General features: G+C 45.5%; 2 long non-coding RNA genes across 2 annotated transcripts; both read right to left on the bottom strand.

Annotated features, from left to right (window-relative positions):
- Window positions 1-26,301: 26,301 nt before the first annotated feature.
- Window positions 26,302-143,252, bottom strand: LOC118638533. The gene is made up of 9 exons (XR_004961107.1): window positions 143,198-143,252; window positions 142,152-142,241; window positions 141,502-141,614; window positions 137,570-137,865; window positions 125,546-125,698; window positions 35,658-35,864; window positions 29,208-29,295; window positions 28,503-28,656; window positions 26,302-26,402 (listed from the first exon to the last, which is right to left on the bottom strand). It is a non-coding gene; the product is annotated as an uncharacterized LOC118638533 (long non-coding RNA).
- Window positions 93,435-99,074, bottom strand: LOC118638532. Its single transcript, XR_004961106.1, has 5 exons — window positions 99,019-99,074; window positions 96,001-96,177; window positions 94,836-94,903; window positions 94,568-94,657; window positions 93,435-93,525 (listed from the first exon to the last, which is right to left on the bottom strand). It is a non-coding gene; the product is annotated as an uncharacterized LOC118638532 (long non-coding RNA).
- Window positions 143,253-144,179: the final 927 nt, after the last annotated feature.

Raw genomic sequence — 144,179 nt, 5'->3', positions numbered from 1 at the left:
CCTCCATGTTGTCTCAAAGGATAAGAGATCTTTCTTTCTTACAGCTGCATAGTACTCCATTGTGTACATGTACCACAGCTTTTTTTTATCCATTTGTCTACTGATGGATATTTGGGCTGTTTCCAGATCTTAGCTATTGTAAATAGTGCTGCTACAAACATGGGGGTACATATATTCTTTCTGATTGGTGTTTCAGGCTTCTTAGGGTATATTCCTAGAAGTGGGATCACTGGGTCAAATGGCAGTTTAATTTTTAATTTTTTGAGGTAACACCATATTGTTTTCCATATAATGAAAATAACAGTCTGAGGAACGAGGTAGTCCCAGAGACGTGGAAGTGGGGTACAGACTGACAATCCCCAGAAGAGGGGGTGGGGGAGAGATGAACCACAGAACTTATATGCATGTGTGCATGAACAATGGACATGGACAACAAAGCTGGGGACAGGGCGGGGAGGGTGGGGGAGGGGGCATCAGTGGGGGGAAAAGGAGAAACATCTGTAACAAAAATAAATTAATTAAATGAAAAAGAGAAATAAAAATAACCCACAACACACCGTTATTATCAACTGAAAGGTAGAACAGTATAGTACTCCAAATATTAGGCCCTGGACCAGGAAAGACATTTTTTGAACTTAACATATGCAGAAGGAATTCTGATGAGGGAATGAAGCACTCCATTACCTTCTTAAGCACAACTTCGTAAAACAGAAGGTGGCTTTACGTGCACAGTGGCTCCTCCTTGTCAATGCCGGTGGGGTGGTCTCTCAGTGCCACCCACGACACAGGCATGCAGTGCCAGTCTGTTGGCTGTTCCCATCATCCTCAAAGTTCACCTTTCTTTCTTCTCTATTGTGTCCTTAATAAAGGCATGGACTGAGACTACCTTATAGTAGATCATCCTCGACAACAACTAAATGAGCGCCCCACCCCCCACAGCCCAAAACACATCTGTTGAAGAAATGAGATAACTAAGAAGATATCCAGGCCCCTAAGGGTCAATGTCTCAGAGGGAAGGGACACACAAGTAGGTGATCTGAGCCTGCAACAGTATTTTCCCCCAAGGCATTCAATGAAGGAGCCAAAAAGACTGATGTAAAGCAATTTCGAAGAGACAGAAACCTCAGCATAATTTTCTGCTGAGTCAAGAAACCAGGAAGACAGAAATTTGTGTCAGGCTACCAAAATATCCAGGACTTGAAGGGCCAACATCCTACAGAGAAAAGTACAGAGAAGTGAACCCAATAGTCTGAAATGCTGATCTTTTTAAGGATTTTTTTTTTCTTTTTAAAAATGTATCTTTATTGTTTTTGTATTGTTGAAATGTATTACAGATGTTTCCCCCCCTTTCCCTCCCACTGAGCCCCCCACTCCCCCATCCCTGCCTTCACTGCACTGTTGTCTGTATCCATGGGTTATGCATATACGTTCTTTGGTTTATCTCTTCCCACCCACCCCCTTAATTTTCCACTTAATAAATGGTGCTGATTCAGAGAAGCTGAGCCGAAAATGACAACCCAAAGTATGAGGGGGCGAAACCAAGGAATTGGCAGTTTCACGGGGGAGATAAAAAGAAAATGGAGTTCAGTAACCACCGAGGAAGAAGAAAATAGGTCATTGCCTCCAGTCTTCAGCTCAGACCACCAGAAGGAGGCAGCCTAAGTATGAGGGAAATGGGAAGACTGGGCTCTACAAAACTGAAGCTTGCCCTGGCCAGTTTGGCTCAGTGGTTAGAGTGTTGGTCCAAGGACCAAAGAGTTGTGGGTTCAATTCCTGGTCCAGGGATGTACCTCGTTTGCAGTTTGGCCCCGTGTGGGAAGCAACCAATTGATGCCCCTCCCACTCTATCTGAAGATAAATGGAAAAATATCCTCAGGTGAGGATTAAAAAAACAAAAACAAAATACTGAAGCTGGTCCTCAAACCAGCTGACTGGACTAAATTCATCTGCCTGGCAGATTCTACCCTTACCAAACTGCCTCAGGCTAAAGGCTCACCAGGAATCTGTCATTTTTCATACATAACATTCACCATGTAATTAAAATCACAAAGCATAACAATAAATAGAAACAAAGGGAGTGAACCCCAGAAGCTAGAAAGAGAGCTTCAGGTGAAGCTAATCTTGGTGTTACCACCACTTTAAAGTAACTGATTAACATGCTCAGGAAAATAAGTAGCAGGTGAGAAAAATTTCACTTGAAAACCAAAACTTATTTTAAAAGTCCAATTTTAGAATGGAAGTTATAATAATTGACATTGAGAACTCAGATGATTTCACAAAAATTCAGACTCAGTTGAAGGGAGAATTAATGTTTTGGAAAACAGATCAGAAGAAAATGTGTAATACATATTCTCTGGGTAATTTGAAAATATATGTGTAAAAAACAAAAGAAGAAAATATGTGCACGATACATGTGCAAATGAAATCTCAGAAGAGGAGATGAAACAACATAAGGCAGATGAAAAATCTGGAAATGTCCAAGACTTTTCCAAAATTATAAATGACTTCAAGGTACATATTCAGAAGGCATTTAAAAAAAACAAGAAACACCCTGGCCGGTGTTGCTCAGTGGTTAGAACATCAGCCTGTGGACCAAAGTGTCATGGGTTTGATTTTCAGTCAAGGGCATGTACCTGGGTTGCAGGTTAAATCCCCAGCCCTGAATGGGGTCGTGCAGGAAGCAACCAATCGATGTGTCTCTCACATCAATGTTTCTCTCCCTCTCCCTCCCTCCCCTCTCTCCCATCCCTTCCACTTTATCTAAAATTCAATTGAAAAATAACCTTACATGAGGATTAACAACAAAATCCCAAGAAGTTTAAATAAAACAGAACATACCTAGGCACATCTATCAGTGATAGAAGTCATTGTAATGGTTACATTTTAGGAGAGGAGACAGAAACTGAGAGAAAGCAGCCCTGGCCAGTTTGGCTCAGTGGTTAGAGTGTCGGCCTGCGGTACAGAGAGACCCGGGTTCGGTTCCTGCTAAGGGCACATACCTCGGTTGCAGTTTGTCCCCGGCCCTGGTTGGTCGTGCGGGTGGCAGCCACTCGATGTGTCCCTTCACATCGATGTTTCTCTCTCTCTCTCTTCCTCTCTCTCCCTCCCGCTCTATCTGAACAAAAAAAAAAAATGTCCTCGGGTGAGGATAAAAAAAAAAAAGAAACTGAGAGAAGGCAGACAAGGCTCCTGAAGGGGGGGGGGGGGGGGCGGGGTGACATTCTATATCCTAACTGAGTTGGCAGTTACATGAGTGTGGCCACTTTGTAAAAATTCATCAAGCTTTACACTCACTATTTGTATATCTTTTAAAATTTATGCTGTTTCAATGAACTTCTTAGAGCAGAGATGGAAGCATTCTTTAAAGGAGAGAGGCGGCATGCAAAATTTCAGAAGCGCCTTATAAACCGAGTGGCCGCATTTTAGTCAAATGCTAGACTAAAGCTACATTGCCTGAAGCCCTGTCCTAGCGAAACAGACGGTGCAGAAAGTCGAGATAAGAAACTGCATTAGAGTCAAAAGTAGCATTTACCAGGGGAGAGTAACAAAAAACTGTTCACCTAAGCTGCTATGACAGGATAAATAGTATCACAGACACTCTGCTCTCAGTAGCTGACTCAACAGCCCAGGCTGACAGATTTACAATGGAGAACTGAATCCTCAGATCAAAAACCATGTGCTCTGTTTGGGGCTTGATGACCTACAGTATACACTGAAACCCTTAAATCAACAGGTTTATGGCATTTACGGTGAAGCACTCTGACAGGTCTGCCTCATCAAACAAGCCTTGTCTTGAATCTGAGCTCGGCTAAAAGCTGGGCTATCAAAGGCAAGCATTTGCTAACATGGGAGGGGAAATGCTCCGTTTCTGTTCAAATACTTAATGGAAACCTTTCTCATGCTTTTGGGGTAAAGGGGAAAAAATGGCACGAATGTATAGAGATGTACATAATCTTTAAGATCTACCAGCGCTAGAGAAGACATCTATTCAATGACTCCATAGCTCCTGCTCATGTTACTACAGTACAGCCCTCGGTGTTTGTCTGGTTTGGATCTAAGGGGCCCACCCAATACCACCATCTTGAGGGACAATTACACAAACCACATTGCACAGCCATTAAATATGGATGCTCTATAATAGTGTCTCTCAAACTATCTTGGCCAAAAGCCATGTCTAAAAAATTAGCATACATGCCTCCACATATTTTATACCATGGCTCGGTGAACACGCACATACATATCCGCACTGAAAAATCTCATTCACTGTTCTCCCTAGAGGGTAATCCGGCATTGTCTCATCTAACGTATTCATTGCTACCTATAGTATCGCCCTTCTTGCTAATGGCCAGTGTAACTACTAAATTGATTCATAGACCACTCGTTGGTTGTAACCCAAATTCTGAAAAGGAAGTTCTCTATAACAAATCAGATTTTTTTTTCCCCAAATGTGTGAGGCAGGCTTCCTTTATTTCACCAATTCTCAAAATTTGATGAGCATGTGAACTGCTGAAAGTGCAGCTTCCAAGGGTCTCAATTTCAGAGACGATGATTCATTTGATGTGGAGCGGGACCCGGACTCTGCCGTCCTATCCGGCACTCCGACGCCACCTCTGCAGGAAGACTGAAGATGCAATGTGATAAATGCGTCTCTATTCGCAGCCCTTCCTTTCCCGATGAGGACACCGAGGCCCAGAGAAGGGGAATGACCAGCTACGATGGGTCTTCGGGCTAGAAGCAAGTGTCTTGGCTCCCAGACCATCTCAGCGGGTGTCCAACAACCTTTCCCCTTCTTTTACCTCTGCTGCAAAAGTGACTAGAACTGAACATTAGCAAGGAGGAAGACTAACTAACATTAGAAATTAGCTAGGCCCAAGCCGGGACTGAGGACGGGTGGCTGAGAACGCCTTCTTCTCTCCGTTCAGCACGGCAACAGAACGTGTTCAGCACCATGAACCTTTCTAACACCTTCCTGTTCAGCCTCAAACCTCACTGAGTGACCCACAAGATCATGTTTCGGCCTTTCAGTTACTCCCTGTTTATCCAGCAGTTTTGGAAAAACCTCACATCACTTCAAACTTCTTTATTACAACTGAAACCCCAATTTCCCTACAAAGTGCCAATGAAGCATAAATATCCACTGTCCACCTGTTTTAGGTGATGAGCTGGAGAGAGGGGTACAGCGGCAATGATTCGTCAGGATGGTAGATGCTCACTGAGTATTTGCATACTCCGCCCACCCCAGCCTGTCTGGGGGCTGCTCCTCCCCAGCAGGGCCACGTGACTGGCTCCTTTGCTGTCCTTCAATCTCTGCTCAACTGTCAATTCACCGGTGAGATCTTTCCTGACCACCCAATAGAGAAGAGCAAACGCCCCTTCCCCAGCCTGCCACCCCGCCAGCATCTCCCTCACCCCACTTCATAGCACTTTGACCTTCTCACATACTCTGTATTCACTTGTTTGTGTTTGTTCTGATTTCCTCCCGGCCTTGAAGTCAGGGACCTTTTCTCTTTATTCACTGCGAGACCTCCAGGGTCTAGAACAGATCCTGGCAGACAGAGGCACTGCAAATGGCAAGTTCAATGACTGAGGCACGGGTGCCTGCCCTCCAAGGCATGGTGACGCATTTTGCATGAAGAGTGTAAGACTAACCACAAGCACAGACAGGTGATCGTATCCAGGTGTTACTGGTGAACAGGAGACGCGCAGAGGCACACAAGGTTTACGGCTGCTCGGGGTTTCCAGCCCACAGCAGAGCGCTGATGCTAACCCCCCATCAGTGCCACAGGCTGGACTGCTCCCGGACACTTCCTGGTTGGCATTCTATTTGTGTCTGAGAACTGAGTGCATTGATTTGGACATATTTTTAAATATGTTTTTATTAATTTTTTAGAGAGAGAGAGGAAGGAAGGGAGGGAGATGAAAACATCGATGAGACACATTGATCGGCTGCCTCCTGCACACCCCATACTGGGGATGGAGCCCACAACCCGGGCATGTGCCCTGACTGGGAATCGAACTGGGACCTCTCAGTCCATGGGACGATGCTCAATCCACTGAGCCACACCAGTCAGGCAATTTGGACATATTTTTAATAATTAAAATATTATTTCATTATATTCATATATAAATAATGCGGAATTACATGTGGGTATATCTTTATATCTGAATATATGTATGAAGACAGCGAGTAAACAAGTAAGTATCAGGCACTGTGACCGATGCTTGAGCTACAATGATAAGAAAAAAAAACTAAAGGCAGAGTTCACGCTCTCGTGACCCTTGCCGTCCAGCTCGGGAGACGGACATGATCGAAAGGACCACGTTACTCACTGTAAAGCACAACTGGAGTACGTTACGTGAAGAGAGGACACAACATCAGCTTTACCAAAGGACAGTGAAAGGACCCTGCAATGCTTGTTTTATTAAAGCAACCACGGGGCGCCCGGATAGCTGGTTCCACATTCAGGGTGTGTCCATGAGTTTCTGGGTGAAACTCACACCTGAATTGTAGACACAGCAATGCAGACCGTCCTCTCCAGTGTGGGTGGCCTCGTCCACCTGCGGAAGGCCTGTGGAACAAAAGGGCTGAGGAAGGCAGACTTTGCCCTCTCTGCCTGTCTTTGAGCTACCTCGGTCATCTCCTGCCCTCAGACTCTGACTGGGCCTGACACCACGGGCTCTCCCGAGTCTCCAACTGCTAACTGCAGATCGATCTTGGGACTTCTCAGCCTCCATAATGCATGAGTCAATTCGTTATAATTGGGCGTGTGTGTGTATGTATATATTACTCATGTATATTATTACTTATATATTACATATATAATGTTATAATATATATTATATTGATATATAATAATTATATATTAATATTATATATATAATACATACATTGTTCTGTTTCTCGGGAGAACCCTAACACAGCCCCACCAAGAACAGAAAGAGAAAGGGGGTGCACCTGAAAAGCAGCCACTGCTGCTTCCCTGGACTGAAAGTTTCTCCTTTCCTTCTGAAGAATAAGCCCACCTGCTCCTTACTTCAGATCTTTCTGAGGACTGCTTCCGAATCTTGGCTATCCTAAATAATGCTGCAATGATCATAGGGGTGCATATATTCTTTCGCATTAGTGTTTCGGGTTTCTTCAGATACATTCCCAGAAATGGAATTGCTGGGTCGTAAGGCAGGTCCATTAAGCTGCATGGGTACAAAAACTGTGGTCCTGTTACACAATGGAATACTACTCTGCCATAAAAAAGAAGAAAACGCTACCCTTTCCAACAGGGTGGATGGACCTGGAGAGCATTATACTACATGGAATGAGCCAGCCAGAGAAAGACAAGTCCCATATGATTTCACTCACATGTGGAATTCAAATGAACAAACTGAACTATCAAGCAAAATAGAGAAAGACTCATAGAGAGAGAGCAGGCAGACAGCTCAGGTGGAGGGGGCATTTGGGGAGGGGTGGGGAGGAGTAGAGGAATTGAGCAAAAATGAAAAAAAGAGAGAGAACTCATGGACACCAGTGTGGTGATTGGGTGATTGTGGGGGTCAGGGGGGTAGGTGGAAGGGGGCACTGAAGGGATAAACGGTGATGGAAAAAATAAAATAAAAATTGTTCTGAGGAAGCCTTCTTCTCTTCTGGCCTAAGAAAATCAGATTCAGCAAAGATTATAACATTAGAATCAGAGCCAGGCAGCGTGAACTCTCCAGCTGGGGCGGACGTCACTGCAGGGCAGGGATTGGAGAAGCCCCCCTATCAGCTGATTTCTCAGTGAGCGTTGCCACCAGCCAGGAAAATCCGCTCAGACATCCATTGGAGCAGACATACAATGAGTTAACTAAATATTATGACACATTAAATGCAATCCTAGGTCAGACACAATATTTTTTTACTGTTCACTGGTTTAGATTATTTTGCCACAAGAGACAGAATTTTATAATCGTGCCACTTTAGCTTTTAACATCCTGATTGTGAATCCTTAAAAATTATATTTTGCTTTGCTTTGGTAACCTGTTAATTAGTATAACTAGGAGGCTTATTACGAAAACAACCAGAAAGATGAGACTTAATAAGTTTCTTTCTTTCTTTTTTTTTTTAGAAAAGCAAAAGTTAACTAGCAGGATCTGACCTAATGTAATTAGAAGAAATTCCACGTGAAAACGCTGAAATTTTTCAAGACATAATTTCTTTCATTTGTCCTCAAGAGAAATATTCAATTTCTCATTCTTATTTTACATCTGCGTTTCACTATTGGGACTATGTAACTGTATAAATGTGATATCTACAAACAGAAATCTCAAACTGTCCACAGCAGAGAGTACTCAAAAGAACAATGAAGATGCTAGGAAAGTCCTGTTTGGGAGACCAGCAGTTTTAGCAAACTAGTCAATAACGTGGGAACCTTGCCTGCCTGTTAGCTTTCGCTGCACGTGTTAGGAAATTTCAGGGTAGAAGATGACTAGACCACTACTGTCCAATAACTGTAACTGTAAAATTCACACTGGATTATGTCAGATAAAAGTACCTCATTAATTGTTTTATATGGATGTTTTGAAACAATATTTTCGACACAGTGGATTAAACAAAATGTACAGTTGACTCTTGAACAAAGCAGGGCTGAGGGGCACTGAGCCACCACTTGGTCGGAAATCCATGTTTAACCATGTAACCAGCATGACTTTCACCTGTCTCTTCCCTCGCCTTTTAAAATGACCACTAGAAAATGCAAAATGACATATACTAGCTTGCGTTATATTCTACCAGACAGCGCTGTGCTAGAGCAAAAAGATGAAATTCCATGCATCATAAAAATAAAATAGAGGATTTTATGGGGGGGGGGCATTTCTTAAATGTCATTATTTAAAAATAAAAACCCACGGCACGCTAAAATTAGATTCATTAAAATAAACATCTTCAAAGACACAAATGAACTGCACATGAATGTCGAGCAATGTAATCCATCAATAGGCATTCTCGGTTTACAACACTGCCCCACAAGTCATCGTCCAAACAAATCAAAGAAGTCAATTAAAAGTGGTTACAGTGTGTGAAGTCATCCTCCGAGCCAACCGTGGCATCTCTGTCTCCCGCCAACCGCGCACTGACAGGCACAGAATGTGCTCTCTTGTATTTGCCGCTTTCAAGCCCGCTGCAGTTATTCTGCAGTTATTGTTGGCAGACACAGTGAGGTGTGTAATAACAAGACAATTGACAGACCGAGTAGCGAATCAACAAGTTAGATAATGCATCCAAGATGCGCTGGTAGGAACACATTTTGACAAGGCTGGCTGCGGTAACACGGACCGGTGGGGCACTGCCCCCGATGAATGTGGATTCGCAACGTGTGCAGGCAGATCGCATGGCGTTCACCTGTCGGCCGCCCTGTGCCAAGGGCCCTCATTGCATTATGTTTGCCCGTTTCCTCTGTGAGTCTATGAGCACTTTGCAGAAAGTATCCATAACATGTTCATCCCTCCCACAGTGAGGGCTTTCATTTCAGAAGGACAGAAACTAAAGTTAAAACGAGATCAACCCAAAAGGGGGTGGGGGGATTATTGTTCCTATGAATGGAAAGCCCAGAGTACTTTGATTTCAGGCACAGCTGGACATCAAGACTGGGAGGACCCTATTCTCAGGTGCCAAGATGGTTGCCAGCATCTATGAACTCACATTCCATTCTGTTCACTCCCCCAGGGATGTCCCAGATTTTGATTTTATTGGCTCTGATCCTGTTACATGTTTATCCCTGAACCAATTACTGTACTCAAGGATATCTGATGTTTGCACTGGTCACTATGGAAAACATGTCACCTCTACTGAAATTCCAGGGCTTGAGGCAGAGGTGGGGAAGGCGGGTCCCCAAGGAAAACTGCAACGCTATTACCAAAAGACTAAGGAAACAGACACCGGCCAGACAAAAATTAGAGGTGGCCTCTGCCATCTCTAAATCTCCATATTTAGTATGTATATGAAAGGTACAAAATAATGCCCCCCCCCAATAAACAAATGAATGCATGCATAAGAAATATCCAGCTCATGATGTATTCCAAACATAGAAATGATCTGTTTCTAAATTACCAGGATGTGAATTACACATATTCATGTCATAAATGCTTATCGAATGCCAGCTATTTGCCAGGGACTAAGCCGGCACTGGGAGAGAGCAGAGATGGACCCTCCGGCACTCAAGGAGCAGATATTCGGGGGGGGGGGAGGTAGCATGGGCAAAATAATAACCAAGTAAACAGTGTGGAGACAAGCAGAGCGGGGGGTGGGCATGGAGAGTGACAGGTAAGAACTTCCTGCACGATGGTGTCTGAGAGAACTGAAGGGCACCAGACAGGAAGGGAGGGACCAGCTGAGTGTCTTGGGGACGAGCCTTCAAAGCGCAGTCACTGGAGTCGGGGCACCTGGGAACACTGAACAGCAGTGGAAGCTGGCAGGGCCGGGTGGAGGGTATGATGGCGAAAAGGATAGGAAATTAGGCCCCAGGGACCAGATCACACAGGGCCCTGTAGTCTGTGGTAAGAAACTTGGATTACATGCTACGGGTAGCGGAAAAACCATGAGGTGGTGGTGAAGAAGGTGACATGTTCTGTGCAAACAGCAGCTTGTGGGTACCAAGGAGATGAAAGAATCATCAGACAGGAAGTGCTGCAGGAATCCAGGTGAGGGGTGAACACACACAGCGGTCCGTCGGTCGCAGTGGAGGTGATGAGAAGTGGTCAGAATTGGCTACGCTTTGAGCTGACCTGTGAGCAATGACCTTCACAGGGATGTCTGTGTAAGACCACCAGGTATTTCTCTATCTTCACGGGCTAATGCAATCACTTAAAGTGCTTGCCCATCATATTAAAAATTAGACTCATCGCTCCCTTAGTTGTGCTCTCATGGCTTTAAACATACCTTGACTATAATATTGATTTTGTTGCTCTGTCCTTATGGGCTTATATTCCTCTATTCCCATCACTACGACTCCCCGCTCCCATGGGAACACCCTAGACTTCAGAAACCATGTTATCGCTTCTGAATTCCCAGTCTATCATAGTACTGAGGCACAGTAAGCTGGGCATCCATGTTTTGGGTTAGAAGGATGGGTGAATGAGTGGGTGGGTGGATAGGTGTGTGGGTGAATGAATGGGTGGGTAGAAAAGAGGAAGTCTCAAAGGGAAAAGAAGACATGTCAAGCAATTAGTGGGGGCTGATGAGCCTTGAAAGCCGATTATTTGGCCTTTTCCTCCGGGTCCCTGGGCAACCCTGTCAAGCAAGTAGTTGCTGATAGCTAGGAATATGAACCCCACAATGACCTCGACTTTGCTGACCTGGTATATGTATAAAGAGGTTGAGGACTTCAAAGGATGTTACAGATTATAAGAGCCCGGCGTACTCCTTCCTCTTAGATGGGGGGTCTCTTTGAGGAAAGGGTGACAGAGACAGGTTAAATGATCAGCTGGTGAGTCTAAGCATAGGAGAGATTTGGGTTCCTTATCTTTCATTCCAGTTCAAACAGAGCTCATCTCTTCAAGTACGGTGAATAATTCATATATTTACTAAATGTGTAAATCCCCCAACTCCGTGCAGTAGACAGAAAAATCGAGCACACGTTCATAAGGTTCTCAGGCCTGAGCACACATTCCCAGAACACTGGATCCACTCCCCGTTTCATTCCCAGAGCTGCCCGCTGCCCATTCCCGCAGGTCAGGGGAACACACAGGACGCTGAACCTTTATCTGCGGGGCAGCTGCAGGTCCAGAAATGGAATCCACATGGCCAGGCTCCCTCCCTCGTAAGAATGCAAGAGGACATTTTATTGTATCTGTGTCTTGGGTGATCCAGTTAGTTTCAGCAGTCTGGGTTAGCATGCTGCGAAATTCAAAAGCGAATCCACATCCTTTCATGTATTTGCAGATGTTTTTCCTGCTGCTGTCCTTAGCCCACAGGCACCTTCCATCAGTCTCCCCAGCTAAGTCCCTCAAAAGCACCTGACATCGCGATCCTTAGTGACACCGTAATAGACAGCAAGTATGCTCTGAAAAACGGCACTTACATGAATGCGTCCTATCAGAGGCCGGTGTGTGAGTGTGTGAGTGTGCCGAGCCAGCGGTTCTCTGCTAGGCACACTCAGTGCCCCCAGGCCCCTCGGCCATGTCTGGAAACACTCGTTGACACCGGCCTCTAGGGGGTCGAGACTGAGGATGCTAAGAACCCTGCAATGCACAGGAGAGTGCCCCACAAGAACCCACCCACAATGTCAACAGTGCCCTGTGGAGAGACCCTGGGCTCCATGTGAGAGTGTCTTAAGCAATTTTAAACCGTGGGAATCTGAGGGCATGGGTTCTTCTCCTTGGACCCATTGTCCCACCTGCCCCGTGAGGGAGCATGAGTCGCTGATGGCCGATTTGAGATGACCATGATTCCAGAAGGGGAAGAGGCTGTTTGGTGGTCACACCTGCTACAAGGTAAGCACTATAGAAATTTTCGTATTAGTTTTTTTTTTTCCTCACCCGAGGACATTTTTCCATTTTTTGTTCAGATAGAGCGGGAGGGAGAGAGAGGAAGAGAGAGAGAGAGAAACATCGATGTGAAAGGGACACATCGAGTGGCTGCCACCCGCACGACCAACCAGGGCCGGGGACAAACTGCAACCAAGGTACATGCCCTTAGCGGGAACCGAACCCGGGTCTCTCTCATTTTTTTTTTTTTTTTTTTATCCTCACCCGAGGACATTTTTCCATTTTTTGTTCAGGTAGAGTGGGAGGGAGAGAGAGGAACAGAGAGAGAGAGAGAAACATCGATGTGAAAGGAACACATCGAGTGGCTGCCACCCGCACGACCAACCAGGGCCGGGGACAAACTGCAACCGAGGTACGCGCCCTTAGCAGGAACCGAACCTGGGTCTCTCAGGACCGCAGGCCGACACTCCAACCGCTGAGCCAAACCGGCCAGGGCTCGTATTAGTTTTTTTTATTGCTGTGTAACAAATTGCCATATATATATGTGTGTGTGTGTGTATATATATATATATATATGCTTAAAAACAGCACCCACGTACTAGCTCACAGTTCTGCAAGTCAGAAGTCTGGGCACACGCGGCTGGGTTCTTGCTCAGGGTTTCCTAAGGCTAAAATCAGGATGTCAGCCAGGCTGCATTCCTTTCTGGGAGCTCCGGGAAAGAATCCACCCTCGAGTTCATTCAGATTGTTGGCAGAATTCAGTTCCTTTCAGTTGCCGGGCCGAGGCCGGTTTCCTTGCTGGCTGTCAGCTGGAGGCCACTCAGCTCCCAGAGGCCACCTGCACGCTGTGCCACGTGGCCCCCTCGAGCCCGCAGAGATGGAGACTTTCTCACACATCAAACCCCTCCAGTGATGACCCTCTCTGACTTCTCCTGATTCTCTAAGATTAGCTCAAACCTACTTTTTTTTTAAGGTCAACTGATATGAAGCCTTGATTCTACCTGTGAAACCCCTTCCTGGCAGAACCTAAATCGGTGACTGACTGAGTCCTTGAGAGAGGGTGTGTGTACACCAGGGCCTGGAAGCCAGAGGCCAACTTAGAATTCCTCCTACCACAATGTGTCTGCGGTATCATCATCTCGCTGAGTTCTCACGGTGGTCCTCTGAGGCTGTCCTTCCTTCTCCACGTTACAGATGAGGAAAATAGATTCTCGGATAACTGGATAGTCACCCAAAGCTGGGCTTGGGGTATGTGGGAACGCTTCATATTATCTTTGCAACTTCTTGTGAGTCTAAAATTATTTTAAAATAAAATGCCTTCAGCCCGGCCAGTGTGGCTCAGTGGACTGAGCATCCTCCCATGGACTGAGAGGTCCAGGTTCGATTTCCAGTCAGGGCACATGCCCAGGTTGCAGGTTTGATCCCCAGTAGAGGGCGTGCAGGAGGCAGCCAATCAATGTTTTTCTCTCTCCCTTCCTCTCTCTCTAAAAAAACAAAACAAAACAAGAAAAACCACAAATTTAAAAATAAACAAATAAAATGCCTCCAGAAAGATTTCACCAAGATCATATAACTAGTTAGTGAAAGAGAGAGGCTTCTAAAATCCCATGCATTCTAACATCCTGCCTTCTGAAACATCGCATTTCTAAAGTGATAGTGTCTCTAATGCCCCTGACATTTATCTAGACCAGGGGACTGTGTTAGCACCAACTGGGGACCTTTTAAAGAATACAGATGCCCCTCTCCCCACCGGCACTGTGCTTTCATTGGTCTGGAGTGGGATCTGAGCATCTGTATTTTTTAAAACTCTGTATGTTATGGATCACTGATCTTGACACTATTTAATCATAAATGACAGTGTTAAATATGCATGTTTAACAGAAATTAGGATTTGCTTTACACACCAAAGGAATCCTTTTGAGAGAATGAAATTCATCTGACTTCAGTGCATCTTACTGGTAAACAAGGACTGCAAAAGCCTCAGATGAAACTAAGAAGCAGGAAAATACACTCACAAATTTAAAGAGAATGCATTTATAGCTAATAGTTTCTTTCCACCACCTCTCTGTGCCGCATAAAACAGACCTAAACTCAATTATTAAGGTGGAGCAAAAAAACTGTGTTCACTATTTAGTCACAGAGAAATTCATGTTGGGCAACTTTCTGTTTGCCTTCGGGAAAGGGCAAAGGAAAGTATGAAAGAGAGATGAGGACCTGTAAAGTCACAGAATGGACCCCTAGACACTAACCAGCACTCCGCCGGAGAGTTCAGTAAATCATCAGAGAAATAATCTCCTTTTACTGGCTTATCTCAATCTCTTTCAAGTGCCGTCCCTCAAAAAGGGGTTGTGCACACAGCTGACGTCTAGTAAATTAGTGATGTGCACTGTATAATTTATATTAGGAAGCATGCCCCCTTGACTTGTAGTGGGAATCAGGGCAGGTAAAATCTTCCCAAGCTCAGAAGCATGAATAAGCAATCAAAAGAATTCAGCTGCAAATGAAATCCTTAGACACATCAAAGGCATCCCTTCAGGAGAGGTGCGCATGCTGTCCAGACAGCCCGCGCTCGCCAGACTTGTATTATGGTATTTGAGCATCCCCAGCCCTGTAATTGGACAGAAAAACCATGGGAACAGGCTTCCATGGGAGCAGCTTGATGGAACTGAGGAGGAACTCCTGGGTTTGTGGGCTGAGGTCGGTAGGAAGCCCAGGCAAATGTTTTCGGTTATGAAAGATTTAACACGCAGTGTTATCATTGGGCCTGTATCTAGCTGGACTTCAGGATGATTTCCTCTTACATTGTTTATTTCTGATGGTGGAACACCAGGCAATGGTACCCACACACATGCTCTGAGGGACAGAACTATCCTTCGAACTGACTCAGGCAGAGCCTCAGGGAAAACACAGACAAAATGAGCTCTCAGGAACTTTGCGTGTTATACAACCAAGATGATAGCTGTGCTGATATATGGTGATTATCAGCAAGCACATTTCTGACCATAGCTAATGGCCCATTTGTGTTTGGCACCTCAGTTTTTCCAAAGAGATCTTTTGATTGGTGTGTCTCTGTCTCTCTCTCTCTCTGTCTCTCTGTTTCTCTCTCTCTCTCCACTCTCACATTCCCCCAATAAACTATAGAATTGCATGCAACTTAGACCCATACATATGCATGTTCTCTTCAGCAACAGCAAAAAACAAACAAACAAACATGAACCAGAAGGTAATAAGAACGCAGCAGTTAAAACAATAAGATAGATGTGTATGCAGTAATAAGGAAGGAATTCCAAGACACACAGTATTTTAAAGCACTCCTCCTTCCCCCAAATGCTCCAGGAGCGGTACTGACCAATGCCATGTAGGTATGTTTTAAATGCATGGGCGCACAGACACAACAGACATAATAAATTCTGGTTTCAAAAAGAGCTCGGACAGACGGATAACTGTGGAGCTCCTGGCTTGCTGTGGAACACTCCTTCAGTGCATTCATTCACATATTAATACATACAGTGAAATATAAGGTAGCCTTGCCCGGCCAGTGTGGCTCAGTGGTTGAGCATCGAACAAGAGGTTGCTAGTTCGATTCCCGGTCAGGGCACATGCCCAGGTTGTGGGCCAAATCCCCAGTGGAGGGCATGCAGGAGGCGGCCAATCGATGTTCTCTCTCATCGATGTTTCTCTCTCTCTCTCTCTGTCCCCCTTCCTCTCTCTCTAAAATCAATAAAGAAAAATAATAACAATAAAAAGGAATCCAAGGTAGCCTTGTTGAGGTACACAGAGGAGTTGAGTGTGGCCCTTTGAGGCTTCCGGGCTGAGAGAGCAGTGAAGCCCAGAGTCCCACAGACTCGATGTCATGTACCATGTAGTCGACAACTGTGGTGTCCCTGCTGAGTAAGTCTCACAAGACACCAGCCGCTCGGGGAAACATCTGAACGGTCGCTAGAGCTCTGATGTCTGGATGCCAAAGGAGGAAATGCAGACGGAAGACTGGCAACCTCCAACTGCTGAGAAACGGAGAAGATAAACACAAAACCACGCAGTGATGACTTCACTGGGCACCTTGGATCCAACCTTGCTGAAAGCTAGCCATCCTGGCCCAGGGAGGGGTGGATGGGAGAGCTTCTTCAGAGCCAAAAAACCACTACTTGAATGCTTAACCTAGTTGTAGATGGAGTTGTTCTACTTGCAAATGAAAAGTCCTGTAATAGACGCATAAGAATAAGAATAATCTCTCCATTTCTATTTACCCGAGCCACCCCTGCCTACCCCCTTAGTATACAAGCTGGCTAACACTAGTCAGAGCATCAACAGCCACACTCACACAGTGGATGCATCCCATAGAGCAGAGCAATCTGCCAGCAGAGGTCCCAGCAGACCTCCATCGCCGTGAGTGGTCCTTGGCAGACACCTGAGGACAGGTTCTCAGTCCCCCAGTGGCCACAGGAACCACTGTGAAGCTTTCTCTCCTTTACTGAAGGTCCAGGCTCCACCCGGGACCTACTGAATTTGCAGGGTTGGGGCCCCACTAGATGTAACAACCCCCCCCCCTCCGCCACAGCCACAGTGTCCCATTCTTTTTGAAGTACACAGGGACAGAAAACATGCTACTTCCGACCTTGAATACCACCCATTTGCCAACAGGTGGGAACATATTACAAAGGACTGAGTCTGTGCTGACTCCTCTCCATGGCTCCAGCTTTAACAGCGCAGCGAGTGCTCGCAAATACAAACCATTCTCATTGTCTAGGCTAAAGCGCCCCCGCCTGTGGGTGGTGAGGACTGGCATTCGCTGATCTTGAAAACTCCTTTCTGGAAGAAGGTCTGCAATGACGGTTACTCCTCTCTCGTTACCACCACCAATAGCATTGCTAGGTGCCAGCTACTAGTTCAAGTGCAGTCCCGGGAGTATTTTTCTCTCAGTCAAGCATGCATAAACCCCCTGGGGCAGGTACTACTATTATCCTCATCTTACCAGGGAGGAAATGAAGCCCAGAGAGGGTAAAGAACTGGACGTGGGTCATGCCGTTAAGGAGGGCCAGAGCGGGACCTCAGAGTGGGGTCAAACTGTCGCCCTGCCCGGCTGGTGTGGCTCAGTGGTTGAGCGTTGACCCATGCACCAAGAGGTCGCCGGTTCGATTCCCAGTCAGGGCACATGCCCAGGTTGTGGGCCCGATCCCCGGTGAGGGGCATGCAGGAGACAGCCAATCGATGTTCTCTCTCATCGATGTTTCTATCTCTCTCTCCCTCTCCCTTCTTATCTCTAAAAAACAAAAAACAAAAACAAACAAACAAACAAACCAAACCACTGCCCTGCCTGTGAATGTGTCCATCCACATCTTGACCTATTTATGGACCCCTCCTCTTTGATCCTTTACCTTTCTCCCACTTTATTTCTTCTGAGTTGATAAAAAGTGGTTGCTTCCCCCGCCCCCAAACCCCCAGACGTTCTCAGTGGGGTCATGGCCAACACCCGAGTGCTGTCTTCCTGTCTGAACGGGCCGGGCAAGGATCCAGGACGGGGCCTCCACTGGCATTTCCTTCCCAGACCTACTCTTGCTCCAAGGTCAAGAACAATCCAGTGGCCCTGGCCAGTTTGGCTCAGCAGTTAAGAGTGTCCGCCCTCAGATGGAGAGGTCGAGGGTTGGATTCCTGGTCAAGGTCATGTACTTGAGTTGCAGGTTCAATCCCTGGCCCTTGTCGGGGTCAAGTGGGAGGCAACCAATCGATGTGTCTTTTTCACATTGATGTCTCTCTCTCTCCCTCTCCCTCTCTCCTCCCTCCCTTCCACTGTATCTGAAAATCAATGGAAAAAAATCCTAGGATTAACAACAACAAAAAGAAAAATCAAGTGTGTGCCAGGCTAAGTGCCCATCGTCAAGGGTCACGTGTGAGAGACACTGTTACCACTGCCACTGGACAGATGAGGAGACCGCGGTGCAGAGCCCTGACGGGGGCCTGGGAGGCTGGTGCTTCGGCCGCCGCCACAGACAGGCCGCGAGCACGTGGGGAAGGTCAGTTTTTCTCCCTTTCAGGTGAGCACCTCTCAACTCAGCTCGCAGGTTAAAACTTTGGCTATTTTTTAAAAACAGACTGGGTGGAATTTTGCTAAAAATGTGGCAATGAGCAAATAATTGTCTTCACAAACCATGTCAAAAGAGGGCATACAGGAGAGAGGCAAAACAAATCTTCTTACCCTTGATGAACCAGTAATACCCTAAGAAAACGTCTCTGCATTGGGTCAGCCGTATCCAAGAACCTGTAAATACAACGCAGGCTGACCCTTCATTGCACATGATGCTCTGACGTGACTGAAAGTCCCCAAGGGGTCCATGTAATGCAGCAGGCCCTGCTCACTAACGAGGCCCCACAAAGCAGCAGACCCTGCCTGTCCGGACTAAGGTCATTTAACTTCAGCCCTTTTATGAAAGGAAATCGGCTTTCTAAAGCCGGCTGGGCAGGCAGTGACCAGCAACAGACAACTCAATGGATGAGGCTTCTGAGTCATAAAATACTTCTGAAAAGGAGAGATCAAAGCATCCGCACCACCCATTGAAACCAAACTGTTTCCAATGTTCCTCACAGGGACCCAGGCTCCCTGCAAAGTCACAGTCTACAAAAGGCCACCACTGAGAAAGATACAATGAGGACATTAGGGCAGCCAGCCATGGAGGAGAAATGCCACTTATGGTTTAATTGTTGGGGACCAAAAAACAGAGAAAGGAAACAAAACCAAGTGACAGAATTGGACCTCGCGTCAGAAGGGAGGCTGGGGGGAACCTGTGGCGGTCTGGACGGTGGCACACGCTCCACGCTGAGCCCCGGATGCCGAGCGGAGGCTGGATCCTCCTGATCAGAGACGGGACAGGAGATGCCAAGAGGAACAGCACAGCAGTCTCCCACTTCCGCCGGCTGGGCCCTCGCGGGGGTCATTAATCAAAGGTAAAGTACTGATCACTACAGAGCTGGGGAAATGCAGCAGGGGTGACCGGTTCTGCATGTCTTTCCATTTGATCTTTGTGCTGTGAATGGCGCTGGGCGTTAAGAGTTTCTTAAGCAGGGGGTTCATTTGCCCAACTGGAACACAGGGGTTTTAGATTTACCAGGTGCCAGTCAAGTGCAAATGATCTTAGACCTAGATGTTGCTCTTTTATAGCAAACTACAGAACCCCAGACAGGTTGTTGACAGAAGTATGGCTTAGACAGGGAAGGAATAGTTAAATTAGCATCAAAATTCCACCTTTTGGAGCATCACCAAACACAGTGGCATAGTAAAAGGTGTGGAATGTATTACAGAAAACAAATTTGCCTAATTGCATTCAAATTTAACATTTAACATCCCCTAACTATATGGAAATATATGGCCAAAACAAAAAATCACTTATATGGTCATGAAGCCCCTTTACTCCCCAAAGTATCACTGTACAGTTAGAAATCAATATACACTATTGTAATATCTCTTTGGGGAATCATTGCTTTGATGATGTTCTTGTTACAAGACTGTGAAGAGATGCTGCTTGAAAAACAGTTTTCATGACCAAATAAATTAGGGGAACACTAGGATTAAACAGACTTAAACAAATGTCTTAAATGTAGGACGTTCCTGAATTATGAATATGCTAATATGTGTGGCGACTCTCCAAGAGGCAGCACCGGCTTGGATTTGACCGTGGGGCCCCTTTTTCTAAAACTAGACCCCATGAACCCTTTTCTTGTTTTTGTTTTTGTTTTAATCCTCGCCCAAGTATACTTTTTTTTTTTTTCATTTATCTGAGATAAAGTGGGAGGGAGGGAGAGAGGAACCTCAATGTGAGAGGGACACATCGACTGGTTGCCTCCGGCACGACCCTGACCAGGGCCTGGGACCAAACCGCAACCGAGGCATGTGCCCTTGATCGGAATCGAACCTGCAACTCTTTGGTCTGCAGGCTGACACTCTAACCACTGGCCAAACTGGCCAAGATGACCCCATGAACTCTTTGTTCCAGCGTTCTGTTGAATCATAGCCTGGTTCAAAATAAAATGCCAATTTCTAGGTCTAATCAGTGCTCCGTTTCTCCCTTAGAATGCAATTCTATGGGGACGGCACCTATTCTGCTCCCAGTCCTCCCCCGTGCTCTGAGCAGTGCCGGCATAACGGATGCACCTCAACAGTTGAACGAAAGCATCGTCATTCGATGTGTCCTTTCAGTCACTCCTCAAAACACACTTCTGCTGAGTTTCAGAAATGGGATCAATCTGTCCTATCAACAAATCAAATTAAAACCATTTTCCTGTATGTCCAAGGTCTTCATCCAATGGTTCTCTACTGTTGGTATGCATTCTAATCATTTGGAGAATTTAAAATAAACATTGCTAGGCCCAGCTTCCCCGACTTTCTGTGGTGGGTAAAGAAATTCAAATAGTTAACACCTCGAGTGCAGCTAAGGCATCTACTACCCTAACAAAAGGGGTCACTAAGATGGGACATTTCTGGGAAGAAAGGTCTTTTATTTTATATCTATATCTATATCTATATCTATATCTATACATTGTTGTTGTTGTTGTTAATTTTTTAGAGAGAGAGAAATATCGATGTGAGAAACATCGATCAGCTGCCTCATGCACGCCCCCTACTGGGGATCAAGCCTGCAACCTGGGCATGTGCCCTGACCAGGAATCAAACCGGGACCTCTCAGTCCATGGGATAATGTTCAATCCACTGAGCCACACCGGCAGGGCAAGAAAGGCCTTTTAGATCCCCCAGTATGTCAGAAGAAAGATACAGGTTTTTCCCTATCATCCCAGAAAACAAAGTTAAGAAATATTGGTGAAAGTAATAAGAAGGTAGGTTGACGTTCAATAGCAAATGAAAAGTTTCTCAACCACGGCATGGACTTTCTGGGTGCAGTGACTCTCTCATCACTGTAATGGTCAAGAGGTGGCTGGATATGGCCGAAAGGACACGCATGGCAGGTGGTGATACAGATCAGGTTAATCTGAAACCCTGAGATTCTGGGGGCTGCAAACCCAAATGCCTTCACAGAGTGCAAGGCAGCCAGCTGTAGGGGGCAGTATTGAGCTGGAGAGGGCTTGCTCCTGGATAAAGGCATTCAAATTTTAAAAACAATCACCCCAGCCCTGGCTGGGTTTGTTCAATGGTTAGAGCATCGGCCTGCAGACTGGAGAGTCACGGGTACGATTCTAGTAAGGGCACATACCTTGGTTGCAGTTTGGGCCTGGGCCCTGGCCCTGGTTGGGGTTGTGCAAGAAGCAACCAATCAATGTATCTCTCTCACATTGATATTTCTCTCTCTCTCCCCCACCTCTCACCCCCTCCCCCCTCTCCCTCCCTCCCTCCCTCCCTCCCTCCCTCCCTCCCACTCTATCTGAAGATAAATGGAAAAATATCCTCAGGTGAAGATTTAAAATATAATAAAATAAAATAAAATAAAAACAATCACCCTAGATATAAAGGTAGGCAGGATTCTCAGGGAAGTTCGCAAGTCTTGTTTTATGAATCATTCCAAGTCAGAGACTGCCTACTCAACTCCTGCATACAGTGAGACCTGTCCGTTAGGGGGCGTGCCTCTTCAGAAACTATTTTAAGTGGAGTTTAATTCTGAATTATTTAGGGGAATTCCCTGCCAGAGAAACGCTAGCTGGAGTAGGCACGTATGCATGTACGTACTTATACTGCACTATTATAACCCTTCTAACCATTCTCACTCTCTCCTGGGGTTTTCCTAGTAGTCAAAATAATGGTTAGCTTCCTTGTTGGTACTTTGTTTTCCAAAGGTGACATTACTTTCCTAATGCACACTGCATGCACACTAGGAGATTGTCCTAAGCCTCGAAGGCATTCTGATGCCAGTCACCCAGCCCCACTCTTGGAGAAATGCCAGTGCAGACAGAGACTTCGAGTGGAAAAAGCTTCATCTCTTCCTGTCATGCACTTCATGTCAGTTTCTGTATTAAGAAGAGTTGCTCATCTCTTCCAGCATGTGGACCGTAATGAGTCTCTCCAACAAGCATGTTAGAAGCACCTTGTCTTTCTCCCAAACTCTTGAATCATTCACTGTTCTGAATCCATTATAGTAGTTGCTCATTAACTTTGAAGAAAGTATTAGCCCCTTGTTTGGCCAAAGCAGCTCGGCAATGTCTGTGGGTTTGGTTCCAGGAAGCAGAAAGGAACATAATTATTTCCCTCCATCCCCATTCCTCAATGTCCCTAGGGAAGTGTCCCCTCCCCGTGGTGCCTCAAGTGACTTCACGGTGCTCACTGTTGCTATCTGATAGGGTTTCACAAGCGGGGCAATGCATTCTTAGAGATTCAGAGCCATCAACACAATGATGATAAGTTGACAAAGGTGTTTTTGCTCACAATTCCTGTTCCTATTCACTGAGAAAGGAAAAACCACCCCAGTTTAGGCTGAAAATATTTATACTATTTCTTGTCCATGTATGATATAGATAGATCACCAAAGAGAATATACAAATGTCCAAAAGGCATAAGAAATTATACCCAACTTCAACACCCATCAGGACAATACAAACTAAACTCATACCCACTTCACTCAATCCGAGTGGCTAAAATGGAAAAGATAGACAATAGCAAGTGCCAGTGAGGACGTGGAGCAACTGGAACTCTCACACCTGCTGACGGGAGTGTAAACAGTGTGATCACTTTGAAAAGTTGTGTGGCAGAATCTACTAAAGCTGAATATACACATAACCTGTGACCCAGAAACTTCGTTCTTCAGTGTTTCCAACAGAAAGGCATACCCAAGAATGGTCAACAGTAGTCTTCACACCAACCCCAATCTGGAAGCGATTTGAATGTCCACCAATAATTAAATGGAAACATTTGAAATATACATACAGAGGACTATTATATGGCTCCATTTATATAAAATATTAAAATAGGCTGAATTAAGCAATGTTAGACATTAAAATAGTGGTTACCTAGTGGGTAGTGACTGGGAAGGGGACGGGGGAGGATCTTCTGGGGGACTGGTAATGTCTTGTTTGATCTGGTTGGCGGTTACATGGGTGTGAAATTTTTGAAAATTCATTGAGCTGTACTCCCTTGTTTTCACTCTTCTGTATATACATTATATTTTTCTTTATTGATTTTAGAGAGAGGGGAAGGGAGAGGGAGAGAGAGATAGAAACATCTATGAGAAAGAACATCAATTGGCTGCCTCCTGCGTGTCCCCCACTGGGGATTGGGCCCACAACCTGGCATGTGCCCTGACCAGGAATCAAACCGGCAACCTCTTGGTGCATGGGTCGACGCTCAACCACTGAGCCACACCAGCCGGGCGATATACACATTATATTTCAACACAAGGTTACAAAAATTAATGTGGAGCAGTCTCTCGGCTTCTCAGTTGTGGCTCTGTCCTCTTGTTTTATTTTCATATTGCTGACTAGAATCTAGATATATGTTTTGCAGGGTCCTGGGGAGGTAGGTCATGAGATAAGCTTGATTCTCTCCCAGCACCAGGCCAAATGGGTCCTGCCAGGACCAACAAGTCGGATAGTCAGAGGCAGATGCCTAGAGATGGCAGTGGTCTTACAAATAATTTTACAGGTCTCAGGAATGGAAACCGAGGCCTACAAAAATAAAGTTCATTAAATGTTGAATGGTGGGACAGAACCTGAGTTTTATGATTCCAGTTTATATCAGCCTTATCCACAGGCAGGTGTGATTATCACTCACCTCTTTCACCTCCAGCACAAGGGTGAAAATTAACTTGCCTCATTCTTATCTGTTAAGTGCTCATTTGCTCTCTGCTCAAAGGAGCCCGGCCAGTGTGGCTCAGTGGTTGAGTACCAACCCATGCACCAAGAGGTCGCCGGTTCGATTCCCGGTCAGGGCACATGCCCAGGTTGTGGGCCAATCCCCAGTGGGGGGGCATGCAGGAGGCGGCCAATTGATGTTCTCTCTCATCGATGTTTCTCTTTCCCTCTCCTTTCCTCTCTCTCTCTCTCATATCAATAAAGAAAAAAAATTTATTAAGAAAATCTCCTCCTTAGGAGAAATAATCCCAACATCAGTTAATATGAGACAACTGACCAGATTTCCTATCCCTCCCAGAGCGGGGAATCCCGAGAGCCCAACAGGAGGAGACCGTGTTTTGCGGGAACTGGCTCACGCAGCGACCGTTCCCTTCCAGGGACAGCTGCAGCTCTTCCCATGGAAGAAGCCACCTCATCCCACAGCACTGTCGCCTAAGCCCTCCTTATCCCCGTGTCAGAGATGAGGAAACTACACAAAGACGAGCAACTAGCCCAAGGTCCTACTGGTAAGTGCTGGTATGAGAATGACCCTGACCAGATGGCTCTTAACCACTGTTGTGTGGAAGGGGGGTGCTTAAGCCACTGTGGTGGGTGGACTCCTTCTGAGGACATGAGGACACTGGAATAGACAGAAGAGAGGGAAATGTGGGAGGGTAACCCCCAAAGAGCAGGAAACTCATAACAAAACACACACAAAAAAAAACAAGAGATATTCGCGTTTGTGCACACACACGTATGTGTCTATAACCATGGCACAATATACAGGTTATTAAAGGGCCACATTGATCATTTAAATAGATGAAGTTTAATTAGGAGCTGTTAAAAGTTTATTTCACTCTATACTTTGAAACTATACCAAAGAATATCATAACTCTGGTGGTGATGAAAGATTTTAGCTAAATTTCAAGCCCAAATATGGGGAAAACAATTTAAATAGTAAAGTTTCAACTAGCCAGGAATGTGGGAGTCCTCATTCCCCGGCCCCTAAGCCACTCTTACTTTGTACTATGATGGACCATGTACATTATTGACCACGTACGCAACTGAGCTTCCCACATTCTCCTTCTTCTAGTCATATCAGGCCATGACCATCATGTATCTCTGCACACATACATACACACACACTCCTGTCAGTTCAAGGTACTTCTCAATTGCAACACAGAATGAAATCAACCCCAAACACCATGTACTGCCTCATGTATTTGATTGCGTTCTGAGACAAGTATCATTTTCACAAATATTCTTGGTCCGGAGCTCAGCAGAGGAGAAAGAACATATGTCTCAAATGCTTCTGAGCATTCTGCTTCCCTGGATGGCACACTTCTCTCTGCCATGCCCACGGACCCACCACACTCTACAAGGACATCTTACATGAGCCGGACACAAACAGACCGGCTCCAAGAACACAAAAGGCCTCCCTTCTCCACAAAGGTCGGGCTTAGCAGGGCTGCTGAGCGCAACTTTGCACTGAAATCCAGTTTCCCGGTTTCAGAACATCGTGGAGGCATGCAGCTCGTTAGATTTATTTAATGCCTGGTCTCTCAAGACCACAATGCGAATGGCATCCATCAACTTAATTTCCTTGGGGATTGTCTCAAACATGGGGAATGAAGAGGCCCAGACCATTAAACATCAAAAGAAATGTCCTAAATGGTCATTAAAGTTCTATTATATTTTCTCTTTCTGGGAGCAGATTAGATTAATTCAATTGAGAATATAATAAGTATCAAAGCTAACAGTGTGAATGGGTCGAGCTGGCTGGAAGAGCATTTAATATTGCAGACATCTGTTCATTTAAGTTGTACGAAATGCACAGAAAGAGGGGGTCGTCGCCAAGTGCGGGGTACTCACCAAGCCGGCGCAGGTAGACACAGCGACGGAGGAGGAGCTGTCATTTCTGATAAATCCCTGATAGAAACATCGCTGCACCCTGGGTCCCCAAGTCTCGGAAGCACCGTCTTTTCCAAGTACATGGACAATAAATTGACCACTCAAAATCGCCGAGGGCTTCAGTTCTAAATGGAGTTCCTGTCCAAATGCTGAAAATCGGTAATGCAGGGAGCTGCTGGCACTCTGAGCGGACCGCTTTCTCCTGCCGCTGTGCGAAATGTCGTGTGAAATATACGACCCGCCCGCGTCCACTTCCACCGGCGTGACAAAGACGTAATCTGCAAGGGGAAAGGTTTTGCTGTCAGCACCCAGAGCCCACGGTGCCAACCCAGCACTGCTAACAGGCTGGCAAAGAGCAACGCACAGCTCACGGATATTTTTGTTCCTATGGCCATGCGTCTACGTGCGATATAATTCAGAGGAGAACCCTGTGGACTTCACAATTAGCTCTGCCTCAGTAATTCCTATAAAAACTAAAAGCCAAGTGCAATGTTGATGAATGTCAAGAATGTTTGTGGAAAAGGCCACAAACTCTCCTGGTCTGGGGATAGATGGACTCTTCATTCATTCATAAAAGCTGACTCTTTTTTTTTTGGAGACAAAATGAATAAATCTAAAACTAAGAAAATAAAGCAATAAGACGTTTTTCAAGGAGATTACTATCTTAGTGCTTAACCTAAATTGGGAGCATTTTGGGGGTGGGGACAGAATTTAAATTTCCAATGATAACTCACAGAGCTGAGTAACTTGAGAGAATACCTCCAAAAATGAACAAGTAACTATAGTTTCCTATTCCCAATATTAATTACACATGACAATAAAACTCCAGAACTTGTAGCACTCTTAACATTTTACTATGAACTTTCACAGGGACCATCCCATTTAATGGTAAGCACAAAATATCGTGGGTGCATAAAAATGCCTCAACATTGTCAGTACTTTTCCTACACAGTCTGATGTTTAAAGTTGCTCAGACATGTTGTCAGATCAGGGACACCTGGAAAGGCATGTTTAGAAATACCTTCACCATTGCTCCCTAGAGCAGCACTAATTGCTGCTTGTTCCAAAGGAGGAGGAGCTAAAAAACAATTTGCTGCTTGGGGAAAAAAAAAAAAAAAAAAAATGAAGCCAGCACACTGCTTTCTATCACAAAACATTGAGACGGAAAGGTATCATCCCACAAGATGATTTGGAATATGCCCTCTGTGCATTAAAAAGCACTCTGCACTTCTACTTTCTAGGCACAGAATGGGAAACTAATTTGGGAAAGTGTTTAGAAAAGATTCTGAATAACTAAGAGGCATGTCTGAGTCACTTGGGTCCTTGGTTAGAGAAGGAAGAAAAGAGGAATTTTCCTTTTCCCAAAATAGTAAAAAAAAAAAAAGAAGAAAAAAAAAAGGTAAAGAAGCCCTATAGCTAACAGGAATCATTAAGTATTATTATGTTTGCAGGAAAACAAAAGCAAAAATCATGCCAATATGACAATTTTTAAATGTTTTCTTCTGTGACTCTTATTGCTTGAGCAATTCTCCCGATATTCTTTATATCTGACTCTCTCATTCTCTCTTTGACTCCTTTAACTGGAAATACTATTGAATGGGCATACATTTTTTAAAAAATTTTTTTGGGAAAAAAAAAGCTTTTTTCCTCTCTTTATCTTAAACAGAGCAAGTGTACACTATTTCTCTTAAAAATATCTATTATGATGCTTTACAGGTATGTGGCTTTTGATACAATGTAGCCTTTTCTTAGTGAAAAAAACACTTCTTCCTTTACTAAAACCTAACTGTGAAAACCATCTCTGACACATGTATCGGAGTTTCTACAATAAGCTGTTTCTTACCTCCTTGTCCAGAACCATCATACACTCCACCTGCTCTTAGCTGGGAGGCCATGTGCAAGCCTTATGCAACCAACCTTTAATGGAATCAGCCCAAAAAGTCAACCCCCCCCCCTCCGCAACCCCACCCACTCAGACACCAACACCTGCTGCTAGTTTGTTTCCAAAGGGAGAATGAGCAGCCTGATGATAATATTCAGTCCTTAATGGGAAGAGGGGCATAGAGAGGCCCCTGTAGAGAATGAACTGATCAATCAGCTCAGGGGCTGATTAAAGATGAGGTCCTTACAGGTGGTAGCTGGACCAGAGGGGGCCTGCAGCCATTTGAGCAGATGGGACAATGGGAGGTTGTTTTAAAAATTGCAGCCAGCCTTTCTGGTTGGACCAAAGGTGAACTTCTCAAGAGCTAATTCCTGACTCTGTCCTGTTCCTTCACTCGCCCACCCCCTATCACAGCCCTTCTCCACCATTCCCCTGTCCCCAATATGATCCCGTGTCCCCTGATAGAAGATAACTGCAAGGCCAAAAATGAGAGAACCTAGTTGGACAGCAAGGTCTTGCTAGACGCCTTGGATCAGGAATCAGCTGTTCCATGGCAGGTGGGAACATGGAAACAAGGATTTCCTGCTGGGCACCATCAGAAGTTAAATGCCAGAAGTGAAGGATGTTCTGGAGGTTTTCCGCTGGGGAACCTTGGAAGAGAGAAAGACCCGGAGACCTCAGGCTATCTTCTTCCCTCTAACAGTGGTCTTTGGGGATCCAGGACACAAGGGCAAAGAAACCCAGAGGAGAGGAAAGGAGAAGTAGAGAAGAGAGAGCAGGAAAGGGCTTCATATTCTTTCATCCCTCATCAAGACTCAGTCTGCCCGCTTTCCCAGAAGAGGAAGGAGAGGAGGAAGGTGCCTTTTGATATCAACCGCCTAGTCCATGTCCACTTCCTTTCCAATTTCTCACGGCAGTACGATTTTATTATTTTTTTTAAAAAAGCCATCTGTGAACAAGGGAAAGTATTGTTTTCTCATTTATGTGACTTGAAGCTTGAGGCATTGATTCTTTTGATAAGTTCAGAGTCCCTGCCACATCCCCCCTCTACAAACAGGAACCATTTCCAAGACGCGCGCACACCTGCCACGTTGGGGGCGCAGGGGTGGGGGTAAGACTTTTTACCTTCTCTCTCTTTGGGGGGGAAAGAAGGGACACAATGCCTGGACAGACTTCTGGGGGTGGGGGGACAGATACGAACCATCCTTTAATCCGCTGCCGCCGCTGTTGCTGTCACTGGCTAAGGCTGCGGCGACCGACGCACAGCAGAGGCAGCACAGCTGGAGCGCCTGCAAGAGAAAAGGTGACATCGCGCGTGAAGGGCGCGGTGGGGCTTGCACCTGGCGCCCCCTGCCACCCGCTCTCGGCGCGCCCCTCGGCGGGCACCTGCCTTGGCCACGCGCCCCAGTCCCGCCGGAGCCCACGGCGGGCCCGCGCCGGCGGCGGGGAGGGCGCACGCGAGCAGGAGGGCGCACTCCATGGTCAGGTGCGGGCGCGGTGGCTGCGGACGGCGCGCATTCTCCCCGCCGCCCCGGAGCGCGGCGCTCCAGGTGCGGCGCCAGGTGGGAGCCGCCGCCGCCGCTCACATCGCGGGTCGGGCGCGCCGGGGCCTCCCAGCCTCCGACCGCCTGCGCGCCCTCCCTTCTGCCGGCGCCGGCTGCGGAGCTGCCGCCTGCGGCTCCCCGCGGGGAATGGGGGGCTCCCCGGGCCGGGGCTGGAGCGCGCCTCCGAGCGCAAACAGCTGGGGGACTCTGTCCGTGCCTGCCCGCGCGCTTGCCCGCCAGTCTGTGCGTCTGTCTGGGTCTGTGCGAGCGTCTGAGGCTCCCAGGGAAAGCAGCGCCAGCTGGCTCCCCCAGCGCGCCGGAGCCGAGCGCCCGCCTCTCCACCGCACGGTGATTGGCGACCAGCGGCTCCTGGGCCCGTCCGAGCCCCCGGGCTGGTGCAAGGGCGTGGGATTCCCGGCTCCCGCTCCGAGGGAGGGGGTGGAGGGGGAGGGGGGCTGGGTGAGCGCGAGGGGGAGGGAGGGAGGGACCCACCGCCGAGAGAGAGCGCGGAGCGCCCTGGGTCAGGCTTGGAAAACGTAATTTAAGCGCCCGAAGAGATGAGCTGAGAAAGGGGGAGGCTCAGGTAAGTGGCGCGACTTTCTTGCTGCCTGTGCAGACTTCTCTTTGACAAGTCTTCTGGGTGGCAAGACAGACAAGGTATTGAGCATTTCCAACACCTCTCAAGTGCCAGGTGCTATCCCCTGCTTTATCTAATTTACCTTGGGCCCTATCCTTGCAAAGGTGGGAAATATTAACTCCTTGATAAAGATGAAGAAACCGGGCTCAGATGGGCTCAAGATTGCCTCACATATATAATTTCGAAACTCGCAAATGCAGGCAACCTGGAGGGCTGCAGCTCTGAGCCTTGCCAACTGTCTGCAGCATGACTGAGGGGACTGGGGTGGTGAGCACTCAGTAGCGTGCACAGATGTCATATTGTAAAGTGGTAACATTATATCATGTTAGTATCCAATGCTATTCCAATAAATTAAAACGCACTCAGCCTTCTGGCAGTGGCCTCACCTCTGCTAATCTTTCTCTCCTCTCCAAGTGCCCATACTTCCAGCTCCTGCGGATGGAATCCTGGCCCCAAACACACCGATCTGCAGAAATCAGCTGTAACAAACAGTGCCGCCGTCACCACGGGCGTGCATCCCATTTGCAGTGTGCCTGTTCATGGACTCAAAACATGTATTTGATCCCCACTGTTTGCAGTGATGAGCAAAATATATTCTCACAGGCTGCCATGACGGAAAAGTTGCCAGCCAGAGTGAGAGGCAGAAACAGATGGCCGGGTCAAGAGAACCTTGTAGGCTGGTGTAGAGCATGTAGGAGTCAGTTAGATTTAAGTGTGTGTGTGTGTGTGTGTGTGTGTGTGTGTGTGAGAGAGAGAGAGAGAGAGAGAGAGAATGTATGTGTTGGAGGCAATATATGGTCATGTGTGGATGTGGGTTGGAAGTGCCAAGCAGAGGGGAAGTCGCTGCTAGAATCACGGTGAGTAATGATGGTATCTTTCCTGGACCAGGGTGGTGGCAGTGGGTGGGCGTATCCCCTGCCCCGGTCCTCAGGGTGCTGAGGTGGTTAAGATGAGGTCCATGTCACAGCTTAGAACAAGTGACAGCTCCACATGGATAAGCCCATTTTACTGGCTCCCGCGCTGGAGAGGTAACTCTGGGTTGAGAGGCAGAGCGAGAGGCACAGCCCCTGCCCAGGGCGAGTTCTCTGGACTGACCTCACAGTGAGAACTCCACTTCGACAAGACTCAGCTTTCCCTACACAACCTGTTTGAGCTCCATAGCCTCTATTTTACGATCTGTAGAATAGGAATAAAAGTAAAACATCAAAAGAATATCCCAAGGATTACGTGACTATGTTTTCCTGAGCTCTATAAATGGGGTTTTAAGGTTAGAAGAGAGGATCCCCTGTGATTCTGGTACTTTGTAGATCCTACGTCAACTTGGATGGGCACAAAAGTCACCTGTGCTGCTGGCTTGAAATGCAGATTTCTGAACCATGAGCCATGGAAATTCTGGTCCGGTAGATTGGCGTAGGCCCTGAAAATGCATCTGTAGCAAGCACCTCTGGGTGATTCTGACACAGGTGACTTCGGTGCGTTATGTGATGTCAGTAAATAGCTGGACATTAAGGACATGCAGTAAACACAGTGCTTAGAGTCATGTCACCAAGCAACAGACTAGATAGGAAAGGAGACGGGTAGGCAGCACTGAATTATATCGCCAGGTGAACACTAAGGGAAGCTGGAAGGGTAAATGGTTTGTTCAGTTCCACTGAAAGTAACCCTGTCCCTCATTTGCATCTCTCCACTGAGATACATTTGCATGAAGTCATTCATCCCCCTTGGGCTGCCCTCTTCTGTAGCCCGTAATAGAGGTTTCTCACTAAGGCCAGGTCCAGAGTCTCAGGGACCCACTCTAAGACACTCGGCTAGATTGTGGTGTTTGTCAACCCCAGCACCACTGACACTTGGGACTGGATCAGTCTTTGTGCTGGGGGCTGTCCTGTGCTTTATAGGGTGTTCAGCACCCCCACAATTGTGACAAGATGTTGTGACATTGCCAGATGTCCTTGAGGAGCAAAATCGCCCCTGGTGAGAACCCGAGTGAACAGTGTTATCGCAATCCTGTTCTGCGGTCTTTTTCTCCATCGACCTGGAGCTTCATAGCCTCTCATTCAACTGAACAAGGATTAGTTGAGTGCACAAGAGGAGGGACTGGAGACCTCCTCTTGAACCCAATAATGTAAGAGCCCCATCCCCACTGATTTTGCAGCTCTTCTCCCACACCCCAGTGTACCTTTGTACTTGGTAGATCCCACCTCTCCATGATTTAGTATAGAAACCAAGACCGATTTCTCACATGTTAGTACATCTAGAGATCAAAACTTCCAATTCCATTTATTTGAAGATGACCAGGTCCAATTTCTTCTGTAGGGCTGATACACAAACACTGCAGAGCCATAACTTCTGGAATGATTTCATGCCTTCAACATTCCAGGAACTGTCCCTGCAATATGTATAAATTGTCTCTAGATGGTGACAGAGAGTCATGAGCAAAAGGTTTGAATTGCAGTTTGAATTGCAACGTAGCACCTGGCCTCTAAGTTACTTGGAAATACAAATCTGAGCTGATTTTTAAACTATAAATTGAAGACGCTATAATGAATACCATAGTAATATGTCTCAGTCTGTTCGGGCTGCTATAACAAAATACCATAGACTGTGTGGCATATGAACAATAGAAATTTATTTTCCACAGGTTTGGAGGCTGGGAAGTCCCAGATCAAGACTCCTGCAGATAGCTGGTGAGAGCAGACTTCCTGGTCCATAGAGAGCCTCCTTGTCACTGTTCTCGCTTGGTGGGCGGGGCATGGGCCCTCTCTGAGGTCTCTTTTATCAGGTCCCATTCATGAGGGCTCAGCCCCAAATACCCATCGGAGCAAACATTGGAGACTATGTTTCAACATAGGAATTGGGGTGAGGAGAGGCACACATTTTCAGTCCATTGCATAAACCAATGCGGAAAAAGAGAAAAAAAAATCCCAGTTGTACTGTATTCTGTCAAACATAGCCAGAGCCCGGCACCGGCCGGCATTCAGTAAATATTTGTAGGGAGGGAGTGAGGGAGAAAAGAGAAGGAGGAAGGAAGGAAATGGAAAATTGTGAGCTGGAGAGATCACACTATTCACTCTTAACTGCATTAAAAAAATGTCCCCCTTTCCCCTCTAAAATCCATGGTACATTGGTTTTCCTTCTTTCTACACTGACGTAACTTTAACCATTTTTTTCCCCAAATAATATGCCTAAATTCAAATACCTCCTCCTGGCTGCAGCAAGAAAGAAATGTCAGTCCCTGTGATTTGTTCCTTTCCCTTGGTCTCTGCTCCATGAAGATACAAGTGTCTCTTCCACAGAAAGAGAGACATTCAGCACCTCGCCCACCACAGTGCTGCACTGTGCTAGCCACAGCCCTTGCTCTGGTGTGCTAAGGCTGCGCCGAAGAGTTTGCCGGGTTTTATTTAACAGACTCCTGACAGTTTCCCGTAGAAAGCATTTTCACGTCCAAAGAGAAAGATATCCAAAGCCACGCATCCAATCCCAGTACAGGGTGAAAGCAGAAACAGAAAACAGGGCTGAACTTATTTCAACACAGGAGCCAAAAAGAAAAATAAAGAGATGGAAAGGCACCAGCATCCTTGAAGCCCAGAGAAGCGAGGGCTGCCTTCTGGTCAGCATCTCCGAAACAGGTGCAATGAGCCACACAGCCTCAAAGACTGGGGGTGGGTGGGTGGGTGGGGTGGGGGGTGGGTGGGGTGGGTGGGGGTGGGTGGGGGTGGGTGGGGGTGGGTGGGGGTGGGTGGGGGTGGGGAGAAATGACAGCAGCAAGTCCGAACATTTTCTGTCTTCCGGAGATAACCATCCAGAAACATAAGCTGTTTGCTTTATCACACAAAATACAGCAAAATTCCAGCAAGTGACATGCAGCACCTTTTGTTTATTATTTGTCAGTGACGAATATGGAAAGCAGAATCTCTTAACACCAAGCACTGGAGACAGTGTTACCAAACACAGTTTAGGAGTTACCAACTGTTCTCCCTCCTCCCGTTTTATTCAGTCGCTCACCACACTTTCCTGCAATGGATTTCTTCCTTCAGTAACCTGTGCCCGTCTGCCTTCTCTGTATCATGGGGCTCCCTCTTCTGACTCCTCTATCGGAGGGCCTCTCTCTGCTCATCTCCTTCCCTCTGCCGACCATATCCTGGCTGCGTACTGCTTCCCTGTTCTATTTTTAGTCCTTTCCCAAGGCCTACTATTAAAAGTAGTTTATTTGGCCGAGAGGCAGGATTAGAACTACACTCCTTATTTCCATCAGCGAACCAAAGCCAATTCTGAGCTCTCTGCACGGCGGAAGAGTGGACTAGAGACCTTGCAAAAGCTCTGGAAAACAGCCGCTGCCTAACAAAGGGAAATGACCTTGGTTCACCTGAAGTCTTCTCTCCCCATTTTCCACCATTGTGAGCTCATCACCCAGGGGCTGAGACACCTGCCTCAGTGATTTCCCCAACTTGCCTCTCTAACACCAGCCGGTTCTCCCCACACCTGGTACAGCCAGGCCTGGGAACCGCTGCTGCTAATCAAAACCACCTGGGGGATTGTTAGACCTGCGTTCTTGGGCATCTCTATGAATATTCCAATTACGTGGGTCTGGGATGAGGCCCAGACATCTGCCTTTTAACTAACACCTGGGTGTTTCTGATGTAACTAAATATATTACAACCCAGTAATTGTGGCCCACGGTACTTAGGCCTCCACTTGAATGCCAGAACTACTTCCTAGTCAATCGGATTTAAAGCTTCTGGGCTGCCTTTGGCTCATTTCCTATTCATGGAGAAAGCAAAGTGTAACAGAGAGAATAAAGGACAGGCCTGGGATTGAATCCTTGCTCCACTGATGAGCTGTACGTATTTGCAGTTTAGATATTGGGGTAGCAGAGGGTAATTTGCGTTCTAAATGTTTCTATCGCCCTACCATCTCCCCTTTTCCAGTTTAATCCATGATATAGACCCGCCCCAACAAATAATAACACTTTCTTTTTGGCGAAAATTAATGGCCAAGAGTCGGACCTGGACTCAAGCGCGCCTATTAGAAACACTCACTGGCGTTGATCTGCAGAATTTGGGCGAATGGACCCATCTTTCAGCTGAGGTTGTCACAATACGTGACTCAAGCCTAGAGCTGTCTGCAGCAAAAAGAGGAAAATCCACAGGTTCATGTCTGAAGTCATGATTCTTGTATCTTCTATAATCCTCAAAATCACTACCGTTTAGGCCAAGAACCCCCTCCGCCTCTTTTCCCCTTTAAGTTGGTCTGGATGGGGTTGCTATCACTTTCACCGAAACAGTCCTAGTATTTTTCTCTAGGTGACCTTGAACACATCGTCTTCAGGTACTCGCCTCTCACACAGGGAGAATAGCCCTTACTGCATATGTTTTACTTTCACGAGGGCTGAATGAAGTGACATACAAAACAATGTCCAGCTGAATAAGGCACCCACAACCCCTGGTGCCCAATGAGTGGTACCTGTTCTCACCTTTCATGAAATTCCTCTGACCCTTCTTTCTGAAGCCATCCACTCCCCGAGGCTGTGATCTCTTGCTTAAAGATGGATGGATCCCCTCGTTCTTTCACCCCAGCTCCAGGCTGGACGCCGGTATTTCCCATGTGATGTCAGGGCTGCAGCTCCCGGGCGGGCGCCCGCATGTGCGTTAGAAAATGATGCTCCCGCCTGCACAGGCACCTGGAAGGGGGCCGAGGGTCAGAAGCTGTGCCAGTTAGGACAAGAGTGCCCCGGTTGGGCTAATGACACTTTGGGGGGACGGGATTTAGAACCCACACCCAGAGAGGGCACAGACATTCACAGTGTCTAGCTTGGGCTGCAGCCTCCTCTTCGGCTTTTACTTACTGGCGTGGACAATGCACCAGGAGCCAGCATCTGTCCCACCTGCTGCAATTTCTCCATGACCGGTGTCACCATCTCCCCCTCCCCCTCGGCACCCTTCCCATGTGTTCACACTATCTCAGGATGCTCTTTGCAAAGGTTGGGCTATGCAGGGAAGGCAAACGCATTATGTCCTGAGTCATTTACCTTTGACTTCCACCCCCGATGCCCTGAAACGGTCCCACCAAGGCCAGACTCCAAAAAAGAGTTTCATAATCATGAAAGGACAATGAAGCAATTTAACAATAAATACAGAGAGATACCGAGGTAGACTGCTGCTTTCACTCAGGGGGACCATTAAGCATGTTGAGAGCGGAGAGGTGGCACTCTTAGCTCTTAGCAGTGTTTGATCTTCTTTCAATGGTTGTAGCATTTGAAATTAACCAGCACCGCCTCCTCCTCGGACCCCTCTCACCTCCTCAGCGGCCCGGTTGTGACTCTGTCCTGTTTGTGTTCTTTCGTGTTTAATTTGTACTTGTCAATTATTCCCCCGTCCTTTTCTGTGTCCCTTAAACATTGGTGCTTCCCAGACGGCATCCCTGTCTACTATCTGTTCTCATTAAAGGATCTCCATTCCTGCGCATTTGGGTCCCAGTTCTGCTATCCCTGTACGGATCTCTGTCCCAAACTCTAGACACGTATGTGCACCTGCTAACAAGGCATTTTTAACTCCACACGTCAGAGGCACCTTGAACTCAAGAAGGCATAAGCCAATCGTAAAGCACCCATCTCTCTCCATCTGCCACCATCTGCCCACAATCCAATGCCGGGTGTTTTGGAGCCTCCCCTGCCTGTGGGAAGTGAAGGAGGGTACTGAGAGTCACTGGGTCACCAAACCTGCTTTTAAAATACCTCACAATCAGCCCCTCTCCTCCTCATCTCATTGCCTTAGTTCATGCCTCAATTTCAGCCCTTGGCATTGGTCACAGGAAGCTCCTCACCTAGGACAAACCTCTCCGATCACCCTGGCTGGGTGGAGCACAACTCCTCCTGTTCCTATGACAACCTGCCATTCCCTCCGGCCTCTGTTACAAAAGTGAGGCCAGCACAGCGGAGGCCACGGCCTCCCCCACCCACGGGCCTCCCCAGCTGCCGAGGGCGGAGTGTGCCATTGTCCTGTCGGCCTCCAGTACCAGAGCAGGGCTAAGACATCCACACTGGCAAATACGCTGAATCAGAAAGTCACGGCCCAGCCCTGGCTGGTGAGCATAGTGGTTAGACCCCATGCACCGAAGGATTATGAGTTTGATTCCTGGAAAAGGGCAGGTACCTGGGTTAGAGGTTCAATCCCCGGTCCGGAAACCAATAGATGTATCTCTCTCATATCGATGTTTCTCTCTCGTTCACCCTTCCTCCCTCCCACTCTCTCTAAAAATCAATGGAAAAAAATATCATCAGGTGAGGATTAACAACAACAACAAAAGGCATGGCCCAGAAGGAACTGGATCCAGACTGCTGAGACAGCACCTGACATCACCCCCTCAGCCAGCCCAAGGCGGAACCTCATGACCACTGCCTCCCGGAAGGAGCGAATTCCACACCCAAACAGGTTCCACACCTGCCGTGACGAGCTCCAGCTGTTTTTATTTGTTTTTACTCTTTCCCGCATTCCCCAGCTTGACTTCATTTCCATTCCCTCCTACACCCTCCCATACCCAGTGGTCTTTTTCTCCATCCCTTCCTGACTAAATCATACGTTTTTGTTGTTAAAAATAAGTATAAGTGCCTTGAGGCTTGCCCTGGCATCTGAGCCGTGCCATCCCCCACCTGAGCAGATGCTTTAACCTGGGTGCGCAGTGGCCAAGTCTCACCCCGGAGAGTCTGAGTTGATGGATCTGACCACCCACTGGGAATATTTTTAAAGGCCCCGGGCTCCAGGTGACTCTAATATGCAGCCAGTTGGACCATTATCTAGAGCCCCCATACTCAGAGTCGTTCCCCAGACCAGCGGTGTGCACACCCTCTAGGAGCTCACAGGACATGCAGGGGCTCAGGCCCTATCCCCACCTCCTGAATCAGGACCTGCACCTGAGACGGTCCCCAGGCGACTGTCTCCAGTGGACTTTTCAGAAATGCTGTGAAAGAGTCAGACAGACAGGACGTGGACACTACCTGGGTGAACTCAGAGAGTCTCCTGCCCTCAGTTTACCCATCTACAGGACAGTCTCACAGGGGTGACAGGAGGAGGAAGAGAGGTCATCATGACCAGCAGGTTCAGTGCCAGACCAAGTACTCGATAAGCGGTGGCTTCATAATGATTCTCCCTCTCTGTGTCGCCGTCCCTCTGCCCGCGATGGCCAGGACAGGCAGAGCAAGTCTCTTTATTCCCAGGGTGCCGACTGCATTATCCTGCGAAGCACAGACCACAGGACGCTTGCAGATGCCACATTCACATCCACATTCAACGTGTCCACTTTTAAACACACTGAGGGAGAGGTGGCAGCTCTCTTGATGTATCTGCAGCATCCGAAACACCGCCGTGATCTGGCCCGCTAGACACGCTGTCTCCCCGGTTACACAATCGCCACCCTCCTGAGGGGGCTGCACAGGGCCTGCACCCCGCTACGCAAGCAGTTTGTTTCAGAAGCTGCAGAGCGACTTGGCCCCACCGCGCCAGAGGCCGGCCTTTCCACGAGGTTGTAGGCGCAGTTTCAAGAGGCAGATCATTTAAAAACAATTATTGGAACTCAACCGGCTTTTGCAAGGAATTAATTTAAGGAATCCAAGGTGCCAGAGGGGTAATAGTGAAAGAGATGGGAGGGGGGTCTTTCTTATTTTTAAAGCAGTCTGGGATCTATTTAGAGAGGTTCCAACATCAGGGGCTGTGTCCAGACTGCAACCTAATACTTTATATTGCTCTCTCTCTGCAGAGTGCTAGCTCCCCTGTGATTGGACGAGGCTCTCTGAAAAGCTAACATTGAACTGGGACATCATAACAGCCTCGGGACATCAGAGCGGCTTGTGCTGCCCTGCAGGACGGGACGTTTTTATGTGCTTTACAGTAAGAGCTTCCATCTCTTCGGACAAAGGGGGGAAGCGCTTCCATGGTGGGTGGCCCCAATTAAACCCTGTGCCTCGTGAGTTTCCGCCGAGGCTGACTGGACGGCAGCCAGGCTGATTAGAAAGCAGGTACCTCAATGGCCCAGTGCTGCCATAAGGAAAGAGCCCTGGAAAACTGCTAAGTGACACAGAGGAAAATCATTACAATGGAAACGCCCCCCACCGTGGGCTCCCTCGTGCCTGAACACCGCCCACTCCTTCAGAATCGACTGAATATTGCTTTGTCCAACGAATTAACTGTACAGTAAATGAAAGATCTCTCACAAACACACAGCTTTGAACACCGTGATTTAATTATGAGACACTTATTTGGTTTAAAGTCACGTAAGGAGAATGCAGTCACAAACAAAACAAGGCCCTGGCCGGGTAGTTCAGTTGATCAGAGCATCATCCTAATACTTGGCCAAGGTTGTGGGTTAGATCCCTGGTCAGGGCGCATACAGGAATCAACCAACAAATGTGCACGTAAGTGAAACAACAAATCAATATTTCTCTCTCTAAAATCAATCAATCAAAAAAAAAAAAAAAAACCCTTCCCCCTAAAAGCAGATTAATTGCCACATATACTATAGAGCTGATGAGTACGTTTAATAGGAAGGATTTGCAGATATTATGTTCATTTAAAATAGTAATAAGTAGGTATGGTGACAAAACCAGTAAAGCAGTTTTTGAAAACATTGCAATATTAAAAAAAGAGTTATGAGAGAATAAGTACTTCATCAGCCACTTATCAAAGATAACGGCAGAGAACATGCTACCTTCCATCTGTGAACACTCTTTGATGTAGTTGAGATGGCATCGTAGGTACTTCCGTGTGCTGCTTTGTTTAATAGGATGACATGGAATATGTTGCAGGTATTACGGTTTACCTGTTGCAGGTATTACTGGTAGCATCGCTGCTAACAGCTGGGACACGATCCACTGAGCAGAACTCTGGAAGCTCCCTTGGGTGGGACAGCCGAGCTATAACGGGAAGCAGCAGCAGGGGCCTGCGGACCAGCACCTAGGATGGGGCGGCGAGGTGGGACTCACAGGCTCCCAGAGTTAGTCCGGGCCAAACACTGTGCAGGGGGCATTCACTAGGGCACCCCGTTCAGACATGCAGCGGCTCTATGAGCGAGTTACTACTCAAACCCACCCACCCTTTTTTAAGTCCTCCCCAAGGATATTTTTATTGATATTTTTGTTGTTGTTACGTGCCCCTAGAGGGAACTGAACCTGGGACTCTCTGGTCTGCAGGCCAGTGCTCCAGCTGCTGAGCCAAATCAGCCAGGGTGATGATTTTTTTTTTTTTTTTAAGAGAGAGAGAGAAACATCAATGTGAGAGAGAAACATGGATTGGTTGCCTCCCATATGCACCCTGACTGGGGATCCAACCCACAACCTAGGTATGTGCCCTGAACAGGAATCGAACACACAACCTTTTGGTGCACAGTACAATGCTCCAACTAATTGAGATGCTCAGCCAGGCCATTACTAATCCCCTTTACTAGATGAAGAAACTTGGGTTCATTGACAGTTGAGGTTACTGGCCAAAGTCACAGAGTTAGTGAGGCAGGGCCAGGATGGAGACCCAGATCTCCGCTTACCCCCATTGTAGGCACATGGTAATGCAGTCAAAAAAGCATGAGTTTGGCCCTGGCCAGTTGCTCAGTGGTTAGAGCATCAGCCCACAGACCAGGGAGTCCCGGGTTCAGTTCCTGCTAAGGGCACGTACCTCGGTTGCAGTTCGTTCCCAGCCCTGGTTGGGGTTGTGTGGGTGGCAACCAATCGATGTGCCTCTCTCACATCAATGTTTCTCTCTCTCTCTCCCTCCCGCTCTATCTGAAGATAAATGCAAAAAAAAAAAAAATCTTCAGATGAGGATTAAAAAAAAAAAAAAAAGAGCACAAGTTTGGAGTCCACATGTTTGTCCCATACCATGCAAATGATAGGTGCCCAATGAATACATGTTACATAAATACCTTTCCTTCCTCTTTAAGTTTCCTGGGTGCTATCACTCACAAACCTGATGATTGCACCCACAAAACACCAGATTTGCAAGGCTGTACATTTTCCCAAGAGCTCCCATTTTGAATTCAATTTTACATAGGAAGAATATCATAGGTTTGGTTAATAATGTTGAACTAAAGAAACTGAAGCACAAGGACTATGTCTCAGAAAGTTCTGTGACAGGAGAGAAATTCTAGTTGGGTTGAGAAAGGGACAGTAGTAACAACAATAACAATGACAAAAGTTACTCCCACTAATTAATTGCTCGCTTGGTACTTGGCCAAGCACTGTGCACATTTAAAGAAAAGCTTCAAAGTACTCTGAGAAATAGTTTCCTAATCTGGAAAATGAAAGTAGGAATGTCTAATGCATAAAGAAGGGGTAAGTAATTAGCAGCTGACATAATTTGGATGAGTGACAGGAGCAGAATTTGAACTGGGTCTGCTATTTTCCAGAAACAGCCTTTCTTTTTCTTTCTTTCTTTCTTTCTTTCTTTCTTTCTTTCTTTCTTTCTTTCTTTCTTTCTTTCTCTCTCTCTCTCTCTCTTTCTCCTTCCTTCCTTCCTTCCTTCCTTCCTTCCTTCCTTCCTTCCTTCCTTCCTTCCTCTTATTTTTTTTTGTTAATCCTCACCTGAGGATATTTTCCATTGATTTTTAGATAGAGTGGAAGGGAAGGGGAGAGAGAGAGAGAAAGAGAAACATCAATGTGAGATGTGAGAGAGACACATAGATTGGCTGCCTCCTGCACAAACCCTACCCAGCTGGGGATTGGACCTACAACCCAGGTACGTGCCCTTGACCAGGAGTTGAACCTGTGACCCTTTGGTCCCAGGGCCGATGCTCTAACTGCTGAGCCAAACCAGCCAGGGCAACAATCTTTTCTTGAGTACCAGGATGCACTGGGCCAATGGGTACAACCCACCCCCAGTCATGCCAGCGGTAGCTTCACGTTCCCAGGGAGTCTTACTATGGGAAGAAAAACCCTTGTACTCTGGTGTCACCAGCAGATGTCTGTGTAGCCATCCCTGATGCTGGACTAGACAAGACCTCAGCTGAGAATGGGCAGTGTTTAGAATTCATCCTCACTTTCAAACTGGACCTTCATAATTCACCTGGGCTACCCCTGGGTGTCAGAATACTCAGCCAAGCAAGTCACAGGCCTGACCCATGACGGCCTTTATATGCTTTAATTATAGAGAAAAATCAGAGAAGCTAAAAGCAGGGCATGTACTGGAGAGAAGAGGACATTTAGGAGGACACAAACTTAGAGGAAAATGAACGAACGTTAACATGAAAGACAAGTAAACATTTAACAGATGCAAAGAGAGGGAATAGTCTATCAAAAGGTAGCATCAGATAATAAGAATTGGTATGCATTAAATGTGCAGAGCCATTTAACTGCGCCCTGTGAATTAGGTAATGTAAACAGCAATTGCTAAACTCTAAGCCAGAGCATAGATTCCAGTCCTTTTGAACCCTTTTACTCCATCTTTATGTGAGCTCGGTTCACTCTGTCCCTTAAGTGTGGACACAGTCTGTGTGATCCCTAAAGCCCTGACACTATTAGAAGTCCAGTGTCCCTCTCGGAATTTGAGTGATTTCCTAGACACCTGGTTCCCAGGGAGCCCCAACATCGCCGACGCTCACCTCTTCTCCTGCACTCTCCTCTGTCCCGCGTCCACCCAGACGTAGATGACAACCTTCCCTGTTTGCCCCAAATCATTCAAGAAAGGCATTTGTGTGTGTAGCAGTTGTTGCTAAAGTTTAGGAATCCAAATGCTTTAATTAATATGGTGATAAAATACTGTGTTAGTCAGAACATCCTGAAAGATATATACATATAGAGAGGCCACTGTGTGCCCCCTGCAAGCTGGAGGCCCAGGACAGGCAGTGTGTAGCCCAGTCCAGACCCAAAGGCCTGAACACCAGCAGCTGTACGTCCTGGTCTGAGCCGGAAGGCCCGAGAAGCAGAAGCTCCGATGTTCGCCCAACACAGGAGACGACGGATGTTCCAGCCCCGCAGAGAACAGGGATTCACCCTTCCTCCAACTCTCCTTCTAGCCAGGCCCTCAGATAGGATGATGCCCACAGGCATTGGGGAGGGTAATCTTCTTTATTCAGTCTACCCATTCACATGCTAATCTCTTTCAAAAACACTCACAGGCACTGGAAATAGCGCTTTGCCAGCTGTCTGGGCATCCCTCCGCCCAGCGGACACCTGGAATTCACCAGCACAAGTACACATAACATCAACGTGACGTCGTGAATCACTGGGAAGCGTACAGTTCATTGGCATGAGGTGCACCTACCACGCTGAGCCACCACCTCCACCAGCGGAAGGGTTTGCGTTCCGAGGTCTAAACCGTACAAGTGATCAGACGACCCGTCCTTACAAGCCATTTGGCCACCCGCCCAACACTTGAGGTCTCCAGAAACCCCAAGACTCTCTCCTCCTGCCTTTGTGCAGAACAGTCTGGCCTCCGCCCGTCCAGCTCCAGGCCCGTCTCGGCACCGGGACACCTCGTCGGTGTGCTCCCCAGGCCTGGCTTCACGCCTCGCAGAGCAGAGGAGCTAACGCAGCACCAATGTTTCGGGCCCCGTTCCGCTCACCCAGTCTCCACAGGTGACACGAGGCTGGAGAGGCCGGGCTCCTCTTGTCTAGCAAGAGTGCCATTTCCGTCGGAAGGCAGAAGTCATAATCACTAGCTGAGGCTTAAGCAAAAACATTGTTGTTTCTGTCCATTTCTAAAACGTAAAAGCGAATCTTCTCATTACCGGTTTGGATTGCCCTAATTGATAAAGGTCAGTCTAATGGGCCACAGTTGGCATGTGCCTGAGCCTGGACTTCTCCCGGGTAGCCTCCCACTGGTCCCCACCCCGACCCTTCTCTGTGCTCTCTCCTCTCACAGGATCTTCTGCGAAGGAGTCAATGGCAAGGGTCTCAGGGATCTGTGAGAAGACATGGGGAGGGGCCACAGAGGCTGGGAAACCCATCGAACCAGCATGTGGCTCAGCCCCCACGTGAAGGAGAGAAAGCAGGGTGGTTGAGTGGAAGCATCGTAGACTTCCATGTAGTATAAAGAATGTTCCAGAAGGCCATTGATGAGGCCTTCAGCAGTCCCATCTCCTAGGAGTGGGCCTGCCTTAGTCAGGCGGCTATGCGCACTCATGGGTCGGGAGCAGCCCCCCGACGTGTGGCCCTGGCTGAGCGCGCAGCTGTGGAATCCAGTGCCTGGCCGCGCGCGGGGCCTGCTCGGTGCCATCCCTGCCCTTGCCCGTTTCTGAGACACTTTCTCATGACCGCCACACGGGACATTCTTGAATGTTTAATAAAACAAACCCTCTGCCTTTGATTCACTTAGATATGCGTGTACTCAACGCACGCCCCGCGGGTGAACGGCTAGCACCTGCCTGTCCTCTGAGCTGCACTTGTGGGACCCGCTGAAGACCGGTGAGCTCACCTCTTGCAGGACCTGTCATACACGCCCCTCTCTGGGCACAGTGGACCTGCTCCCCATCCACGCTGACCTCCCCTCCAAAGTCTGATTGTTTTGCGTTGTTTTGCAATGAAAACCCGTGTCTCCGTTTTGATGGTCTGGCCCTCCTGTTTCTGCAGCCACTAGGCCTGAGATAAGAAGCTATAAACACTGGAATCATGTGTAAACAATACTCTCTGAGGGGAGCCCCAAGCCAAGGAGGCAGCTCTATAGTCCTTGTCCTGAGGGTCCTGCCCAGGATGGGTGCAGGGTGAGCAGGGCCGGCCTGGGCTGCTGGACCCCGGTCAGCAGCTGGGAGGCCTTGGGTGGGACGGGAAATGCTAATCGAGCTCCACAGGGAGGCGAGAGGCTTCCAGGATCCTACCTGGTGCTCCGTAGGTGGCCGCAGGGCACTTGACTCACATCCAAGAGAGGCACCTGGCTCCAGGCTGGCGAGGAGCCAGCTTCAGAGGGTAAGCTTTCTGTGAATGACAGTGTCTGGGCTCAGTGCGTGCGTTATTTTTGTGTGTCTCTTTAAAAGTAATTCCTCAGTGAAAGACGTTTGAAACCTAAGCCTCCCCGCCCTCCCTCCCCAGGTACTTTCAGTTGCAGGCACTTGTCCTTGCGGAGGATCAGGAGAGTCCTGCTGGTAAGCAAACCCCTGCTGGAAATCAAGTCCCTGGCAATGCCGGGCACAGCTGTGAAAACTGGGAGGCTTCTCCCAGTCTACCAAAGAGCAAACTTGTCCATCTCCCGTAGCATCCAAGGGTGCCTAGTGAGGTAAATGGAGAAGGGACGAGCTTTCAAAAATGTTTGGAGTACACTGACGTAAGAACTGTCTTCCAAAAATATATGTGGACCAGCACAGTGGTTCTCAAAGCCTGGTCCCCAGACCAGCAGCAGCAGCAGCATCACCAGGGTACGCACTAGAAATGCACATTTTCAGTAACACCCACACCTGCTGAATCAGAAAGTCTGGAGGTAGGGCCCCTGCACTCAGTTTTAATAAGCCCTCCAGGTGACTGTGATCACTAAAGTTTGAGAATCCTTGCTCTGTGGATATTGTTTTTTTCACCAATAGCTAAAACACAAGTCGGTTTGTTTAATTATGTAATAATCTTATCACGTTTCATCACAGTGTATTTGATCAAATATTTATTGAACTACTACTATGTATAAAAGGCTTATCTGACTCCAGACTAAGTTCTCTTAACATGACCCAGAGGGCAGCTTTGTAGGTCTTTCTCTCCCCACAGCCAACAAATAATAATTATTCCTCCTTGTTGGAAAAAAAAAAAAAGTCAAGAAAGATCATATAGGTATGTAGATAGGAAAATTTTGTGAATTTGAAGGAAAATACAGTGTTAGGTATCATTATCATTGTAGTTAAGGAAATTAAAAAATGATATAAATAGAAAAAGTAGAATGGTCGAAATTTTAGAAATTGAGATCAAATGCTTCTGTGCCATCTTCATAATCTCCCTTCCTTCCTTCCTCCTCCTTCCTTCCTTCCTTCCTTCCTTCCTTCCTTCCTTCCTTCCTCCTTCCTTCCTTCCTTCCTTCCTTCCTTCCTTCCTTCCTTCCTTCCTTCCTTCCTTCCATTAAATCAGTGTGCCATCTGAACTATTTACTTAGTTTTACATAACTTGACTCACTTTACAAACTTTAAAATGATTTTATCTAATGTGACTATATTAATAGTTTAAAACACTGAGCTACATTTTTCTTTTTTAATTCTATGTGCCCCGAAGAACCTTCTGGAGTGACGACAGTGGAATGCGGTCCCCACACGCGTAGTCCAGCTGCATGATGGGGGATGCAGGGCAGGAGACAAAAGAAAGCAAGCAATAGCTTGGAGACACGGTGGCTCCGGACTGCTCATCTGCAAAACCGTTCGCACCGTCTCGAGGAAACCCCACCAGGGCACCACTCGGTTGCCCGGGAAACTCTGGTCTGCACAACCTGACCACATGTCGTCCTGTGACATATGGAAGGGCTCCCTAGTCACACCAAGGACCTGTCATAGACATGTCACCCCACATTGGAATATTTGATATACAACGAGCTCCGCATTTACGATTCAAAAAGTTATCCATCAGGAAGAGAAGGTACCACGAAATAAAATGTGAAGTGTTCTAAATTCAGCCGTGGATTTAGGAATATATAACACTGTGGTCTCATGTATACAGACCCCGCCCCCTCCCAAAATGCAGCAAAGCCCAAATGTTTAGCTTCATAAAAAGGAAATATCTAGCCAGTTCTGCTCCAATGTCTTCTCTGTGGTCCAATTAATCAAATCAGAACAAATTCAAAAGTGGTAGCCACTTGCCAAGCCTGCAAAAAAAAATGTCTGATTCTGATTAAGTAAACAACTTCCAAAAAAGGGAGCATTAGGGAGAAAGACAAACATTTTCTTCCCCTGAACTGCAGCATTTTGAACTCCTCTCGTGAGTCGGTGGTAGGAAAAGACTAAACTAGCTAGAAAGTGAGGCTTCTATCAAATCCTATTTTACTCCAAACATAAAATATCAAAGTGTCTGAATTGCCTCTTAAAATTTTAAGTGTTATTGCTTTGTCTTACATTTTAGAGAAAATCGTTGTGACACATTCTTGGATGGTAAAGGTTTTAGTTATCTATTTCTTTGCAGGGTTTTATAAATTAGTTTCCTCTTAAATGTAAAAGCTTCAAAGCCAGTACTAATGAATTCAATTTTGCTTTCATAGTCTTGCTCGTGATTCTTTGTCATAAGCCAGGAGGCTGATTTAAACAACCTCAAGACCGCTGGTGTTGGGACAAGAATCCTTGGACTCAGAGCCAAGTTCTGACCCTGACAGTTACTTACTACCTGCATGACATTGTCCCCAACCCCTGCGATCTTTATACCCATCCTATGCAAAGTGGTGACACTTCTTACAACTGCTGAGGATGTAAAAGACATAGTGAAGTGGGAACTCTTTGTGGTTGGACAGAAAAAAAAATAAAAAATCCGGGACTATACACATCAAGTTCTCAACCAAGCGCTCCCTTTGGGAGTGTGTGTGCATGCGAAGGTGTGTGTTCAGGCATGACGGGGAATACCATTTTGTATTTTACATACTTTCAGGCTAGTTGAATGGGTTAAAATGAACATGCCTCATGTATAAATGTTAGCAATAGCCCTGGCCGGTTTGGCTCAGCAGTTAGAGCGTCAGCCTGCAGTCCAGAGAGACCCGGGTTCGGTTCCCGCTAAGGGCATGTACTTCGGTTGCAGTTTGTCCCCGGCCCTGGTTGGGTCGTGTGGATGTCAGCCACTTGATGTGTCCCTTTCACGTTGATGTTTCCCTCTCTCTCTCTCTCCCTCGCACTCTATCTGAACAAAAAAATGGAAAAAACGTCCTCGGGTGAGAATAAAAAAAAAAATGATAGCAATAAAAATGATATTTAAGAATAAAAAAGGCAAGAAGACAAAAGGTGCCCTCAGAAGGGGTCCCGGTCCTGGACTTGCATCTCGAGCCTGGCCCAGAATGCCTGGCACCCGGCAGGCTGCATGGTTCTAAGGTAAGCTGTGTCGTGGCATGAGAGGAAGGGCACCTCGGATATTCTGGCCTGTTCAAGCCTCAAACTGCCTTGGTGAGCTTGAAGCATCAAATATGTATACATATATATATCACTCTGCTGATCATAGCTATGATCACAATGTTATTGCTACCCATCGTTAACATGAATTGATATTTTGCTACGATCTGGGAATGGTGACTAGTATTTTTTTTTTTTAAGTGAATGTCTCATTCAATGATTTCACAACTGTTTGAAGAAGGCATGATCACCCCCATTTTGCATTTGGGAAAAAAGATCCTAGAGAGAGTAGGTAACTGATCTATGGTCACAGGGCTCCCAAGTTGTAGAGCCGGAAACTACTCCCCAAATCTGGGGCGGACGTGGGATTGAATAGCAGGAACTCAAAACTGTGGAAGCAGAGAAGTTGGCAAACTGGTGCTTTCTCAATATACTTGAATTTCCGGTGGGCTTGGCTTTTAGACTCAGAATTCTCAATGTTGGAAGGGTCGGTGCAGGTCTTAGAGCTCAAACTCTGTCCCACGAGAAGAGTGAGGAATCTTCTCCACATATCTACGAGGGATGGCCGGTCTCGACTTAAATAGCTTTAGCAGAAGGAAATTTGAGATTTACCTGGATGGATCTTTGGACTCTTGAATAATTCTAATTATAACGTCCTCCTTAATTTAAGCAAAAAATCTGTTGCTCTCTGAAACCGCAGCAAATGCCTTAGTTCTTGTCTTTGGAAACCCACATAATTAAACCTGTTTCCTCTTTCATATGCCAATGCTTGAACTACGCGAAGACAATGCCTGTGTCCTCAGTACCTGTGGATGGTTTCTCTGGAGAATGTAGTTTAGGCCGACAACTGAGGCCTCCACTCAAATCTCAGCTTGGACTTTTGCTAGTCATTAATGTTTTTTTTTTATCCTCACCCGAGGACATTTTTGCATTCATCTTCAGATAGAGCGAGAGGGAAAGAGGGAGGAAGAGACAGAAAGAAACATCTATGTGAGAGAGACACATCAACTAGTTGCCACCCACACGACCCCAACCGGGCCGGGGACAAATTGCAACCGAGGTACGTGCCCTTAGGGGGAACCGAACCCAGGCCTGTCTGGTCCGTGGGCCGACGCTCTAACTGCTGAGCCAAACCAGCCAGGGCATTAGTCATTAATCTTTAAGCAACTTCCTTAAATTCAGAATCTCAATCTCCTCATCTATAAATTGGTGAACACACTATCCATATCACAGGGCTTTGGGGGGAAAAAAAAAGTTCCCAACGTCCAAAGGGCCAGGCACAGAGTAAGAACCTAGCACCCGTTGGCTTTCGTTCTTCTTGCACGCTTTTGTTGATCTTCCTCTGATTTCTCTCCAGTTTCTTTTTCGTGAACCCAGGCTCCCGTCTGGACACAGCACTCCAGAAATGCTCTGACGCTAAGGAAGGAGGAACTGTCAGATCCCATAACATCAACACTTCGATTTTCACATTGAAATGCCTGCATCATTCCAAAGGTCCACATCCGCCTTGGAAATGGGTGAAAACAACAGACCCCTTTTCCCTGTTCCCGACCAAGTCTCATGTCTCCCAAGGTAAACTTATTGATTTTACTAGTGGCCCGGAAAAGTTAAGACTGCCCTATCTCTCGCTGACACTCCATTTTCTAATGTTCGGGTCCGCTGCTCCTGCTTGTCCATTTCACTGTGTCTCTTGGTCATGTCGTCTGTGCTATTAGCGATCTCTCTCCACTCTGTGGCAGCTGCAAATGTGATAAGCATACTTTCAACCCAAGTAGCTGATAAAAAGTGACCAACAGGATAGGGCCAGGGAGGGATGCCATGTCACTCTGCTGTAGACCTCCCACCAAGCTGACAAGAAGTCATTAATCAACCTCCCCGGTCATCTCGGATGAAGTTCAACAGTTCTGCCATCGGGTTCCCATGTCATAATCCTGCCCATACGACTCTCAGGGAAACTTGAGCAAATTCTCCTCTGAAACGGGGATGCCTTTGTCCCCTGGTCCACCCGCCTTGTAGTAACACCATCAATACAGTATGTGGAGTTATTTTGGCACAAAAACACAAACACGCGTTGGGAAAGGCTCATCCATTTAATAATCATCATGAGGCCCTTGAAGGGAAGATTACTTCTCTTTAAAAAGATGAAGTCACGTCTTTGGTTTATAGTAGTACTGAAATAGATAGCCTCCATCTGAGAACGTTTGGGTATTTCTAATCTAAAGATATATTCATATATTCGCTATTCTCTATTAACATTCAAAAGTTACAGACAATTATGCTAATGAATCTTAATAAGCCCTGAAGGAAGGAAGATAACAGCTTTTATGCTTGTGATCGCTATCTTCTGCTTTAAAAAAAAAAAAAAAAGTGCTCTTTTCTTCCCAGTGAGAAGAGTGTCCTGTAGCTTTCAGACCAGCAGAGGAAAGGAATAGACGTCACGTGGACAATGCCTTCTTAGCAAACAAGCCTTAGCTCTTCTGTGTCATTTCTTGTTTGTGTGTTATCTATTGAATTGAGAAACTTAGTTTGCAAAGCTTTTTTGTAAACCTTTATGTTTCTTTTTTTTTATTTATTAACTAATTTATTTTTGTTACAGATGGTTCTCCCCCACACACACACCCTCCTCCCAATCCCGGACCCCCCACCCCAGCATTGTTGTCTATGTCCATTGGTTACACATACATGCATATAAGTATTGGTTCATTTCATCCTTTCTACTCCTACCCCCCTCCTCTGAGGTCTGTCAGTCTGAACCGTACTCCTTTCTATGTCTCTGGATCTATTTTGTTATATTTCTTTAACAGAGTTACTTCAATCCAATAATTAAAACACATCAACTTTTGTTTATGAGCATGCATAGTTCACACTGAAGTACTCCGAATCACTGATATATTTTTACATTTGAATTTTAAACTAGTATCAAAAAATATTGTTTGTGTTGTTACATCTTTTAGTGGTAACACTTAAGCAAAGTTTCATATATCAAGTGCCCTGACTATAATATAGATCTTAAAACATTGAAAGGCTAATTTTTCCATTTAACTTTTGTATAAGTATAGAAAATATCATGCTTCTACCAGTAAAGCATTGCTTTGTATCTATTTGAGTTATTTGCTTGATATTAATTCCCCTGAGACCGAGCACTGGGTCAAAGTGAAGGAGCATGCTCATCCCTCTCAATGTGTATTACCATTTATGTTTAAAATAATCTATGGTGCTGCCACTCACACACAACTGTCCTTTAAAACCACACTTGTGTCATATCTACTGGGAACTTTCCAAGTGTTCTCTTCTAATAGAGACGCCTCTCCTTTGTCTTTATACCATCAAGCCTTCCATCTGTGGCTCGCAGCTCTTTGGACAGGATACAAATTGCGACATTTACTTTATCAATCTCCCCCGTGGTAAATGAAAAAGCAAACGGTACTGTTTCGTTTTATTACTGTCCTTTTAAAATATGGCAACTGGATTTTGGGATACGGCAACCTTACCTCATTTCTTCTATCATATCCACCAAGTGCATTTACCAGAGAGTTGCCTGTAATGCTAACCTTAGTTCAGCTATGAAACCAACAAAGGCAGCTCTAAACTTTGAAAAGCGCACATGAAATATGCAATGGCTTTCAAACTTCACTGAATTTGTCTGTCATGAAAAAGAAAATATCGAGAACGTGTTTATTTCATGCATAACAGTTGCTGTGGTACAAGCAAGACTGAGACGTGACCCCTCCATTCAGAAACATGCCGTTGATGAGGAGTCATAAAGGGGAGGAGGAAAGAGGGAACACAGCCATAGGAGGCAGGCTGTGAAAAATGCCCAGAGTGTGCAAAATGCAACGGGCAAAGGCTGGAGAAACGAATTTGGGATTTGAAACTCCCTCCTTGGGGCCTGAAGGGGTGGTGGAGTTCATGATGAAGACCTATCAAAGCCCCAAAGAGACATTTGCTGCGCTGCCCAAGTTCCAGAAGATTGCCAAAGAAGGCGGGTTTCCAGGGATGGGAAATAAACGCTCTCTCCAGAGAAGGGACTTGTGCTTCGGTTTTGTAAAAGCGGAGACTGTGCCGAGACGTGAACCGCTTCGGGAGTTGTGTGTGGGAGCACGCAGTGCGCTTGGGGTGTGTTTGCTGTTGGGTGGTGCTTTCCCAAGGAGCAGAGACCAGTCTGAGGTCCAGAAGGACTCTGGGAACTGGGCACGGTTCCTTGCAATCCTGCAAGAGTGGAATGTGACTTGTACACTGAGCCCCCACCGTGTTGTGCCATCCGGCTCTGGGGACTGTGGAAGTCGATTTGTCATTTCGATACTCATCGGGCATGTCCACCAAACTCCAAGCATTTGTGTCTTCCTGCTTCTTCTTGGCCATCCAGAACTCCCACCGTGCCAGGCCTGGGTCTGAAGAATGGAATGTCCGCACTGCATTCCTTTCCAGGATCCCCGATCAGGGTGCCTGCCACCTTACCCAGTGAGGAATGTTGTTTATTGATCTTAAGTGACTCTGGGAACCTACATTCCAGGGCAGCTTGTCAAAATACTGGTCAAATTAATATGTCATTTGATTACCCCCTCATGGCTGCCAAAGATTCCGCAAGTTTGATACATAAATAAATATTAATCGCATCCTATTTTTTTTCTTTTTTACTCTATGCCTTTTCTCCCACTAGTAATAAACTATTGAGTAGTTCAACGTGGCTGATTAATCTTGAAATGTACAGTACAATTTATTTCAAAAGGAAGTTGGGACACCTGGATGTAAATCTTGACTCTGCCACTATGAACAAGGGGGCTGGATTGAAGAGTGTGGTTTTCTATGAAATAAGATTGAATATTCTCCTAGATCTTCAAATAACCGGTCCTTTCTAATATTCAGTTATTGGCTGAACCATCAATTCCTCAGAGGGAACTTCCCTGATCATTCGATTTGAGTCGCCTCTCTCCCCCCAGGGACTCTGTTGTATTCTATTCTGGCGTTCATTTTTAAAATTTTACATTCATTTTATTTTTCATCATAGAACTTGTTACTATCAACTATTATCTAATTTGTGGATGTGTCATCAGTCTCCTCGAACAAGAAAGTAAGCTTCATGTGGGCAGGAGCCTTTTCTGTCGTATTTATTTAGTACCCAGCTCATCGGCTGCCCTAGGATGAGCAGTCAATAAATATTTGTTAAAAGCAAAAATGAAATCATTGGGATTTGGCAATGAATTCTTAGACATGACGCTGTTGTGGGATGAACCGTGTTCCCCTCAAACATTCATATGCTGATGCCGTAATCTTCACCACCTCAGAATGTGGCTGTATTTGGAAAATGGGTCTTTAAAGAGGTAATTAAGGCTACCGGAGGTGGCACAGGTGGTCCCTAACTCAATATGACTGGCATCCTTACAAGAAGAGAGAATGTGGACACACAAAGAGACACCAGGGACATGCACAAGAAGAGAGAGGAGCATACGAAGTGGCAGCAAGAGGTGAGCCCCCTGCCAGCCACAAGGAGAGGCCACAGAAGAAGCCAAAGGTGTCGTTACAGGAGCCCTAGCAAACTAATACAGACTCCAAAAGCCCGTGCAATGCCAACAACAAACAGATAAACTGGACTTCATCAACATTGAAAACTTCTGTGCACCAAAGCACATTATTAAGAAAATGAGATGATCATCTACAAAATGAAGGAAATTTGCAAATCATATATGTGATAAAGGTTTAATATCCAGAGTAGATAAAGGACTTCTAAAACTCAACAACAAAAAGTCTTATAACCCAATTGAAAAATTGCCCAGCCAGTGTGGATTGAGCATGAACTGAGAGGTCCCGGTTTGATTCCCGGTCAGGGCACATGCCCGGGTTGTGGGCTTGATCCCCAGTAGGGGGCGTGCAGGAGGCAGCTGATCAATGTATCTCTCTCACATTGATGTTTCTATCTCTCACTTCCTTCCTCTCTCTCTTAAAAAATCAATAAAAACATTTTAAAAATGTTTTTTCTTTATTGAATTTTAGAGAGAGAGAATGGGAGAGGGAGAGAGAGAGAGAAACAGCAATGAGAGAGAACATCAATTGGCCACCTCCTGCATGACTCCCACTGGGGATCGGGCCCACAGCCTGGGCATGTACCCTGACCAGGAATCGAACCGGCGACCTGGTGCATGGGTCGACCCTCAACCACTGAGCCACACAGGCCAGGCTAAAAACATATTTTTTTAAAAAGAAAGAAAAATGGGCAAAATACTTGAATAAGCATTTCTCAAAAGAAGATTAAACAAATGGCCAAAAAGCACATGGAGAGACGCTCAACATAATCTTTAGGGGAATGCAAATCAAAAGCAGAGAGATATTGTTTCATGTCCACTAGAACGACTATAATCAAACAAGGAAATAGTACCAAGTATCGTGAGGGTGCAGAAAAGCTGGAACGTTGCTATGGGAATGTGAAAGTCTGCAGCTACTGTGGAAAACGGTGTTATAGTTCCTCAAAAAGCTAAACATAGAATTTAGTTCCAGCAGTTCCTCTCTTAGTCATGTGTTCAAAAGAACTGAGAACAGACTCAAACAGATACCACGTGTACACCCATGTCCACTGCACCTTTATTCACAAGAGCCAAAAGGTGAGAACAACCCAGTTGTCCATCAGCAGATGAAAGGATACACAGAAGTGGTATATTCAAACAATGGAATATTAAGCAGTCATGAAAAGGAATGGAATTCTGATACATGCTACCATGTAAATGAACCTTGAAAACTTTCATGGCAAGTGAAATAAGCCAGATATTGTATGATTCCATTTGTACGAAATATCTACAATAGGCAAATTTATAGAGATGGAAAATAGATTAGAGGTTACCGGGAGATAGGGAAAGGGAGAGTGGTGTGTTATTGCTTAATGGTTACAGAGTTCCTTTTTGGGGTGATGAAAAGATTTTAGAAATAATGGTCATGGTTACACAACACCGTGGATGCAATTAGTGTCACTGAATTGCACACTTAAAATAGGTAAAATGGCACATTTTGTTATAGCATGTTACCACAAAAAGGCAAAAAGATTGAGTAAATGATTTATAATACTAGTCTTTATGTCCGCCCAGATTAGACTTTTATTATCAGTGGTTATAACTAATGCCGTATTTAAGAAGCTTTTCATTTTCTGTTCGGATTTTATTTTTAACATGATTTTGGAGGTATATGAATATGATTTTTGTGAGTTGGGAACTTCTGACCCTGCATATATTCTTCCTTGGAATCAAGCTTACAAAACCTGTGTTTTGGGGAACTTTCTCTCTAACCTCAGATGAGGTTAAGCTCCCTGTGAAAAGCTTGAACTTTTCCCTAATGCTCATTCACACTGGTTTCCCTAATACAGTATGTGTGGCACATTGTAGGTGCTCAATAAACGCTCAATAAAGGGTGGAAGTAGTAAATGTAGCCAGAATGGCCTAACTCTTCCAGGGCATCATGACAAATTACAGCAATCTAACTCCATATATAACATCAAACTCCTTCGTTAAATCGTCAAATTAGAGTGAGCTCTCTTTTTCCGTCTTCAGTAGGCATTCTCCAGCAAAGACACAGTTGTTGTTGTTGTTGTTTTCTTTCTTTTAGTTCAGCCCCACATCGTCTTCAAAATAGCATGTATTTATTTGAGTTACTATGGGTAGAAAAATGCCTCATATAATTTATTCAAAGTTCCATTAAGGAACTCTAGTAAACTCTTCTCCTCCAAACATAAAGTCTCAAGATTGTGTGTATGTGTGTGTGAGTGTGTGTGTATGCATTTAAAAAGGATATAAATGTCTTCTAAACATAACATTTGGGCATTCAGAATGCTCTGTTTAGAGCTTCCACAGAACCAAAGCATGTGTGGCAGAGAATGAAGGGCATTCGGAGGGATGGGGACAGCACATTTGTCCTGAGGGATACCAGGAGCTGAAGATTTCAGGAAACACGCTGACGCAAATCTGACTCCAAGGACTAAGCTCCCTCCTCCCCAGGGAGCTCTGGCTCTGCAACCGTGGGCATCTTCTTTGAGCTTCAGAGACGTTCTGGCAAAAGTAGGCTCATTAAACCTATATAATTGGTCATGGCAAGGGTCAAGATGGTGAGTAAAATAGCTCTCAAATTCAGGTGGCCAATGAAGTTACTCTTACCACCACCACCATTTCCTCCCTGATGAAGTAAGTGAAAAATCCGTGTGACACACAGAGGACTCCAGATCCCCATAACCAGGACTTTCATGCCCCATCATGGGATAAGATCTTCAGTCTGCTGGACAGCCCCCAGGCTGGGGTAGCAGCCTCTCTCCTGAAAATCTGGCCCCAGAGTCACTGTGTATATGAAGCTCATAAACTATTAGCAGCATTTCCTGTCGTATCAGGGCAATATCCTCCAACAAAATCCGTGTGACACACAGAGGACTCCAGATCCCCATAACCAGGACTTTCATGCCCCATCATGGGATAAGATCTTCAGTCTGCTGGACAGCCCCCAGGCTGGGGTAGCAGCCTCTCTCCTGAAAATCTGGCCCCCGAGTCACTGTGTATATGAAGCTCATAAACTATCAGCAGCATTTCCTGTCGTATCAGGGCAATATCCTCCCTTTCAAGTGCCCGCCATGACCTTCGGATATTTAAAAAGAAGATTTTTCCCCTAAGTCTTTGTCTTTCCATTTCACCTCTGGGCATAGTTTCTGGCCTACGTGGACGTGCTCACAGCTGTTTTGTGGGGTCAGGAAGAGCCTGCATTCAGCAGCTATGCCTGAACACACACTTCGCCAGTTCTTCGGAACCCCGACTTTCCCGGGGGGCTTGTACAACGCTTGGTGCTCCTTTCTGAGACTTCTGTTTGTCACCGTCCAGGAAGTATTGGACAGGACCCGCATTGTTTGAGAATAATTTATTTTATGGAAGACCGGTGTAAAGCTGGCACGAAAGCAAACAGTGATAAAAAGCACAGGGTCCTGCCCTTTGCAAGGAAATCTCTCTAATGGCCAGGGCTGCGCTCAGCCTCCCAAGGATAAACTGTTTAATTGGACTTCTGGTTAGGCAGGGGAGAGTCTGCATTCCCCACTCCCGAGCGCAGAAAACGAGCCAGGCACCCCAGCAGCCCTGCGGATGGTTTTCAGAAGTGCGTAAACAGACCGACAATGAAGTCTCAGGACTGAACCTAATTGAAAGGGACTCACTTTCTCACTTGCTGCTTGCATCAAGGGGAAGGGATTGGGCTTAGAATCAGTAGATCTCTGTTAAAAAGAGAGATTAGCAAGCATTAAGGAGAGAACGAGCCCAGGGCTAGAACCTTTGGCAGGCAACAGTATCTAAGTAGAAGGTAGTTGGGGGAAAAAAATACAATGAAAATAACACAATGCTTAAAAATTCTTCTTGTGGCAAATGATAGAGGATTCCTTTAAAGTATTTCTCTTTGGAGGAAAAACAGGGAGTTGGCTTAAAGACAAATATTAAAGAAATATTGGTACACAGGGTCCTCGGAATCTGCCCTGAGGAATTCTGGTGTTTCTCTCTAACCTACTTGTTGCCCCTTCCCTTCCAACCTGAGGGGAGAGGATGTGGGGAATTCTGCATCTCCTGAACGTTCTACACGCAATGGAACAATGATTTCTTGGCCATTCTCTTCATTTTTAGAATCCTCGCTTGTTGTAACAAGATCATCGGGGAGATTTCTTCAGACTGCCACTGCTCACTTTCCAGATGAGACCACCGGGGCTCAGAGAGGTCGTGGAATTAGGCCAGATTCCCGGGGCTGGTGGGAGGCAGAGCTGGTGCGAGGTCCCGGCTCCCGGCGGCCATCTGCTGGGCGAAGCTGCCCAAGAAGGTTTGGGGCAATATTCCTCTCTTCTCGGTTCCAAATGTACTTTCTTCCTGCGAACTCTAGCCTGTAGGCATTGGCCAACTGGGACCAGAGGGGCCTCAGCTTGCCAACTCCGAGGCAGAGACCATCTGGGGTGTGAGAAAGACATGTGTGGTGATGACCTCAGGGATGAGATGACACCAGCCCCAAAGCCACTGGAGACCTGGCGGTTCTGTTCTTCCAAAGAGCTTGCTGATGGTCTCTTCCGCCCTGCGACATGGGAGTCTACTCTGTGTTTATTGTTCCCACAGCCAGGGCCGAGGGTGGGCCTTCTGCGATTGCTTCCCAGCCCCTCCCTGTCTAAACATGCAGCCCCTACCGAGTTCCCGCCGGTCCACCCAGCAAACCTTTGTGACAGCTCGTGGCTGATAGACGCTGAGCCATGGCAAATGATACATGCCAGACATGTTTGTCTCATTTTGCTTATTAGATTTGGTCCCACTGGTAGTTGAAGGTCTGCTTATTTTTGAACAGCAACAACAAATCCATCACCATAAGGAACATGGCTTCCTGGCCTCGCTTGTCCAAACCGGCATCTGTCCCTTAGGGTGACAAGCGTGTTACTGCATCACGGATGGCGCGTGGATGGGGCATACATTCAGGCACCAAAACTTGAAAAGATGGCCCTGGCCCAACTCGTTCCCCCTGGGATTTTCTTTGCTCATTTTGTAATCCGAGCAACCTGGCATTGTGCACCAGCAAGTGCCTTGGTGTCACTGAGGGAGAAGCACAGTGACTTGTTTCAGATTCGCTGGTTCCGTGGGAAGTGCATCTCGCCTCTGCCAGAACATCACCGGAGAGGACACAGGGAATGTTTTCGGAAACCTGTGTAAAGGATGTTCTCGTGTGCACCAGCGTCACTCTCGGCCATCCTGATGGCATCTCTTAAGCGCAGCAAACATCAGCTGAGGGCCCTTGCCGGGGGCTCAGTTGGTTGGAGCACCACCCCGTTTAGAGGAAGGTCATGGGTTTGATTCCCGTCAGAGCACATACCTAGGTTTCGTGTTCAATCCCCAGGAGACACGGGGTATATGGGAGGCAACCAATTGACGTATCTCTTTCACATTGATCTTTCTCCTTCCCTCTCTAAAATCAATAAAATCAATAAAGGAAACATCAAGCGAGGAATCATTAGGATAAAGAACTGGAAACAGTTTTGCCAGAGGAGGAGAAGTCCTGTTCCTCTCTCTTCTGCTTTAAAATGCAGCTTCCACCTGCCCTTTCAGTGAGAGAAATTCAGGTAAAAGTGCCTGATACAGAATGAAAATTCACAGTCCTCAGCCGGTGATGGGTCAGAGATCATGTCCTGGGGCAAGCCAGGCCAGGCAGGAGGCGGTCAAGAGCATGTCCGGGAGTCAGGCTGCCTTCCGGAGGGAGCCCCGGAGCCAGCACCACCACGCTGAGCTCAGGGCACCCCACCTCTTCCCACCTCCACCCCCACCCTCAACAAGATCCTCCTCACAGCTTGTGCAAAGATTATGTGATACCCTTTGCATGTGCCTGGCTCTAAGCTTTTATGCTTTTGACATGCATGTGCCAGTGATAGTAACACTTTTTAGTAGTTTTTGTGTGCAAGGGGCAGCCAGCCTTTGCTTACCCCCGGGTCCTAGGGTCCTAAATTCTATAGTATTTGAAGTAGAATGGGGAGAAGGCTCATCCCAGTCCCCCTACTGATTCAGGGTCTATCTTATGTTTAACGCAAATCAATTTAAACATAAGGTAGGATTTACAGGATCATACAACTGAGAAGTCCGAGTGCTGGCTTCAGGCACTGTGCAGTGGTTCTCAACCCTCCTCATGCCGCGACCCTTTAATACAGTTCCTCCTGTTGTAGTGGGCGGATCTGCACGTGGGCGGACCTGCCTGGAGACGGATAGAGGAGCCGTGTCTCAGTTCCTAAGACTGTCGGAGATACATCCTTTCTGATGGTCTGAGACGACCCCTGTGAAAGGGTTGTTCGACCGCAAAGGGGCCGCGGCCCACAGGTTGAGAACCGCTGCATCTGGAACGGATGAATGACTAACCTCTGATAACCTGCTCTTTTCTGATGCATTACCCTCATCTCCACTGTACTCTAATCCTTAGCTGTGTTTCTCTTGCGTCTTGTCTTACCCTCTCCTACTGCACACAGGTTTTCTTTGCATGTTTTGGTAGATGGCTCCCAGATCATGCTGATTCATGCCTTCCAGTTCTGTACCCCCAAAGACAAAACCCCTTTTCTTTCAGCCCCGCGTGAACAAAGTCCTGGGGAAGAACTTGGAGTGACCCAGTGTGGGGCAGGGGACTGCGAGCTGGGCCAGTTGCCATGGTGAGGAAAATGTGGGTCTTGTGATTGACTGGGTCTGCATCACACACCCAGCCAAGCCTCGGCTGACCCACTCGGAACGGAGCATATCCACAGATGAAAGGGGGGTGCTGAAAGAATAAGGAATTAGCAATTGTGTGCTGTGACTAGTATGAAAGTCTCCATGTTGAAGAATTTATACCTAGATATTAATGGTTTTCATTAGGGCCACTTGCCAAAATCGCCAAGAAAAAAAATTAAGTGTATTAACTTTCAATCTTCTCTTTCTTTTCTTAATTTTATTGTTCTCAATAATTCCCTAGTTCAGTTCATGTGTTTGTTTTCAATGTTGAGACCCACTGAGCTAGAAGATCCTTTGCTATGAAGAAGAAAAAAAAAAAGGGTTACTGGTGTGGTCCCTGCGCCTGGACCATATGTTCAAATTTCCACCCTGACTTAATTTCTGCACCCTAGAGGAGCAGGAAACTGGCCTAAAGTGTTCCAAAGAATATTTTATGGTCCAATTTCCAACCTAATCCCTCTCCTCCCCTCTCCCTCCCACCCAAGAGCATCCTAAGGGAAGGGAATGCAGCGCACAGGAGACATATAAACAACCATTTCCGAGAGACAAACTTAGGATGAGATCTGGGCTGTACCATTTATGAGCTGTGTGAGCTTAGACAAGTTACATTACTCGTCTGACCCGCACCTTCCTCCCCTGTAAGGTGGGGCTATTTCAGAGCCTCATTGATAAGATTAAATAAGATATTGAGAAGCATGTCATCTGCTTCCAGACGAGAGAGATGAACAAGATTGACCTTCTCAACTGAGATAAACCAACAAACCGAAACAGACGAAATATGAGAAACATTCTTTTCAGGACATTGCCCATCAAGCAATAGAAGATGGTGAGCCCTGAGCGACGGTAAAGAGATAACGCTAGCTCTGCCACTGGCCTAGCTTGCTCCCTTGCGAAGGTTCGCCGTCTGTGGTGCTGAGCGGGGGACCCAGTGAAAGCTGCAGACTCTGATGGAAGGATTGAGCGCAGTGTTCGGAGCAAGAAAGACAGCTAGAATATATAGCCCACTGGCTACAGGGCAGAACTGGGGAGGGGAAAGAGCTTCACTGAGAGAGCACCCCAAAGACCAGCACATGGTCCTCCTTAAATGTTCAGCAGAGTACTAATCAACACATGTATGTAAGAAAACTACTCAGAATAAGTAAAAGAGTCATCTAAAAGGATTAAAGGAAACATTATCTGGTATTCATACAAGGCCAGGAATAGTGTCATTTACCCCAGCTAGAGCTCATATTGTAGGGGTCGTGGGGAACAGGACTCAGGCAGGTCTTGCCTCAGTGGTAGGGAAGTAATAAGTTCAAGACCGAGCACTGCTCCAGATCTGCCTAGAAAATCACAACTGGGAAGAGCCCGAAATGATCAAAGTGTCTCCAACTAACTTCATTCCGCCCCAGAAAAATCTCAACAATAGTTCTAGGAATATAAAAATATCCATCACCCAACAAGGTAAAGTTTACCGTGGCTAACATCCAAACACAACCAGGCTTGCAATTAAACCAGAAAATATAACCCAAATTGAGAATTATCAATAGACTGAAACTGACCCAGAACTGACACAGATGTTAAAATTAGCAGATGAGGACATTAAAACAATTGTAACTGTATTCCAGATGTTCAAATGTTACATTTTAACTGAAGATGGCTTTGGCTTAAAAAGACAGAGAAGATTTGAAAAAGATTTTTTTAAAAGACCCACACTGAACTTCTGGAGATGAAATGTAAGTGTAAAATGAAAAATGCACTGGAAGAGATTCATTCCAGATTAGACATTATAGAAGAAAAGATTAGTGAACTTGGAGCAACAGCAAGAGAAGCTATTCAGAATTAAACTCAGAGAGAGAAAAAGAATTAAAGTAATATTGTTTTGTATGTTTGAAAGTTGCTAAGAAAGTAGATCTTTTTTTTTTTTTTTTAATCCTCACCCGAGGATATTTTTCCATTTTTTGTACAGATAGAGTGGGAGGGAGAGAGAGGAAGGGAGAGAGAGAGAGAAACATCGACATGAAGAGACACATCGAGTGGCTGCCACCCGCACGACCAACCAGGGCCGGGGACAAACTTGCAACCGAAGTACGTGCCCTTAGCGGGAACCGAACCTGGGTCTCTCCGGACCGCAGGCCGACGCTCTAACCGCTGAGCCAAACTGGCCAGGGCGAAAGTAGATCTTAAAAGTCTTCATCACACAAAAAAATTTGTAATTATGTATGGTGATGAACGTCAACTAGACTTATTGTGTTGATCATTAAGCAGTATATACAAATATTGAACCATTAAATAGTGTCAGTGAACTTAAGAACAGTTTAGGCTGCCTAATGTATGCATAATTGCCTTCTGAGAAGGAGAGGATAGAAAGAATATTTGAAGAAATAATGGCCAATTTTTCTTTTTTCCAAATTTAATAGAAACTATATACCTTCAGATCTAAGAAACTCAGCGTCTCCCTGAGCACTAGAGACATGCACAGAACTATATAAAGGTGTATCACAATCAAAACCTGCTCAAGATCATCATTAAAATCTGCTTAAGACCTGTGATAAACAGAACATCTCAAAAGCAGCCAGGGGAAACGAGACACGTTATAGACAGAAAAACCACGGTAAGGATGAAAACGGATCTGTCGCCGGAGACGATGCCAGGAGCAGACAGTGAGGCGGTCCGAGCAGCAAGCGGGCCACGCTGTCTTGATGCTCTACCGTCCCAAGTGCTGACCCATTCAGGACTGGTTCCCAGTCCGTGGGGAGAATAGAAAAGGAAACAGCTTGTTCTAAGGCGCGTGACTTGAAAGTGCACACGTTCCCTCTGTGCACACCCATTGGCCAGAACCGAGTCCTAGAACCAAACCTGACTGCAAGGATGCGTATAAGCATGGTCTGCAACCTCAGGGAGGTTTACTGCCTATGGGGGAAAGAACACGCATAGGAGAGTGGTGGGTGATCACCCGATCTGCCCCACTGCCCTATTCGCACCTGCTCTGTATCCATTCCCACTTGCTTGACTGGTTAGCCGATGTGGCGGTCCCCTGCAGGACTTTAAACTCTGTGGGGATAGGGGCCAAGTCAATTGGGCATATTCCTGCCCAAGACCTATTTTTTTTTTAAATCTTGAGGATATTTTTCCATTTATCTTCAGCTCGAGTGTGAGGGGGGGAGAGAGAGAGAGAAACATCGAAGTGAGAGAGACACATCGACTGGTTGCCTTCTGCACCACCCCGACCAGGGCCGGGGACTGAACTGCAACCAAGGTACATGCCCTTAACTAGACTCAAACCCAAGACTCTGGTCTGCGGGCCGACGCTCTAACTGCTGAGCCAAACCGGTCAGGGTCCAAGACTTGTTTTGTTTTGTTTTGCTCCTGTTTCTTTACTTTCTTCAGTTTTATACTGTTTCCATACATTGTTTTTCTTTCAACAGCCTTATTGAGATACAACTCACGTATCATACACTTCACCCATTTAAAGTGTTCAAGTCAAAATTCCACAACCACAATCCCTCTCTAATTTTAGAATTTTGCCACCTCAAAAGAGATCTCATATTGATTAGCAGTCACTCCCCAATTCTCCCCTCCACTGTTTAAACCCTAAGAAATAAGTTTCCTACTATCTATGTTTCAAATGCATGAAGAAGCAACACATTTTAATCTCCAGCAAACTGAATAAATACATACTGGACTTAGTTAAAATCTTTTTGCTATTATTACACATTTTAAGTTAAAGTATCCCTCCAGAGATTTTTCAAAATACATATTGCTACTCGGTGGACTTTATCACTTTATCTTGGTGCACAGAAAAACAAAACAAATAAAATCCCTCACTCTGGCCGCTGGTAACTATCTCATTTAACCCCCCACCATAGACATCTATGAAGGAATCACTGTAGCTCCCATTGTACAGAGGCGAACACTCAAGTGTGGCTCTCTCTCACTAGCTGGCTGATTTGGGAAATTATTAACCCACTTGCTCCATACAGATCTGATCTGTCTGAGTTCTTGGCTTTAGCAAAGCAAAAAAAAAAAAAAACAAAACAAAAGACAAAAAAAAACCCTCAAAAACTCAAGAGCCACAAGTCATACCTCTTAGAAAATGTTGTCTTAATAGTGCTGGGTGTGCGACCTGTTGTACAAACAATATTTGCTTTAAACTGAACCATTACAATCTGCTGTCTGATCTGCCTGCCAACCACCCTCCTATCAGGCATTCTGCCTGTGCCATCGTTTCCCCCAAGTGACATAAATATCCACACCAACACTCAGAGAAACTGGACATCTCCACAGACAAGAATGTTTCTGCTCCTTAAACTGTTTCCCAGCCTGCTCTCCCGGTTGGCGAGATGCCTCTGTAGAATCACTTGATATTCTGACTTTCTTTCCAGCAACTCAGACAACCAGGAGCACGGATGCCCGCCCTGACTGTGGGTTCTGGGTACACGAAAACATGAGGACATTTAGGGTTCTGGTTTCTCTCAGCAGGTCCTCACAGTTGGAATCTCTTTGCTTTATTTTAATATAGCCACTCAATGTACCAAAATGAAAATAAAACTTGTTGAAAATACGTATTTTATAGCTCCCGGTCCTCGCCCTGAGCCACAAAGTTGCCAAACGGTGCCGTCCGCACTCTCTCTTTCCCAACTGGCCCCTTTCGAAGGGAACAATGGCTTTCTTTGCAGACACCTTGGGGAGAGGAGGATGAAGCAAGGGAGGCTGGTGAGGGCAGGGGTTGCCTCGGAGGCACGGATGAGTGGCAGGACAGGGACAGTGCCAGGCTCCCACAGGCTCCCACAGACCCCGGTGTTCTGAGGCAGGTCCCCGGGAAGCTAGGGAAATGCAGACACACTCACCCATAATTGATTATTCAGCTGCACCTCAGAAAGACACCGCTTGGCGGGGGCTGACAACTATTGTTTCCTTTCGCTTCCTTTGAGGGTGGGAGCCAAGGAAATGTGGGGCAGAGAGGCTTCCTTCAGGGGACGGAGGTAAGAAGTCATCCAGCCTGTGCAACTTATTGTTCAGGTATCTGCAAGCGTCCTTCCCCCCAGTCTGAGGTGGGCAGTGGTGTGGAACAGAGCCCAAGGAGAAGGACGAGAGCCGACGAATGGGTGGAGAAGGAGGAATAAACAAGTGCAGGCCTTCGGACAAATGGAACTTTTGTGGGCTTAATGATTTTTCAGTTCTTTGTGGGGGCGGATAATACGAAGGCACTGTAGTTCCGTGTGTGCACAGTGTTTTAAGATAAGGGATATTAATCCTGACCCACCATCCTTTTGTGCCATGGCATGTTATCTTTCACTTATTTTTATTTGTTATTATTAAAGAAATTTTTTTTCTTTATTGATTTTACAGAGAAAGGGAGAGAGAGAAACATCGATGAGAGAGAACATCAACTGGCCACCTCCTGCATGCCCCCCCCCCCCCCCAGGCATCGGGCCCACAATCTGGGCATGTGTCCTGACTAAGAATCGAACTGGTGACCTCGGAGCATGGGTAGATGCTCAACCACTGAGCCACACCGGCTGGGCTCTTTCATTTATTTTTAAATATGCCACTGAAAGAGCTTATGAAATATTATACCACATTCCCCCAATGCAATCTTGTTATTGTTTTGACAGATGAACAAATGTCTATAGTATTTGACTAATAACTTCCATTGGCTATTTTTCATATGCACCGAACAGGGGAACATTTCCAGGTGGAAAGAGAAAACTTAGAAACTGTAGGATAGAGATTTAACTTGGTGTGCATGAGTCTTGTGGGGAGGGTAGAAAATGGAAAGGTATAGATCAGATTTTCCCAGGGGAAAATACATGCATATACTTTAAAAGATTTTTAAATGATTGCATTGCTTAGATTCAATGGTATTCAAACAATTTAATGTCTTGGGACATTTCAAAGGATTGAGCTGTTTATGCTTATTAAAAACGGAGTAATGTTGACCTAGCAACAGCTTCTCATTTACAGATAGGTACACTGACACCCGGAGTCACTTACAGAACACAACCCAGCTAGTGGAAGTGGGAGACCTGAGACTTGGAAACAAATAGTCTGATTCCCAACTCAACTCCTCTTTTGTGATAGCCATGCATTTTGTGGTTAATGTGCTGCTAAATGTAACAAGTGTTTAATAAATGTTATTAGTTTATGCCAGTCACTGTGCTAAGCATTTCATATGTATCATCTCATTTAAGCCTCATAACTATACTACCACTTGGGTACTATCATTACCCCCATTTGAAGAGGAGAAAACAGGTTGAGAGAGGGTTAGTATTTTGCACAAATCACACAGTTAGCATATGGTTGGCTTGTGGCACCTGAACATAGGGATGTTCAGGATCACAGCTGGTTTTGTTCTCAAACAATGCAGGTGCCAGTTTTGGTGACATTTGAGAAGAATTTGACTGCTATTCCTTCTGAGCATTGTGACAATAGTGTGGACAGCCTCAGCAGGTAGTGAGCTGAACATCAGAGGCAGGAATCCAGCAGGTGTAGGATGTCCACTGGGAGAAGATGACTCTGATCCCCGGTGAGGCCACTGACCTTAGGGCTTTTCTAGTATCGGGCGTCTATGAACCCCATGACCCACTTTCCACGCCTTGCCTCTTGGCTTTTGACGTCCTGGTGTTACCAAGGCATCCATGGTCCTGACCATCCTGCTCAGCTGCCTTCCCAGGACATGTGAATTCTGGAGAGAAGGCTTTCTCAGCGTTTAATGTTTCTTTTTCTCATTCTAGTGAAGCAATCCATCAACAGCGTCAGAAGAACACGACTTCTGCGTGAGTCCCAGCTGAGGACGACGTGATCTGGGCTTACTGCAAGATGCTGAGACCATACACCAGCGACGCAGCTGTGCTGGGGCCGCCTGCCTCGCAGAGCCTAGCAGCATGCTGAAAGCACTGGTTATTCGAGCAGGGAAGTATGTGGTTGTGAACTAAAAGGCACCTTCATGTTGACCTATGACAAAACCAGAGAGGGCAAGCACACTGCTGTCTGTCCCACGCAAGCTGGAGCTACAGGGGACACTACAACTCTGACGGAAGGCGCCTTTCATCCCTCTGCCCAGCCACCTGGCACACTTCTGTTAAGCGTCTTCTTTGCTGTTGTCTGTGCAGATGATGGACATTTCGAGATGGAGACTCCACAGTCCCTGTCCGGGGGCTTACAGTGGAGCAGGGAGAGAAACGTGTATCTAACAATTGTACTAGTTTGATTGAGAACCGTCACAGAGACCTGGAGAGTCTAGGAGGCAGAGAAGAAAGAGGTCACATGTCCAGGGGAAGCATCCTGGAAGGGCTCACAGTTGAACTCAACCCTGTGGCATGAGTAAGAGTTTGTCAGGGGACCCAGCAGGAGAGAGCGGCCATCTAGGAAAATGGCACAGATACGTGAGAGGCTGGGTGGGGATATGCTAAAACCAGACGAGGGGAAGCTGAAAAAGAAGAAACGCTGGCCACCTCACAAAAACGTTAGGATCTGGGCTTCTTCGGGCACGTCCTACACAGTCCATGGAAATGGACTCCATCTGGAATCATTGCCTGAAAACAACCTAAAATATGCAACGTAAATTGCCCTGTCTCATTTCACACCAGCTTTTTCTTGTAAGATGGTTGTTGACATCGAGAAGAAAGTGAAAAGCTATAAGCAGGAAGAGGACCGGGGGGCAGAGCCTTTTCTCAACCATATTCTTCCGTGGAGGCAGCTGATGGGTGTGGTCAAAGCCACACGGAACTCAGTGACACCAAGAGACACCACAGTCTGAGAGACACAAATGGGGGTGTATAGTGTCTCCCGAGCCCAGGGGCCCGCTATGGAAAGCCAGCCTCGTGAACCAGAGTTGCCTGCACCGCAGGTTTGCAATGTTAGTGACTCCATCTGAAGATCCGAGAGTCCTCTGCAGGGAGCCCTTCCTCGTACATGTGAAACGGAGGCCTAAGGACTGGCATGAGGGCAAACTCTGCTCCCCGTGGTTAGGGTGGTATCCAGTGAGCGGCTCCCTGCCCACGCTGAGAAGGCCCATAGAACTCAAGGAACTGACGAAGCGAAATGGTCTCTCCACCAGAGCTGTGGCGAGATGCCACCAAAGCCACAATGAGGAGTTTCCAGTTCCAGAAGAGGTCACATGTCTCTTTGAGGAGAGAGTGACTGGGTGTCCTTTCTTTCCTTTCTCTTCAGCATTTATCTTGCCCAGACAGGCTTCATTTTTTGTTCCCCCAAGAGATTTGCTTCAGGTCAGCCGGAGAGGAGTTTTTTCTTAGCTCAAGATTTGGCACAGACAACCAGAGTGGAATACGTTTTGAAAGATCCAAAATGTGGGGTCTGGAATGACCAGCCAAAATTGTTGAACATTTTTTTTTTTCCACACAAATTCAGTGACTACTCTAAAGGTATGAATAAGTCTACACTGCCTATAATTATTTAATACATATAATTATTTGATGCATATAAGAAGCCAAACAGCTCCCAATTTTAGATACAGACACACTGTGATGGTTAATTTTATGTGTCACCTTGGCTGGGCCACGGTACCCAAATATTTGGTCAAACATTATTCTGGATATTTCTGTGAAGGCATTTATTGGGTGAGATTAATAATTTAAACTGATGAACTTTGAATAAAGCAGATTACTCTTTATGCTGTGGGTGGGCCTCATCTAATCAGTTGAAGGCCTGGGCAAAAAGGAATCCTGCCAGCAGGCTGCCTTTGGACTGGAAATGCAACCCCTCCTGGGTCTTTAGCCAACAGTATGTACTCGGCACGTTGTGGACTTAGCAAGCCGGTACAGTTGCATGGGCCAATTCCCTAATATCAATCTCCCTTTTGATGGAGAAGATAGATAGATAGGTGGATAGGAAGGAAGGAAGGAAGGAAGGAAGAAGGAAGGAGGAAGGGAGGAAGGAAGGAAGAAAGGGAGGGAGGAAGGGAGGGAGGAAAGAAGGGAGGGAGGGAGAGAGGAAGGAAGAAGAAAGGAGGAAGGAAGAAGGAAGGAGGAAGGGAGGAAGGAAGGAAGGAAGAGAGGGAGGGAGGGAGGGAGGGAGGGAGGGAGAAGGAAGGAGGAAGGGAGGAAGGAAGGAAGGAAGAGAGGGAGGGAGGGAGGGAGGGAGGGAGGGAGAAGGAAGGAGGAAGGGAGGAAGGAAGGAAGGAAGGAAGAGAGGGAGGGAGGGAGGGAGGAAGGAAGGAAGGAAGGAAGGAAGGAAGGAAGGAAGGAAGGAAGGAAGGAAGGAAGGAAGGGGAAAGATGAGATGGGATGGGAGGGAAAGGAAAGGGAAAAGAAGGGAAGGGAAAAAAGAAAGAAAGGAACATCCTGTTGGTTCTGTTTCTCTGGAGAACCTGACTAATACACACACATACACACACACACAGTCATACTAAGTGCTTACTATATGTCAGGCAATATGCATGGTATTTATATTCATTTACCTCACAAGCACTTAACAATCTAGCTACTATTATCTCCATTTTACAAGCGAGAGAATTGAGACTCAGAGATTAGATAACTTGATCAAGGTCTCAGAGTTTACAAGAGGCAGAGAGAACTAGCATTTGAACTCTCAAGTCCATCTGACCAAGAGATTTGTGCTCAATTCCCAAAGCGATGACAAGTAACTAGGCAAAATGAAATGAATTCAGTGGCAGAACATGTGAAGGGAGAAGACCCACGAGTGTGGATTCATCTCCCAATAAACAGCACCAGTGAAATCATTTACAATTGGAAAAGACAGGCAGCTGGAAGACACCGAGCCACCCTGGCAAAGGCAAGCATGACCCAGATCCCTCTTCTCTCTGCCTGCCCATTCCCCATACTGCTTTGATGGGTTTTAGCTGATTCTGGATGTGCCCTGGAGGGAGAGAAAGTTCATGGCAGCCCAAAAGGAGGACAGTTAGGTTTCACATTAGCTTCCCCCATGACTTCATCATAGACTGTTGCTCTTTGTTAAAATATTTTAGAAAATTATCCCAGACAGATTTCTGGAATCCATAGGACTGGAGATTTTTTTTTTTTTTTTTTTTTTTCAGTAAGGACATTCCACTGAGAGCAAGCCTAGATATTGACTCATCAGAGGAAATGTGTTCTCGGGGTAATGCTGATGGATGCTGGAAGTTGAGCCTAGCTCTGCAATTTTAATCTTGTGGACATGATACAGGGCAGCTCCCCAAGATTCTCCCCAGATCTGTAGTGTCTCGCTGAGATAAGAATGGAAGAACCACAGGCAGCCACTTCCTCTAGTCTTCTTCCTTTCCCTAGCCATGCTCTTTGCTTTTCCCCAACACATTTTGCTACTGACATGACTGGGAAACCTTCACCAGGCTTTGATTGGGAGCTAATCCGCACCTTCCTCTGCTAAGAAATAACCACTTCAGAGTGTCCAAAGATGAAGTCATGGGAGCATCTGTACCTAGAGATAAGCATTCAATTATTTCAGCATTACCATGGCTCCCAGGCTCCATTAGCTAAGATAATCCAGTGTTTACCAATTGACCATTCCCCTTGCTCTCCGTAGCATGAACATTCGTTTCCAGCATCCCCCCAATTTTCCACTTGCATCCCATACATGACTCAGTGCTCTCCCACTTTGATTCTGTTTTGTTTTTATTTCTCCCTTTTTATAGTCTGTAAGTAGTCCCTGATGGTGTGTGTATGTGATTTCATATCACGAGAATGGTGTGGCCATGGCAATGAGGCATTGGGGTGTATCATAAATCAACCGCAGTTTGGGGAAACGATGACAAGGGTGATTTATAGCCTATTTCAGCTCTGATTTCCATACAGCTATTCTCTGATTCACAGTTATTCCTCGGAGGAGAGAAAAGTAAGAGAAAGCACAGTGTGGGTGGTAGGTTCCCTCCCCAGAATCCACAATAGTCATCATCTCCATGTAGGAAGCAGATACTTATCCATGGCAACTGGGAAACGGTCAGAGCTGGAAGCGGTGAGTCAACTAAAGATCATTTTCCCTGACCCGGGGAAGACTCATCCTACATGTTGGTCAAGAGAATCAGGAAACTGCCAGCAACTCAGGGCATAACCCCTAGGACGCAACCTAACTAACTATAAATTGAACATATAAATGTTGATCAGCTTCTGCTTGCATTTCGGCGAAAGCAGAAAATGTGGTTGATTGGAACGAAAGGCGTTTCTTTTCGCGCACGTATGACTGTTGGCAAACTAGCCTTGAGTAGGATGAACGATATAATTTATCTTCCAAACTGGATCTTTTTAAAAGTAAAAAAAAAAAAGGGGGGGGGGCTTTTAATTATTCCCATCACCAGGAGCATTCCCAGGCACACTGGGGACTGCTGCAGCCTGGTGGCGTGTCTCACTGACCACCGTGTCACCTGCCTCATCACCAGACCCTGAAGAGCAGGGATCGGAAGGTCACAACTGTCTTTCCTGAGAGCCCCTTTTATTCTCTGCTAGGGGCTAAGAATACGTTCCTCTTGATCAAATGGCATAATGTTTGGAATAAATTCTCCCAGACACCTGGTGTAAGGGAACTACTCAATAAAATATCTGAATAAATATTTTTAAATATTAAAATGAATATAATCTGCCATGATGTAGATGGCCAATATCTTTTGCAGACATTCAAAATCAGTGCTTTGGGGGACACTTAAAATTGTCTTTTTATTTTTCTCACTAGACCTCTTTCTGTGGTTTTACAATGTAATCGTCCCTAGAACCCCAATATAGAAAAGAGATAAAAGCAATTAAGTGTGTGTAGCTTGGAGGAAAGTCCCTCAACATGTGCAATACCCCTCAAGCGCAGCTTCAGATACAAATACTTCACCTGAAGCAACATTCAAACACTAAAACTTGAAATAAAATGTTAATGTAGCAACGAAACATGATTGGGGAGATAATCCCAATGTTTTAGGCAAGTTCAGAAGTTCATTAAGGGAGAATCAAGAAGAAACATTTGGCATTCGCCAGGTTTTTGCTTTTCGGTCAATGCCTGTGATGTAACAAGTGGAGTCATGAGCGATTCCTTCAGCTGACCTTCAGAGACAGAGCAGAACAGAAAGAGAAAAAGACAACTGCTATTTGTAGCATTTATCTTCACATTCTTCCAGACCCAAGCATACAATGAATGAAAAACAGGTTTTCTGAATGAGCTCCATGGTATTATTCTTAAACTTCTCCTTGCGTCTGGCCTGCCAAGTCCGTGCTTCAACTCCCTAGGTTGTGTTGATAGCTGTTGCTCTTTGTGATACTGGCTGAAACGTGAGTAGGAGCCTCCATTTCGGTGCGATCCCAGAGGAGTCCACAGGATGTTCCTGTGAAGGGTTGTGAGAGTTGGAGCAAATGCTTGGATTCATTGACTCATTCTAGGAGAAGCTTCTTTCCCAAGTTCCACGAAGCCAGAGTCTCTGCTGTGGGTCTACGCTAACATCGCAACAGGGCCACGCCCAGACACTTGCCAGGCCCAGTGCTGCGGGAAACCCATAGGTATTTCTGTCTCAGTGCGCCTGCGAACTCACCGTACTGGTCATCTATTGCTATACAACAAATTTACTGCAAACTCAGTGATTTAAAATAACACGCACTTATTCTCTCACAGTTCCTATGGACCAGGGATCCAGGCACAGCTTAGCCAGGACTTCTGCCTCAGGGTCTCTCCCATGGTTACAGTCAAGGTGCCAGCCAGGGCTAGGGTCCCATCTGAAAGTTCGCCTGGAAGATTATTGGATTGATGGCCTTAGTTCCTACCAGGTTGTTGGCAAGAGGTCATCCTCAGTACCTTGTCATGTGGCCTCACACTGGGGCAACTCACAACATGGCAGCTTGCTTCACAGAGCAAGGGAACAGGTCCGAGAAAGAGAGGATGCAAGACCGAAGTCACAATCTTTTACGACCTGACCTTGGATGTGACCTACCACCAACTCTGCCACATTGTGTTGACTGGAAGCAAGTCACAGGTCCTGCATACTCTCAGTAGGAGAAAATTCACAAAGAAGTTTGCACCAGAAAGTGGGAATCATTTGGGAGGGGGGGTCATCTATGAGCCAACCTACTATGACCCTCAAATAGACTTATTTGAAGCATAGGACGAGCTAGAAGCCAATGCGTCTCCAAACACGGCTTTCACGGCCCATAGGTCGAGATGTCTCTCCAGCCTCCTCACGTGCCACACTCCCCCTTGTAAGCCCTTCCTGTCTTCTGAAGCGCACAGGTCTGCCGGGCCTCACTGGTTCCTCTCACCGTCTACAAAGCTCTTCCCTCAGCTCCACCCAGGCTGCTGTTGAAATGTCACCTCTGCTCAAAGGTCTAATCTGAATAGTTATTTATTGAGCTCCTACTATATGTTAGGCATTGTTTGGGACCCTCAACAAATAAGTAAGAAAACAAACAAACCCAGAATCTGTGACCTCAAGGACTTCTCTAACTAGTGGAACAGACGCATAAAACATGAGCCCTTGACACCATAAAATTGCAATTCGCTGTGAGAGAGACCAGAGCAGGATGCAGAAGCAGTGAGCCAGGAGCTGGGACTTAGTTGGGAGAAACCCACTAATTTTCCCATATTTTGAAGCCAAACTCCTTAACTTGACATAAAAAAAAAAAAAAAAACCCTTCACAACCTATCCCTTGTATCCCTCCTTCTTCTCACTATACAGTCCAGTGACAAAGAGAAAAAGGAAGTCAGACGTGGTGTCCATGCTGTGGCAGTCCATACCCCATCCCTGGTTGTCCCCTCTGCTAAAAATACTCCTTCTTGCCTGTTGAACTTGCACGCAGCCTTACAAGAGTGAAGTCAAATGCTATTCCTGTTGTTGTCTCCTTGGGCTGCTCTAGCAGAATACCACAGCCTGGGTGGCCTAAACAACACACAATTATTTCTTACAGTTCTGGAGGCTGGGAAGTCTAAGTTCAAGGTGCCAGAAGATTTAGTTTCTCAGTGCCATAGTTTCTGTCAGTAACATTTAGGTCATCTGATCTAGAATGTCCAGTACAGATGGATGGAGATGATAGATGATAGATAGATAGATAGATAGATAGATAGATAGATAGATAGATAGATAGATAAATGGACAAACAGATTGATGGATCATTGGGCAGGTATATAGAGGGGGAGATATATAGATGGGTAGGTGGATGGATGAGATAGATAGATAGATAGATAGATAGATAGATAGATAGATAGATAGATAGATAGATAGATGAATGGACAAACAGATTGATGGATCATTGGGCAGGTATATAGAGGGGGAGATATATAGATGGGTAGGTGGATGGATGAGATAGATAGATAGATAGATAGATAGATAGATAGATAGATAGATAGACAAACACACTGATGGATTGGACAGGTATTTGAGGGAGATATATGGGTGGATAGATAAATGGAGGGGTGGATGGATAATTGATGATTAGTTGTGTTTGAATGAGCAGACATTTTCCTTTGTCACCACTACCAGTACTTAGAAGTCATCATAAAAAGGGACCTGACACTGAAGACCAGCTAAATATCAGAAAAGAGGTTTCGGTAGGAGGAGCGGCATCATTCTCATCATTCTCTCGCTGAACATCCGCAAGCAGGATGGTAGCAAGGATTCTGAGCAGACAGTGCTAGTCTCCTGGGGCAGGTCCACTCCTCATCAGCATGTGGGTGAAATCAGAGCCCTCGTCAGCAGCAACCCTCTAACTCTTTTAGACTCTGGAACCAAGGGTTTAATTTGTTTTTCCTGCCTGGGAAATAAAAAAACAATAGAAATTAGCAAAGCAGAAGTGAGCCCCCTGGGAGGAATTCAGCTACTATATTCCGAGAGAGGAGTATGTGTGGTTCCTTCCCTTCCACCCCGTCCACTCCCCCAGAGGCTGGCGAGGGCCCACTTGGAACGAAGAAAGACAAGGATCGCGGGAAGGAGGCAGGGAAAGGTGCTGTCAGTGATTAGAGCTCGCTTACCCAGGCCAGGCGGAGGCTATGGGAAAATCTGAGACAGGCCCGGGAAGATGAACATGACACAGAGTAGGCCAGGGAGGAGCAGGGTGGGCGTGTGGAGGGTGTTTTGCAATAAATAAATAGAGGTGAAATGGAAAACATAAAGGAATATACCCAGGTCATGGGATCTGAGTTCTACACAGAAGTCCACATGGGCTTCCTCCAGGTTGAGGAGAAGGTGGCCTGCCTTCCACCAGGGCGACATGTGAGCTTTCTTCCCACGGAGCCCAGAGGGAAGCTTGGGGAAAGCAAGCTCGTGTTTGTGCAGATTTTCTCAAAATAAGACACAGCCTCAGGCCAGCCTCTACCCTGTATCCTCTTCGCGGGGACACAGGCATTGAAATACAATTTACGTACATCTCCGCTGACCCAAGGCAAGAACGCAATCGTAGGCCAATGCAAGAAAAAAAATACAGGCAGTTTTCTTTAAGCGCCTATTATGAGCCAAATTTCTTTTCACCGTGTGAGGAAGGCATTCTTATTCCCATTTCAGAGACAAAACGAATGAGGCTCAGAGACAGTGAGTCACTTGCCCAAGGTTTCATCATGAATCGGAAGCGGATCGAGATTTATCACCAGCTATACCAGTGCCAAGGACTGTGTTCTTTCCGTCATACTCCCATCTCTGAATTAAAGGCAGGAAAGGGCTGAAGAAAAGGAGAAGAGACCTGAGTGGCATTGTGCAGTTTCTAAACTTCTGCTGTGTCTCAGCATTTTATTTATTTTTATTTTTTATCCTCACCCGAGGCCATTTTTTAAAATTTTTTGTTCAGATAGAGTGGGAGGGGGAGAAAGAGAGAAACATCGACGTGAAAGGGACACATCGAGTGGCTGCCACCTGCACGACCAACCAGGGCTGGGAACAAACTGCAACTGAGGTACGTGCCCTTAGCGGGAACCGAACCCGGGTCTCTCTGGACCGCAGGCTGATGCTCTAAACACTGAACCAAACTGGCCAGGACTGTCTTATCATTTTAACGCAGACTAGGCAGAGGTCATGTCCAGGAGCCTTGCATTCCCGCGCTCCGTGTGCGCCACCGCCAGCCTTCCTGACGTACCATCGGCTCAGGGGGGCAGAGCAACCAGGCTCGGAAGAGACGGCCTGCCTCCCTGGAGCGATGGCTTCCCCAAGCCTGTGATTTCTCGCCTGTGACACACCCTACGACTTGTGCATGTCACCTGGCCCTCTCTGCCTGGCCCTGTGGGAACCAGGGGAAAAGTAGTTGACACGAACCTGAAGCTTATGCTGGGCCCGTGCCAGGAGCAATCAAGTCCTTTGTCGTTGATCCGGAACTGTGATGTCTCCTGCCAGCATCCATGAAAGCTTGGCACGGGGACTTGTTAACTTGGCACGCTGACCGGTTACCGTGTAAGTCGGGTACCACCTCAGACTCACCACGCTGGCGGCTTCCTGGGGAATTGCCAGAGAAAACCAGACAAATATCCTCCTAATTGTCTTCAGCCACTCGAACAAAATCCAGAGGCCCTGGCGTGGCACACGGGAAGGCATCCCTGTACGCCGTGCATCCCCGCGCAGTACACCCTCGGAAATGCCCCGGACGCTGACAAGCCCTCTCACCAGGTCCCCATCCCGGAAGAACACCTGAGCCACCACGTGGCTATGACGCGATGAGGGTTTGGGACTAGGTGCTGAAGAATGGCGGACACTTCTGTGGGCCACAGATACGGCATCATCCGGATACTGACTCTGAGTTCGGAACCACTGCTCCCGGAAAGGTAATAAGTCATGCAGATCGGGACCCGTGCCTGCATCAGCATCGCGGAAGGCTCGCCTGCCAACATGAAGCCATGCCTATTCCTAAAACATGTTCCCTTTCACTTCTTCTAAAACTGCTCTTTAGACAAAGAAGTCTGTGCTGGTGAGAAGAGGCCATTGCTACTCAGGGTGGGGAAAGAAGTTATTCAGGTAATAAGGAGCACTTGTTCAAGCAGAGAAGCTCTGAAGCCCGTGTTAGGGTAATCCAAGCCTCCCCGCAGAGAGGATGCAGTCGGCATCACCCCATGTCTCCCCCTTTTCCAACTGCAGGACGTGAGGACCTGGGAGGGACCCTTTGGTAGGAGACATGACGCCGGGAGCTGGGGCAGCGAGAATGTCTTTTGCGGGGCCAAGGGACATGACCAGCTCCCCCGTTCCTGCTGTGGTCAGCACCGAGGCCACGCGGCCGACAGGGGCCTGCCCGCTGCTATAGCTACGAGGCCAGTGTGGCCACGCTCCAAGGCTCATGCCTTCTGACAAAGTCCACTTTGGAGAAGAGGCAGATAGCCCTTCTGGAAGAGTAGAAAGCATTCAGGTGCTAGAGTCACAAAGGTGGGCTCCTTCTGTCACCAGCTGAGAAGCCCCCGAACATGTCAGACATGGCTGATGTACAAGCAAGGGTTCTCAATAGAAAAGGCAGCGATCCGTTGTAAGGATCATTGCAAATAATGAGTTATGGCATTAGTTTCCAAGGACTGCCCTAATATACTATACCAGGCTGGGTGGCTTAAAGCAACATTTATTCTTTCACAGGTCTGGAGGCTGGAAGTTCAAAAGCAAGGCATTGGCAGAACATGCTCTCTCTCCCAGCTTCAGATGACAGGAAATCCTGGGCATCATCTCATGAAGTTTGTCTCTACACGGCCTTCTTTCCTCTGTGTGTCCATCCATGTGTCTCTCCTCTTCTTATAAGTCCAGCAGTCATACTGGATTAGAACCCTCACTACTCTGAAGTTACATCTTAATTATCTCTGTAAAGATCGGATTTTCAAATAAGATTACATTTACAGGTACCAGGAATGAAAGCTGAGTGGACATATTAGGGAGACAGGATTCAACCTACAACGCTCAATAACGAGCAAGTGCCCAAGTCTGTGAGCAATATAGTTATCTTGCATCTCATCTAGCAGAAAGAAAATCAGACTGTCATTTCCACGCATTTGCACTCTGTCCTTTGTCCCCCACACTCCAGACACACCTGCCTCTTTTCACTCCCTTCAACAGATCTTTCTAGTCTGAGGGCCTCCACCCCTTCAGCCTGAAGCATACGTCCCAAGAACTTGCATGGTGACTCCTTCTTCAGAGTCTGTTTGAAAACCGGCTGCTCTGTGAGGCTTCCTGCCACACCACCTTCATTCTCTACCTGCGTGGCCCATTCGTCTCCTTGGTAACACTCAGCATTTTCATATTATCATTGTTTCTTTGTTCAAGGACCATCATCTCCCACTTCACTGGTGTGTACACCAGATGTGGGCAGGAGTTGCAATCTGCTTTTCTTACTCCTATGAAGACCAGCACAATACCTGGAACAGGTAGACATTCAGTAAGTGCTGTTGAATAAGTGAATGTCTTGCAGGAGGCATTTTCATGAGTTGGAGAAAGTGGGCCGTCCTGACAGCCAGGCCTGGGAATGACTCCTGCCTCCTTAGCGTGTGTTCTCTCTTGCACATTATATACATCAGTGTTTTGTCTTGGTTAAGAATGGGCTTTGGAGTCAGACAGCTGTCCTTCCCCATAGCTCTGGTGTGACTCTCAGCCTGTCACTTAGCCTCTTCGAGCCTCTGTATAATATCGATGTGTAGTAACGACTTCGTAAGATTACTGTATGACATTCACTGAACGAACATTCATTAAATATCTTGTTGGGTGGTATGAAAAAAACAGAATGAGGCATTTAAGTGCTGCTTGGTAATGTCTGTGGCATGTTGAAGGTTTGGGTACGTGGCATTTTGCTCAATCAATTATTTGCTATGTGAAGACAGTAAATGAGGAGTCCACCAGGGGTAGTATAAAGGTGACCAGAGAGACCAAATGTCCTCAGCATCCTTTCTGACTGAAGGTGTCCCCCTTTGCCCACCCGTTGAGACCAGCTATGTGGCTGGAGAAAAGAGGGTGACAGGAGACAGTAGGAAGAAGAATGCAAAGGAACATTACCCCTGTGATGTACCCTTCTGTTGGGGGAGGAAGGTGGACACTGTCAACTCCACAGGTACCAGTTCTAACAGGCGAAGGTGAGTGCCGGGAAGGTAGCAAAGAGAGATAGAGAATCACAAGCTAAGAGTCAACATTAGGTATGAATCCAGTGTGTCACTTACATGCAGAGGACGAGACAAAGAGCCATATTCAAAGGGGAGGTTCATCTGGGGACAACATGAAGCACTCACTGGGGGCCGTATCCTTTGCTAAACAGTCTACCAGCTTGGCCCACACCATGCCCACATGGACTCTGTCAGGCATCAGCACCCCCATTCTGCAGATGTAGAGATGGATCTTAGATCAGTTAGATTTTCCAAGGACAGCTGGCTACTAAGTGGGGCAGAAGGTGGAACTACCCTCTGCCTGCCTCCATTCCTTCTGCTCCGACACTTCGCGTCCCGCCCACAGCCGAGACTGCAGGGTGTGGAGTTTTTGAGCCACAAACAGGCCAAAGTTATGACTGGGTTGTTCAGTGTGTACGTGTCTACATGGTCATTTTTACTCCGTCTCTTTTTATAGGGCACAGAGTTGAGTTTATTGGCCCAGAAGACTTTCTGGAGTGGCCTCTTAAAAGACTCCACACCATCCAAAGTATATTAATGAAATCTCATTTTATCTTTGGGGTGAAAGAAGAAACTCCTTGATGCAGTGAAGCTAGAACAGGGGTTGTCTACCTCGGCACTACTGACATTTGGCTGGCTGTTTCTCTGTCCTGTGCACTGCAGGGTGTCTGGCTGTATCCCTGCCCTCTACCCACATTCTAGCAGCACCTCCTCCCCAGTTTGTGACAATGAAAAATGTCTGCAGAGATTGCCACAGGTCCCTTGGGAGGGGGCTGGGAAAAATCACCCGATTGTGAAACGGCAAACTAGACAAATATGAGTTCAAATTCTTTGTCCACAACTTTTGTGGCTTTGGGAAAGTTACACACTCTCCTTGAGATTCTGTTTTCTCACGCAGAGAGAAAACAGAGATATTAATTCCTCTCTGGTAAGGTAATTATATATGGGACCTCAGTCGATGCTCAATAAGTGCTTATAAAAATAAGGACTTATTTTTGTACAGCTTGGGGTTCGCTTTCATTATGCCCACATTTGAGGGTCTAGTTTCCTTTGTTCCTGACGAAGGCAAGGTACACCTTTAAAACGGTGCTGCTATTCCATGCAAATTGCTTTAATATTTGTGAATAACATCTGCCTCCTTTTAATCTTTTTAAAACAGTTTATTGAGGTATGATTGACATACAAAAAGCTGTACCTGTTTAGTGCATCCAACTTGATGAGTTTGGAGATAAGTACACAGCCATGAAACCATCACCACAACCTGCGCCACAGACACGCCCATCGCCTCCTAACGTTTCCCTCCCATCTCCACAGCAGCCTACGAGGACGGTGATGCCATCACCATTTTACAAACAGGGGAGCAGATTCAGACACATTCAGTACTTGACCCAACATCACACAGCTAGAAAGTGGGGATCTGATTAGAAACCAAGATTTTTTATTTCTAGTGTTTTATCTTCCATCTGCAGCTCTGGAGTTGAAACTGCACACTCCGCAAGTGCAAATGCTGTCATGGTAACGCTGATCTGTGGATGACCAGTCCTTCGGCCAAAAGACCTAATGAAGAAGAACTGGCAAGGTCGCTGCCCTTTACACCAGACCTGTGACAAACCGCACCCCACCAGCTTCTCCCAGACCTGCACGGAGGCTCAGCTCCGTGAGCCAAGCCCAGGCAGAGCTCACAGGCTGGCGGGGAGGTGAACGGGCACGCAGTCTGGGAGGCCGGGATGACCCTCAGCACCGATTTATGAGACCAGATCTCTGTTGATCTTGGCAGGCCCTCAGAGACCGCTGCTTCCCGGGGAGGAAGGCTCCTCAAAGGTACCTTCGGCACATTAGGGGTTTTTCATCATGGCCAGCAGGCAGGCAGGCTGCCCTTTCCCTCACATTTTAAAACTTTCCAATAAGGAATGTTAATTACACTTCAGACTTGAGAAACCGAAACTGTCCATCTGGCTGTTCCACAATGTATACATGTAGGAGATGGTCGCTGGGTTGAAGGCAAGCCTCGTGCAGTTTTTCCTCGTATCCCCCGCACCTTGAACACGGTGGGTACTTGGCTGATGGTGGCGGACAGGAAATGAAGCTGCAATCCCTATGGTAGCATGAAAAAATGTCTTGTCCACCCTTATTTTTCACAGCTCCAATCACCACTGATAAAAATACGAGGTATCCAAAATATCTGTGGATTAATTATTCCCACAGGATATTATGTTGCATTTGTTCTCATTTTGAAAAGAGCAGGGCAAGTTGGACAAAGATTGTTCCAGGGAGGGAGACAATAACATCTGGAAGTCAGAGAGGTCCGTAGATAAAAGCACCCAGACACACACACGTGCACACACGCACTGAAGTCACATATTATTCAAGGGTAAAGTTTTTAAGTCACTACATAAATAACAAATCATCTGCAATGCAAAACTACCCTAGAAAAACTACCTTAAGAAGGAAGAAGGGAGGGAGGAGTAAGACAAGAAACGTTTTTTGTGATGCAGCGTGAGCTGATCTCAAGGACACAGAGGGCTTGGAATGGATATGTTGCTAACACAGGAACCAGGGTGCTGGGATGAAAGTGATGGGGGAGGGGCCAGGTCCGAGGTTCCCCTGGGGTATTAGATGCTGCCTAACCAAGCTTCAACAGAGGAGGTGAGTTGCTGGAGTTTTCATTGCCTGTTTCCCAGTCTCTGCTGGTGCACACACACATTCAGAGGGTGCTAGCCTGTCTAACGAAACAGTCTAGAAGTCTCTCCAATTAAACACCAAAGATAGTCGAGAAATGATTCTCTCGTTACTCTGTAGAATGGCCTTTGATGATAGGTGGTGTTTGGCTGGCTCTGGGGGCCTCTAAGATCTACCTGATCCCTCTCATCAGGAGCCACACAGGGAATTCTGTATTTATTTTCAGGGCTTCATAGTCCCCTCAAAGTCCATCCTGGACCTTCCTATAAAGATAAAAGGGTTTCTAAGTAAGTGAATTATGCACTGACATCGCTCTTTGAAGTAAGCAAAACTTCTACCATAAACTTCTAATTAGTTTTGTTTCTTATGGATAGGTTCCCGTTTTGATAAAATTACCGCGCAGGCTTATTGAGTGATGTCGAAGTCACCCCTGAGATGTTCCTTCTTCATTAAGGGGTCAATGAGTAAGTACAGGAGGAGTGTCGGGGACGGAGCGGTTACACTGGTTTCTCCCTGGGTGATTCGGACGAGACATTTCTCCTTCTCGAGGTGCACTTCCCTCATCTGTGAAATGAAAGGATTGTGCATGTGCTCTCTAAAGCTCCTCCAGCACATGAGAAAATGAGCACTTCCATCCCACACCCTCCAGACATGCTGATAAGCCTTCCCCGGAGAGAAACCCCTAGTTACCGTTTGATGTTTATGTGAACAGAAGAGCCGATCTTTCTGCAGACAAAAGCGAAAATGAACACAGGCGATGTTTCGATGGAGAACTGAAAATAAACCAGTTGTCTCACTCTCTCTCACCCTCTGCTTTGAGAATTAAAAGCTATTCTTAGATGTTTTTTTTTTTAAATCCTCACAATGATCAACACTGGCAGAAAATGAACCGTAATAAACTGGAAAGATCTCTTGCAAAGACCCCGAAGAGAAGGCAGGTCTCCGTTCTCCTGGTTCCTCTTTCTAGCGACTACAGATGAAACTTGACCAAAACCATAGGGAAGGGAGAACAGAAGGTGAGCCATCATTTGTTGGAGAGTATCACAAACCAGGAATTATGCATATGTTATTCCATTTCTTATAGGAATTCATTTGAATGATGAAGAAAAGAAGATTTGGTGGGGATAAAACTTGTCCAAAAGGATCCAAACAGAAAAAATCAGAATAGAGATGTCAGCCTATATCTATCTGTTCCCAAACCCATGTGCTTTTCCACACCAGGCTGCCTCCGTGAAGACCTGCTGTGTGAGCTCTACAAAGATGTCTCTGCATCTGAAAGCAAAGATGACCGAACATGTAATACATTACCCAGACCTGTAAATGTCCAGCAGTACCCAAGGGGCCACATGATGACTACAAAGACTAACACAGGCTTAGCACTGAAAGCGGCATTTTGGCCCTGACCGGTTTGGCTTGGTGGTTAGAGTGTCGGCCCGTGGACCGAAGGACTGCGGGTTTAATTCTTGTTCAAGGGCATGTGCCTGGGTTGCAGGTTTGATCCCTGGCCCCAGTCGGGGTCGTGTGGGAAGACAACCAATCCATGTGTCTTCCTCACATCAATGTTTCCCTCTCTCTCCCTACCTCTTTGCCACTCTATCTACAAATCAATGGAAAATATTTCAGGTGAGGAATAACAAAATAAAAGAAGAAAACCACATTTTGAGAGGAAAACACAGTATCATTCAGTAATGAAATATCGTAGCAAAAATTAAAATTCTGGGCCAGCCTTTTCCACGGACCAGCTAGGAATCTTGAACAGCCACTTAATATATATTTAGGCTTCTGTTCCTTTGCCTTTAAAACACAGATGAGCCTGGCCAGTGTGGCTCAGTGGTTGAGCATTGACCCATGCACCAAGAAGTCACTGGTTTGATTCCCAGTCAGGGCACATGCCCAGGTTGTAGACCTGATCCCCAGTGGAGGCATGCAGAAAGCAGCCAATCGATGTTCTCTCTCATCAATGTTTCTATCTCTCTCTTCCCCTCTCTTTCTCTCTCTCTCTAAAATCAATAAAGAAAATAAATAAATAAATAAATAAATAAATAAATAAGACAAAAAAAACCCACAAGATGAATAGTATCCTTAGACCATGTCCTCACTGAACCTTAGGGATAATCCAAAAAATAATATCTGTAAAGACAGCTTTAAAAGAACAAAGTAGTGCATTATGCATGTAAAGTTTGAGGATTTTTAACATATATTCTGGGTCTTTAGTACCAGCCATCAGTTCAGTAAGTAGAGCCCAAAGCAACCGACCAGAGAGTTTTACATTTTGCACCTAACCAATACATATAAGCACTGCTGGTTGCATCTGCATTACCATACCACTAAAGAATAAAATAGGAAACAGAACTAAAAGCGGGTTCCAAGTACTGTTCTATTAGAATAGCCATATGTCCCCCGACTAGCTAGAGCCCCAAACATGAGTTTCTGCTTTCACCCAGGAGACTGAAACGTCTCTGTTTACTTCGGTGTGAACTTCTTTTAGCCTCGCTCATATCTCCGCTGAATGCCCGGTTTCCAACCATCACATTGTAATCACGTGAAGTTCGGAGCTCCCTGTCACAGAGCTAACAAGTGGTGTTAGTATTCAAAGGGAGGTCTGCTTGACTTAAAAGGTGATGCTCTCCCCACAAATGCTACCCTGCCTCCTATAGCAACAAAGACTACACATGAGAAATAAAGCTCGAAATTCCACTTGTCTGATTAATACAGAGTGCCTATCTGGAGATTTATGTTTGTTTTTCTACTAAATAAATGGTTACATTTCCCCAGCCAAGAATACATTGGGCTAATTAATAACAGCTTTCTTTCAAAGTCTACTAGACAGAAAAATTTCTATCCCCTGGGACCCATCCCTCACAAAGGCCACGGATAGACCATCTCAGGAGTTCCTCCACCGGAGACCCCTGAGAGCAATCCCACATTTTCCTACCATTGGCCATTCACACCTTAGCAAAGACCAGCACTGGTGAATTGTCAAGCAGAAAATAATGTGGAATGAATGGAGGAAGAAGGGAAGAGAGTATGGGAAGAGGTAGGAAGGGGGGAGGAAAGGAGAGAAGGTGGGAGGCAGACAGGAATAAGAAGGTAAGGAAAGAAATCTTGAGAGCCTAATATTTTCTAGGTAACATATACATTGCTTCATTGAACTATATATAATATTAAAGGATTTTTGTTCATAATTTACTATTTATTCAAATATTTTAGATAGCCCGGCCAAATCAAATATTTTAGATATTCAAATGTGGCTCAGTGGTTGAGCATCGATCCATGCACCAAGAGGTCGCTGGTTTGATTCCCGGTCAGGGCACATGCCCAGGTTGTGGACCCAATCCCCAGTGGGGGTCATGCAGGAGGTAGCCAATTGATGTTTCTATCTCTCTCTCTCCCTCTCCCTTCTTCTCTCTCTAAAATCAATAAAGAAAAAAACATCTTTAAAAAACAACCAATATTTTAGATCAACTTGATGAGCTATAGTTTACATACAGTCAAAGGCAGAGTTTAATGAGTTGATTCATGCAGTTAATCATCAGTATCATTATGATATAGAACATTTCCATCATCTTAAAATCTTCTCTCCTTCACTTCCAGTCAACTCTCTTAGCCCCAGATTCTGACAGCCACTCATCTGATTTCTCCCCATACAGATCTGTCTTTTTGGACACTTCCATTAATGAAATGGTACAGTATGTAAACATTTGCATCAGGTTTCTCAATGAGCATACTGTTTGTGAGCTTTAATCATGTTGTAGCATGTCTCAGTATTTCATTCCTTTTTTTTTTTTTCAGAATAGAATTCCATTGTATGGATAGTTCACATTCTGTTTATCTATTCTTCTGTTAATGGCTTGTTTCCCATTTTTCTCGGTTACTAATACAGCTGCTGCAAACAGTCGTGTCAAGTCTTTGTGTAGGACCTGTGCTGGCTTTTCTCTTGGACTAGTATTGAGGAGAAAAACCGCTAGGATGTTTGACAGTGCATATTTAACTTTGCAAGAAATCGCCAACAGTTCTCAAAGGCGGGTGCACCATGGTACCCTCTCATCAGCGATGTGGGGAATTCCGGGACTTCACATCGTTGCCAACCCTTGTCAGTCTTTCTAATCTCAGACATTGTTTGGGTGGGTTGTTGTGTCTTGTTTTGGTTCTGATTTTCATTTTCCTGATGACTAGGGATGCTGAGTACCTTTTCATCGGCTAATTAACTGTTCACGTATCTTCTTCTGTGAACTGTTGGTTCAGCTATTTTGTCCATCTTTTATTTCATCTTATTATTGAATTATAAGTGCTCCAAAATATTCTGGTCACTAGTTCTTGTAGAAATATGTATTATGATATTTCCTTCAAGTCTGTGGCTAAATGTTTTTCCTTATCTGAATGGTGCCTTTAAAAGAGACATTTTTAATTTTAATAAAGTTCAATGAATCTTTTAAACTTTTTTATGGTTTGTGATTTTTATCTGTTGTAGAATAAAACTTTACTTACCCACAGGTCACAAAGAAACTTCTATGTATTATCTTCTAGCTTTAGGTTTTACATTTAAGTCCATGATCTTAATCAATTTTTGTATATGGTGTGAGGTAAGGTCAAGGATTTAATTTTTTTTCTTCATTTGGATATCTAACAAATGGTTTTCTCTCATCATTTTTTTTAAAAAGACATCTTTTCACCATTGAATTACCCTAGTACCTTGAATTGTGTGGATCTTGCTTTATATTTGATTGATCTGTATGTTATCCTTATGCTAAGACCACATTGTCTTGGCCACTGTAGCTTTTTAGCAGTTCTTAAAATAACCTGATGTAAGGCATCTAACTGTGTTCTTCTTTTTTAAAATTGCCTTGGCTATTATAGGTAGCTTATATTTCCATATCATAAAATTATGAGTCAGCTTGTCAACTCCCTAAAAAAAAAGTCCACTGGGATTTTGATTTGTATTTCATTGAATCTATAGATCAATTTGGAGATGTAAATTGAAGAGATTCTAAAATACTGAATTTTCCAATTTATGAACACATTCCATTTCTTCACTTATTTTATTCAATTATGTTTTTAAGGATCTGGATTACATTCTAACTTAGACTTAGGTCTAGAAAATATCTAAGTGATCACTGAACCCAAAGGCCTCATTTTGTATGTAATAAACCGTGAAATTTTTCATGTGAGTGTCCACTCTTCCTTTCCACCCAACTAAAGAAAAGAAATATTTTGGTTATCAGCCCAGTGTCCTCTTTCTTCCTTCCTTGCTCATCAGACGTTAATTTGAGTTAAATAATAAGATGCTTAAAAGAAAGAGATATTTAAAAAAAAAAAAAGCCAAGTCTATTTGAGCTGGAAGAGAATTCTTTCCTTACAGTGCATGTGTTCATGTGTGTAAACACACACAAAAGACATACACAGACCCCAACCAGGGAAGTAAAGAGAAAGGGACAGGGAAAGAGACTGGAAGAAGAAATAGAATTACGAAGTATAATTGTGGACTTGACATTTGGGTCCCTGTCCATGTCCTTCAATGGATGCCAAGAATGGCCTGGGCGTGGTGTCCCAGATTAGTGAGCTTGACCGCTGCCCTGCACACGCGGCCCCGCCTTCCTCCCCTGCATGGGACCTGCTTGTACACAGTGGCAACACAGCACACGTCACATGACCCTTGCAGCACTGGGGAGCAGTCTTTTCATGATTAGTTTCTCTCCAGACAAAGCTAGTAGGCAGTAGGCATCAGTGTGTCTGTATTGGTTATTTATGTATTGAAATACTTCTATATGTAACAGAAGCAAGTGGCTTCATAAATAGCCATGCCTCCAAATCTTTTCCCATCTTATAGAGCTTCTAACTGTCCCCAACTGCCCCAAACAACATCTGTACATGGTCTAGCAACCAAAGGGTTAAAGCTTGGCACAGATGACCACCCCCATCACCAACCCTAAGGACCCTAGGGACGTGGCCTTCATCCACTCTAATTGGTGCCTGCGCCAGACTAATTGTTAATTTGTGTTTTTTTTTTATTCTCACCCGAGGATATTTTTCCATTTTTTGTACAGATAGAGTGGGAGGGAGAGAGAGGAAGGGAGAGAGAGAGAGAAACATCGACGTGAAGGGACACATCGAGTGGCTACCACCCGCACGACCAACCAGGGCCGGGGACAAACTGCAACCGAAGTACGTGCCCTTAGCGGGAACCAAACCCGGGTCTCTCCGGACCACAGGCCGACGCTCTAACCGCTGAGCCAAACTGGCCAGGGCTAATTGTTAAATATTTTAAATATCATTGCTTTCTACAGAAATGTTTCAGAAGACATTTGACTTCACAATACTCATTTCCTTCATATTTCTGGCCCATGTATTGCTTTCCATTCTCACAGATACTATATATATATTTTTTATCCTCACCCGAGAAGATTTTTGCATTTTATCTTCAGAGAGAGCTAGAGGGAGAGAAGGAGGGAGAGAGAGAGAGAAACATTGATATGAGAGAGAAACATTGACTGGTTGCCCCTGACCCGACCCCAACTGGGGCTGGGGACAAACTGCAACCGAGGTATATGCCCTTAGTGGGAACCGAACCCGGGACTCCCTGGGCCAGGGGCCTATGCTCTAACTGCTGAGCCAAACCGGTCAGGGCTCACAGATACCATATCTTACCTAGACTGTAAGTGAACTCTTCATGGTTGTAGAAAACCTAACAGCCCTATCCCTTATTAAGTACCTACATTATTCTGACTCTTTATGGGCACAATCTCATATAATCTGTGAATAAACCTACAGAGCAGGCATTTTTGTCCTCATTTTATAAGAGCCTGAGGCTCAGGGAGATTGAATAACTTCCTCAAAGCCAACAACATCTGGGTCGCTTACAGTTTGAGTCTTTCCATCATGCCTCATCGTTTTTTGATTGGAGTCATGAAAGTTGTTTAAAAATAAATTCTCAATTAAAAATATGAGAATCATTCTCAGCGGTTCCAGTTCGTTTAAAAATGCTAACCACCTCTCGTTTTGAGATGTCATCTTTATTGTGTTTACCAGCTCATGGCACAAGTATGCCAGTGTTCGGACGGCTCTGGCAGTGGCCTGCCTGCTTCTCACTCCAGTGGCGACTGCAGCCCACGTGCAGAGAACGTGAAGCCACCAGCTGTGAGCCCGGCACGAACGCAATCATTTACGTTTGAGTCCAGCCCTTACATTGTGCTTTTTATTTATATTCTCAGCTATCACTTTTGCATGCTTTTATACGCTCTTGTTAAAAAGTAATACATAGATTTAACACAGACAGGCTTAGTGACAGTAAGAGGGCTGGATTTAGTGGTTTCTAGGGGGGAATTATTTGGGATAACTAATTGAAACCAAAGTGCATTACCATTCCTTGCCTGCAACAATAAACACTGGGTCTTCAAAGGCTGACCAAGTTTCCAGTGATTCCCAACAATAGCAGTTGTCATTTTCAAATGATGGTCCTTTTGAAACGCCAAGTGGAGTGAAGAAAAAGTGTGTGCTATTGCTGATTAGACAGGAATATGACTTGCAGAGGCCTATGTTACTCTCTTGTCTGCAAATTTTCTGCCCTGATTAATTACAATGAGTGCCAGAGTGTGTTGACGTTAGTTAAAAGCATTTGCTCTTTCTAGCCTGTCGTTATACCAGAATTAAGGATTTCTGTGTCGAGGTGAGGTCAGAAGGGTTCAGATCTGTTTTCCACTGATAAATCTTTCTGTCCCATAAGGATTAAAGGAACCCAGGGCTTTCATATGTAAAACTAATACACGATCGCCTGTGTGTACATGTCCCCATGATCAAAGAGCTCTTGGCCAAGTGGGAATGCCTCAAAGAGATAATAAGTAATTTGTTCACTGCAAACATTGCAATTATCTATCCCTCTACAAAGTACTGAGAATAAATTCTCTAATCAGAGTTAATTAGCATCCTTGTTGATTTGGGTTTAGCTGACTAGTTCTCTTAAAGGCACATGGACAGGAAAAAGTACATGCCTTTTCTGAGCCAACTTCTTCAACTCCTTCCAAGTGACTTGGAGTAACTGTCCACCAATTAGCTCAACCCGTTTACTGCAATTTCACGAAAACGAAATTCACCGAGATATCTCCCTCTATATTCATTTACTCTTCCCCGCTTTGATTTGTTGACTGTGCCAATGTAGCCTTTTTGAGGGCGTAATGTCCTCAAATTCACAAAACAACATGGGATCCCAGACAGAGGGGTGAGTGTAGGTGCTCCGAGAGCCAAAAGAGAAGAGAGGGGATGGAAATGACCTCTCTCGGGAGGTGACGTCCAGGTTGATTTGGAAGAATGAGGAGGACTTTGGTAGGCTTGTATGAGAAACAGGGGCATTTCAAGAAACATATACAACAAAGCCACGTGAAATGATAACAGCAATACACATTTCTTCAGAGCTCCGTGCCGGAAGCTGTGTAGACTCTAATTCATCGCATCTTCACCGAAATTGCTATGGAGCAGATTCTATTAGTAACCCTTTGCACAGATGAGGAAATAAAGGGAGAAATGAAATAACTGAAACCAGCCACAGAGCTGGTAAGGAGTAAGTCGAGATTTGAACCCGGGCCATCTGACTCCTGGGGCTGTATGTTATACCAACTAGGCATGTGCGTGCATGTACACACACACACACACACACACACACAGGAAAAATCATTTATTTTCTTCAAAGGAGTGCTGATGTGTTGGGGTCAGTGAGGCACAGATACATCTACTTTTTCCTGCACTTAATACACTCTCTGCATCAAAGAGTTCTACAGAGAAAAGGAAACAGTCACCAAGATCTGTTACCGAGGAACATCAGGGAGGTTCTTTATGGGGCAAGGGCTTGAGTCTGAAGAATGTCAACTGACCACCCAATGCTTCACTTTGTTTTACAAGCGAGAAACAATCTATGGATGAAGTGCTTCATGCGGGGCCTGATGTATGTGAGGTGTCTGACTTAGGGGCCGTGCCGCCCTCCCCTCGAATCCAGCCTCCTGCACCCAGTCTTCTGAAGCCCCCCTGTTTGAGCTGATCCTTCTCTTCTTTTGTTCTATCCTGAGACGTGGAGGGAAAAGGGGGTCAGATGCATTTTTTCACGTAATTGCACTAATAGTGATGAACAGTTAGAGTTGACTGTTCTCTGCTCTCTCCCTCATATAGAAATCCTGGGGTTAAGAATACATTTTACTCAGGTTTGCCTTTACATTAGTGTCTAGTTCAGAGTCACGTTCTCACTGCAATGGTCCAGTGTCTGAGAAGTAGCTATGATTACACTAGTCATCTGTTCTTCATGCTCTTTTCTTCTTTCATTCTTCCAAGCACCCTCTAAACTATGCACTATTACCTCTATTTAATGGATGATAAAACTGATGCCTATATAGTGGATGTGACTTGTTCACACTCATATACTCCTAGTAACTAAAAGAAAGAGAGCCCTGGCCAGTTTGGCTCAGCAGTTAAAGTGTTGGCCCATGGAGTGAAGGGTCTCGGATTCAATTCCCAGTCAAGGGCATGCACCTGGGTTGCAGGTTTGATTTCCCAGCCCTGGTTGGGGTCATGTGGGAGGCAACCAATCGATGTGTCTCTCTCACATCAATGTTTCTCTCTCTCTCCCTCAGTCCCTTCCAGTCTATCTAAAAATCAATGGAAAAATATCCTCGGGTGGGGATTAACAAAAAATAAAAATAAATAAATGAAAGAAAGACAAGTTTTGTACCCAGACTTTTTAAAAAACTGAATTCACAATGTTAACCATTCCTTCTTGGTAAATTCTCCATCAGTCTTAAGAGAATTGAGAAATAAAAGTTCCCTTCCTTTTCCCCTTCTTTTTAAGAGAATAGGAGTGTAGACTGAGTTTGGAGGAAGAAAATCCTGGTGTCTAACCACGTAGGCTAAACTCAAGCTGCATGACATTTGACTACTTTAATCACCAATTTCCTCATCTAGAAAATAGAAACAATTTCTTCCTCACAAATGTAGATGAAAAGTAAGGGAGACAGTGGCCAGTGTGGCTCAGTGGTGGAGTGTTGACCCTGCACCAAGAGGTCACCGGTTGGATTCCGGTCAGGGCACATGCCCAGGTTGTGGGCCTGATCCCCAGTGGGGGGCATGCAGGAGGCAGCCAATCAATGTTCTCATCGATGTTTCTATCTCTCTCTCCCTCTCCCTTCCTCTCTCTTTAAAATCAATAAAGGGAAAAAAAAAAAAGTAAGGGAGATGGTGTATGTTAACATGCTATTTATTCATTCATTTATTTATTTTATTTTTTATCCTCACCTGAGGACATTTTTGCATTTATCTTCAGACAGAACAGGAGGGAGAGAGGGAGGAAGAGAGAGAGAAAAACATCGATGTGAGAAAGACACATCGAGTGGTTGCCACCCACACAAACCCAACCAGGGCCGGGGACAAACTGCAACCAAGGTACATGCCCTTAGCAGGAACCAAACCCTGGTCTCTGGTCTGTGGGCCAATGTTCTAACCACTGACCCAAATCGGCCAGGGCTGTTAACATGCTTTTTAAATCACCCAAGTGATTTTATTATCCTTGTAGAAAAAAAGAAAAGAAAAGAAGAAGGAGACAGAGACAGAAATTCTAAAGCCTGCTTGAGGTAAAGTAACCATATTTCTTCCTTGGTTTCTTCATCTGGAAAGTTAGTGGTTTGGACTAGATTGTTTTCAAATTTCTTATCCAGCAGGGGAAGTCCTTTTGCAAGTAAAAGTCCCAACATAGGGCAAGGATCAGTCCAGTATCTATGCCTGAGCACGAAACCTCTCCAATACCCATGACTCTGAGGGTCAGGGCTGGGAAACCTTTCGGCTCAGCAACTGGTGACATCCAGTGGTCCTGTGTTTGAGGCTATCCACATAGAACAACAGCAGTAGATCCCAAAGGGATACCGTGTTCTTGACACCTAAACTCTGCCATCACTTTTAAAAAGCTGGCCATTGTCATAAAAATAATCCAGATCACGTCATCAGTGACCACGTGCTCCGTAAGTGATTCACGGGCCCTATTCTTTCCAACCCTAGAAGCCCAGTGACGTTTTCATATTGTTCATCCACCGGCCTTCCTGTACAGTCACCCTTGATTGTTCCGTTTCCCTTGTCCTCTAATTAGTCCATCATAAAGCTCATGGTTTTTAATCTAGAATCTCTCTACTTCCTTCCCTCTCCACTGCCATTTTCCAAAGTCAAGACAGTTAGCTTTACTCAGACAATAAAGAATAGTAACTTGCCCTTTCCCATCTACTCTCCACATGGCATCCAACAAGTACGCGCTTGATCCCCAAACAGCTCATAGATAAAATCGAAATTCCTAACTATAGCCTCCAAGACTTGCTCCAGCCGCACTGGCCAAACTTGACTCAAAGGCCAAGCTCTTTCCTTCTCTCCAGCCTTTGCATTTATCCTTCCTTCCATTTAGAATATCTTTCCCTCACCTTTGCGAACTCCTTCATCTCCTTCAGCTGTAGATCAAATAAATGTTCTTCCTCACAGGAATCTTCCTGGAACGTCTCCACTTCTTCCCACCTATTGTGTAAATTGCAAATTACCTCCACAACTCTATTCATACTTGTTATTTGTTTGCTTGTTTGGTGCCTATCTACCCACTAGAATTAAGCCCCATGAAAGTAAAAGGACCTATTGTTTTATTCACCCTTGTTATCCCAGTACCTGAAACAGTACCCGGAGCACAACGATTGTCTACTAAATATAGGCTGGTAACCTCTGGCTAGAATCATGCTTAGGATGGCAAGGAAAAGGGAGGAATACGGCTTGTTCTTCTCACTGGCACAAGATAGTTTAGCATCATGGGTGGAGCTATTGCCCATCTTATGAGATGATGCTCTGTGGGATGGCAAAGAGTCTTTTGCTAGGAGATAATTCCATTATATGTAGGGAATTGAGAGAAAAATGAACTTCAATATACAGAAATTCATTTTGCCACTTCTTTTTTCAGAATACATTTAATCTTAATATTTTTCAATGTCAAATGATACAGCATCTACTACATGTAGGCTCCATGATATACTAGTGGACATATGTACCGTTCACCTGATCTCATGAAAATAAACTTAAGTCAATCACAGAAAACATCAAAGGGGAAAAAATCATCTAAAATGTTGTCTACACTAGATTTTTAAACATGAAGATCAAAGTACATTCTCAAGAATGGGTTTTATTTTATTTTTTATTACCGTGTCCTTTGGAAAGGAACCTCCAGTAGACTCTGTGTTTCAACAGTTTCTCTTTCACATGGTAAAGGAGTTACCCAAATATTTAAAATATTAACAGTTTGTTAATCCAATATTATAATTGTAATATAAACAATTTGTAATTCCTGAAATTCGAAACTAGTCTAATTTATAGGCTTAAAATGATTTTATACACATGTCTTTTTTCAAAGTCAACTGCCAAACAAATGGTAGCTGGGATGAGAACTCCATTTTCATCACGAAACTGCACATCCATCATCCGTGAGGGGACCATAAATTATGCATTCAGGGGAAATTCCTCTCCCTGGGCCTGCTGGGGGAATCCAAGAAAAGCAGTAGGAAAAATGACTTACTACCTCTGAACGCGACCTGAAACGTGCACAGATCCTTCATCGCGAGACAGAGGAGCTGGTAGGATGCGTGATTAGCCGCCAAGTCCAAATGAACTTCCAGGAGTGAGAAAGAGGAGACAGAAGTGGAGAATGAACCCCCTACTTCACTTTTCCCCTAATCAAAAATACCTCTAGAAACCTAATTTGTACTCTTCAACATACAACTATTTTTTTTCATTTATCTTTGTTTTTAAAAGTATTGCAGATGTCCCCCAAAATACAACTAACTGACATATCAGGGTCTTCGCAGCCACAGCGCAGAAAGCGCTCAGGTGTTGCCGTGTCTTCCACATACGGTTCCTGGCAAAAGCACGTGTTTGTGTAGTAAGTGCCAAATGCATGAAAAAATTAATCAACTCTGCGATGATTAGCCCAGATTGTATCACATGTTGTCCAGATGATAAATAAAATGCTAGCGAACGGGGATAAGGGGATGGGTGCTTTCTAACGTGCCTAGGATATTCCTTCCCTGCAATGAGCTGAAGCTTGAGTCAAAAGGGCCACTTGTCATCTCTGAACAGAACCGGCATCACAGAAAGTGTTGTAAGTTATTTTTCTGCAACATTGACGTATTAATACCTATTTCATAGGATAGTCATCTCAGTGACACTAGACACTGTATGTCAAGGGGCTGGGGCTCAGACGTGTCCTATAAATGTTTCTAGATTGAATACAAGTGGGACAAAGGGTAGATGTGCTTTTTCATGTCACCCCAGAGAGGACATGGAACTGATGTTACAGTGTGAAAACAAGGGGAAGGATGAGTAGAAATTTGGGTAATATGGACAATAGGTTAGAGACCAGGTTCGGAAATCTAAACTCGTGTGACCTTGGGAAAATAACTTGACATCTGTGAACTTCAGTCTTCTCATCTGTAAACTGGAAATAACATTACTTGCTCAGTGTTTAATGAACTTAATAAAAACAAAATGCTTAGAATAGGTCTGACATGTTTAAAAAAGCACCCAATAAATGTTAGTTATTATGATATTATCACTATGTATAATTACTATTAGCGAGGACTCGCCAACAGCATACTTATTTGGGATGTTTGGGGAGACCGTGAGCTCTCATCATTAGTAGCATTTAATTAGAACCTGGAAAACTGCCGTTTAAGAAAGCCCAGCCAGTGTGGCTCAGTGGTTGAGCATCGACCCATGCACCAAGAGGTCACCAGTTTGATTCCCAGTCAGGGCACATGAGCAGGTGGTGGGCTGGATCCCCAGTGCGGGGCATGCAGGAGGCCGCCAATTGCTCTTCTCTCTCGTCTAAGTTTCTATCTCTCTCTCCCTCTAAAATCAATTTTAAAAAAAATAAGAAAGTCATGCCTTGTCTAGAAGGTTGCTAAGACCCACACACCTCTTGATTCTAGTTATAACTGGGAGCCAAATTCTTACCTGCTGCACAATGCAGGACTTTCAGAAAGGCCTCCCACTTTAAATTCTCAGCAGAGTCAAGTCATAAAATGGCACTTATTTCTCTGGTCCATTTCTTGGCAGGCAGGTCTTTTAGCATCCTGTAACTACTCCCAAAGCCTCTGCAGCATCTCAGAGCATTTCCCATCACTGTGCCTCCTAATAAAGTGCAAGACAGATTGGTAGCCAGGGGAGAGAAGGGTCTTGTGTTACATTTTGTGCTCCTTTAACCAGTCCATCTGTGATTTACAACTCAACAGAGGAACAGGGCTATAATTCAGGGGCGAGTGAGCTGGATGAGTAAAATTGTGGAGAATGAAATCAGAAGTACCACACAGCAGCTGTGTACACTAGAGACGCTTGGCAATGTTGTTTGCCGGAAGCAGAAGCTAAGAAAACAAGGGCTTGCAGCAGAGGAGAGGATGTGAGCACGGGACTGAGCGTGTGTAAACAGACCGGGGAAAGGCAAGGGTGCACAACCAGTTTTGCCTGTTAGACCTAAAACCATGCTGCAGACTGTCTGGACCTCCTATGAAATTTAGCCTATGAAATGAATTCTGATTTGGCGGTACGGGGCGGGGGGAACCTCAATAGATATTTTTTGTAGGTCATAAAACCTTCCTCTCAAATTTTAAGTTTATATACTTCTTTTTCAAAACTAGAATCTCCCAGATCTCAACTCTTGGGGGAAGATATAGCAATGTTAATGTTTTCAAAAAAACATTTTGTTAAATGTTTTATTCTTGAATTGTTATTCTAGAGGTGCTCATGTGTCTTCTTAGCTTTTTCTGTAAGAATGCAACTTCAACTTTTTTTTAAGCCAGAAAAATCTAAGGGAAAAATTATATCTTAACTGAGAAGATGATATATATTTTTAATTAAGCTGTTTGTCCAAATAAATGAAAGTAAAAACATGCTTTGCTTGACGCTAGCTGGTTTATCCTAATTACAGTCAGGCAGGGTACATCTCAGATTTAAATAAAATAGAGGCTCAAAAATATAATGCATCGTTTTAGTTCTATGGTTAAATATCTGCTGGGAACACACACAACACACAGAATTTAATGGTAAAAAATATGGGCTTAACTTCCTATGATAAAGGAAAAGCATCTGAGAGGAATCTTGGGGCTAGAAAGAAGAGACACTTGGTCCTTCCTGTCCAGAACAGGTCATTGTCAATTCATTGTGGGATGTTCAGATTCAGCCTCTGAATTCTTTAAGTAGCATTTTGGTGGTAGCCAAACTCCACCTAGTGATGCACCACTTTCATTGGATGAGAATCAGGAAACCAAATTTAAATCTCCAACTATGCTCCATAACCATCCACCATCCATATCTAATAGAAATTACATCTGTCCTGAAAAAAATGATGTGTCAATCATTCTAAGAATGTTTGCATCACTTTATTTTGTTCAGTCATGATTTGAACTCAACTAGATAGGAAACCACTCAAATATTACTGAAATAACAGATTGATGAAGAAAGACTTTCAGGGAATAGAAACATAGGATGGAAAGCCTCTTCTGTACGGATTTGTTGGCTGTCCTCAGTCTTCACTTCTCAAGTTTCATCTACACTGCTATGTCTTCACTGAGAAAATCCTTTTCCAACACTTGCTATGCACTAGTCACTCAACTTCTTCAAGTTCAACACGTGTCCTTAATTCAACAAAATCCAGGTTCAAGGAGTCATGGAAGAGAAGAGAATGCAAATAACTAAGACAGAGCAATTAAGTGATACCTTTAGCCCAGAAAAGAACAGGTATGTTCAGTGGAAGTCAGTCTTGGCGTTTTGATTGAATCCTGCACATGATGATGGAAACCTAATTCCCCACCCCAGCCCTATTTGAAGTTGAACAGAAAGATGGGCAACCACCTAGGGGTGGAACTCTGAGAAGAGGAACAAAGGGGCTAAATGATCCAAGTGGCCATGGAGGAAAAAGGGAGAAAGAAGTTGGAACATTCCAGAAGAAGGATTCCTCTATTGGCCATGGGGAAAGGGTGGTCAGGTAAGGAGGCCCTGAGAGCCCATGTTACATGACCCAGACCCATTGAAGAGTGGGGTTGGGCAAGTTGAAGAGCATATAGGGCCCATCCTCATCATAGCTTTTGTATAAATTGGAAGATAGGATCTGAATTTGAAATAAATGACTACATTATGTATTTTTTATATGCCATATATGTACTTAATCAGAAAATATAAAGTTGCTTAATAATGAAAGAGAGAGGTAATTAAGCCCTTTGTAAAGTAAAAACCTGAGAGCTTTTCATTCATTCAATCAATCAGTAATGATTAATTTGTGGAAAGTTCCAGAAACAGTAGGAACGCTGACTCTTACCCTTCCCTCATCTTTCAAAAGCTCTAAAATTCTTCAACACAAGAAAGCATGGAAAAGAAAAGAGTCAGAAGCCCTGTCACTTCTGAGTGTTGGGTGAAACAACCTCATCTCTCAGGCATTGAAGTGGGCGAAATGAGGGATGAGAGAAGCCAGGGATCGAAGCGAAGATGTGGCACTTTTCTGCCTGATCTAGTCACCCTCACACTGCACATAACCACCAGGAACATCAAATGACAACTTCCCTAACCATCTCTCATGTGACAATTGACCTGAGAACAATAAAGTAGAAAAATATAAAACAATTTGTTTAAAACTACTTCTTACTTTCCTTTATTCATGAGTTTTACTTAACATTTTTGCCTAATCATCACATAGCCTCAAAATTTAGTCGACTAATAATAGCTTATGACTGAATATGCTTATAATTTGCTAAAGGCTTTCAGAAAGAGCTCATCCTTTTGATCTTCAGAACTGTGGAAGTTAGCTGTTATTGCTGTTTCAGCCTGATTGATGTGGGCCTGAGGTTCAGAGAGGTTGAGAGATTTGTTTGAGAGAACGCAGAGTTGTGCATTCACCAGTTTTAAGTTGTGTACTTTCCCCATTCCCGTGCTCCTCCACTAAATGGGTATTAAATTGCATAGAATCACAGCACTAGCACCCACCTTTGCATACTCAATCCTTCTGTCTTGCACTCATGCCATGCAGCCTGATATTCTGTAAAGAATGGAAAAATATGAGAGGAAGTGTTTATTTTTTTTATCCTCACCCAATCACATTTTGCATTTATCTTCAGATAGAGCAGGAGAGAGAAAGGAAGGAAGAGAAAGAGAATCATCGACATGAGAGAGACACATCAAGTGGTTGCCACCCACACGACCCCAACCAGGGCCAGGGACAAACTGCAATTGAGGTACATGCCCTTAGCAGGGACCGAACCCGTGCCTCTCTGGTCTGTGGGCCAACACTCTAACCGCTGAGCCAAACTCTAACTGCTGAGCCAAACTGGCCAGGGTAAGAGAGTAAGTGTTTAAAAAGAGCAGGAGAGGACGGTGATAAAGATCTAAACTTGGGTGTCAAGCTGATCTAAAATCACATTCTGACTCTGACACTTACCAACTCTTGATGTTGGACAAGTTAGTAAACTTCTCTCAGTCTGAAAATCCTTCTCTCTAAGATATACCAACAACAGAGCCTGCTTCATAATGTTGTTATGAGGATAAACATTTTAAGCATGCAAATAACATGCATGTATTATCTATAGTATCTCTCTGCCAGGCTCTGTGCTAACAGGGAGAACAGCACATGGAAGTCCTGGAAGCAGCATCAGTAGCAGTAGTGATACTAGCAATAGCAATAGTTCCAGCAGCAACATTGAAAAAGTAATAGTGTAACACTGGCAGTAGCAGTTTCACAGGAGGAGGAGTCATCATGCTCATAATAGTAGTAATAGGAGTTGTCTGTGGATCACACTTGATCTCTCAACCAAGTGACATGGCAAGGCAAAGGAGGTGATTGTCCATCAATAAACATTAGCAAACAGCAACAGAGGAGAACATTTCTCTAGGTATTATATGTTTGAAGTTACCACTGAGATCACCTAATCAGAACAGATTTCAGCAAAAGTAAGACATAGCTCTAATTTTTGATAACCAGAAGCCACTAATGAACCAAGAAAGACCCACATAGTCACTGGATTCTACTCATGGAAATTGTCAGCAGCAGCAGCAAAAGACAACTTGTCCAGGGCACATTAGCTCTTGTGACCCAGACATCTTCCCCTTTTTGTGTGGGGAAGCAGCAGGCTACTCTCCAGCCCAACCAGTGCAGGTGACAACTATTGTTTCAAGCTCCATTTTCTCTGGAAAACTTTCTGAAAGCAAGTGAGACCAAATAAACTTTCTTTACTGAGAAGAAAATTTAAAAAATACATTTAGCTAAGATCTGGAAACAGCCCAAGTGCCCATCAGTAGATGAATGGATAAAAAAAAGCTGTGGTATATTTATACAATGGAATACTATGCAGCAATAAGAAAGAAAGATCTCTTACCCTTCAAGATGACATGGAGGGACCTAGAGAGTATTATGCTGAGCAATATAAACCAGTCAGAGAAAGACAAGTACCACATGCTCTCACTTATTTATTAAATATAATGAACAAAATAAGCTAACAATCAAAATAGATCCAGAGACATGGGAGTAGGGAACAGACTGACAAACCTCAAAGGGAAGGGGGAAGTGAGGGTGGGAAGAGATAAATCAAAGAACTTAGGTGCATCTCAGATCACAATGGCATAAAACTAGAAATCAATAGCAACAAGAACATGCAAAGACATTTGAACACATGGAGGCTAAATAGCATGTTATTAAACAATGAATGGGTTACTGAGGAAATCAAGGAAGAAATTAAAAACTTCCTGGAAACCAATGAAAATGAACACACAACAACACAAAATCTATGGGATACAGCAAAAGCAGTTCTGAGAGGGAAGTTCATAGCACTACAGGCCTACCTCAAGAAACAAGAAAATTTCTAATAGACTATCTAACCTCACAACTTAAAGAATTAGAAAGCAAACAAAAAGAAAACCCCAGAGCAAGTAGAAACAAGGAAATAGTAAAGATCAGAGCACAAATAAATGACATAGAGACCAAAAAAAAAAAAACCAATTCAAAGGATCAATGAAACAAGGAGATGGTTTTTCAAAAAGATAAACAAGATTGATGGACCCTTAGCTAGACTCACCAAGAAACAAAGAGAGAGAACCCAAATACACAAAATCAGAAATGAAAGAGGAGAAGTAACAACCGACACCACAGAAATACAAAAGATTGTTAACAGCTACTATGAACAACTATATGGCAACAAATTCAACAATCTAAATGAAATGGACAAATTTCTAGAAACACAGAGTCTCCTAAAACTAGACCGGGAAGAGATAGAAAACTTAAACAGACCAATAACAACTAAGGAAATTGAAGAGGTAATCAAGACTCTCCCAGCAAACAAAAGCCCAGGCCCAGATGGCTTCACGGGGGAGTTTTACGGAACATTCAAAAAAGAACTAACACCCATTCTCCTCAAACTATTTCAAAAAATTCAAGAACAAGGAAGACTTCCAAACTCGTTCCATGAGGCCAGCATAATTCTAATTCCAAAACCAGAAAAAGACGCTACAAAGAAAGAAAACTACAGGCCAATATCCCTAATGAACATAGACGCCAAAATCCTGAACAAAATACTAGCAAATTGGATCCAGCAATACATCAAAAAAAATTATTCACCATGACCAAGTGGGATTCATCCCACGGATGCAAGGCTGGTACGATATTCGCAAATCAATAAATGTGATACACCGCATAAACAAAATGAAGAATAAAAACCACGTGATCATATCAATAGATGCTGGAAAAGCATTCGACAAAATCTAGCATCCATTTCTGATAAAAACGCTTAGCAATGTGGGAATAGAGGGATCATATCTCGTCATAATAAAGGCCATATATGAAAGACCTACAGCCAACATCATACTCAATGGGCAGAAACTAAAAACATTTCCATTAAGAACAGGAACAAGACAGGGATGTCCACTTTCGTCACTCTTATTTAACATAGTACTAGAAGTCTTAGCCACAGCAATCAGACATGAAGAAAAAATAAAAAGGATCCAAATTGGAAAGCAGAAAGTGAAACTGTCATTATTTGCAGATGACATGATATTATACATAGAAAACCCTAAAGGCTCCATCAAAAATCTACTAGACTTAATAAATGAATTTGGCAAAGTAGCAGGATACAAAATTAACGTCAAGAAATCAACGGCATTTGTATACACCAATGATGAACTCACAGAAAGAGAAACTGAAAAAACAATCCCATTTACCATCGCAGCAAAAAAATTAAGATACCTAGGAATAAACTTAACCAATGAAGTAAAGGACCTATTTGCAGAAAACTACAGGACATTGAAAAAAGAAATAGAGGAAGATATAAAAAAGTGGAAGCACATACCTTGTTCATGGATTGGAAGAATTAACATCATTAAAATGTCCATACTACCCAAAGCAATCTAGAGATTCAATGCAATCCCCATCAAAATACCAACGACATATTTCACAGAACTAGAACAAATACTTCAAAAGATCATATGAAACAAAAAAGTCCCCCAATAGCCACAGCAATTTTGAAAAAAAAGGACAAAGTAGGTGGGATCACAATACCAGATATCAGGTTTTACTACAAAGCGACTGTAATCAAAACAACCTGGTACTGGCACAAGAACAGGCATATAGACCAGTAGAATAGAACAGAGAACCCAGAAATGAACCCAAGACAATATGCTCAATTAATATTTGACAAAGTGGGCAAGAACATACAGTGGAGTAAAGACAGCCTCTTTAATAAATGGTGTTGGGAAAATTGGACAGGTACATGCAAAAAAATAAAACTAGACCATCAACTTACACCACACACAAAAATAAACTCAAAATGGATAAAAGACTTAAATCTGACCCATGAATCCATAAAAATTCTAGAAAAAAAATGTAGGCATCAAAATTTCGGACATCATATGCAGCAGATTTTCACTGATACATCACCTAAAGCAACAGAAACAGAGGAAAAAATGAACACATGGGACTAAATCAGACTAAAAAGCTTCTGCACAGCAAAAGAAACAATCATCAAAATGGAAAGGCAACCCACTGTATGGGAAAACATCATTGCCAATGATATATCAGTTGAGGGGTTAATTTCCAATATATATAGAGTGCTCATACAACTCAACAAAAGGAAGACAAAGAACCCAATTAAAAAATGGGCCGAGGAGCTGAATAGACACCTCTCCAAACAGGACATACAAATGGCCAAGAGACATATGAAGAAATGCTCAATGTCACTAATCATCAGAGAGATGCAAATTAAAACAACAATGAGGTATCACCTCACACCTGTCAGAATGACTGCCATCAACAAATCATCAAACAAGTGTTGACGAGGGTGTGGAGAAAAGGGGACTCTAGTACACTGCTGGTGGGAATGCAGACTGGTGCAACCACTATGGAAAACAATATGGTGTTACCTTAAAAAATTAAATATTGAACTTCCATTTGACCCAGTGATCTCGCTTCTAGGAATATACCCTAAGAAGCCTAAAACACCAATCAGGAAGAATATATGTACCCCCATGTTCATAGCAGCACTATTTACAATAGCTAAGATCTGGAAACAGCCCAAGTGTCCATCAGTAGATGAATGGATAAAAAGCAGTGGTACATATACACAATGGAGTACTATGCAGCTGTAAGAAAGAAAGATCTCTTATCCTTTGAGACGACATGGAGGGACCTGGAAAATATTATCTTAAGTGAAATAAGCCAAGCAGAAAAAGACAAATACCACATGATCTCACTTATATACAGAATATAATGAACATAACAGTCTGAGGAATATGGTAGATCCAGAAACATGGAAGTAGGGCACAGACTGACATCCCTCAGAAGAGGGGGTAGGGGGATGGGGAGAGATAAACCACAGAACTTGGACAACAAAGTCGGGGATGGGGCGGGAGGGGAATGGGGAGGACGGTGTCAATGGGGTAAAAAAGGAGAAACATCTGTAACAAAAATAAAATTAAAAATTAAAAAAAAAAAAAGAACTTAGGTGCATAACCAATGGACACAGACAATAATGTGGGGAAGGCAGGAGAAGGTTGGGAGTGGGAAGGAGGGGGTCAATAGGGAAAAAAAGGGGGATAATGTGTAATACTCTCAACAATAAAAATAAAAAAATGAGTAAAGTAAAATTAAAAAATACATTACAGCTCCCTGAATGCCTACCAAATGTCTTGCTCCTTGCTGGGTTTTGTACCTGCGCTTGACATTGGCTATGGTCTCAGGTGGTACAAGGGGACGAGAACTCAGAGAAGCCAACCATCATAGCCAACTTGAGAAAGTTGGAAACAAGCCTGCTGACTTCAGATCCTAGGTCTTTCCCACTGCTATGCTGCTCCCTGAAAATGCACCTGAAAAAGCTGTTTACCTTTCAAATAAGACCTTTCTGGTAAGTCACATCTCACTCAGTTAAACATGAGTTCAGCCCTGTAGCAACTGGTTCCCAACCCTATGTCCCCACCCTTACTACGACAGTGCTCACTGGCTTCTACCAGAACGCCTTCTCTGGTTATTGAAGCCGACTTTACCTGCCCACCTGCAAATGCCTACCTGTAATGCTGGGAAACAAATTCCCTAAACCAATGACTGGAGCGAGTTAGGGAATAAATGTTCCAGCTGCCTCCCCTCAAGAGAGACCCATGGATGCCTTTGCTCCACACTGGCTCCCAGTGACATTAAGCTGCAGTGGTCATAGGAGTTCGTGACTTGATAACGCATGCTTCATGAGCTGTCTCCTTTCCCATCTCAACTACCCAACCCCCTACTGGTGTCTCTTTCCTCTCCAGGTAAACTGCTTCCACTCAAATCCTTGCTCAGGATCTCCTTCCCGGACAGCTTAAAGTCATCCGAGCAAATTTGTTGTGTGTGAGAACTCTGTCCATAAACTCTATCACACAACTGTAGGGTCACACCCATTTTTCTAAACCCGTTTTGTATTTTTTAATTAGCTAAAATTATGCGCTAGAACTTGATGCTTAAAGTTAAATGCAATGCATTATTGTCACAAGCATATTATTTTGAGACAACACTTTAGATTGTGTTTGGGTTTCTGCAGCCTTTAAAACGTCTATCAACTTTTCCATTGTTGCAAGTACGGCAGGATTAATTATTACCAGCTTTCTAAAGAAGTGGGGGGGACATCCAAAACATTTCATATGCAATATAAATCTGAATTAGGGGGAAATAAAAAGGTCTCAGCTTTCCAAATGTTTGTCAGAGAGAAAACTAGCCACATAAGCAAGTCAGAGAGGAAGACAAGGAAAGTCTAGGTGGAGGTAGGACAGGAGAGTCGATTTACTGGAGGTGTGGGGAGGGATGTGTTCATAGTTTCTCAGGTGCAGACAGGTCCTTTATGGACAATGGTTGTTCAGGAGAATGTTCTCATCAAAAATAGGAAGGGAAAGGATAGGAAGAGAACTTACAGTGTATACGTGCCTATTAGAGGTCAGTCTTCTGGGTACTTGACATATTCTATCATATTAGTTACTACCTGAAAGAATAATTCCATGAAGATCATGATTACCATTTATATGGATTGGATCAGCCTCAAAGAGCTTAATATAGTAAAGACATATGTAGTGAATGGAAAAACTAAAGTACCAAATTCAAGTGTGCTATAGACTCCAAAGCCTGCTAATATCAGTAACGTACTACTGCCGCAGCAAACTTGCATGGAAATTGCATCACATCACAGTTTGCAAAGAACTCTCATTAAGGTTGAGAAAGAGGCAGCTCCTGATAGCTGGGGACAGGAACGGCACTATCAGGCACACCTCAGTATTGGTAGGAGACTCTGGGCACTTGCAGCCAGATTGTGATATACTCCTACTGAGCACAAATGATTTTACAGAACACCAACCCTGGGGAAATGACAGGGATGGGGAAAGATTCAAGACCACTCCCTAATCAGGGCCAAGCAGAGACAAAAACAACTACATTGTCCAAAAAATTATGATGACGATGATGATGATATTCATTCATTTAAAAGACCACACATCATACTTTCCTGGCAAATACAAGTGGTTGCTACTTCATTACCAATTATAGGTTGGGCTTCTGCTTTGCTCCCCCTGCCTTCTAGATAGAAATTATTAAGGTATCTAATCATAGGGTTACCTTTACATTCTGACAACATTCAATCTAGGACAAAGCCCATTTTCCAGAGCACCACCCCCCCCCCCACACACACACACACTCACCTAACACAAGCATCTAGTGAGTCCTCGTGAATGCCCTCTTCCTGAGAAAATACACAATTCCCAATGGTGTACACTCTCCCTCATTATAACAAGTTAATAAGCCCTATTTTGTTCAACCACAGGTGAATTTCTGTGGTTTTTGGCTGAAGGCTATTGAGAGTGTGTTTATTTATTCAACATTTTCTGAATCAGGCCCAGTGAATGATAATCTTTGATTTTTCTGCAGAAACTAACATAAATCCTACCCTCAAAAGGTATATATCAATGTATAATCTAAACTCCAGAGCAATTTTTAAAATGCAGAGAGAGAATATCAATTGACTTAATAATACTTACAAACTCTCCTTAATGGGTTCACACCAAAATGCTAGTGAATATTGTTTCTGATGGTAATTCCACAATACTGAAGAGAATGGGAGAGGGGTCCTCAGAAAACAGAAAAAAAAAAACAAAGAAGAAGGTGGAAGGGTCATTATTTAGGAATCTCGGATTCCTGAAAGTGAAGACTGAGAAATGTGTTTGAGATGGACTGAAACCAGGGAGCAGCAGTGAGGGACCAAGGAGAGGGAGAAACAGAGGAGAGGCCAGGATACGAGTGTGTTTCATTGAGGTTGCCAAGGTAACCACCAAGAACAGCTGAAGCTCGCCCTGGCCGGTTTGGCTCAGCGGTTAGAGCGTCGGCCTGCGGTCCAGAGAGACCCGGGTTTGGTCCCCGCTAAGGGCATGTACCTCGGTTGCAGTTTGTTCCCGGCCCTGGTTGGGTCGTGTGGGTGGCAGCCACTCGATGTGTCCCTTTCACGTCGATGTTTCTCTCTCTCTCTCTCCCTCTCATTCTATCTGAACAAAATATCGAAAAATGTCCTCGGGTGAGGATAAAAAAAAAAAGAACAGCTGAAGCTCAGTCCCACCGAGATCTTCTGAGGATGGTTGAAATTGAGTTGTCCACCCGAAGACTAAGAGAAATATTGATTCATTCACTCCCGTCACCCATTGGTTGATACTGTCCCTGAAGACATTTAGTCCTTTAGCTCATAGGTTTCTCACACTTGCTTGATGATGGGCACTTTTTGACAGCAACAAGGAATGAAAAAGTATGGAGCAAATGTGAAAACACCGCACATGCTTGAGGTGAGTCAGTGTCAGTGTCAAGTGAGTTCAAACCAACATGAACCGTGATGCGACCACAGTGGACATCAGTGGCGAGGCGGAGGGGCCGAGTCCGGGCTCCAGGAACACCTGCTGTAGAGAGTGAGAGGAGCTATATCCCAGAGGAGTGGACCCTGTGAAGTGTTGGAACTTGTAAAAACCAGGTAACATTGAGGATTAGAATTAGATATAGCATGGAAATGGAGAAGTGCATGGTGGGAAGAAACACTTATTTGAATTCTCTATGCAGATGCCCTCCACCTCACGTGGCTGAGTTTATCTTTGTTCACATCACAGCATCTAGTACTCCCTGGTGCAATGGTCTCTCACTGTCTTCTGATCACCCAATGTGACACCCACCTGTCCACATACCACCCTGACACTCAAAACCCTAGTTAAGCATTAAATATCAATCATTAGATAGTTGATAAAAGTTATAATATAAAAATTAGAGAAGACACAATAAATAGAATAAGAAATGACCCTGGAGGAAGTAAAGATAATTCAAGGAACAGAAAATCATTTTATTATTATTATTATTTTTATCCTCACCTGAGGATATTTTTCCATTTTTTGTTCAGATAGAGTGGGAGAGAGAGAGAGAGAAGAAGAGAAAGAGAGAGAGAAACATCAACGTGAAAGGGACATATCGAGTGGCTGCCTCTTGCACGGCCCTGACCCAACCAGGGCCGGGGACAAACTGCAACCGAGGTACGTGCCCTTAGCGGGAACTGAACCCGAGTCTCTCTGGACCGCAGGCTGATGCTCTAACCACTGAGAAAACCTGGCCAGGGCCAGAAGATCATTTTAAAGGCAAAATTTTATTAATGTTTCAAAGAGATTCAAAAATTTATAATATCCATAAAATAAGCACAATAAGGGAACATCCAGGAAAGTGCAGAAAGGTTAAGGAAATCTCCAAGAAAACAAACTGAAAGACAAAGACAATATGATGTGTTTGTTTCCTGAGATACGTGGGAGCATCATCAGCATAGAATCTACAATATCCAACTTGCAGTGTTTTCAAAACGATGACAAATAAACTATCTGTTTCTAAATTTCACCAAGATATGCCCAGGCATAAGCATTTTTTAAACTCGCTATGAGAGACCATTGGCAGACCTTCTTATCTGTAAACGTATTAAAAGTTGATAAATAGAGGTAAGTAAACTCAGAAATATACTCATTAAAAAGTTAAGAAAACTCACAAAATCCCACATGGAAAACTTTGATAAAAAGTGTGGACATTTCACATAAGATATATAAGTGGCAATAAGAAAGAGCACTTTAAATAATACCTAAAATGTAAATAAAAAGTGACCAAATAACGTGAATACATGCTCAATCTCATCAGGAATATTTAGAAAATGCAAATTGAAATGAGATTTTCTTTTTTTTACTTATCAAACAAACTGCGTGTTTAAAAGTCAAAGATTTTTGGCAAAGGAGCACTGGAATACATCCTCCCCCTCCCTTCTCATGGGAGTCCAAATTGGTACAAATTGTCTGGAAAATAATTGTATAAGATGCATAAAATCCTTCGCAAACAAAGCATATCCCTTGCTTTCCCCTGTGATTTTCCCACATCTATCCTGAGAAAATTAGACTTATCTCTCTCCCTCTGTACTTTGTCACAAAATTATCCACACACACAAAGAAAAGGAAAAAATTCTAACAGAGACATATATAGAAAAATGTTTATTATTTTGGTGTAAACGTTGGAAATAAGCTAGACATCCAACAAGCAGAGGAATAATTTTAAAACTGGCTCACCCATTTAAGAGGGTGCTTTAATAGACTATTTAATGGAATGGGAAAGTGTTGATAAAAAGTTGGATAAAGAAACATGATTAAAACTAGTTTATACAATGGGATACCAAATTGTATAAATACACGATACACATACATGAGGAGATATATCTACATCTATCTACATCTACATCTATATATCTTTATCTATATATCTATATATCTATATATCTATATATCTATATGTCTATATCTATATCTAAATCTATCCTTAGAGGAAAAGACTCTCAAATATTAATAGGGAATATTTATGATTGGTTGGATTGTGGTTAATTTTTATTCTCTTCTCTGTACTCTTTGATTTTTTTTCCCCCTAACCACTCACAATGAGTATATATCACTTTAAAAATAAAAATAAATCAACAGTTTTTAATAATTTGGGTTTTTTAAATATCTAACTACTTAATTCTTGTAAATTTATTTGGGAGTTTTATGTTGATATTTTATTTATTTATTTATTTTAATATGTTTTCATTGACTTTTTAGGGAGGAAGGGAGAGAGAGATAGAAACACTGACGTGAGAGAGAAACATCCACCAGCAGCCTCCTGTACGCCCCCTACTGGGGATCAAGCTCACAACCTGGGCACATGCCCTGACCTGGAATCAAACCAGGACGTCTCAATCCATGGGATGGCGCTCAATTCACGGAGCCACACTGGCCGAGCGATGCTGAGATTTTATTAAATGACCAACTGTGAAATCAACAGACAAAGCCCATGGATCTGTTTTGCCAGGTCTGTGCAGGTGAAGTCGGGAGGGACAGTAGGACAGTCGAGGAGGTTTGTGGGGGCTGATTCTGAATCTGCTTGTTTGGGGCAGGTAGGGTGATGAGACTGGGGGTCCTGTGCCTCCGTTCCAAACCTGACAAGGGAAGAGGCCTCCAGAGGGGAGCTCCGGGAGCCCCTCAGCATGGGGCCTTGGTTTCCTCCCAGACACACTGCTGAAGGGAACTCCAGTGGGGGTCTGCAAGTCTCATGGCTCCCCGGGCTGAAGCTCTCAGAGCTCAAACACACCGAGATGTACACTTCTCTAGAAACAGAAATACAGTCAGGTCTCAATTTCATGCAATTTTATCCTTTTTAATAAGCAGTTAAATCACATTTTACATCTGGCAATAAATTAATGGGTTTATACCGCTGTAAGACTTTTCGTAGAACTATCGAGTGTGCACCATGGTTGAGATCACGGACGTGGGAGTCAGTGTCCCACCCCGTTCCTGCTGTGTGGCCTCAGACAGGTATTCCCCTTGCTTGCCTGTGTCCTCACCTACAAAATGGAGATAACAAAACAACCTGACCCTTTGCTTTCCCACAAGGACTATATGACATAGAACATGCCTGGAAAAAAAAAAAAAAAAGCCCTATGGAAATGTTTTCTATATTAAATAAAAATAAGCCAGCTGGTGCGGCTCAGTGGTTGAGTGTCGACCCATGCACCAAACAGCCAGTTTGGTTCCCGGTCAGGGCCCATGCCCAGGTTGTGGGCCCAATCCCCAGTGAGGGGCATGCAGGAGGTGGCCAATCAATGTTCTCTCTCATCAATGTTTCTATCTCTCTCTCCCTCTCCCTTCATCTTTCTCTAAAAATCAATAAAGAGAAAAAATAATATGTTGGGAACATTTTCGCCATACCATGCCTACTTGTTTGCATAAGGAGACAATTGCAATTACCATCATGAAACCAAGAGAGGTGGGTTTGTTCATTCAAATATGAGTAAATAAAGAGAAAAAAGACAAGCAAGCCCGGGTCAGCACCTCTTTTGCCTGCCCCAAGTCCTGAGAGAGACGAAGAACATGGCCACTGTTGGAGCTCACCTAGCAGAGTGGATGAAGCTGTTCCAGGCAGGACGCAGAGGGAAGGGGAGAGTTCTGGGCAGCAGTGCTGAGGAACTGGTCAGGGTGGGAGAGAGGGTCCCCTCAACTTAGAAGGAGGACCAGAGAATTGTGTGAAAAAACCTTCCTTTGGCGCTGGCCGGACCTCAGATGGTACCAATGCAGCGAGGAAGAGATGCATCACCCCGGCGTAAGGGGCTGAGGTTCTGGCCACAGGTAGGAAGAGGTGGGTGGAGAAATCTATATTGATGCCTGATAACAATAACAAGTGGAGCAGAAGGAGACAAGGGATCATTTATGGTTGAAAAGGTTTTATTTGAAAACCAAACACACGAAACTATTTCAAAGGTGAAAGAACCAAGAGATAACATTTCCAGGGTCACACAGATCTGGGTTTGAATCCAGACCCCTGATGATCTCTCTGCCTCTGCATTTCCCCTGACTGCCACTAGCAGTAAATCCTGGAGCTGGAGAATATGGTGTACATGTCAAGATGAGCCCAGGCTTGACCGACTTGCTTGGTCACCTGCTGGCTTTCGGTGACTCCAGCTTTCTGCCTGCTCCTCCCGGCCAGCCTTTACAGAGGAGTCTAGCCATGGGTTTAAGGCCCCAGTGGCATTAATATTCAAGGAACGAAATGATGAGAGCAGGCTGAATAACATCCTATCACTGAAGTCTCCGTCTTTGAGGAAGTCACGCTGACTACTAGGAAGGATTCAGGCTGTGGCATCAGAGAGTTGGGCTTGAATCCCAGCTGGGATTACAAACTGTGAGATATAGGATCACTGACTCTCTCTCTCTGAGCCCCATTCATTTTCTCTGTAGCATAGTAACTATCACTCCTATCGCACACACTGCCTTGTGAACAGACAATGGAGTGAGCGGCTTAGCTGGATGCTTAACAGCAGAGCCCTCTGGCTCCTCCCTAAATGTACATCCGAGTTTCCTTCTTCCCACCAAGGGGAATGTCCAGGGACCCAGACCCTAGAGTGCACACCCCACTCCCACAGGGGCTGGACTGTACTCCATGTCCATGTAGACATGTCTAAACCAGGTGACCCCTTGAAGGCCTCCCGAACCCCGCGCTGAAATTCCCAGTGATCACTAAAAACGACACAAAGAGAAGAACAGGACACGAAGACAAAGAATGTTAGTTTTTCTAGCAGCTGGAAAAGAAAACAAAATGAAGAAAAATATTCCCCATGAAATTCTTATAGTAAAAAATATAAACCATGTTGTTTTTAACTGGGGTCACAGCGTGGTTCAAACGGTCCTCGGGACGTCTACACCTTGCAATTGTTCAACAGCTCCGGTGCAGACAGACAGTGTTAATCATTCTCTGATGGGTGTTCTGAGCTGTGGCTTTGGCGAGTGAGAAAAGACAAATTCCCAGAGCTGAAAACTGAAAAGAAACACTGTACAATCATGAGAATTAAGAGGAGGGGGGAAAAAAAAAAGACAACCTTGGGCTGTTATTACATATTCCTGGTGAAGTCGTGCAAGGATTTTCCAGCTGTGAGATGCTGGGAGAGTCTGGGCTGAGATTCCCACGGGGAGCCTCATGTGCCGCTGCAGGGGAAGGCGCACAGGCCACGCTACCCCAAGGCTTCTCAACCAGGGTCGGGTGTGTTCCCCAGAGGACGCCAGCCAATGTCTGGAGACATTTTTGATCGTCACAAGTCTAAGGGAAGGGCTGCTGGCATCCAAGTCACAGAGACCACTAATGCTGCTAAATATCCTAGGATACACAGGAGAGCCCCCCCTCCCTCAAGAAAGATTTTATGTAGCCCCAACATATCAATAGTACTGAGGTTGAGGGACCCCTAGCAAAACACAGAAAGACAAGTGTGTCACTATGGGCAACAGACAAAATTTAACACCTAAACTCAGCATCCGATCCTGAATCCGCTATCCCTTATAATGGCACTTTCCCCCTCAAAGTCACATATATTCCCAGACTCCAGTCTCAGTTCCTTTCCTCTCTCCCCCCTGATACTGAAAACACATCATTTGTCAGGTTCTAAACAAACCAGACACTTCAAAGAGCTTCACAACGCTGCAATTCTAGTGTAATTTTCATGGTAATTCTATGTAGGATGTAAGTTATGATCCCATTTTATACACCAGAAAACTGAGGCTCAGAGTGGTTACATAAATTGCCCAACTATGAGTGGCAAAGCCAGTGTTCAAAGCCAGACCTGTGTGATTTCAAAGCATTAGTTCCTAACTGCTCAAATCCACTTGCAAAGTGTAACCTTACTGCCTGAGCAGACCAGCAGGTCCCTGAACATCCCTGAGCTTTGTCCTCCTCGGAAGTGGAGATAACCCTCGGTGTATAAGGTTGCATGAGTTAAAGATAATATAAGGCCAGAGTTCCTTGAGAGCTCAAGCAGATAATCCCCAGAGTGATTACACCCAGGAATTTCCTACAGCTGGGTAGAAGTTGAAATAGAGGTCCCCAGACTTTCTTCTGGTCTAGGATCCTAGAGTTTAGCCACACTTTAGCTTGACTCCAAGCTCTCCCCTTTCCTCCCATATCCGTTGCACCTCCACTGCCCGTATACCACAGGTGAGCTCTTTCTATGAAACCTTAGAGTCCTCTTTGTGTACCAAGCTCCAGGTAATCTCTCCTTTGTCAGATTGTAGAATTCAACCTGCAAGCAATTCACCATTTGTTTCCTGAAATTATTCTATTGTACATGTTTAGGATCACTCAGGACAGATTATGCAATAGTCATAAATGCTTAATAAATACATATTGATCAATGTACTCAACAGGTAAGTGACAGAGGTAATAAAACTTGATTATGTGCTAAGTGATCTCATACACTAGATCTTATTCGATCCTCCTGATAACCTGTGAGGAGTCAAGATAGCATTATCTGCCCCTCCCATGCATCTGGTCTCACCCCTTCGTGTTATTTGGAGACTGCTTCAGGTTAGATTCCCTTCTACTCCCTGAACAAAGACGGACCTCTCTCGGACTCATTTTCTGCCTCTGATAAATGCAGAGGTTGAACTCAACTAATGCTTCTCAAACTTTGATTTCTATTAAAAGGGTCCCTTCTTCAGACACAATCTTCTACAGCACCTTAAAATAATAAATAGGCCCGGCCAGTGTTGCTCAGTGGTTGAACATCGACCCATGCACCAAGAGGTTGCCAGTTCAATTCCCAGTCAGGGCACATGCCCAGGTTGTGGGCCTGATCCCCAGTGGGGGGCATGCAGGAGGCGGCCAATCAATGTTCTCTCTCATCAATGTTTCTCTCTCTCTCTCTCTCTTCCTCTCTCTGTCAAAGCAATAAAATAAAATAAAATAAAATAAAATAAAATAAAATAAAATAAAATAAAATAAAATAAAATAAAATAAAATAAAATAAATGGTACAAGCAGAGCTGACAGGGTAGAAGGGTAGCAGGGTGGGTGTGATTCTACGAACATGGATTTGGGGCATGATCGTGAGCCCTCAAGGTGGTTTGCATCATTACCCTTGTCCTACAGCTAAATCATCCAAACCTCCGCTGGGTCCTGGTCATCTGTCAGTAGTTCAACATGGCAGCACCTGCCAGAAAATACATTCTTCTCAGCAGGCTTCTCCACTGACTGCTCGTTTGACCACAGGGAACTCTCAGTTCTCCCAAGATTCCAAACTTAGTGTCCAATCTCCACAGGCATCACTTAGACACCATGTACACCCAGGGTTTACCCTCCACCAGGAGGCGTCCATGAAGGCAGGCAGAAACCAACCTTGCTTGTTGAGCTCATCTTTCCTCTGCTTCATCACCTCAGTTCCTCCCCTACTGCCATCCCCATCTCCTCCTTGAGGAATCCTCACATTCTTTCTTGTATATAGCCATTCCCCTGTCCCCCAACCCTTGGATAACCTCCACCTCTTGGAAAGTCCAACTCTATAACATTTATAAGCATAGGCTTTCAAAAGTAAAGTTCTGTTAAGTCTCCCCATCAACTCTTCCAGATATGATGGTCAGGTTCATGAGTAAGAACAGAAACATTACTCCCTCCTCACCTTCCCTGAATGCAGGCGCGCGCACACACACACACACACACACACACACACACTCCACTCATTTCTTTGTTCCATCACTGCTATAGTGATTAACCACAAAAAGTTCAATTTTCTTGAAACACTCATTTTTTATCTTACTTGTTTCCCCATCTGTCTTCCCTACTCTGCATTTCCAAGCCATCCACCAGGAAAACAAGAAAAAACACGTAGTTACACACAAAGGCAACTGCATCCCATCCATTCTCCCCAAAGTGCATGACCAGGTCACGTGTGGGGAGATTAATGTGATTCTGAGCTTAGAAATGTGCTTCTTTATGATTATTAACGAGGATGCCTTGGAAGTGAAAGAACTTTGCAAACACAGCAGTTTAAAAAATGTATTTTCTACCTTGTTTATGCAATACAAACATATATAATTCAGTTCAAGGGCTGAGATTTTCTGTTATTATGTGCCAGGGATTATTTATCACAATTGCAAATAATTTTCCAGTACAAATTATCCTCCCCTTATCATCCAAATGGACTTCCCTTCCACATCCTTCATGTCATGATGAAATCTAAGGCCGTAAAGTTGAGACCGTGAAGTAAGTCTTCCTTTGGATGGTAGCATATGGTGTGTGTTGGTCGGGGTTTTTTAAGCGCAATCAAATTTACCTCTGTCAAGGACTTGCCTCCCGACTTTTTCTCTGCTGGTGACTCTGGTGTCTGCAGCTGATAGGAAACTATGCACTCGATAAAATATGAGATTGCAAGGGAGAAACCCGGCCAAAATAAGCAGTAGTCCACCAGAATAGAACCCACTTTCAACAGCCAGTGCTTCCTGTCCATCACGCTGATTGAAGCCATCCAGAGGTAAAAACATAAGCTTTGAGAGATGTGAGACCCGTGGACGACAGCTAAGGCGTCCTACTCAACATCGAAGATGAATGTCCACAAATGTGTGCTGGACTGCCCTAAATATGTTGAAAACCTGGCAGGTTGGGGTATTTGTGTGAAAAGAATACAAACTCTGATTAGTGAACTTCTGTGAGGGGTTATAAGCACATTTTTCTTTATGACACAGGGGCCTTTTTATTAACATCCATGAAGAATCAAATTATGTATATGAAAAAAAATCAAAATATGGATTTTTTGGTGTTTTATTGGGAAAATAAAACCAGATTTCAGGAAACCTCAATTTTCAAAAAAAAAAAATGTGCATATATATATATATATATATATATATATTTTTTTTTTTTTTTCAATGAAGCCAACACAAAAATGGGTCCAAGTTGAGTTCCATGACACGATGCAACTTTAGAAAAAAGTAAGAAAATCAAACAATACAGAAGCAAATAAAAATCCTCTCCGTTCCTAAAAAGAGAGAGTCCAAAGAACACTATGAATTTACCTTTCATGGGGGTTCTACATAGATGGGATGTATCAAATATTTTGAGGTATGTGGCCTTTGTTTTTGCAAAGGAAAGTGTGGAATGTTCACTTTTTCCTTCAATGGAACATATTTTTATGATCCCTCAAACTTGTTTTTCTGTTCCTTATCCACAAACAGGCTGTCGTTGCTAGGATGTGCTGTCAGACTCCTCCAGGGGCGCAGCCTCGAGCCCCAGCATCAGGCACTGTCTCCTGCTCGGAGAGGTAGAACGACTTGCTCAAGGTCACATGGCAGATGGTTAAACTAGAAAGCACTGGTCTAGAAGTAAGGACTCTTGCCCTGGCCGGTTTGGCTCAGCAGTTAGAGCGCATCAGCTTATGGACCAAAGACTCTCGGGTTCAATTCCGGTCAAGGGCATGTGCCTTGGTTGTGGGGTTTGGTTCCGGCCCTGGCTGGGTTCACGCAGGAGGCAACCAATGGATGTGTCTCTCTCACATCAATGTTTTTCCCCCCGCCCCGCCCCACTCCCTCCCTCCCTCCCACTCTATCTGAAGATAAATGGAAAAAATACCCTCAGATGAGGATTTAAATAAACAAACAAACAAACAAATATAAGTGAGAACCTTGAGTTCTAGCCCTGGAGCTGGTGGGCCCAAGCTCTGCTCTTTAAACTACAACCTCGTGAGATCTGTACATTTTCTACATTCAGAAGCAGAGGACTCATCTCTCTCCTTGTCCCTTGTCCTTTTTGTGTGTCCTCTGCACCCATGGGATCCTGTAGGCTGTTTCCCTGTGAACTTGGACTACACTCCCATAGTGTACTTACATCTGGAACCTTTTTCCTTCCGTCAACCACCAAGCCCCCTGTGTCTTTAAAGGGCCCTGCAAAATCTCTTCTCCTGCAGTGAGCCTTCTGTGATGAGGTGCGAGCCAAGACTGTGCCTTCCCATTGCAAGGATTAGCACATGGAGTGCTGAAGGGAAGAACACAAACAGAGAATCAGTTCATCTGGGACCTGACCGAATGTGCTAGAGAGAGATCCAGCTGCTGAACATCTGTGCGATGGTGTCATATTCTGCATATGTCCTCCATGTCATTGCCTCAGTCTTTGGGACTCATTTGGACCTCCCTATACAGCCCTCGGCAGCTGTGGGAGGAGCTACGAGCAGGAGCGCCCACCATTCGAACATCCCTGCGTTCGACTTCCCCAGGAAAGCGAGACCGCCAGCAGGCGGCCACCAACACGGTGGGCTTTGCAGTGCATCAGAAAGCCTACCTAATCCGAGGTAAGCCCCTCAGCAATGACCTAAGTTTTCCACCATTCAGACCACTCCTGCTGGGCCTCTGGGAGTTGTGCACATTTAAACAGTGTTGTGTTACCTGCGGAGGATAATATGGTCTCATGGAAAGAGTTCTAGACTAAGAACCCCGGGGCTTCCATCTCAGCTGTCACACGTCGGACGGATGTGAGCTCCGTGAAAGTGTTTCCTCTCCCAGGGTCCTTCTCTTCTTCTCTAACACGGAAAGAAACATACTTGCCCTGTGCATCTCTCAGGGGTCAGATAGACATTACGTCATGCATGGAAATGCAACTCATAAGCTTTCCTTTTTTTTTTTATCCTCACCCGAGGACATGTTTGTATTTATCTTCAGCTAGAGTGACACATCGAGTGGCTGCCACCCACACGACCCCAACCGGGGCCGCGGACAAACTGCAACCGAGGTACGTGCCCTTAGCGGGAACCGAACCGGGACTCTCCGGTCCGCGGGCCAATGCACTAACCGCTGAGCCAAACCAGCCAGGGCCATTAGCTTTTCACTGAGGAAAAAGAGAGTGTGCCCTTGAGCAGGAAGAGCTTGGTGAGCCCCCCAGAACAAGTGTACCTCTGAAACTTGCACCCAGGTCACGAAACAGAGCATGCCCCAGAAGTTCCCTTTGCCCGCTTCCAATACCATCTTCCACCAAGGGTAACCACTCTCCTGATGATTCTAATACCAAAAGTTAATTATGCCTCTTTTTATACTTTATATGAATGAGATCATGCAATATATACTCTTTCACGTCCCTCCTTTCACTCAACATTATGTTTATTAGTTTCACCATATGGCTGTGAGTAGCTTTAATCATTTTTCTCATTGTTGTGTCATATTCCATTATGTGAATATACCAGAGGATTGCTTAATCCACTACTGTTGATGGAATGTACGAACAGGGCTGCTAAGCAATTTGCAGACTTATAAGAAATATACAAATGTAAGCTAGGATCGTCATCCACTCTTAGGCCAAGCCTAGAAGACATGGAAGACTTGGGGGGGGGATATCAAGAAGTAAAATTTAGTGGGGAAAGTACAGGATGAGATGTTTTCTGGGTGGAGAGAAAATATGGAATGTAAGGTACATCGCAAAGGTGAGGTACAGCCCAGTGGGTTAAGTCCAGCCATTTATTTCAGCAAATACTTGAGTTGCCACAATATGCCAAATTCTGTGCAGTATTTCACAGGATTCAAATAAAGCTGTGTGAGGTAGGAAGGACAGATTCTTACCCTGATGCCATAGAAGAAAACTGAAGCTCAGAGAGGTGTGCATCAAGCAGCTGATGGCAGTGACTAGAGCAAATTCACTCATTCATTCATTCATTCATTCATTCATTCATTCACCAAAGATGTATTGAGCTTTCAGGATGTGCTAAACACTATGCAACATGTTAGAGATAAAAGAGGCAAAACAACAGAGGCCCTTGTGTCAACCGCACTGTAGTTGAAGTGATGGTCATTAATCCCTAGTCTCCCAGTGAATGGAAAATTAGAACGACACCAGATGCTCCCCCCGGAGAGGTAGGTGGTGTTCCCAGAGCACAGTGTGTGGATGTGACAGGGACAGGAGGGGACGCTCTCCAGCATCATTGACGGCTGGGCTGAGGTCTGAAGGGTGAGCGGGGTTGGCCAGGGGGGAAGGAAAGAAAGGGTGTTCCAGGGGGAAGGAGCTGTGTGTGCAGAAAGCCCTGTTCGTGGAAGGAGCAGGCAGGTGTGAGGTTAAAGGCACTAGGAAGAGACCACACTCAGAAGCCACTGAGAACTTTCGTCTCCAGACTCAGAGCAGTAGAAAGTTGTTCTCCAGGTAGCCCAGGGTTATTCTTAAAAGGCCATGGAATTCAACAAGGAAATGTGATCCAACATATATACTGATTGTGCACCCACTATGTGAAGATCACTGGTTAGATTTTTCCAATAAAATATAAAACTATACTTCAAATATGCTTAATGGATCTCACTTAGGGTAGACGGGAGGAGCCTCTGTTCACTTGGCAGAGCCTTCCATCCGTCTGCCAAAGGCTTGGGCAGGTGGGTTCTGTGCCTGCAGGGCCCGCACCCAGGTCTAAGAAGGGGACCTGGTTTGGCTGCCCCCATGCGCACTGACCGGGCAGCCAATGAGGAGGCAGGGGGCGCCAGACAATACTGCTGAAGAGGAGGTCTTTACCCCAAGCTCCACACTGGCCCTCGTGACAGCTTCTCTGCAGCCACCTGACCTCAATATCACCTTGGGGACTGCGATGTGAGGTTTTGTTTTATCAACAGGATTTGAGGTTTCCCTGGCTGCCAAAGGACACTAAACATGAGAGGCACGGCCTTGCACGGAGCTCCCCAGAGAGAAGGTCAGTGCTGGATTATACCTAGCTCATTGCCACGATGGGAAGGGTCTTCTCGTTAGATAATAACGCTTTTTTTTTTTTTCTTAAGTCATTGCGAGGTATTGCAAGGGCTTTTCTCCAAGAGCATGAGACAGCCCTTATGTTTCCTATCAAAACGAGAACAAAAATAAGGCTCTACAATTTCTCACATTAGAGCTGGTGTCATATACTTCTCTTTTGCAGTGTTTGGCAACCTTGATGTATTTGCCTTTTTATTAGTTACATTCTCAAGCCCAGCAAAGGTTTGACTTCTCAATGTGTTTTGAATTAGACTCATGAAAGCTATAAAAAAATAATAATAACTGGCCGGAATTAAGCTAATAAGGTCCTAAAAGACTATAGAACTGCTGTTGTTCTGAGAGTATTTTTTCCTCCTATCTGAGAATTCTGGTACCTAGATTGAATATACATATTTTTGTAAGACCATAGACTCTTGGGACAGGAGGAAAGATTAGAAACCTTCCTGGTCCCATATCCCATCTAATGTTCTACCCCCTTCTACAATGCTCCGACTGAATGTTCTTATTTTCTCTCTGCTGATCAAACACCTCCAGTTACTTGTGGGCCATCAACCTCATGTTGGATACCAACTCTGTCGCTCAGTGTGTTATAATCCAGCCATATTTTTCTGATTTTCCCAATGACTATCATATGCCTTGCTGCAAACCAGAGATATTATTGCCTTAGCATTTCTCTCTCTCTCTAATTAGCCCTATTCTGAAACAAGGAAGGCAGAATTAAACATGATTGATTCTGTTGACTTTGAGTTATCATTACTTTCTTCTCCAAGTTTCTTTTAAGTGATTTATTTACAAATCTCTAAACATGAAGACAGTCGGCTGAATTTAAACTGCTATATAAATACAGGGTAAACATCTTGATGTTCAAGTCTTTTAACCTCAATCACTCAGTCAACAAATATTGACAGAGCCCTGCCATGTGTGAGAGACCATGTTGGATCTTAGGGTTACAGACATATAGGATGTTTTAGTGCCTCGAGAATTCACAGCCAGTGGGTCATGTGAACAAGTACAGCCAATGGCAGCGCAGCAGGGACTCTTGCCTGGGGAGCCTTAGGCTCCACCCTCGGAGGGGACTGAGGACTTGAAACTTAGCCAAGGTGGCGGCCATATGTGTGGGGAGAGACAAAAAGGCTTCAGAAAAATCTTGGAAAAGGAGAAAAAAATGTTCAAAGAAGGTAAGAGAATGAGGAAAAGGAATCCCCTCTCAGGGTACCAGATTTTACAAGGCATAGAGGCACAAAACATCACGGTCTGTTTAGAAATTTGCAGGTAGACCCATGGATTTTGGGGGTCTTATTAGTTTAGCTTTCTAAAAATAGACTTGCATTTTTAGAGCAGTTTTAAGTTCACAGAGAACTGGGCAGAAGGCACTGAGAGTTTCCACATGTCCCCACACATGGACAGCCTCCCCTGTGTTAACATCCCCCACCAGAGTGGCACAAGGGGCAACAGATGAACCCACACTGGCACAGCATCATTGCCCAGAGTCCATAGCTCACATGAGAGTTGAGGGTTCACTCTTGGGGGTGTACATTCTACAGGTTTGGACGAATGTATAATGACATGTGTTCACCATTGTAGTATCATACAGAATAGTTCACTGTCCTAAAAATTGTCTATGCTCTGCCTACTCATCCCTCTCCCCCTCCCCTGTCAAGTGCTGATCTTCCTATTATCTCTATAGTTTTGTCTTTTCTAGAATGCCATATAGTTGAAATTACACAGTAAGTAGCCGTTTCAGATTGGCTTCTTTCACTTAGCAGTATACATTTAAGTTTCCCCATGTCTGTTCATGACTTGATGGCTCTTTTTTTACTACTGTATAATATTCCATTGCCTGGATGTACCATAGTTACTTATCCACTCACCTACTGAAAGACATCTTGGTTGCTTCCAAGTTTTGGCAATTATGAATAAAGCTGCTACAAATGTTTGTGTGCAAGTTCATGTGTGAACATAAGTTTCCAATACATTTGGGTAAATACCAAGGAGTGTGATTGCTGGGTCTTATGATAAGGCTAAACTTGGTTTTTCAAGAAACTGCCAAACTGCCTTCAAAGGTGTCTGCACCATTTTGCAAGGTCCAGTGGTCTTTTATCCATTTATTTATTCCAAAAATAGGCACTGGGCATCTCCAACAGGCCATGCATAGGGAACTCCGTGGGGAGCAACACGAAGGGGCCCTGGCCTCCTGGAGTTTGCACTTCTACAGTGAACTTGCCAGGGGTGATCAGAGAAGCATCCTGACAGAGCATTTGCTTCCTGGAGCTGGCTCAGGAAGCTGGCTCTGAGGAGAGGAAACAGCTCCTTCATTACCCTCCCGGGGCGGGCATCCTAGAAGGGCAGAAGGTCCTCCTCACGCCCTGAGGGTTGGCTGACCAAAGGGAGGAGAAGAGCCATTCCTGAGGCAAGCTGAGTTGACGATGGTGAAGGATGCGACAAAATGGGTGCGTCCACCCCCATGTGGATGGCAAGGGTTCACATTCTTGTCCCTAGAGTTGTCCTTTGAAACTAAGGGGTCAGTTATAGTTGTTTCAAATGGAAACAAACCTCAGGGACCAACTTTCCTGTGGCCTTACAAATATTTTTTTAAAATATATTTTAATTGATTTTTTGGTAAAATAGAGAAGAAGGGAGAGGGGGAGAGAGATAGAAACATCAATGAAAGAGAAACATCAGTTGGCTGCCTCCCACACACCCCCTACTGGGGATTGAGCCCACCACTTGGGCATGTGTCCTGACCAGGAATCGAACCAGGACCTCTTGGTGCATGGGCTGATGCTCAGCCACTGAACCACACCAGCCAGGCACTTTCAAGCATTTTAACCACTGAAATCCTTCCTTAGATGACATCTTTGTGACATTCCAATGTGTAAATCAAATAAAGGGGAGTGCATCATCTCCTAGAGTTGCTATAACAAATATCCACAAACTCAGTGGCAGAAAACAACACAAATGTATTATCTGGAAGTCACAAGACCTAAAATCACGTATCAATGGGGTGTACTCCTCCCTGAAGGTTCTAGGACCATCCTTGTGTGTGTGTCTGTGTGTGTGTGTCTGTGTGTGTGTGCCTTTTCCCAATGTCTGGAGGCACCTGCATTGTCTCCACCGTCAAAGTCAGTAGCGGGGCACCTTCCAGCCTCTCTCTGTACCTTTCACCCCACCCTCCTCTCCCTCAGACTCTCCAGCCTCCCTTCTGTAAGGAGCTCTGTGATTGCACGGGATGCACCAGGATGACCCAGGATAACCTCCCATCTCAAGATCCTTCACCTAACCACATCTGCCCAGTCCCTTTGCATTGTAAGAAAACCTATGCATAGGTCCAGGGATCGGACGTGGGCCCATTTGGAGGCCCTCATTCATCCTGCCACGGTGACGTCGCTCTGGTCCGAGCGCAGGTGGAAGGTCCAGAGCCTCAGTACCTCGACATCTCCCGGTGCTGCCCAGACCACAGTGCAGACCAGCTGCTGCAGAGCCTTCCTCGGATCAGATGTGAGCGAACAAGGGTCCAGAGGCAGGAAATGAACTCTTTTAGGACCCATACAAGGTTATGGAAGATCCAGGCCTAGAATCACCTTCTGTGCCATGTCCATTCCCCTAACCCCCCTCCTTTAAAAGGTCTTCCCATACCCAGTCGGTGTGGCTCAGTGGTTGGGCATCGACCCATGCACCGAGAGGTTGCCCGTTCGATTCCCGGTCAGGGCACATGTCCAGGTTGTGGGCCTAAACCCCAGTGGGGGGCATGCAGGAGGCGGTCAATAGATGTTCTCTCTCATCGATGTTTCTATCTCTCTCTCCCTCTCCCTTCCTCTCTCTCTAAAATCAATAAAGAAAACAAAATTTAAAAGAAAAAGATCTTCCCATGAACAATCCCCACAGAAACAGTTTGGGCACAGTAAAAGCCATGGTCAGAATTGCCTCCCAAAATGAAGACAGAGATGAGGTTTCCTTGGGCCCTGGAAAACTGACATTTTTTTATGAATTGGATGCTCTTCCACTCTGGACACATCTTGGTAAAGAAAATCCCTGTTGCTCAGCAGCTAACCGCTCATCATAAAGCACCCGTCCAGGCTGTCCTAATGGGAACCTAGGACCCCAGGCGGCGCCCGCAGAGAAGAGGCGGCCTGTGCGAGGTCCAGCTGCACAGTGGAGAGCGGCTCGAAACCACTTGTCCTCACATTCTTGGCCCAGTGAGTAACCCATCTGCTCCCACAACAGCCCCTCCCTCTCTATTTCATGTCATTTACCACTTTTTTCCTTCGTCGCAAATATGAACCACAAGTTCAAGACTTTGCAAAAGACTAGACACTCTGACATTTGGGGGATCTGCTGTTTATTAAACTGGGATATCTACACTGACTATGAGTTGTTCTTAATTTAGGACAGTGACAGACAAATGCCTGCAATGTGTGCGTGTGTGTGCGTGTGTGTGTGCATGTGTGTGTGTGGCGTTTGTACGGCATCCAGGATCCAGGCACATTTGGGGGAATAAACGGTTTAAAAATCCAGGCAGCTACAAGTTGGAAAAAAATGCATGTTTGAAATTAATTATGCTATGAAATAAGTGGGGCGGTTGGCCAACGAGCAGAGGCCCACTGTACGGAGGCTGCCGCCTCACGGGCACGCTCCTGGAGACCCGCGGGACTGACCCCGCTGTCAAGAATGAATGAGCAGGTCGTTCCAGTCTTACAACCTCTGGAAAAACACAGGGTCCAGCATCCCTACCCCTTGGGCCCTGGGTCTCTCCTGACTCTGCTGGGAATAATCACCTGGCCTTCTCAATGCAAATCAAAACACACTTATTGACACCTATGTGCCAAGCACTGCTAAGTACTTTTTGTCTTTTATTTATTTATTTTCTGTAATCCTCACCCAAGGATATTTTTTCATTTATCTTCAGATAGAGTGTGACAGAGAGAGAGTGAGTGAGAGAAACATCAATGTGAGAGAGACACATCAGTTGGTTGCCTCCTGCACAACCCCAACCACAGTCAGGGATCAAACTGCAACTGAGGTACATGCCCTTGACTGGAATCAAACCTGAGACTCTTTGGTCTGTGGGCCGATGCTCTATCCACTGAGCAAAACTTGCCAGGGCACTGCTAAGTACTTTAGAAAAAGACTCTCTTAATCTTCACAAGAACGTTTGAGTTGGATATGACCCTATAGTTAAACTTAGTCCACAGACTGAAGCAGTTGCACTCAGACATGTGCATTGCTAGAGGCCCTTGCAAATGGAAAAGCAGAATTTTAACACAGGTTTTTCTAACTCCTAAACCTATATCCTTCCTAACACCTCAGGATACTTGCTCTGTGTGAGTGCCCAGCTAGGGCTGGAGGTAACAGGTGACTGACTACACACATAAACTGTCAGCACCAGGACAGCTGTCTGGCTCAAGCAGGGAACCGTTTAACTCACCTTTTCATCTTTTGATTCGGCTAATCCACAGCAGAACCAAATGTTCACCAGATCAAGAAGTTCCTTGTCTTCATAGAGCTTACATGTATCGGGTGAAGGAGGCCCAGACAGCCAATGAATGAACAAATAAATAGCTGCAGATGCTCCTGGGTACTAGGAAAGACAAAGTCAGACGGCTACAGTGAGGAATAATAGCAACACTGTCCCACAAGGGGACACATCGTTTTGTCAGGTCATGAGGTCCACGTCCCTGGGAGTATTTAATCAAAAGGTGGGTAGCCCACAAGTGATCCCGCCACAAGCTAGTGAAGGTGGAGGAGAGAAGGTGTCCATCAGCCTGATTCCTGGTGACTATTCCTTAACCAGCTGCAGGCAGGATGTGACTTTCCCCAAAGACACGGGAGGAATTCTAGAAGAAAGGATCTGGGTTATTGATTAGTATTCAGGAAAACTGGAGCCGTGCCAAGAAAGTATCAAGCTTTTTTTGGCTATTGTTGTGGGAGAAACAATAGAAGAGAAAGTACTCAAATGCTTGGAGGTGGGGAGGTGGTGGTGGGGGGCACGCCGAAAGCATCCAGGGGAACGGCGGGAAAAGCAGAGAGTTCTGGGTTCAGGCCAAGTTCAGGCTGGACTGAGATTGTTATCGGGGCCTAATCACTCAACTCTGCAGAGCCGGGCCGCAGGAGAACCGTGTCTGATGATCTGCTCGCGCGTCGAGTTCCAGTGCCCCTCCAGACCAGACGGGGAGGAGAAAGGCTGTCGGGCTGGAAACCGTATAGGCACTTAAGGAGTACTTCATCTTAAAAGGGGAACTGTTTTGCTTTTGTCAAACTGGTTAATTTGTCCCAAATGTTAAAACCTCCCATTCTCTTGAAAGATCAGCCATCTACAGATTCAGTGTTCAAACAGCCAGACCAGGGGAGAACTAAACCCAACCCCTCCCGCGTCTCCACCCCGCCCGCGGGTCCAAGCAGTTCACCGGAGGAAAGAGAAATGAGTTCGCTAGCAGCCCGATGACAAGTCTCACAGCAGCACGGCGAGCAGTGGCATTCTGCAGGACGCTAGGTGTCGACGCTTCTTTCGTTCTAGAGGGAAAATAACGTCTGATTCAGCTCAGACGTTTTAGGGCCCCCATCCCAAAAAGAATGTCCCTGGTTCGTGGGACAGAAAAAACGGAATGGGAATAGTAAATGTGTGAAATCTGACAAAATTATCTGATTTATTCAACCACACACACACGGAGAGCATAGGACCAATAATTTTGCTTCATTTTTTTTTTTAATTTAATTTAATTTTAGGGAGAGGAAGGAGGAGAAGAGAGAGAGTGAGAAGGAAAGAGAGAGAGAGAGATTGTTTGCTTCCTGCACACACCCTGACCGGGGATCCAACCCACAACCTGGGTATGTGCCCTGACCAGGAAGAGAACCACCACCGTTTGGTGTGCGGGATGATGGCCCCGCCCACCGAACCACACCGGCCAAGACACAACATTCTTAAATATACGTGTTTCTGGTGTAACCCCGTAACAACCCTGTGGGGTGGGGCCTTCGCTATGAAACGGAAAGGTGTTCTAAGAAAACCAAGGCTTTGGGAGATGAAACATGCCAAGTCCACACAGATGGTGCAATGGTAGAGCCAGGATCTGGACCAGTTCTATCATCCTAGCGGAGCGCTTCTCCACCAGGGCTAATTCTGCCGGGGGCCCCGCAGCAATGTCTGGAGACAGTTTGGGTTGTCAGCACCAGGGGGTGGATGCGGCTGGCATCTAGTGGGTTGAGGCCAGGGGCACTGCTAAACATCCTCCCGTGCTCAAGACAGTCCCCACAACAAAGACGTATCCAGTCCCAAACATCAATAGTGCTGAGGCTGGGAGCCCCTGGTCTCCAGGCGGTGCTATTATATATTACCCCTCCACCTGGCTTTTGTGTTTTCGTATCAATCCTCTCCTTTCAGCACAAGTCCCTCCAGGGATTATTTCAAGCCCATCGTACTATTTGTGGTTATGTAAAGCCACCTCAAAGCCTTCCTGCCGTCAGAGGAGAAACATTCGGCTTTGCAGCGCCGTGATATTCTGCATCCTGCTCCCTCCCGTGCATTTAGAACGGAGAGGTGCTTTCTTTCTTTCGCAGGAACGGCAGGCTTGCGTTCACGTTTCCTTTTACAATCTCAACCATGCAAAGTGAGGAACGACCCATCTTCCAGCAGGGCCTGCGATCTGCCTGAGGTTACCGAGCTGGAAATCCACTGAATTGAAACGGCACGAGCCCCTGACTCCAGCCCTGCACACGGCTCTGCAGCGGAGGCTCTCAGACTTCAGTAGGAATTTGAATCAGCTGTCTGGCTTTTTTCCCCTTTCTTTGTTGATTTTAGAGAGAGGAAAGGAGAGGGAGAGAGAGAGATAGAAACATCAATGAGCGAGAACATCAATTGGCCGCCTCCTGCATGCCCCCTACTGGGGATTGGGCCCACAACCTGGGCATGTGCCCTGACCGGGAATCGAACGGGTGACCTCTTGGTGCATGGGTTGACGCTCAACCACTGAGCCACACTGGCTGGGCTGTATAGCTTGTTTTTTTATTATTATTATTATTTTGTTGTTGTTGTTGTTTTTATCCTCACCCGAGGACATTTTTCCATTTTTTGCACAGATAGAGTGGGAGGGAGAGAGAGGAAGAGAGAGAGAGAGAGAGAAACATCGACATGAAAGGGACACATCAAGTGGCTGCCACCCGCACGACCAACCAGGGCCGGGGACAAACTGCAACCAAGGTACATGCCCTTAGCGGGAACCGAACCCGGTTCTCTCCGGACCGCAGGCTGATGCTCTAACCGCTGAGCCAAACCGGCCAGGGCTGGGCTGTATAGCTTGTTTTTAAACCTCCAGTTCCACATCCAGACTTGCAATTCTGGAGTCTGGATTGGGGTCCAGGAGTGGGCATTCCTGACAAGCTCCCCGTGGGGGTTTGATGCATTTGCCTCATGGAGCAAACTTTGAAGAACGCTGTACTATATAATGCTAGATATGAAGTGTATTGAATTGCAAAAATGATAAGGAAGATACCGATTTTGTTTATTAAATAGTAATGATAATAAATTAATAATAAATGGACCCGTGAGTGCATATGCACCTGGGAAAGACGCCGGGCAGCGTTTGCTGGCCCTGAAGAGTAACGACCAGAGTGTTGGCTTGAGCGCCATAGAGATTCGAGTTCCACCCCCAGCTTTGCCACTAAGAGTCTCCTGATCTCCAGCATTTTCCTCTCAAGCCTTGATTCTTTCATCATTTACCACTGGCAGAAAAGCAGAACTAAAATTATGAGCTTTTCAGATGGTATCAGCATTAGACGCTTATGTATGGGATATACTTAATACAGTGCAGAGATCCGCTGAGCTCTACCCGATAAATGCTTTTGATGGGTGGTGTGTCAGTGAGCGTTTGAACTGAGCCTGTTCATCTGAAGTCCGTGACACAGCAGCCCCGAGCACAGTGGCCTGTCCCCTTCGGCAGAGCCCAGAGCACCCGCAAGCCAGCAGCAGCTCGACGAGATGAGACACCGTCCCCCTAATGCATTCCCCCTGACCACTGAACCAGAAGCAACATTGCAAAAGCATCTGAAATATTTTTAAATTTATAAACACGCCTAGAGCAAGAGCCTGTCTTGCCGGCTCTGCTGAGAGAGCCCAGCAGGCCCCTCTTCTTCCTTCCTTCCTTTGTATCTGCCTGGGCTCTGAGCGACGCAATCACAAAGGAGCTGAGAGAGAGATGCCAAGACGTGGCGAGATGACCGCAATTAGTTTTCCTTGGTAATTCTGTGATCGTTTGTGTCTGCAAACCCTACCGTCAGAGGCACGCAGCTCCATGACACGGTGGGAGCGTCTCTGAGCCCCGTCGCGAGCACGCGGGGATCAGGCGTGGTGGGGATGCAGCGGGACGGAGGCCTGGTTCCTGCCACGGCGGTGACATGGGCGGCGGCGTGCACCACATCAGCACATGTTCACCGAGCTCTTCCTCTGCACCAGGCACACACGGAACGCGCAGCCCACAACAGGGACAGGGCGGACATTGTCCCCAACATGTTTAGAATCTGGCGTGGTGTCGAATCCCTGGGAGAGACAGCGGGCATGTGACAAGAGACCCAGCCAGTACAGTTCAACACTGCCAAGGTCGTGAAAGGCAAGGGGGGCTGAGAGGCTGTCACAGACCAAAGGACACCAGGGGGGACGAAATGCAGTGTGGCACCCCGGCCTGGGTGCTGGGACAGAAAGAGGACATCGAGGGGAACTGGAATTTCGATGGCGGTGACGTTATCTGTGTCTTCGTTCTGACACATACAGCGCAGTGGGCTTTTTCAGCTGCAGGGGCCAGCGGAGAAGGGAAATGTTAACGGGAAACGGTGTGAGGCAGAAGGACACCCTCTACAGCCTCACGACTTTTCTGTAAATCTAAACTATTCCAAACAAAAAGGTTATTAAAAAGAGAAACTGGGAGCCCTGGCCGGTTTGGCTCAGCGGTTAGAGTGTCGGCCTGTGGACCAAAGAGTCCTGGGTTCGGTTCCCGCCAACCTGGGTACGTAGCTCAGTTGCGGTTCATCCCCGGCCCCGGTGGGGGTCGTGCGGGTGGCAACCAATTGATGTGTCTCTCTCACATGGATGTTTCTCTCTCTCCCTCCCACTCTGTGTGAAGATAAATGTAAAAATATCCTCGGGTGAGGATTAAAAATAAAATTAAATAAATAAATAAATAAATAAATAAAAATAAAAGAACTAAAAAAAAACTGGGGAAGTTCTGATAAAAATGCATATTTCTTGGTTCTTACCCCAACTATTCTGATCCAAACTTTCTATCTTTTAAAAAACATATATATATATATATATATATATATTTCTGATTTTAGAAAGAGGGGAAGGGAGGGGAAGCAAGAAATAGAAACATCGATGAGAGAGAACATCAACTGGCCCCCTCCTGCATGCCCCCCACTGGGGATCAGGCCCACAACCTGGGCATGTGCCCTGACTGGAAATTGAACCGATGACCTCTTGGTGCATGGGCCAATGCTCAACCACTGAGCCACACCAGCCGGGCCAAACACCCCATGTTTTACTTCTTAGGTTGGAGGCGACAGAACGGGACCCCAGTAGCTGCGCTCCCAAGACCTGGCAGCTCAGCTTTCCTTGTCATTGAACAAAATACCATCGACTCTCCCGACCCGAGATACCACAGGCCCTCATAATCCTGTCCTTTTCAAAGTTCATTTACTCAGAAAAGCAGTGGGTGTCTCAGGCTGGAGGAACTAATGGACAAACCTTCAGAGTCTATTTTCTGTCCTTTTTGCTCCAAAAGCAGACCGCCAGGGAGAGACTAGAAGGTGTCACCTGCTTGTACCCGAGAGAGGGTATAGGACCTTTCATGGTTACCCCACTGGAGCCGAACGTGAACCTGGGGGAGGAAATTCCCCACAGGGGTGTCAGGATTCTGTTTCTGGAAGACACAGGAACACAAGGCGACAGCGAGAAGAATGATGTTCACACTCAGAGCCGGCTGAGGATTATGCATTTTAACAGGGACCCTCCTTCCCTGTCCCCCTTCCCGAGTGACTCTTTGTCGAGGGATTGAAGGACCCCACTTGAGCCTCTCTGGTCTACTGTGGTGGACAGACACCAGTCATGACATAAAGCAGATGCCATTTGTCTTCTAAGAAAAGCAGAAAGTGTGATAGGAGCCCAGAGAGCGAGAGCGAGAGAGCGAGCCTGACCGCAGAGAAGGGCCAGGCTCTGTGGGGACAGTGGCAGGGAGCTGGGTCCTGAAACATGGGCAAAGTTTCAGAGGGTGGAAAATGACAGTGGGGGGGGGGTCCTTGTTCATATTTTCTCTTCGGAGTGGGGATCAGAGCAAAGGAGGAGAGGAACTATTGTGGCCCAGGGCAGCTGGACTGTGGGTGCAGGGAATGCGGCCAGAGACAGGAGTGAAGAGCTGCCCATTCTGGTGGGAGGAGGGCCCCGAGGTCCTGCAAGGTGCTGCCTGCTCGAGGGACCTCTGCATGCCGAGCAAGTCACACGAGCCTCCCTGCGCGGAAACCTCCCAGCTGCCCCTGTGCCTGGGTGATGACATGCCCCTGGCTTGGACTCCGAGGGTGACTGAATGCAGGGCAATGGGGAAGAAGGATGGAGCGATCTGTCTGATGGCAGGCGATGGGGACCTAACTATAGTTTGCCCTGGGAATGGAAAAATGGTGAGATATCGGGCCTCGCGTGGACGTGCACGGTGAGGGGGATAACACGTCTGACGCCCACCAGGGGAACCAGCGCTGAGTGGGCGTGCGGGTGCTGTGGAGCTGAGTGTGCAGGCTGGCACCCCAGAGACCTGCTGAGCAAGGGGACCTCGTCCTCACCGCCGGGTTATATGACCAGGGTGGGACACCAGACAGCAGGCCAGACAAACCAAAGAGCCCAGGTTCTTGCAGGGACAATGGTGTTGAGGTTCAAGTCTGCAGAGAACTGACTGATCGGGAGGCCTAGTGCCTGGACCATCACACTCCGCTGTAAGATAAGGTCAAGGACAGAGGGCAAGGGATGAGCGGGGAGCAGGAAGGGTGCCCTAGGGCTCCATTTCGTGTCATTGACATTCCCGATGGGTATGCTGCAGGTGGGGCGTCAGCTCAAAGGGCCAGACGGGGACTCACAGAAACAGCTGGGAGGTGTGAGTCTGATGGACTGGGAGAATGGAGGAGAAATGACCCAAAACAGGGAAGGTGGAGGAAGCGCTGGACGGAGAAATAGACTGAATTCGTGACTGGGCAAGGGGGGGAGTTAAATTCATCCCCTGATCTGCTTCTACCAGCTTATTCATTCCTGTAGAAATATGTATCAAGTGGCTTTTTTTTTTTTTAATTTTTCTTTATTGATTTTAGAGAAAGAAGAAGGGATAGGGAGAAAGAGATAGAAACATCGATGAGAGAGAACATCGATCGGCCGCCTCCTGCATGCCCCCCACTAGGGACTGGGCCCACAACCTGGGCACGTGCCCTAACCGGGAATCGAACCGGTGACCTCTTGGTGCATGGGTCGACGCTCAACCACTGAGCCACACCAGCCGGGCTCAGTTAGAAACTGGGGATACAAGACCCCTGCTCTTGTAGGACGTGGGTTCAAGTAGGGAACCAGACACTATCCAAATGAAAGAATACGTGATAAAACGGCAGGTGTTCCTGGAAAGAACGAACATAGATGCTAGGTGGCATTTCAGTGACAGATTCGCTGTCACACTGGATATTTCCCTTTGGATTCAGGATATCCAACTTGGTGAAGTGGAAGAGGCAAATAATCAGATGACTTAGAAGACAAATTGTGAACGGACCAAGGAGAGTGTGGGCCACGAGGGGATCGCTTTGTGATGAGCGAGATCCACAGTGAGCAGGAACTCACACCCTGGGACTGTCAACTGGACTCAGAAAGACCTGGGTTGGAGTCTCAGCAACTCTGCTGTGTGACCCTGGGCCAGTTCCCTCACCTCTCTGAACCTCAGGGGCTTTATCTGTAGAAAAGATATATAAATACTTCTTTGAAAGTTTGTGCTGAAGATGAAGAATATTGCACTGTATGTAAACCGTTAGTGTAGAGCCTCCTGTCTGTGGGCACATACATCGTCAAAAAAGATGGGCATTTGTGTTTCCTCTCCTGGGCCATGAGTCTGTAAGCCCAGCCAGCACCCGTCTACTCTCTCTCTCGGCAATTTAACTAGAATTGAATGGACGGAGAGGATTCATGTTAATGCTGTTACCCCAAGAAGCTGTTTAGTATTTCCCGCTGTCCCGTCCCCGGTTCCCGTCCTCGCTGAGGTCTGATTGTCCAGTTGTTTTTTCAATCCCACATGCTTTTAGTAAATTCCCTTTTTGCTGATTGCCCAGAGAATTCGTTGACTTGCTTCTAAAACACTTTAACTGATTCAGTTAGCATTATTAAAATGATTAGTAGTGTTCATCTCTCTAGTACAGAATATAATTATTACACATTACTATCTCTAATAATAGTAGTAGTTTTCATTTTTTATCCTCACCCGAGGACATTTTTGCATTTATCTTCAGATAGAGTGGGAGGGGGAGAGAGAGAGAAATATCGATATGAGAGAGACACATCGACTGGTTGCCACCCACACGACTCCAACCGGGGCTGGAGATGAACTGCAACTGAGGTACGTGCCCTTAGCGGGAACTGAACCTGGGACTCTCTGGTCTGTGGGCTGACACTCCAACCACTGAGCCAAACTGGCCAGGGTGGTAGTAATAGTTTTATTATCTTTCTTAGAAGTAAAACATCTTAACTGGGCCCTTGGTTTAAAGATGATAGAGGATGCACACATACTAATAAATACTAGATTTCTTCCCTGGATCTTTGATCATTGAGAAAATGCCACCTATTTTGTCTAAAATGCATAGGATGCTTTACCAAGATCCTGGCCTGGAGAAGAAAGACCGAAGCTCACATTATTTTCCTGCATGCCACAGGGGACGCCGAAGAACATTCTGGGCTTGGATGCTCATCTCAGAAGTGCAGAGCTCTGAGGGGCATAAGTGGAAATTCAAACCCCAGAGATCCTGGGGTCCTAAGACGGGAAAGGCTATTGAGAATCATTGAAATAGCCTGTGTTTCCATGGATGCCAGCATCCACCCCAGGCCGGAATTTTATCCTCTCGCATCCTCCTGCTGTGCAGATTTGACTTGGAGGTTATGTTAGATTAGAATAAACACAAACATACATGGATTTTTGTGGTCTCTTGTTTATCCTTAAGACATTTCGCTCTCCGGTCTGCTGGCGTGAGCTCCATCTGCGGCAGTTCGGAACGGACCCCAGTGCATCTTATAGATGGGAAAACAGAGGCCCCGAAAGAGAAGACCGCTGACCAGGGTCACTGGGAACTAGTATGAGGGCCGGTCCTGAAACCGGGTCTCTGACTTCTCCAACCTAACTCGGGGGTAAAGAAAGAATGTCAGGAGATTAAAAAATAGTGGGGGCTTTGTTTTCTTTCACTTTAAATCCAGTGTAATTTTTTTTTTTTTTTCTAGCTATATTCTCGGGCTTTTGAGCTGCAATCCTGAGCAGATAGAGTCATCCTGTGGGCGGTGTCTGGCCACAGTCTGGCCTTCTCATTCCAGCCCGTGACGGGGGCCGGGGAGGGCACCCCATTCCTGCACAGGGCAGGCCCCGTCCGGTGCCAACTAGACCTGCTCTTATTTCTTTCGCCAGGCACGCTGGCTTGTGGGCACCGTTGAAGCTTCTATCACTTTTACTATAAAAATCTTAATATGGATTTTGGTCGCAAAAACTCAAATCATCCAAAACAATCCTAAGTAAGATCTGTATCGAGTGGGAGCCTGAGATGACAGCGTCTGGAACTTCCTACGAAGGTGCCGTTCCCAAAGCTTCCTCCCACCCCTACCGCCATCCAGTTAAATCCTAGCCACTCTTTTCCTTGTTAGGACACACTAAGGATACTCCCTGGGGGCATGTTGGTATGTCTTCTTCATGTTTCAGCATGTTCATTTATAGTCCTTTCGATTATATGTGTGTATAAACACTTTATCCTCAATTTTCCATTTACTCTTTCCCAGAACTTTAATGTTACTACAAACTCTTCATAGATGTCATTTAGGAAAGCGACATAATTTTCATGCATTTCAGTCATGTCATCATCCCCTGGTTGTGGGCAATTGAGATTTTCCTGTTTGTTTTGCTAATTAATAACTTAATAAATATAAGCATTTTTTCTAATCCTTCAGAGGGATTACTGAAAATAATCAGTAATGCGTCAACCCCTCTCTTAATGTCTGAATGGGCCATTGTAGTTTATTCTTGCCAGCTTTAGGGGACTTCATTCAAGGAATAAAAAAACTGTTTGCCAACTGATACGCAAAGCATAAGAGTTTACATATGTGATCTTGTGTTTACTCCTGAATTTGAACTTGGGTCCATGTTCTCCAACCAGTTACATTTCTTCTTTGGTGAAACACCACGTCTGTATTCCTTGTGTCCTTCTGTCTCATCTCCCACATCTCCCACGAAGGGCTTTCACTGTCCCTTCAGCACCAACTAACCCTTCTCCTCGTCGCCAGTCTTGAACGCCACAGTCAAGTCACAATAACTATGTGTGGCTGTAATGAAAACACTTGGGGATAAGCGTTCTCTCTCCAACTAGCGTGTGAGCGCTTTGCCTGGCTCAGACGGAGAACATCCTCGGCCACTGCGGGAGGTGGCGGGGGGCGATGAGAAGTAAGGTGGCAGGCCCAGGTCCTTCGGTTTATCAGCATCAGATGGCTGAGGACAGCAGCAGGTGACACCAGGAGAGACACAAGGAGACCTTGGTCTGTAGTCTGCACCTCCACTCAGTTTTCACTCAGACTCACAGACCATCATGACATCTACACTGTGTCCCCGTGAACTACAGATGGGACAGAGCCAACCTCTGCATGATACACTGAAGGCTTTGCAGAGGCAGGGCTAAGGCACTGATAAAACTCTAGAAAGTACTCTTCAGATAAGCCAACTTTTAAATAATGTCAGATTTTCAACACAAAGGCCAACCCCATGGAAAACCACAGTTAAGAAAACATCACCCTTGAAACAGAACTGGAGGCACAAAACCTGATTCATCTCCTGACTGTTGTTGCCAACGACCCTCGTCTTTCTTGGGGACTTGAGAAACCAGTGACTCCCTAGTCTCCACCCCCCCCCCCCCCCCCGCACAGCATCTCACCTATACGGAGAGGATTATCCTGCTCCCAAATTATGTTAATGAGCACAAACCCGAGATTAATAGGCTAAGCTGCTCCTAGCACTCGATGTGGGAAGAGGAATCACTCCAGCCTGTTGTTTTTAATTAATCCCCTGTGCTCTAGGCTTATCTAGTCTCAGAAAATGAAAACCATATATTTTACAGTATGCGTGCCAAATTGTATGTGTAATTCAGTGGAAAACCCCTAGCAATAAAGGAGGAAGCTCTAAAATTACCAGCAGCTCCCTGGGTCCCAGGAAAGCCTGGACAACATTTTGCAAACTTGAGAGCTCCTTCAAACCCCACTTGACTCTCAAACCTCAGAGTGTATCTTACTGTTGCCTGGAAGTATCCCATAGATCCAGTGTTGCCCAGTGTTATCAAAGGGCCAGGGGGGAAGGCCATGATGAGCCTCTGCTTGCTTTCAGAACAGTTATGTATAGAGAGGAATCTGAAACTTGTATCTATTAAGAAATCTAAGCCATCACTCCAAAGACAAACGGATCAAGAAGTCTGATAAATCGTGTGTGTGCACGTGTGTGTATGTGTGTGCACGCGCGCATTAGGGGTGAGGGAAATTGAAGACAAGAACTTTGACTTCATTGGTCTAATGCCAAACACAGCAGGAAAGACAATCATTATTCCACTATTTTAACATTATGATGTAATTTGCTATTAATTGCCCCATTCTACGCTAGGAATTTTTGTTTTGTTTTTTAAAGATGTGGTATGTTTTGCCTTTGTATAAGGAAAGTAAGTTGGAGCACATGTGTGAGATGCGAGGTGTGTGTGTGTGTGTGTGTGTGTGTAAAGGTTGACATTCGTTAAACACTACTCTGCATTCTAAAATCAGGTACTATAAACATTTCTTTGTTAGAATCTTATGCATTAGGTGTTATCCTCATTTGTGAAATGGAAATGATGATATCAGCATCTAAGAGGTAAGCAACTTTCCCAAGTAATGAGAACGCGAGGGTGTGAACTCAACTGTTTCCAGTGCTTCAGGATACAAAGGCTACGCCCTCCATCCAAGATTCATAATCATCCCTCCCACGTGCAGACAGCTTGAAAGGTTTCTGATGTGCGTTCCCACGCACTGTCTCTTATAGACTACTCAGCAAAACTGTGAACTCATTACTCTGCCCTAGAGAAGAGGGTGTTGAGATTCAGAGAAGTGCTGTTTTATTTGTGGAGATAACTATGGGTAACCCAGGAACGGAGCGAGCAAAATTGCCGTCTGTAAGGATGGAAGTCTCACCTGTGGTCCTCAGGGCGACATCTCGGCTTCTTAAGGCTCAGGCAAGGCCCTGATGACTCAGCCTCCGTGTTCCCTCCTCCGTCTCCTCAGCCTCAAGACTCCACCTTCCAGCCACAGTGAACTCTCTTGAGCTCCTCTATATCGTCACGACAGCTCCAAGCTCTGGGCCTCTTCACAGGCCCCTTTCTCTCCGGAACAAGCCCATCACGACCACACCTCCTTCCACTCCCATCTGGACAACATCCACACCTTTCGATCCTCTCGATGTTCACGTCCCTTCCTCGGGGACGCCTTCCCTGAAACCCACACGTGTGCATGAGCTGCCCTCCTTTGTGCTTCCCCAGCCCTGTTCTTCCCATTTCATTTATTAAAAAAAAAAAAAAAAAAGCTGACTTTTAGAGAGAGAGGGGAAGGGAGAGGAAAAAAGAAACATTGATGTGAGAGCGGAACATCGATCAGCTGCCTCCTGCACAACCCCTACTGGGAATCAAGCCCAAAACCTGGGCATGTGTCCTGACCGGGAAGGGACCCAGCAACTTTTTGGTGCACAGGACAATGCCCAACCGATTGAGCCATACTGGCCAGGGCCCATTTTACTTATTGTACTGTATTCTGATGGACTCTACTCAGCCATATTCCAACCATGAATCCATAATCTTCAGGAAGGCGGGAGCTGCAACACCCCTCTGCCTACACAGTGCTGGCCGATGGGAAACATGCCCCAATGACTTGACCACCCTTGGAATTTTAGTTCTTTTATCAGGTAGAGAGAAAGTTAGGGAGACTCTTTGTGTGAAGTAAGGCTAGACTCTGCTCTTAAATGGTTGAATTTGCAGAGGGACAGGGAGAGGAAAGGACACCCTCAATTTTGAAAATAGCATCAGGTCCTATTGAGCATGACATGTTCATGGAACAGGGAAGACCTTGGGTAGGTTCAGGAGGAGGCTGCACATTGGTGAGTAAGAAGGACAATACTAACAAGACTTGACATTTATTGAGCACTGACTGTGTGCCAGTCACTGTTCTTAGACATACACACCCATTAACACTTGTAATCCCTCAGCAACCCCAGGGGAAGTAAATTTCCCAAGGTCACCCAGCTAGAAGGAGACAAAGCTGGGATTCAAGCTAAGATCTTCCTGTGGTAGAGCCCATGATTTTTCCGTATAGATTCCCACATACTACAGGCACTGGATCCGTCAAGTGGAAGAGTGGAGCAGGATATTTAAAATCCTCCTTCTGAGAAATCATGGGCACACCATCACCACAGCACAGATGCTATGGAGGGTTATGAGCAGGACTCTCTGGGCATGATAAAAATCAAAACATTCTCTGACACCTTCGTGAAGGAAAGAAATGGAGAGGAAGAGAGTGGCTTAGGAAAATTAATAAACTTTCGCAGTGGTCCAGGAGAAAGAATAAAAGGGAAGAGATAGTTGAAGAGGCATTTGGAGGAGGATGAGGGGTGACTAGCAAGGCAGACCAGTAATTTAGAGCATTTTTCTGAAGCAGCAGCTCTGGGAAAATATGTGCTGGTAAATCTTTAATTACTGGCTCTAGATGGGAGGAGCTCTGCCTTGTAGGGCCATGAAGTAAATACTCCCACTCTGGTCATTTGCCATGGTGTAAATACTCCCACTCTGGACATTTGCCATGATGTAAATAATCCCACTCTGGTCATTTGCCATGGTGTAAATATTCCCACTCTGGTCATTTGCCATGGTGTAAATATTCCCACTGTGGTCATTTGCCATGGTGTAAATACTCCCACTCTGGTCATTTGCCATGGTGTAAATACTCCCAGTGTGGTCATTTGCCATGGTGTAAATACTCCCACTGTGGTCATTTGCCATGGTGTAAATATTCCCACTGTGGTCATTTGCCATGGTGTAAATACTCCCACTGTGGTCATTTGCCATGGTGTAAATATTCCCACTGTGGTCATTTGCCATGGTGTAAATATTCCCACTGTGGTCATTTGCCATGGTGTAAATACTCCCACTGTGGTCATTTGCCATGGTGTAAATACTCCCACTGTGGTCATTTGCCATGGTGTAAATATTCCCACTGTGGTCATTTGCCATGGTGTAAATACTCCCACTGTGGTCATTTGCCATGGTGTAAATATTCCCACTGTGGTCATTTGCCATGGTGTAAATATTCCCACTGTGGTCATTTGCCATGGTGTAAATACTCCCACTGTGGTCATTTGCCATGGTGTAAATACTCCCACTCTGGTCATCTGCCATGGTGTAAATATTCCCACTCTGGACATTTGCCATGATGTAAATACTCCCACTCTGGTCATTTGCCATGGTGTAAATACTCCCACTCTGGACATTTGCCATGATGTAAATACTCCCACTCTGGTCATTTGCCATGGTGTAAATAATCCCACTCTGGTCATTTGCCATGGTGTAAATACTCCCACTGTGGTCATTTGCCATGGTGTAAATACTCCCACTCTGGTCATTTGCCATGGTGTAAATATTCCCACTCTGGTCATTTGCCATGGTGTAAATATTCCCACTGTGGTCATTTGCCATGGTGTAAATATTCCCACTCTGGTCATTTGCCATGGTGTAAATATTCCCACTGTGGTCATTTGCCATGGTGTAAATAATCCCACTGTGGTCATTTGCCATGGTGTAAATACTCCCACTCTGGTCATTTGCCATGGTGTAAATATTCCCACTGTGGTCATTTGCCATGGTGTAAATACTCCCACTCTGGTCATTTGCCATGGTGTAAATATTCCCACTGTGGTCATTTGCCATGGTGTAAATACTCCCACTCTGGTCATTTGCCATGGTGTAAATATTCCCACTGTGGTCATTTGCCATGGTGTAAATAATCCCACTGTGGTCATTTGCCATGGTGTAAATACTCCCACTCTGGTCATTTGCCATGGTGTAAATATTCCCACTCTGGTCATTTGCCATGGTGTAAATACTCCCACTCTGGTCATTTGCCATGGTGTAAATATTCCCACTCTGGTCATTTGCCATGGTGTAAATACTCCCACTCTGGTCATTTGCCATGGTGTAAATATTCCCACTGTGGTCATTTGCCATGGTGTAAATACTCCCACTCTGGTCATTTGCCATGGTGTAAATACTCCCACTCTGGTCATTTGCCATGGTGTAAATATTCCCACGCTGGTCATTTGCCATGGTGTAAATACTCCCACTGTGGCCTCTTTCCATGGTGTAAATACTCCCACTCTGGTCATTTGCCATGGTGTAAATATTCCCACTGTGGTCATTTGCCATGGTGTAAATACTCCCACTGTGGCCTCTTTCCATGGTGTAAATACTCTCAGCATGACTGATTTCAAGCTATCAACATGGCATCTCTGAACTCAGAGTTGGAATGAGTCAACTGCAGTCAGTTCTTACAAGCCAGTAGGAGGCAGTGTCAGCACACCACTGGTCCTGAGGCACACTGATCCCAAGTTGAGAGCAAAGTAAAAATGCCCAGGGCCTGGGAGAGCCCTGCTCTACCCCGAAGCACAGCAGTTGTAATCAGGCCCAAAGGCAGGGACTGAGGAAGACATTTTGGAGGATGGATAACAAATGCGGCAGCTCCCACTTATCTAGTGATGTCCATGACAGGCACTGTGCTGAGCAGTGCTGATGCAGGCAGACTCTCACTGACCCTCCAAGTCACTCTGGGAATTAGGTGTTAATTTTTCACAGATGAGAAAATAGAGGCTTAGAGAAGTCGATGTCTTGGTTCAAATCACACAGCAAATAGGTAAAAGGAGAAGAGATTTAAACATAAGTGTGCTGAACACCAGGACACTGTTCTGCCTCTCAACAGCTCTTCCTAGAAAATTGTAGAAAGGGGACTGTGAAAAGCTGATCTAATGAGGGAAAGAGGAGGGGGAAATTAAAGACTGATACCCACAAGCAGAAACCAAACCCACATACATTGTGTATGCTGAAAATTCATAATTCACGCCGAACAGCAGTGCCGGAGACCCTATCTCCACCTCCACACCAGATTTCTAATATGATTGTCTTACAAACTTTTCCCTAGATTCCTGAAAGAGAAGAAAATGATAAAGCAATATGAAAATGAGTTATATCTATTTCACAATAAATTAACAGCATTCCTCTGTATCTGTGCACTAGACACGTATCAAAAACAGAAATACAGCTCCTGGCCCAAGTTTCCCACTTTTCAGTCCTGCATGACTTACCCGCCAGTCACTTAATATTGCCTAAACTGAATGTTCCTGAACGGAGCAGCCTGAGGGGAGAATAAGGTTTCACGTCGAATATGGGTCACACCATCATTTTCAACCAGTGTACAAGCCACGGTAAGATGACGTCTAGAGTGATGATATATTTGCAGAGCCATCAAAACATAATGTCTTGTTCGTGTGATTATTTGTTTTAGTAACAATGAAGAAATCAGTTAAGACCAACAGTTTCAGAGTCACCCAGACAAGGATTTAAGATGTCCATTTTGGACGGAGGAGAAGCTTACTGTTGGAAAATACATAGGAAGCCAGAAGGAGGAACAAACAGATTATAGGGATTAGCACAATCCAGAGCCCACTTTTTGGGTGTGGTACCTAGACTTCAAGGTGATGCTCCAAGGTCCTCGGTTTGTGGTTGGCAGTCATGCATTTGTGTAGTTCCCTCTGATCACGAGTAGAGGTGACCTGTGCAATCAATAGGGTGGTGCAGAAAGGAGGTGTATGCCTTCTGAGGCAAGGTCATTAAAAACCATAGCAGCTTCTCCCTTGCCCTCGCTCAGATCGCTCCTGGTGGAAGCAACTACCACTCCATGGAGACACAAACAGTCCAATGGAGAGGTCCACACAGGGCGAGGAACTAACCCCTCTGGCCAACAGCCAGCACCAATTCGCCAGTCACAAGTGAACAATCTTGGAAACAGCTCCTCCTGCCCCAGTCACACCTTCAGATGACTGCAGCCCCAGCCCATGTCCTCAGTGTAACCTCATGAGATATTCTAAGCTGACTACAGAAACTGTATGAGTTAATAAATGTTGTTTTAATTTGCTAAATTGGGCTAATTTGTTACACGGCAATATAGTGAATTCAAAGGGTGCTGTAGGTAGGGTTCCCCGCACGCAGACCTGAGACAGGGATTTGGTGCACAAGACGTGTTGAGAGAGTTCTCTCCAGGAGAAACCTATAAGGAGGGAGTGAGGCAGGAACGGGAAGGGGCTGAACGAGGATGTAGTCTCTGGGAAGTTGCAGCCAGGGCCTGGTCCAGGGAGGCTCTGGGGCAGAAATCACACCACTGGGCTGTCCTCCTTGAAGTAACGGGATCTAGCTGTGGTCCTCCTGCCTCTGTCAGCCATTGGCCATGGGCTATTCCCCATGAGCATAACTTCCTGGGTGAGGCAGCTCTCACCAGCGGGAAGAAATTCTCCAGAGAAGGGGGCAGATGAGAGCCATGAGCAGCCAACTCACCCAGCCTGGGGAAGGGTCCATGTGTTTGATAAAGGGGCTCTGGATAGGGCTCCACAGCACTACTGTCAACAAGAAACCTTGAGTGGCATCTCTGTCCTGTGGGGCTCCCCCGCTGCTCCCCCGCAGGCTGGCTCTGCAGGATTTCAGCCCCCAGCAGCTGCCCCTCCTCGGCGCTTACTCTGTTCCAGAAGGCCCTTTCACCCGCTTGGAAATGGAGACGGATAGGAGTCCTGAGGGTTCAGAAGAGGTGAGTATATGTTTATGTCCCAGGAAGAAAATGAGAGTAAGAAAATTGGAAAATGTCCATGTTAACCTGTAAAGTGGCTTCTAGGTCCGGGCAACCCTGATGTCCTGTAAAGTGAGCAATTTCCACCTGCAGAGTGCTTTCCCAAGTGAACTTGCGCGCGCACACACACACGCACGTGCACGCACAATTCTAGTCTTTAGTTCATCACGCTTGCTGCTTATTTGTAGTTATTATTTTGCACACAGTACCAATAGTTTTCTTGTAGCTGTGGCATTTCAGGAAGGAACACAGGGGCCCCCTCGCCCCGGGCACGGTCCCACTCGGGCTCCCTCTATCGCACATGGCCTCCCCCAGAGAGCCACACTCTGCCCACCTTTCCCAAGGCCAAATGCCACCCTCTCGGGGAGACCCCCGTGTCTACAACTGAGACACTCCCTAACTCCCTTCTCTGCTCTCGGGTCCCCCTTAGCACTTACAAACAGCAAATGTGTGAAATGCTTGACCCCTCTGGCGTATTGTTTGTCTCTCCTACCAGTCTTCAGGAAGGTGGGGTTTCTGTCTGTTTTATTCACTGTCACGTCCCTAGTACGGAAAATAGATTGGCACATAGTACGCACTCACTAAATATTAACTGAATGAACAAATGAGAGAATGATTGCTTAAAATTTGCACTCAGCCACCAGGCCAGTGTGGCTCAGTGGATTGAGTGTCATCCTACGGACAGAGAGGTCCCAGTTCAATTCTCAGTCAGGGCACATGGCTGGGTTTCAAGCTCGATCCCCAGTAGGGGGCCATGCAGGAGGCAGCCGATCAATGTTTCTCTCTCTCTAAAAAAAAATCATTAAAAACATACATATTTTTTAAATTTGCATTCACATACAGGTCCGGCTACCTGCTGGCTGGCTGAGTCCCA

The sequence above is a fragment of the Molossus molossus genome, unplaced genomic scaffold (assembly GCF_014108415.1).
Source record: "Molossus molossus isolate mMolMol1 unplaced genomic scaffold, mMolMol1.p scaffold_m16_p_21, whole genome shotgun sequence".
NCBI lineage: Eukaryota > Metazoa > Chordata > Mammalia > Chiroptera > Molossidae > Molossus > Molossus molossus.
The sequence above is the reverse complement of the archived record's forward strand: the minus strand, read 5'-3'. Positions and strand labels throughout refer to the sequence as shown.